At 48.6% G+C, this 139,926-nt stretch overlaps 4 protein-coding genes, 2 long non-coding RNA genes and 2 other non-coding genes across 29 annotated transcripts; 4 read left to right on the top strand and 4 right to left on the bottom strand.

Moving 5' to 3' along the window:
- Positions 1–8,398: 8,398 nt before the first annotated feature.
- On the bottom strand, positions 8,399–10,782 carry LOC131815903 (uncharacterized). Its single transcript, XR_009347882.1, has 2 exons — positions 10,563–10,782; positions 8,399–10,074 (listed from the first exon to the last, which is right to left on the bottom strand). It is a non-coding gene; the product is annotated as an uncharacterized LOC131815903 (long non-coding RNA).
- Positions 8,987–15,889, top strand: PHOSPHO1 (phosphoethanolamine/phosphocholine phosphatase 1). Of its 14 annotated transcripts, none has more exons than XM_059148028.1 (5): positions 9,102–9,214; positions 10,450–10,548; positions 12,399–12,511; positions 13,278–13,396; positions 14,116–15,889. In XM_059148028.1, the coding sequence occupies exons 3-5, from the start codon at positions 12,467–12,469 to the stop codon at positions 14,999–15,001; spliced, it is 1,050 nt and encodes a 349-aa protein (XP_059004011.1). In that variant the 5' UTR covers positions 9,102–9,214; positions 10,450–10,548; positions 12,399–12,466; the 3' UTR covers positions 15,002–15,889. The 14 variants fall into 14 exon arrangements, with proteins under 14 accessions (XP_059004008.1, XP_059004009.1, XP_059004014.1 ...); XM_059148022.1 differs by having other exon boundaries at positions 9,104–9,214; positions 10,320–10,548; XM_059148024.1 differs by having other exon boundaries at positions 9,113–9,214; positions 10,324–10,548.
- Positions 15,890–16,148: 259 nt separating this feature from the next.
- ABI3 (ABI family member 3) lies at positions 16,149–26,110 on the bottom strand. 2 transcript variants are annotated; one of them, XM_059148015.1, is made up of 8 exons: positions 25,689–26,110; positions 20,912–21,079; positions 19,668–19,844; positions 18,223–18,308; positions 17,978–18,073; positions 17,622–17,776; positions 16,996–17,133; positions 16,149–16,651 (listed from the first exon to the last, which is right to left on the bottom strand). In XM_059148015.1, exons 1-8 carry the CDS (start codon positions 25,803–25,805, stop codon positions 16,626–16,628), a joined length of 963 nt encoding a protein of 320 aa, XP_059003998.1. In that variant the 5' UTR covers positions 25,806–26,110; the 3' UTR covers positions 16,149–16,625. The 2 variants fall into 2 exon arrangements, with proteins under 2 accessions (XP_059003998.1, XP_059003997.1); XM_059148014.1 differs by having other exon boundaries at positions 16,149–16,680; positions 25,689–26,108.
- A 57-nt stretch (positions 26,111–26,167) lies between these two features.
- On the top strand, positions 26,168–30,359 carry GNGT2 (G protein subunit gamma transducin 2). Of its 2 annotated transcripts, XM_059148033.1 has the most exons (5): positions 26,168–26,516; positions 26,686–26,734; positions 27,518–27,604; positions 28,326–28,425; positions 28,797–30,359. In XM_059148033.1, exons 4-5 carry the CDS (start codon positions 28,342–28,344, stop codon positions 28,920–28,922), a joined length of 210 nt encoding a protein of 69 aa, XP_059004016.1. In that variant the 5' UTR covers positions 26,168–26,516; positions 26,686–26,734; positions 27,518–27,604; positions 28,326–28,341; the 3' UTR covers positions 28,923–30,359. The 2 variants fall into 2 exon arrangements, with proteins under 2 accessions (XP_059004016.1, XP_059004015.1); XM_059148032.1 differs by lacking the exon at positions 26,686–26,734 and having other exon boundaries at positions 26,169–26,516.
- Positions 30,360–41,668: 11,309 nt separating this feature from the next.
- On the bottom strand, positions 41,669–41,740 carry TRNAQ-UUG (transfer RNA glutamine (anticodon UUG)). Its single transcript has one exon. It is a non-coding gene; the product is annotated as a tRNA-Gln (tRNA).
- Positions 41,741–50,425: 8,685 nt separating this feature from the next.
- B4GALNT2 (beta-1,4-N-acetyl-galactosaminyltransferase 2) lies at positions 50,426–97,684 on the bottom strand. 6 transcript variants are annotated; one of them, XM_059148252.1, is made up of 14 exons: positions 97,415–97,684; positions 97,103–97,282; positions 96,921–96,999; positions 74,393–74,424; positions 73,254–73,442; positions 72,561–72,698; positions 64,963–65,069; positions 63,714–63,751; positions 62,055–62,235; positions 60,835–60,921; positions 55,868–56,055; positions 54,775–54,915; positions 51,949–52,168; positions 50,426–51,455 (listed from the first exon to the last, which is right to left on the bottom strand). In XM_059148252.1, the coding sequence occupies exons 1-14, from the start codon at positions 97,432–97,434 to the stop codon at positions 51,250–51,252; spliced, it is 1,806 nt and encodes a 601-aa protein (XP_059004235.1). In that variant the 5' UTR covers positions 97,435–97,684; the 3' UTR covers positions 50,426–51,249. The 6 variants fall into 6 exon arrangements, with proteins under 6 accessions (XP_059004235.1, XP_059004233.1, XP_059004232.1 ...); XM_059148250.1 differs by having other exon boundaries at positions 97,103–97,172; positions 97,269–97,534; XM_059148249.1 differs by having other exon boundaries at positions 97,103–97,537.
- On the top strand, positions 61,350–61,453 carry LOC131817203 (U6 spliceosomal RNA). Its single transcript, XR_009348391.1, has one exon. It is a non-coding gene; the product is annotated as a U6 spliceosomal RNA (small nuclear RNA).
- On the top strand, positions 97,165–108,055 carry LOC131816004 (uncharacterized). 2 transcript variants are annotated; one of them, XR_009347916.1, is made up of 4 exons: positions 97,192–97,293; positions 99,188–99,276; positions 106,394–106,556; positions 106,830–108,055. It is a non-coding gene; the product is annotated as an uncharacterized LOC131816004 (long non-coding RNA). The 2 variants fall into 2 exon arrangements; XR_009347917.1 differs by lacking the exon at positions 99,188–99,276 and having other exon boundaries at positions 97,165–97,293.
- The last annotated feature ends 31,871 nt before the right edge of the window (positions 108,056–139,926 follow it).

The following is a 139,926-nucleotide window of genomic DNA, read 5'->3' as shown; positions in this document are numbered from 1 at the left end:
TCCCCTCTCTAGCCATCTCCCTCTGTGTCAAACAAATAAAAGCTTTTAAAAAATAAAATAAAAGATTAAGCTAAGGAAGATGTTGTGAGCTCCCCCAGTGAACTGGAAATCATTGCCTTTGTAAGTACTGGGCTTTCACATCCTAATCACTTGAAATGTGGCACCTTCCAGTTTACAATCTGCCTTCAAAAATACAAATACTTTCACATGTAGATATTCTCATTAGCTTCACTGAGGACCCTCTGAGTTACCTACAACGATCCCCATTTTACAGATAAAGAAACGGAGGAGGTGGGTAGGTCACACACTTCAGCCAGGCCTTCCAACCTGCAGCTTTCCCAGCACACCATGCTGTCCCCATGTGATCCCTACAGCTCTGGAGGCTGGTCCAGAGCAAGCCATGATCGGTGAGAAAGAGGAGAAAACTGAGTCCGGGAGACGAAGGTTTCCAACAACCTCCCTGACTCAGCCCAAGCTTTGAAGTCAGACAAACCTGGACTTGCATCTTAAGTTTATCACTCACTAGCCCCAATTGGCCCATACTTGACCTCAATGGGCCTCAGTGTTCTCATCTATAAAGTGGGTCTCATAATACCTACGTCACGGGGAGCCATGAGGGAGACCCGATGTACACTGCCGCTCAGAGCACTGCCTAACCTAGCTGCTGTGATGATGCCTGCCATTCTTGTTATTCTTTTTAAGATTTTATTTATTTATTTGTCAGAGAGAGAGAGACAGAGAGACAGAGCTCAAGCAGAGGAGAAGCAGGCTCTCCACAGAGCAAGGAGCCCGAGGCGGAGCTCCATCCCAGGACCCTGAGATCATGACCTGAACTGAAGGCAGATGCTTAACAGACTGATCCACCCAGATGTCCCCATCCTAGTTCTTTTTACTGCGTCTCTCACTCACTTGTGAAATATCCTCTCTTCCAGGGGCAGGCAAGACCCCCTCCCTTAGCCCAGCCTTGCCCTCCACTCATGGCCCTCACCCCTCCTGGAAGGTCACCCCAGGTGGGTTCTCTCTCAAACCCCAGGAGCCTCCCTGCCACCAGCCCTGGGGCCACCCCACCTTTGCCTGCGGCGGGGCCCGGAGCCCGGTCAGGCCTGGCCGGCCGCCAGTGCTTCCCTGGTAGGATGCCCCGCCACTCCCTCTGGGCCCTTCTATTCCGGGAGCTGTAATTTTACACAGCCTTGCCCGCCCCAGTTGCTATCTGTGGCAGCAGTCCCCGTCCCCGTGGGCTCTGCCCACCCCCTCCTAGACCGCCTTTTCATAAACAGCTCCCAGGCTACCCTGTTATCTTGGGTTCCATGGCTCTGGGGAGGAGGCCCCGCCACCCAGAAGATACAAATAACCCCTCAATCCGGGGGGCAGCCAGCCCAGCGTGGACAGCGGTGGAATGGAACCCTCACCCACAACAGCCCAATATAGCAGCCCTCAGAACCTGACCCTGAAGTCTGCTGAGGTGCGGTAGGGAAGCCGAAGAGAGAAGAGCCTGCCATTATCCCCCCAGCACTCTGAGAACTGGGTTGGCCTGGCCAGCACTCTCCCCCAAGGCCCCTGCTTGGCCACAGGGCCACGAGAAGGAGGAGGAGCAGTCAGTAACAGCAACGAAAGTGATCTCTCTAAAACACAGATGTGATTGTGTCTGTCCCAAGCTCCAAACCTTCTGTGGTTTCCCCATGGCCCTTAGGGATGAAGCTCACAAGACCCTTTACCTTCTGCTCTTTCTACCACCTCTCTCGCCTCAGGACCTTTGCATAAACTCTCTGCCTGGATATAGTTTTCTTCTTCCTCTAACTCCTACTCATGCTGCAGGTCTTGGCTTAGAAGTCACTTCTTGGGGCACCTGGATGGCTCATTTGGCTAAGCGTTTGCCTTTGACTCAGGTCATGATCCCGGGGTCCTGGGATGGAGTGCTGGGTAGGGCTCCCTGCTCAGTGGGGAGCCTGCCTCTCCCTCTCCCTCTGCCTCTGCCCCTACCCCCACCTGTGCTCTCTGTTTCTTCTTAAAAAAAGAAGTCATTGTCACTTTTCATGGAACCTTCCCCTGACGTCAATACACCTATATACTCCTCTCTCGTCCTCCCCTTGAACTGTGATGGGTGTCCCTCCCATGTTTACCAGAATCACCAGGCCCCTGCTGATGCACCTGTCTCCCCAGGAGACTAGAAGCATCCCAGGGCAAGAACTCTGTCTTGCCTACATTGTTTTTCCAGCACCAAGCCCAGTCCTGACATACGATAGGTTTAAGAAAAATTTGTTGAAAGAATGCATGAATGAATAAATGAACAGTTTCTCTGCCCCTCGGGGGATGAGTGGGTCTCTTGGAGAGCTCACTGCTACTTGTGCCCTTCATTCTCCCAGAAATCCCTATCTTCAGCTCCTGTGTTTGTGTCTCTACCTATCACTTCAGGCTCACTGCCCTGATCTCTGGAAAATACGGTTGCTATGGCCATGGGCCTGCTTGGGAAGCCCTGAGGGGCTCTGAGAATGTACTGTAGGACAAGGCAGGCATCCCTGGGTTGAGCAGGAGGAGGGCACAGAAAGAGGCAGCCCTCAGGTCTTACCAAGCAATATATCTGTTACCAAGAGGCAAGGTGGGTGTGTGTATCAAATTGGCAGCTTTGGGCACTTCTGCTAGGACACAGAGACACCCTTCATATCTTGCTTGCTCTAAACAGGTAAATGGCAAAGAATAACCTACAATTACAGCAACAGGATGGAGCTAGATGATTCTACCAGTTAGCCCCATACATTATTGGAGGACTTCTGAAATTGGAGTATTTCTGTGTCCCAATTGCATTTCTGCCATCACTTCTCTCATTCTACAGTCTCACTTGGATTTGCCCCAGATCACCTGCCCTGACTGAAGGCTGGGAAGATCTGTCGCTGCAGTTACTTCCACCTCCTGAGAACATGAGACCCAGTCCTAGGAATACAGCCACAGAGCCAAGGTCGAGGGCCCAAGCCTTTTAGGGAGAGAACCAGAGAGAAGTGGGGGCCCAGCATGCCACTTCCCACTCCTGGAGGCCATGGGATGAGATGGTCAAAGACAGGCCTGGTGAAGACAATCAATCTAGTAGCCAAACAGACAAAGTCTATGTGCTGGGTAGGTGACATGATCTAGATGTGCTTCTACCCCAGGGCCTTTGCACGTGCTGTTTGTGCTGCCTGAAGTTCTTTCCCCAATCTTGAAGATTTCTACAAGGCTCACTCCCTCAGGTCTTTGCTTAACTGGCCCCTTATCAGTCAGACTTTCCCTAGCCACCCTTTTTAAAGCAAAGCTCCCTCCCCTGCTCCCCCTACCATTTCCCTACTTTATTTGTCTCCATAGCACTTCCTGCTAACTGACATACTGGGTTCTTTCTCTCTCCCCCCACTCCCTTCCTTCCTTCCTTCCTTCCTTCCTTCCTTCCACTGGCTGCCTCCTTTAATAGAATGTGAGAACCATGGCAATTGTGTTTACAGATGTATCTCTGGTTCTCTCTTGCTGTGTAACAGATGACCCTAAAAATTCAGCAGCTTCAAACTAGTGTGTATTATCTCCACAGTGTCTGGGAGCCAAGAGTCCTGTCAAGATTATTGTCATCTCAGAGCCTGACCCGGGCTTGGGGTCTGCACCCAGACTCACTCGTGTGGTTGTTGATGGGCCTCGGGTCTGCCTTGGCTGCTGGCTTGAGGCTTGAGCTCCTTTCCTTGTGAGCTTCCCCTGCAGGGCCAGGGCTGTCCACAGCAGGGCAGCTGAGGGGGAACAAGAGAGTGAGAGAGCGCTCCTGGGTCTTAAACCAAGCACAGTCTGTCATAACCCACACTGGAAGAGACCTGCCCCACGCCATGGGCCAAGCACACTCACCCTGGCACAGTATTTGGAGATGGGGGCTGCCGGAGGGTGTGGACACTAGGATGGAGGCCTCATCAGAGCCATTTTGGAGGCCGGCTACTAAGCCCCCACACATCCCCAGCATATAGAAGATGCTCAAGAAATTGTAGGAAGAGAAAGAAAGAAAGAAAGGAAGGAAGGAAGGAAGGAAGGAAGGAAGGACGGACGAACGAACGGACTCTTGCAGGATGTGTCTAGGCTTCGTTCCCAAAGGGGGCTAGTAGGAGCCCCATCCCAAAGGATCTTAAACACACTGAGCTCTCCTCGACCCCCATCCCACATCCATGTCTGCCTCTTCCAGGCCTTGGGCAAGTTCCTCCACTCAGAGGCCTGTTGTGGGGATTTAAAAAGACTAGGAGGCTGTTAACCAGCTAGAATTTAAATACAAATTTTTTAAAAGGGGGGTGGGCGAGGAGGGAGGCATCACAAAGTCTGACACACTCAAGCCCTCAGCAAATGTCACCCCTGTGGGCGGTGTTGTGTGTTACTCATATTGGAGGGAAAGAACCAAAACCAAAGTAGCTTCCTGGAGTCAGAAGTTGTAGAGCTGGGGATTTGGGGTACGTGTGTGTGCGCATGCGTGTGTGTTTCCGTGGGGTTCTCTCCCCAGAGCCGTGGCTGAGAGCCTCTGTCCCAAGTCAGTGGGGCCAGTGGATGACACATGTGGTCCAGACACCAGGTTCATCTCTTGGGAGCCAGAGATGGTCACGTGCTGGGGCCTCAGTCACCCGAACGGGCAGGAAAGGCTGATGAGCCCGCGGACTGCTGTCCATTTATACTGAGTTAGCCTGTATGACACCAGTGGTTCTTAAACATTTCGCAGAGCAGGGAGGGAAGGTTAAGTGGTGTCAGAGAACCTTTTGAAAGTTGACATGAAAAATGCACATTTATATGTAAACACAAAAAAATATCTCCAGCAAGCTCAGGCCGTTCACAGGGGGACCACTGTTCCAGAACGCTCGACTGGGGCCCCCGCGAAGGCACGATCGGAGCCTGCATCTCCTGAAGAAATGAGTGCATGTGTGCCTACATGGATGGACGAATAAAAAGGAACAAAAGCCCCAGGCTCTTGGCAGCTTTGCTGGTGGGCAATGCTTCTCCCCCCTGGTACAACACAATGGCCTCAGAAACACTGGCTGGTTTTGAAAGACCTGCATTCAAGCGTTGCCTTAGCCACCTTGCACTTGTCCCCTGACCTCTCTCTGCTTCACCTTCCTCATCAGGAAAATAATGTGAATTACGGACAGTGTTTTGTAAATTACAAAGCCTACTGAACATACCAGGGACTCTCCCTTTGGTTGGACTCTTATTCTAAGGGTGCATTTTCTCCAGCTCCCAATAGCACAGACCTGCCTGGGGGATGGGAAGGTTCCTCCTTGGGGCGGGTTGCTCAAGAGAAGCTGAGCTGCCAGCCCTTCCTTCATTTAGCATATCTCCAGTCAGATGGCCCAGGTTAAGGGAGGTAGCTTGTATGGAGTCATTCCCAGCCTAAAGCCACCCCCCACCTAAGTAGCTGAGACTGGGTCTTATAATCATTCAGGCAATAAATGTTTTTGAGCAGCTACTCCAGACGAGGGCCTGCGCCAGGTGCCGGGGACATCATGGGAGCAAACCTGCTCTTGTCCCCATCATCGTGGAGCTGATAGTCTGAGGGAAAAAGATTTTAATCAATCATCCAGGAAGAGCCCAGGGTGCTGTGGAGATATGTAGTAAGAGGGAGGGTGCCTGGGCAGGACAAGTTTCCTTTTAGAAGTAACAGATGAGTTGGGCTCTGAATTCAGTGGGATGGATGCAGTGGGAAGTACTCTGGGAAGAGCCCATGGCGAGTGCAAAGGGCTGGTGGTAGCACATTTGGAAGTCTGAAAGAAGTCTATTACACAGTGAGTGGGAGAGGGATGCAAGAAGTAACCAGGGACAGTCACAAGGAAGGCAGAGACCAAATTCACCTTGTCCTCTTTAATGGGACATTTGCAAAAAAAAAAAAAAAAAAAACCGGAGAAAATGGCATGATGGATTTCAAGTCTCGGGAAGCTGTTACATGGAAGGAGGGTGCCTTAGAAGCCAAAGGAGAGGAACTATCCCAGCAAGTGGGATTGGAGTCAGATTATAACGGGGCCCTTCTGGTGGCTCTGGCGCTGAGCCCACCTGCCCAGGTCGCCAGGTCACTGAAGGCCCTCAGCCTCCTCCAGACAGAGAAGTACAGGCCTCCACAGTGGAGCTGATGACCGCCACTTGCTAAACAGCGGCCTTGGGCAAGGCGCTTTATTAATGTCCCCAAGCTTCTGCTTTCTTATATGTAAAAATGAGAATACTAAAATCCACTGGCCAGGGCTGCTATAGGGATGATGTTCCCAGCACTGAAGTCCTCCCTCCCTCCGCAAGAGTTGGGAGGAACCAGACCATGTGCCCCTCCCCTTCCACCACTGCCTCTCCCTCCACCAGGCCTGTCAGAGAGCCAGAGTCCCCCATCCTGATTCCTGGCCTCCCAGGGTCTATTGCCAAAACCTTAGGAGAGAGTCACACCCTCTTTGTCAAGGCCAACTGGAGAGCCCCATCCCTGGCCACCTGAATCAGGCTTTCCCTGACACTCCTGTCTCTGTCGCCTCAGATGACCCCCGTCCCCGCAAGCTCTGGGCCAGACTGACTGACGGGAGTTCTCAGGTGAACCCTGCAGGAAAGGGAGGAAGCTCTGCAGCTGATGCTGGGCAGACAGAGCCTCACCCTGCTGGGCACGGGGAGGGGGTGAGATGGGAGGTAGGATTCCCCTTCCCTTTCTGTCCACCTCTTTAGACACACAGCTGATCATTCCAACTTGTCCCACTGCCCAGCTGTGCTCATTGGCACAATGAGAGGCGCGGGTTTAAGAGACAGGATTGTGTCCAGAAACCTTGAGCGCAGAGGGAACTGGGAGTTTCTAGATTTATTCCACAGATGCACCTTGCGGAGAGCTCCTGGAGCTCTAATACCCCCAGGGCTGGGAGGCAGAGGTGGCCAGTAAGGACTGGCTTTGGCCACAACAGAATGTTACCCGCCTGCCACACCCTCAGCCCCCGCGGTGATTTTGGAATCAGCCGAGAGGATGTTAATCTAATCATCAGGATCAGAATCTGAATCTGGTGCTGCCTTGGGGGCATGGGACTCTGGGCAAGTCACTTGATCTCTCTGAGCTTCAGTTTCCCTGCAGGAAAAGGGGGATAATCCTGGAGCAACCAGTTAGTGAGAAGATGAAATGAGGAGACACAAAGGGAGTGATAGGTCCAGCCCAACACAGCAGAAGACGTGTTTCATTCAATAACAAACATCCAAAGCCCACTGTGTGCGGCAGGACACTAATACATAAGGCAAGCGTGGTCTCTGCCCTCCTGTTGGTGACAGGAGAGAAGGGGTGGCAGACGCTGAAGAAGGGGACCCGTGTGGGGTAAAGGTTAAGGCGACCAGGCTGGGGGACACCTGGGTGTCATGATCATGTCTCAGGTTAAGACCCCAAGGTGCTGGGATCGAGTCTCTCATCGGGCTCCCTGCTCAGGGGGGAGCCTGCTTGTCTCTCTGCCTACCACCCACTCCTGCTTGTGCAGGTGCTTTATCTCCGACAAATTAAAAAAAATAAATAAATAAAAAAAAGGCAACCAGGCTGGAAGCCCAGCTCTACCATTCACCGGCTGGATGACCCTGGCCAAGCTCCCCTCTTCGTGCCTTGATTTCCCATCAGCAAAAGGAGCCATGCACCATCTCACAGAGTGGTGAGGATTCCGTGAGGGGACCCACAGAAATACACCAACATTTCCCACGTGCTCTGGTGGCACATGGAGGATCCGTATAATCAAAGGAGCTTCAAGACCTCGACAGAGGCCAGACTCCCCCAGCAAGTGGGGCAAGTGTGCTCCTGAGGAGGGAAGTCCCTGAAAAACATCAGGGGTGCTGCAGAGCCAGAAGAGAGGGTGGGCAGTATTGACAGGGACATAAGCAGCAAGCCAGTTAAGGAGCTGGGGCGCTGGAAGTTAAGGTCAAAGGTTTTTAAGCAGCTCCAAGGCCTTCGTTCTCCTTTGTACATGCAGAAACGCAGCACACCCTTGTCCTGTCCACACTAGTGCCCCGCACAGGGTAATTCCTTATGGACCCTTGTTCCATCGCTGGTTTCCAGCGCTACCGGCTGCCAGATCACACAGGGCCTTCCCACCCGCCGGCCCTCCTGGAGGAGTGGAGCAAGGGGAGATTCAGACCCAGGCCTGGGGGCGCCTGCGCCCCCACAGCTCCTTTGTGACCCCGAGGGCCAGGCGCGCCTATGTTTGAACTCAGGCAAATAATTTCTCCGGTTGTGAATATTCAACGGCAAGTGTAGCAACCTCGTGTAGTGCCCTGTTCATAGTACGTTCCCAGTATATATAAGTTTCGGGTCTCTGCTGTAGAAACAGAAGCCTCTCCTCAACCATCCGGCTGCAGGGCGGACGGAGCAGGGTGGGGGCGGGGACTGGGTTGGGGGGAAGGGGAGACGCCGGGGAGTGTGGCTAGGCACGGGCTCTTACGAAGCAGAAGAGAAAGTGGGTTTATTTAAAACACCACTTACAAAGGGCAAACAGTTGGGTCCTTAAATCAGTGTTTACGGGGTGGGGTGTGGAAGGGCCCCTTCCCCGGCGATCCCCTGTAACCCGTAAGCGAGGAAGGGTCCCAAGAGATGAGGTGCCGCGACTCCGCGCGGAGGGCCGAGCCAGGCGTACGTGGGGGGAGGCACTGCTTTCCCTGGTCTGGGTCCAACGGTGCCTACCGCTTGGCTTAGGAGCGAAGAAGGGAATGGGGGCTGGCGGTAGGAGTGCATTTCTGCAAATTTCAGGGCTCGGCGCCCTGAAGGCACAGCCCTGACACTTCTGGGTGTGTGGGCGGGGACTCACGCAGAGCCCCGCAGCCGCTCCAGCAAGGGTGCCCCCCACCCACGCTCCTCCGGAGGGATGCGCTCCATCTCCCCTCTCCTCCCCTCTCTCCCTGCGCGCAACCCCACCTTCGCTAGCGCTCGGGTTGCCTGCGGGGCGGCCTGGAGGCGTGTCCCGCTGGCGGCCCGCCCCTTTGATGTGAGCCGGCGCCGCTGTGATTGGACAGTCGCTTGTGACGTGGGGGGACTGCGGTGGGCCCGGGTGCTGCGGCAGCCGCAGCGCCGGCCGCGGCTCGGGCTCCGGCTCCCCGGCATTTAAAGGGGACGCGGCGGCGGCCCGGGGGGATGGGGGGCAGGTGGAGGGGACGGCCCAGACGCACATCATCCACGGCCCCTCGGAACTGGAGGGACTCGTGAGCCGGAGCCTAGAAATCCGGGGGTGGATAAGACACCGCGTCCCCTCCAATTCCCGTAAGCACCCCTTGCCCCATCCTGCGCCCAAATACCTCAGCTAGCCCATCTCCTCACTTTACACTCCAAACTAAGCCGGGACAGACCTCTGCCGCCGCCGCTCCCCACGTGAGTCCTGGGCTCCCCGAGGTAGGGGAGGGCTGGGGTCCCAGTGTGGGGTGGGGGCTGTGTGGAGTTTGAGGGCGCTCCTTCACGGGTGTCAGTGGGGGAGTCACTGGAGCGGAGAAATGAGCCTTCCTCCTTTCTCCTACCCCAGGAACGAGGTACCGGGATATCCCTCTGTCCCTGACTCAGGCAAAGCGAAGGATCTGTGCCCCCTTGGTCCCCGCCACCCACCAGTCCCCTGGGCTCCCCGAGCTGCGCACCCCCCCCCCCCCACTGCCCCGCATTGGAGCGAAGCACCCGCCAGCTGGGGGTGTGCCAGGATGCCTGCTTTCCAGCCACCTCTAAAAATATCTCTCCCCCCAATCCACCGGCAGCTGCCACCTCCCTGTACACGGAGGATCCCCTTCCAGCTTGTCCACCCAGGCAGGGTGGGCCCAGAGGGGATTCCTGGTCCCAGCTTCTTCACTGACACCAGGGCTTCAGGTCCTCAGGGCCAGCTTACTCACACCCCAAGGGGGGTCTCCAGGACAAGAGGGGGAGCTCTGGCTGCAACTCCACCAAGGGGCACCAGGGACTCCTAAGTTCTAATTCTGCAACTGATGTTCTGTGACCTCCGGGGATGTTAGCTTGACCTCTCTGGGCCTCCACTTTTCCTATTTGCTGCTGGTGGTGGTTAGAAGGAAGAGACCATGGTGAAGCTGGGAATACAGTCTTGGAGATGGAGAAAACTTCAGTTTAGTTGTGGGATCCAGTTCCTAGTGATTGATAGAGAAGATCTGGTCTTGGGCAGGGGCTTGTAACTATGGTATCTGCAGGGCCCTCCCTCCCCACCTCAATCCTTACCCTCCACGTTTCGTTTCCTGGGAAAAACTGTCCCCGAACTGTCCTGTGGGCTCCCCATCCCCTCATGGAGGCGGGGGAGGGGAGGAGGACTTTCAAACCGTTTTTCCCTCCCCCACCCGCATTCCCACAAATGTCATCTAAAGCATTTTTGTCAAAGGCAGGAGGAAACAAGGAGGAATCCAGTGATCTGACGTGGCATCAGGGAGGCAAGCACCGCTTTTAAGTGGGACTAGAATATGGACTCCCTGCCGCCCCAGAGAAACTCCTCTCTCCTCTCTATGCTCTAGCCATCTAGAGAAGCTCAGACATCCTGTCCCCCTTTTCTCTGAGGGACTCTTTTTTGTGACCACAAAAGAATTTGGTCACTTAGGACAAAGCTGCCAGAGGTGAGTAAACTTACTGAATGTCATGAGTCCCAGATGCCGGTGGGGCCTGGGGAGCCACTGATTACTCTGGGGTGAGGGCGGGGTGGTAGCACAGCCTTCTCTTTCTGGGGGAAGAAACTCAGAATGCCAGGCTTTCTGCTCTGGGGCCTAAAAGAAACAAAGGCAACTCACTAAACAACAAATGTTGAACCGATTTCCCTCAATAGTATTATTAGATTAAAAAAAAAAAAAACATAACTATGTCTTTTGCTCTAATGATTGAGAAATTTGGGATATGATTGAAAGTCAGTAGATGATTCCACCAAATTTTCAAAAAAGAAAAGAAAAAAAGAAACAAGGGCAAAACCAGGAGGCCCTTTTCTGTGGGATGAAAGTTGGTCTCTGGGTGGCTGCTTGAAGAGCCTGTGTATCTTTCTATCTCCCACTCCCTTTCCCCGGAGCCCTGCTCTAGACTGTGTGTGCCGAGGGGCTGCTTGCTTTTATCACAGAAGTGGCGTTTCCCCTCAAATTCGCTGGGCCTAGGAGCAGACAGGGGCTATCAGGCAGGATCCTGGGAGTTTGGAACTCCCTCCAGATAGGGCCTGGGAAGAGCCTTCCCATCCTCCAAAACATGCCATTCCAGGTCCCCATGCTTTCTCATCCATCGTCTCCTTGACCTCTCCCTAGCCCCAACCTTTTTCTGTCCCCTCTCCCCATTCAGCTTTGGCTGCCTTTCCCAATTCCTGAATGAAAAGTGCTTGCTGTAAAAGCCTGAGACCCACTTCCATCCATATCAAAAGGGCTCAACACACCTCGGGTTAGGGCGTGGTAGCTCCAAGGTGTCAGAGGCCCGCCCTCTCACTTGTGCAGCGTTCCTGGGAGGTCCCAATCTCTATCTCCGCGGCTACAGGGGCTCCCTGAGGGTCTGGGATGGTCTGGGGAAGAGTGTCACCTTGACAGTCAGGGGTTTCCAGTGTCACCTGCTACGACCACCAGAGGGCAGCAACCAGCCAGGACTTTGCTTGATTACCCATCTAGTCTCCGGTTCTCAGTATATTTCCAGATCTGTCCCAGATGCTTCTAGTCTCTCATTCAACCCCAGGGTGAGGGGTAGGGATGGGGCATAGGGAGGCCCTGGGAGCTGTAGGTGGTGTCCTCTGTAGCTGAGTGGGTGAAACCCCCACAAAGGCAATCCCTGTCCCAAAACCACATAGCAAAGCCTCGCAGAAATTTCAAACTGACTTCTGGTCGATTGCTGCTCTCTGAAATCACCAGGGGGAGGCCAGTCCCAGATCGTCTGAGATGCTCAGGGGTCCCGGCCCCCAGCTATGGTACAGTAAGCTCGCCATTTGCCCTTTTCCCTTTAAGGGCATAGAGCATCCAAGGCTGTGGCCAGGTGCTCATGAACCAGGTCTCCCTGGGGGACACTGTACAGCTTCCTTAACCTCTCTGGGCCCTTCTTATCTGCTGAATTCATGCAACTGTGATGAGCAGTGGGAGAACATGCATGCTGGTGACATGTAAATCCTGACACAGGAAAGGGTCCAGGATCATACTGGAGAGAAAAAGCACTGGTCTCAGACCCTAAGTTACAGTTTTGAGACCTGTCTTTGCCACTTACCTTTGAGTAAGTCGGCTGACTTCACTGGGTCTCCAGTTACTATAACCTCTCAAATGACACAGGGGATTGGTAGGGGGATACCTCGCAAGGGTTTTGCCCTCTGTGAGCCCAGTGCTTATCTGAGGGGTTTTTACTGAGTCCCTGGGAGTGGCTCCGGGGGCTCAGCTGAGGAGACAGAATCAGGTGGGCGTTAGTGATAGACACAAGGCTAGCTGCTGGCGCCCTCCAACAGACCTCGTGTGGTTGTCAGGAGCTCTGGACGACGGCTGGAGGCCAACGGAGTCTTCTGCAGTTGGTGCCCAGGGTGATGCAGTGACAATGAGCGGGTGTTTTCCAGTCACTGGTCTCCGATGCCTGTCTAGGGTAAGTGGGTACTTCCAGGGGTCTCTGAGGCTAAGGCCTCAACCGCCTTCCCATCACAGGGTGGAAGGAGCCCTCTCCAGCCCCTTTTAGGCCTACCCTCATCTCTACTGGGCCTCCACTAACCTCTGGAAGCTTCCATCCCAGGTGTGGGGTCCTGATGCTTTTACAACCTCAACTCCAGGGATCCTGAGCAGCTAAGACTCCCAGATGGATGTCCATGAGACCAGAGTGTGACTCTTAGGGATGAGCTTGAAGGGACAGTGCTATTAGGGAGGCAGAGAGCTAGGTCCACACCCCAGCTCTGACACTGGGAGCTTGGACTTATTTCACAAGCTGGGCCAAGCCACAAACCTCACAGGAGTATCAGAGAGCGAGTTAGGAAGAAGCCAGGAGGAGGAGTGGTTCCGTCTGGACTGACTGAGGTGGGAGGCCGGGAGGGTGAAAGGCAGTGTGGTGGGTATTCTGGAACTGTCCGTGACTGGCTCTCTGCCCCTCTGCCAAGCAAAAGGGGCCTCCACTCGCTTGCCTTTGTGCCTCGCACTTGCACTCTTGGCCTCCATCCTCTCCCACATCCTCTGTAGGTGGGACTGTGGCCCGAGGTCTCTGCTTCCTGGAGCCCTGCATCCCCACTGTGCTGTCTCCAGGCTCCCCTGGCATGGCCTTCTCCTAGCCTTCTCTTTCCCTGCCCTGCGCCCACTCTTTGCTCCCTCCTGCTCTGCCTTTTCAGCCACGCTGCTCTCTCTCCTCTCCCTCACCTGTCTCCCAGGTATGTCGCGGCCTGGCACGGGAAGCTTCTATCTCCCCAAGTCCCACTGCTTCTGCTGCCCGCTTCCTTCGGACTCTGGCAGAAACCCCACCCGCTGACGTGTTCCTCCCAGGGAACTGGCAAGTGATTAGTGATGAGCTGTCCGCACAGGGCCCTAAAACTCCCTGGAGAAGCCGTGTCCCATCCTGGGACCTTTGCCCAGTGCCATCTGGCTGGAAGCAGCTCCCAGAGAGCCTTCCTGGGTCAACGCAGTGACCTGGTTATTCCAAGAGCTAAAACCCAGTTCTCTGGCCTGTGCAGAGGTCCAGACGCGTAACTCTCCAGGCCCAGCCCTTAGCCATGATCCAGGCCCGAGGACCTGGCATTCACGCCAACGAGTGTTCCCTGGAGCCTGGCTCCTTATTGTCCACAGTCCTATCAGCTGGGCATGGCCCAAAAAGGGAATGAGGAGGCTGCTTCATCTGGGTGAATGCCTGGTTTCCCTTGCCTACATATGTTAGGGAAGAAGGGGGTGGAGAGGGCTCCAAACCAGAATGGGGGTCACTGGAAGTCTCCAGAATGGCCTCGTCAGAAACCTCCCTAAAGGGGTGACCCCTTTGAAGCTGCTCCTCCCCTCCGTTAAGCTGACCCTGTTAAGCCCCAGTGGCCCCACAGGAGAGTTAGCAGAAATAGGTGCCAAGGAAGCCCTTCTGGGTTCAGGAAGAGGGCGGTCTTTCGGGGATAAACCCCAGCACAGTTCACTGAGAGGTGGCAACATGGGGGTGGGCAGGGAAAGCTGGGGCCGGGGCGGCGGCGTGGGGTCCTCTGCCTACTTTAACCTGCCTTGGGTCCTCCTCAGGTCTTGGATGTGCCAGCGCCTATGGCCGTGGCCTGCTAACCAGCCTCTCCCTGGCCGGCTCGTGCCGCGCCCCCTCTCGCTTGCTCCCTCCTCCTCCTCCTCCTGCTCCTCTCCCCCCTGCTCCCAGGACGGCGGGATGGCCACGCAGGGCGCGCCGCGCTTCCTCCTGACCTTCGACTTCGACGAGACCATCGTGGACGAAAACAGCGACGACTCCATCGTGCGCGCCGCGCCGGGCCAGCGGCTCCCCGACAGCCTGCGGGCCACCTACCGCGAGGGCTTCTACAACGAGTACATGCAGCGCGTCTTCCAGTACCTGGGCGAGCAGGGCGTGCGACCGCGGGACCTGCGCGCCATCTACGAGGCCATCCCCCTGTCGCCGGGCATGAGCGACCTGCTGCAGTTTGTGGCCAAGCAAGGCTCCTGCTTCGAGGTGATCCTCATCTCGGATGCCAACACCTTCGGCGTGGAGAGCGCGCTGCGCGCCGCGGGCCACCATGGCCTGTTCCGCCGCATCCTCAGCAACCCGTCGGGGCCCGACGCGCGGGGGCTGCTGGCGCTGCGGCCCTTCCACACGCACAGCTGCGCGCGCTGCCCCGCCAACATGTGCAAGCACAAGGTGCTCAGCGACTACCTGCGCGAGCGGGCCCAGGACGGCGTGCACTTCGAGCGCCTTTTCTACGTGGGCGACGGCGCCAACGACTTCTGCCCCATGGGGCTGCTGGCGGGCGGCGACGTGGCCTTCCCGCGCCGCGGCTACCCCATGCACCGCCTTATCCAGGAGGCGCAGAAGGCCGAACCCAGCTCCTTCCGCGCCAGCGTGGTGCCCTGGGAAACGGCCAGCGACGTGCGCCTCCATCTGCAACAGGTGCTGAAGACGTGCTGAGGACGGCGGCCTGCAGGGGGCGCCCAGGCGGGGTGGGGGTGGGGGACAGCGGGAAAGACAAACCTAGTTTTATTACTCCCTTTCCCTCGCTCTCGCTTCGGTATGTCCCTCCGGAAATCCCGGACTCGTCCACGGGGGGGCTGGGAGAGGGAGTTCGGAGCCGTCTCTGTCTATGCAGTTAACCCCAATCGGCTGCCTCTCTGCCCCACCCCACCCCCACCCCGTCCCCGTTTCACTGCAACGTTAAATTCTGGAGTCCGGCCCCACCGAGGTGGTTTGGTGCACATCCCTGGGAAGGCAGCGGTGTTTCCAAGATCCTTGTCCTCGGAACTGAGAGGAAGCGGTTCCCACGGCTTTCACTGCTCCCCTGAACTGCGGAACCTTCCCATCTCCCTTTCTTCTGTGAAGGGAACTCACGACCCCAAAGCCTCTCCGACGCGCCGGAGTCCCAGCGGAGAGAGATGAAGCTCTGCACCCACGACCTCAGGCCTAGATCTTGCTTCACCTAGCGCGTCTTCACACTACACCCTTTTTCTTCTGGCCTCCCTCCCCGCCCTTCTCCCACCCCCACCAGCATCCCCAAAGGGGTGGGGGGAAGCCAGAGGGAACAGTCGCCTCCTGGTGGTGGAACGAGGTAGCACACTGTCCGGCTCGGGTCCGTCCAGCCTGGGACCTCGCAGCGCGCGATGGTGTCTCCCTTCACCCCAACCTCTTCTATGCAGCAAGAGACCAGGGACTTTACCAAAGTCGCCCTGCGGGCTGGGCCCTCTGCGCCTCCGTCCTCCCGTATGGAACAGAAAGCCATGATGTTTTAAAGCCGAGCCAGCGAAAGCCAAGCCCCTCCTCCCTCTTTGGTGTTCTAGAGCTATAAAGGTGGTGAAGGGGGAAGAGCTGACTGAGATCTCTCGCGCCGCCGATGTCTGAAGGGTGAGGGTGAGGCGATCCCTGGCCTGAGAGAGCCCCACATAAATGGGAGAGTTGGTCCCCCCGTCTGGGACACAAAAAGCAAGCAACAAGCAAAAGTACAGGTTGCACTTGGTCGTTGCCCAGCGTCAGGGGTCTAGTGCAGGGGGCACTTAGGACCAAAATGATGGGGAGAGACAGCTGCTCTGGGCAGAGCAGAGAGGGTCAATAATAAGCAGGAGCCTTTCACTCTCTCTCTGGCCCCCTAGCCCTGCAGGGCAATCACCAAGGAGGTCATCAGAGTTTTATTTGAAGTGGACATTTGCACCTGGAGACCCGATCCTGCATGGACTGGAGAGGGGGGATCCTCTGTGGACAAGATCACCAAACTCTTTGGCTTCCAGTTCTTTCCCGTCCACAGCAGGCCTTTGGGTACATCCTCTCCCCAGAGCCCCCTTCCCACCAAAATGAGGGGAAGGGACAGACCCAGCTCCCAGGCCAAGAGGTGGGCACACCTAGTCCAGCCTTGACCACGGAACTGGCTTTGTACTGGAGCTCCAGAGGCTCGATGAAGGCTGTGCCTAGGTCGGGAGCTCAGAGAGCCGCAGGCTGTCAGCAGCTGGGCTGCACGTAGTTCCCTGGGAAGAATCCAGTCCCCTCTGAGCTGACGCCCTCACACCAGCCATCGGAGTAGCGGCGTGTGATGCAGATGATGGTCCCCTCAGTGAAGGAGAGCTCGTTGTCCTTCTGGCGGGTGTATGGGTACAGTGTCACCACTGCGGGATGGGAGGAAGGGTTTCCATGAGATGTGCCTCCCACCCTACCATGGGGATGCCGGGAAACATCTAAGGGGAATCCTGGCTGCAGGGAGTGGGGCTCCAAAGCTCTTAGGACCCCCTCCCCAGCTGGGTTTAGTAATACTCTGCCAGGTCAGCTGCCTGTCTTTCCAGCTTGATTCACCACTCCTGGATGAATATTTGGTCAGTTCATCAGAAAATAGGTGTGTGTGTAACAGGTTCATACCTTTGCAGGTTCTAGAGTAGAAGCGGGGTGGGGAGCAGGGGGCATCCCTAGTCCCAGGAGTCAGGTACCTTTCTCCAGGTAGGAAGCAGGAACCCAGCTAGGCTCTTCCAGGCCGAAGTCTGGTGGGGGCAGAGGTGGCAGCCCCAATTCATCTAGATCCGGGGGTGGAGGAGGGGGCAGATCCAGGGGCGGAGGCAACTCTGGTGCTGGGAGGGAAAAGGGAGAGCCTGCAGATGTGGCAACAGGGGACCCCCTCCAATAGCCCCCCCCCCCCCGGAAACTGCTGTTCAGTCCGGGCTCTGGCATCTACCGATTTTCTGTAATCTTTCTCCAGCCCCCGCCCATCCTGACCTCTACCACGATGCTTCTAGAACTTCTCAGCAAACACACAAATGTTGAGCAATGTGGGCTATTGAGGCACTGCCACTTAGCTGGGTGACCCTCCTTGCCAGCCTCTAATTCCGGCCGTTAAATCGGTGTGTGAAGATCCTCTTAGGGTTGTTAAAGTTCAAGTGCGAAAATGGATGAGAAGCTTGAACACAGAACCTGGCAGAAAGCAGGCGCTAAGTTGTTAGCCCACTTTGGCCCCTTCCTCTCCGGTTACCCCCTACCTGGGACGAGGCGGGCCAACAGGAGGGAGAGGGAGGTGAGAAAAGACCCCGCGATAGAGCCAGGAGAGGGCGGAGCTCCTTACCCGGCAGGGGCAGGGACACTTCCTCCAGCAGAGGGGGCGGCAGGAAGACCTCGGAGGCCGGTGGAGGGGGTGGGGCCGGGGGGCTGGGGAGAGGTGGGGGTGGGGGTGCTGCCTGCCCCTTGGTCGTGGAGACCCCACCGACGCCTTCGCCGCTGCTGAAGACCAGAGAAAGCGGGACTCGGCTAGGTTGGGGGACACCTTCCCTAACTCAGCATCCCCCCCCCCACTGGCCCCGCCCCCTCAGTTGTGCGCCCCAGGCCTGTGATGAGAGTTCTCCCTACCCTAGCAGTCACCCTGACAGCTGGCAGGAGGCCCCCTCATTACCCCCCCCCCCAACTTGGACTCTTGGGGCTCACCCTGCCGAGGCCAGGGAAGAGGCAGAGGAGGCTGCGGAGAGTTTGCCCTCGGGCACCACGGGGAGCAGCACCGGCTCAGGGATCCGGGGTGGCCTCCTGAGGAGGGAGGGGAAGAAAGGCGCGGGGTGTCGTCATTTGGGGGAAAGAAGGCTTCGTAGAGCAGGGGTCAGGTGCGGGGAGGAGGAAGTTTGGCTTCTCTGCGTTGAGAGTGGGGGGAGGAAAGTTTCAGGATCGCGAGGTCTCACCCCAGGGTGGCGGAGGCCGGCGTGGCAGGCGCCTTGATGCTCTTTCGCGAGAGGGTCCCTGTCCGCGACAGCTGCGTGGTCAGATCCTGCGGCGGAGGAGGGGACTAGGCTGACGTCTATGACTCCCCCCTACCCCGCTCCCCCGGGTAGCCCCCGTGGTCCCACAAAGGAAACAAGGGAGGGGCGGGAGGGGCGGCAGAGAACTGGGAGGAAGAGAGCAGGGACAGCAAGTTCCCACTTCCACTCCCAGCCCCCTCTCCTACCCCCCCACCCCCACCCCACAGTCTCCCACTCTGGCTGCCCCCAGGCCCCGGAGCCTCTGGTCCCCCAGCCGCAGGCGCTGCGGAAACCTGAAGCAGACACGGTCTGAAGGCCACTTCCTCTGCACCGCCTAGCAGCCGCACCTCGCCCCCAAAACATCTCCATGGCCAGCCTGGTGATCTCTAATTCTGATAGACCCCAACCCCAACGCGGGGCTGAGGAGGTGGGGGGATGGGGGAGAGGACCATCACACTTAGAAAGAGCCCACCTGCCATTTATTTTTTTTCCCAACCTGCCATTTTGATGGGCCTGCAGAACCGGCTCTGGACAGAGAGGGCCAGAGCTTTCCAAATGCGCAAATGGCCAGGCCAAGCCCACAGGCAAGGGAGCGTGTCTGTAACTGGTGGGGTGCCCCCAGCGTGCGGCACATGGGGAATGCTGTCTTCCGCTAACCTCCCCTGGGCACAAGACAAGAGGGACCCCAGTAGAGTCATAAAGAATAGAAGCTGGGGAATGAGAACTTACTGGTGCCTGAAGGAGGGGATGGATGTTGCCGGACAGGAAGGGCTTCCAGGGATCAATTAGACCCAGGGGAGCTTTAATCTAATCTGGAAAGTTGGCAAGGGGGAACTGAGGAAATGGGGCTGGGGGAGTGTCCTCTCCCACCTCTCAGGGAGAAGGAAATGGCAGTGTCTTGCTCCCCTGTCCTCACCAGGCCCCCTTTGAGTGGCTGCACCCCCATCTGTTCCCACACAACAGCAAGCAGCTGGGGGTGAGCGCTGAGTGCGGTGACCTCAAACCTCCAGACAGAGGAAGTTGCCCTTCTGCGGCTGGGGAGCCATTCTCATGCACACCCTGACACCCCTCCTCCCCCTCTTCCCCTTCACATGCACCCAGCCCCCACGGAAGGGGCTGCTCAGATGCACCCTCAGCAGATCACCCGAGGACATGGTCAAGGCCGGCTGTGGAGGGGGGAGGGGTCAGGAAGGACCTTCAAGGAGGGAGGCTTGGAGAGGAGGGGTCCGCTTAGGGTGATGGCTTCCGGGGAGTCAGGAAAGATGAGGGCGGCAGGTTGGGACACACAGGGATGTACATGGGGAAGAGAACTGGGGACCTGGGGTGAAAGGAGCCTTGAAAAGGAGACAACGGTGGGTTGTGGGAAGGAGGAGGGCCCCTCTCCCTACCTTGATCCCATGGCCAATATCATCCAGGCAGCCAAAGTTGAGGGGTCTCCTGTAGTAGGGCGTGAGGGGTGGGAGGCTGTCGGGGGCAATGACCTTCTGGCCAGGGGGCAGCCGCTGGACCGTGGCCAGGGTGCCGATCTCCCTTCGGGCCACCTTCTCCATGTGCATGTTCACCATCTGCCACGACAGGGTTTGAGGCAACAGTGGGCCAGGCTCTGTACCGCGCCCTTCCTCTGACCAGAGGACGAGGATAGAGACTTTGGGATGGGAGATTAGGGGCCAGGGGAGGCTGTGAGGTCCAGAGAAAGAGTACATGCTGTCCCCGGGGTCACTTGGCGTTTGGGAAAAGAATTGCCAGGGGAGGATGGGGCCACTCTGGAGCAACTTCCTCGTGGAAGAGAATGAGGGTTATTATTAGCTGAGCAGGAACCAGAGGAAAAGAGAAAACACAGCTCCCTGGGGCTGCCGGGGCTGCACTGGGTTGGCTCTGAAGCGGAGGTGGATAACGTGGAGGGTGGCAGAGCCTGGTGGCCAGAGAGCCTGTCTCTCTGGCCGGGACAAAGCTGTGAATTCACCATCTCTTGGAATGTCACGTGGGGAGACTCGCAACCCGGAGAGGGTGGAACTCCGGTCGGCTGGAAAAGGCCCCGCCCACAGTGAACACGCCAGGGATGTGCGGGCCAGGCCCCTGGGTTGGGGACGGGTGCACGTGGTTGATGGGGCAAGTCCTCAGCCAAGGATCCAGGAAGGAAGGACGAGGGTGTGTGTGCTCTCTAGATGGGTGGGGAGTGAGGGGGGGTGGGGGGCATGGCGCAGTGCCTTCAGGGCTGAAGATGACCTTGCCAGGCGCGCGCGCGCGCGCGCACACACACACACACACACACACACACACACGCTCTGGGACGAGGACACTGATTAAGTCACTGCCTGTGTTTAGCGGGGAACGAGATCCATTTGCCGCTTTCCTGTTCCAGCAGCCTCCGCGGTTGTTAAATTCTACTGTATCAGGCAGGATAGAATTCAGATGGAAGTCAGAAAGGGAAAGGACTGCCTTCCAGGAGTTCCTAGTCTGGTAGGGCAGCAGGGCTCAGCACAGGGACATACCACTGAGATAAGGAGGCTCAAAACCCTTGGGAAGTGCAAGCATTTGGAGGAAGGCAGGAAAGAACTTTTTGCCCGAGAACATGACCGAGCAGAGCTGAAGGACGGGCGGCCAGGGCAAGAAGCCCTCTTCCAGCCCTCACCTGGCCCAGCGTGTTCACACGGGCTTCCACCTGCCGCAGCGAGGCCGCCTGCAGGTCCAGCATCCGCAGAGTGTGTCCCGCCAGACTGCCGACTTGGTAGGCCACACTGGCCAGTGCCTGGGTGGTAAAGGCCATGGTCTCCTCCAGCGCTTTCCGCTTGTCTGTGGCCTGAAATACACACAGCTCTGGTGGGAGGCCAGTCCGGCTCCCTAGATCGCTGGCTGGGTGGGAAGGATGGGAGAGGGAGAGCGTGGGGGCTGAACTGGGAGAAAGCGTTAACTCCAGATGTTTGACGTGGTTTCCCTGAGAGGGACCTGGGAACATTAGGAGGGCAAATCTGTTACCCTGAGGAATGGGGGTGCCAGGGGAGGGAAAGATCTCCCTCCTCCAAGACTCAAGCTGCAGATTGACCCCACTACCTCCAGCAGACCTTTGGGAATAGAGGGTGAATAGTAGAAAGGAAAGAGGAAAGTGTACTTTCTTTTTTTTTTTTTTTTTTTTAAAGATTTTGTTTATTTATTTGACAGACAGATTACATGTAGGCAGAGAGGCAGGCAGAGAGAGAGGAGGAAGCAGGCTCCCCGCTGAGCAGAGAGCCCGATGCGGGGCTCGATCCCAGGACCCTGAGATCATGACCGGAGCCGAAGGCAGAGGCTTAACCCACTGAGCCACCCAGGCGCCCCGGAAAGCATACTTTCAAACTTAAAAAACCAACCAATCGATGGCAGCCCCCCTATCCTCCCTATCCCCCCTCTAACCACAATCCCCTCAGGAGTGAGGTCAATGAATCCATGCCTTTAAAAGCCCCCCAGAGGACTCTTGTGCTCCTGTCTTTCTCCAGTCTGCAGAGCAGTGTTTAGGAACCAATGGTCTAGTCCATTTTACCAGATTAGGAAATTGAGGCCCAGAGAAGAGTCACTTCATTCATTCTTTCCAGTAGCTTCCCAATACGCTGAGAATATAATCCAGACTTCCAGCCATGACCTGTATAGGGCTCCACAGGGCTGGCTCTCCTCTACCACTCCCTCTCATTCCCCTCCAGGCACTGTGGCCATTAGATTCCTGTTGTCGGATCAAGCTAAGATTGTTTCTGCCTCAGGACCTTTGCACTTGCCGTACTTATTTCTAGAAACCTTATTATTAAGTCTCAGCTCCTCAGAGACACATTTCATCACCACCCTAAGATTCTCCTAGTCTACTTCTGTATTGACTCTCTACCATGTTTACCCTGTTCTCTTTTCCTCATAGACTTAGCACTACCTATTGGAAATTATCTATTTCTCCCCACAGACTAACACGTTAACACTGGGAGGGCAGAGAACCTATCTTACCCTGTATCCTACTCTGAAAGAGTACCCAAAACACAGACAATATTTAATAAATATGCATTTGTGAGTTAATTAATTAATTGAATATGAACCCACACACTTGCTGGGCCTCTCCTTACTGTACACCAGGCACTGTGCCAAATGCTGGCCAGAGTCACAGTGGCAGTCAGCGGTGGAAAGGTGGGTAGGGAATGGCTGAAGACAGAAGAAGTTTTTTTGTGTGTTTTGGTTTTTGTTTTTTCAGTTCCAGTTGAAACCATGGGGCTAGAGCAAATCTCCTCTGGTCATTCGGTTCCCCAGGCAGCTTCCTCATCTCAGGTCGGATCATGGAGGTGCTGCCATTTAGCCTATAGCCTTCTCTAGGGGGTATAGGGGTGAGTCCAGGGCAAGTCTGGGCCAGTCCCACACATGGACAGGCAGGGCTGCACCACATGTTCTCCTTGCGAAAGGCCCCTGGATTCTCCCCAAGACCTATCCTACAGAGAGCAGACCTGGAACCTCTCAGGGCAGGGTGCCTCCAAAGGAGCCTGAGCCAGGCTGGAGTCAAAGGGCAGGCCCAGAACCTTCTGGGCAGCCCTTCCTCGCCTTTCTGCTCCAACACCTGGATGCTCATTTGCATGTGATTTACATCTCATCAGCATATGTAACCAAGAACCTTGAAAAGGCAAAGAAATCAACCCAGGATGTTTAAACCAGAAAGGAGAGCATGTCTTGTTCTAGCTCAAGATCTTTCTTTAGTAGGCGAGGACACGAAGGCCCAGAACAGGCTAGAGACCACTCACTCCTCCTTTGGTCTGCACCCAGATTTCCCAGCTCACCTCACCATCACTGTCCCTTGTTTGGCCTGCCATGTGGAGCTGTCAGCCCAGACAGGAGAATGTCTGCTTGTCTGCTTGGGCCCAGCTACAGGAGGCTGGAGCCAGTGGGTACCTACTGACCCCTGGTTTGGGGCTTGGCCCGGGGTTAGGTCAGGAGGTACAAAGGTGTGAGATCCATTGTCATGGCTCCCTGCTTATTTGCCATGCAAATTATCTTGTCTGTAAACTCAATGGACTCTGACTGTGAACTCTGTGAACCCCAGCCTGCCCTCCCCCATTCCCCATGGGTTTCCTGACACCTGGTTGGGGTGGAAGGAGGGGGTGGGGGAGAGAAGAAGGGCGTGGGAACCAGGCCTTGTTTAAGGGTGGTGCTGAGAAGTCATCCAAACCCTTTGTAGGCATTTGCTCCCCAGACGGGGATCCTCAGAGAGGCCGGGAAAGGTAACTAAGGTCAATTAGTTAGCGTTCCACATGAAGGAAGCAGGAGCCCGGGCACTCTGACCTGCGTGTTTTTCCAAGGGCTGCTTCGCCTCGCTAGAACTGACTTTCATTATCCCTATGTGCCTTTCATCCTTCCGACGGAAGATGATGATGGTGATGATGATGATGGCAGTAACGGTAATAGTTTCCATGCATCCTCCCGCCCCTCCTAAGGGACAGGCACTGGGTTAAGTGCTTTAACACCTTCTCGAGTTTAACCCACGTGACCCCCCTGAGAAGGTGTAAGCATCAGAGGTGAGGCGACCCTCCTTGCCGTGGGTCCTGTAGTTGCTAGGAGGCCGAGTTGGCAACTGGACTCAGGTCTTTGGGACCCCAAATCCTGCGTGCACAGAACCGCTTCTCTCCTTGTCCGTAGGAGAAGCCTGCTTTGCAGCGCCCTGAGAACCTGGCAGGCTTACGAGCCAGGTCCATCTCATCCACGAGCGGGTCACTCAACATCTACACGAACAGCAGTTATTTAACTAGAGGTTTGGGGCTGGGCTCCAGAGTCAGAGTTCTGGGTTCGAATCCCAATTCCACCACCAGCTCAGAGACGTTGGGAAAAGGAGTGGGTCTGAGTGAACTTCAGCTCCCTGGCTGTGGAGTGGGAGTGGTTCTCCCCTCTCAGGACTCGGGGGAACACTATAAGAGGCCATCTGGGCAACATGCCTGCCCAAAGGAAGGGGGCAGAACATTCTCACTGGTATCATCACTGACTTTCTTTCATCTGTCATTTTCCCAGAAGCACTTGCTACTTTCATTATTTTTTTCAATGCTCTTACTGAGGCAGGAGGTCCCTGGGCATGCCAGTGCAAAGAAACTGTCCTTAAGTCCTAAGGCATGTCAGGGAAGGAGAAAGGTGGAGAGGAGAGAGCCTAGCTCCAGAAGTCAGCAGGCTGGGGCGCCTGGGTGCCTCAGTGGGTTAAGCCTCTGCCTTAGGCTCAGGTTATGATCTCACGGTCCTGGGATCAAGCCCTGTATTGGGCTCTCTGCTCAGCAGGGGGCCTGCTTCCCCCTATCTCTCTGCCTACTTGTGATCTCTCTCTCTGTGTCAAATAAATAAATAATCTTACCAAAAAATATCTAGAATGGCTGACTTAGCCAGCATTTAAAAAAAAAAAAAAAAGAAGAAGTCAGCAGCAGCTCTGCCAAGGCTAAGCCGTGTGACCTTGGACGAGTCATCTGGCCTCCCTGCTCTGCGAGTTCTTCATCTATGAACAAGGAATAATAATACTTGTCCTCATAAGGCGCTTATGAGGATTAATGAAAAAACAGAGGTGCTCAATCATTGCTAAGTTTCCCTTTCCCCTCTTTCCTTGTTCCAGAAATCGTGTTCATGGTCCTAGAACAGCTATACAACTTAGGAGACTGTTCTGGGCGCCTGGGTGGCTCGTTCGGTTGAGCATCTGCCTTCAGCCCATGTCACAGTCCCAATCCCAGGCTCCCCAATCCCAGGTTCCTGGATGGAGTCCTCATGGGTCTCCCTGCTCAGTGGGGAGTCTGCTTCTCCCTCTCCCCCTGCCCCTCCCTCCCGCTTGCGCTCACTGGCACTTTCTCTCCCTCAAACAAATAAAACCTTAAAAAAAAAAATTAGAAGACGGTTCTAAAACGCCATGGTTGCCATCTTTTGCTGGTGGGCTGCTCTCAGCAATCATGTAGTCCATCCCCCTGCCTCTGTGCCAGACCCAGCCTCGTCTGATGTCTTTCCCCTGTCGCGCAAAGGTCAGGGAAACAATTCTCTCCCTGGTCCCTCTCCAGTTTGTGACATTGTGTGGGAAGTTCGCAAGTCTCACCTCGAGTCAGCCTGCAAATGGAATGATGAGGCCAGCATTTGTATAAGACAAATCAGGGGTCTCTGTACCCGAGCGGGACCCAGGAAGGAGATGCAAGTAGTGTGAGGCCCGCTAACAGGATGGAACAGCGCTGCGTGCCTAGGCGTCTCTGAGGCTCTGGGAGAGGGAAGGGGCATGATGGGGCTCGGTAGCATGGGGTCGGGCAGAAGTCTGGGGGGACCGGAATGAAGCCAAGTCCTGGGGTGAAGGATTTCCCAGGCGGGCCCAGAATGAGCACCTGTCAGGATGGCTCCCACGGTCCTGCCTGGGAGGTGGGCTCCCAAGGGGCCAGGGTATCACGGCGGGGCCCGTGGCCTACCTGCACATAGTTGTCCACGCAGTAGTCTGCGACCCGCAGCAGGGAGCTGTGGTTGCCCCGCAGGGCCTCCCGGCCCGTAGGGATCTCGAACTCCTGTAGCTGCTGCAGCTCCGCCATGGCCCCCTGCCTCTGGCTGCCTCCCCAGGGAGCCCGCCGGTTTTGTGCCTCACCCTGCTCTTGATTGGTCGCTTGGCCTCCCCCCACCCCACCCCACTGCTTTTGGTTTCCTCTCCGTGAGAGACCCAAACCTGCTTGCAAAGGGCAGGCAGGCTCATTCCGGGACAAGAGGAAGTCAGTCTCCGCTCCCTGGGCCCGCGCCTCTCTGCCCCCTGCCCAGAGGAAGGGGGAAACCAGGGGCCCCTCTGGGGGCCCGGCCCCCCAACCCCTTCCCAGCAGAGGAAGCCAAGGTCGGGGCGCTGTGATTGCTCCCTGGGCCTGGAGAGGAAACTGTTTGGTGGGGCGGGGGCCGGGGGCGGGGGAAGGGTTGGGAGACAAGAGGAAGGGGGCTGGCCTGCTTGGGATGGGAGGGGGAGGTGGATTTTCCACTCATGGAAGGGGAGGAAAGGGCAGAGGGTGGGGGCTTCCTTGGGAAGCTCAGGGATGAGTCACCCAGGGCCAGGGGAGTGGAGGGTGGATAGGATATGGAGACCAGGGGCGCTGGGGACTGGAGGGTGGCCCAGCAACAATGGAAACCAGCCAATGCAGCAGCAAGAGGAATCGGCTCAGACACCAGGAAGACACATCCAGAGGTCCCCTGAGAAGCGTTAGCAAACCTCCGAGGGGCTGTGCGTGGAGAAGCCCCGGTGCGCATGCTCTGTCCTGATGGAGGTAAGCCCAGCCAGAGCGTGGGGGTTTCGGATTGGACAACAGGAAGGAATTGGCTTTGAGAAGCACCAGGTTCAAGTTCCAGGTTAACTGGCTGGTCTTAGGAAACAACGGCGGACAGAGCACCAAGCTGGCCTCTAGAGGTCTGAGCTCTCCCATCCTGCCTTTACAGGACAGCTGGACTAGGACCCTCCAGGCTCTTCAATTCTTAGCGCTTCCAGGTGTGAATGGGATTTGGACCCTGGAGTGGGGGAGTCAGGGTGGGCTCCAGGCCTCCTCCCAGCCTCTTCCGGAGCCCCTCCTGTGAACCTAGAGACAGGACAAAAAGAGGATCCCTTACCAACCGTATTGATCTCTTAGGCATCTGCTTCTCGGGAGGGTCCCCTTGCCATGGGGCAGCTGTCAGCCTGAGCAGGAGCTCAGTGTCTATTAGCCTGTGGGTGATGCTGGAAGGAGACGGAGAGAGATATGAGGATATGGGCCCTGTGTTAGGTGGTTGGTGAAGGCAAGGCTCAGAAGGAGGCGTTGACGCCAAGAAGAATGGACACAGCCATTGGAGGTGGCCATGGCCCCAAGGGCTGACAGGCCCAGCATCCGAAGTGAGGGGTCCATTTTTATTGAATAAAGATTGAACTAGGAGAAGCTTGGAAGGTGTAATCACGGGGTTCTAGTGGGAGACACCAGGTCTTCTTGGGTGAGGGAAGTTAGGAGCTGGTCTAGGACTTGCTTCACAGAGAACAGCCTCAGCGCAGGCTCAGAGGTAGCAGAGGGGAGGGCTTGGGAGACAAGGCATGGGGAGGGGAGCGTGTCAGGTTGAGGGTGAGAACTGGCTAGAAGCCAGAGGGGTCTCGAAAGGAGCAAGGCAGGTATAAGGGGCAGGGTTTCTGCTCCAGTGGCAGTGAGGACTTGGAGGCTCAGGCCAGCGGATGGGCTTAGAACCTTGAGCCCATGATCAGCTTAGGCATCAGAGATTTTGGCTTTTAAACCATCTGCTTTATCTGAAGACTTTGAGAAGCTGAGGAGCTGGGAAGCTCAGACATCATCTTGCCTGAGTCGGGGACCAGTGACTTGAAGTGCAAACTCTTTGGCAGGTGAGAGGGGCTGAAGTTGCACTGGGTTGGGATTTAGTCTCAGAATTATTAAAATCGGGCAGCCGGCAGGCCTTCCTGATAACCTTGTCCTCATGATGATGATGATATCAGTAACTGTAACAATAAAAATAATATTATTCTTATTCATTATGTGCCATACAGAGGGTTAAAGTATTTTATATGCATTATTTTCTTAGGACTCACAAAATCACACAAAGTAGGTACTGTTATTATACCCATTTTACAGACAGAGACACTAAGATTCAAGGAGGCTGAGTGACTTGCCTAAGCCTCACATCTTGGAAGGGGCCAGAACCAGGATCAGAAGTGGAATCTGACGGCTCCAGAGCCTTTCTCTTATCCACTAGGGTACACTCTCCCTTGACAGGATCTCTGTTTCCTGAAAACTTCTACCTGTGCCATTATGTGGAACAATAACCTGGCTTCCCGAATCTTATTCACTGAAAGAGACTTCTTTTCTCTTTCTTCTCCACACTGATTCCTGTTTCATCCCTAGACAGAGACTACTCTGAGGGCAGAGTCTGTGCCTCCCCCATCAGACTGGGGGCGTCCTCTCCTCCAGAGCCGGGTCTCATGGTGGTGTGAAGTGAGGGGCTGCACAGGGAAGTGGGTGGAAGCTGAGGTGTGGAGCGTGCAGGAGGGAGCCCAGGGGAGCCCAGGGCATTTGCCATCCCAGCTGCGGGATCCTTTCCGGAAGCAGGTCTCTCTGGAGCAGGATGGCCCAGGAGCTCAGCGAGAAGGAGCTCCTGAAGATGGAGGTAGAACAGCTGAGGAAGGAAGTCAAGAACCCAAGGAGCCCGGTGAGCCCCCTCTTCCCTTCCCTGCCCCTGTTCTCCATCACATCCGGGTCCTCACAGAGCTGGGACCCCAAGGCGGAGGGAGGCCGCTGGAGAGAGCAGCACAAGCGGCAGGAGAGGGAGGTTTGCCTCTGGGCCAGCGGAGGCCGCAGAGGGAGGCTGGGGTTGAGCCCCGCAGGGGTGCAAGGAGGGAGCCCCACAGCGTGCACAGCTCAGCGCCCCTCGGAGGTGAGACCTCACCCCCCACCCACCGCCTGCCTCTCTCTCTCCTCTCCAGCCTCCGTCCCCACCCAGTCCAGGACCTGTTTTCTTGCACCGAGCCAATCGTGGATGCCCACAGATGAACTAGGGCTGGCACCTTTGTTTTCTCACAGATTTCCAAGACGGGAAAGGAAATCAAGGATTATGTGGAGGCTGAAGCAGGAAACGACCCTCTCCTCAAAGGCATCCCTGAGGACAAGAATCCCTTCAAGGAGAAAGGCGGCTGCACCCTAAGCTGAGGGCTCTGGAGGCCCCCCCCCACCCCGACCGTCTGCCCCTCCTCAACCCCACTCTTCCCCAGGAACCCAGGGTTCCAGGGGCGGGGGGACACTCTCCACCCTCTCTCGGCCACAGCAGGAGGAGACCCCCAGCCCGTGCACTGGGGAGCCGTTCCTCACTCCTGCCCTTAGCTCTCCACCACCACCCCTGGGTCACTGCGGGCTCCCCTTGGAGGCCCTTGATGACCGCTGCTCTGGCTCAGCAGCCGTGGCACATTCCATGGTGGGGTCCGAAGAGCCCGCCACGCCCTGGGACCCCAGACAGCATCCTTAGAGACGTTGACCCCTCCCTACGGCCCTCCCAGTCTTTCCCTCCACTCTCTTCCTAGGAACCAGCATTCCTATTCATAGCCGTTTGCGTGGAGGGCCCCAGTGGGGGAGGCCCTTCTTCCCCATCTTGTGTCTGACCCTGTGGTCCTCCTCCTAGTCACTTAGATCGCCCCAGAGGGCTGAGGACACAAAGAGTTTGTGACTTCATGAGGTCACGCTCTATTTAATGTTGTGGGGTGTCTGTTCCGTGCTGGGCACTGGGGAGGGCAGAGTAGCAGCGCTGACACAGCGGGAACAGAGTTGGCAGTGAGGTCAGTAAGCGCTTCTGTGCAGAAAGGACCACCAGTGGCGTGGGCCACACGGCAGACAGACACCCAGGGCCATGGGCAAGGTCCGAGGGAACTGTTGCAGGCCAGTGGGCCGTGGGGAGGAATGGGGCACACGGGGGCCCAAGAGGGAGGTGCGCGAAGCCTTAAAGGACCCCCGTGAACTCAGTTAAGAACTGTGTTCTCCACCCGCCGTGACAGGCATGAAGCAGCCAAGGGACAGGATTTGATGAGCAGGAGGGAGGTTGGCTCCTGGCTAAGGAGGACACGGATTCCTGGGCCTTGTCAGCAAGGAGATTATAGTCTTATGGAACCACAGAAGGCAAGCCGAGAACAGGGCATAAGCTGATACCCCGTAACCCCGGTCGCCCCTCCCCCAGGTGGGATCTGTGTGACAATCCCGCCGCCCTAAAGCAAAGGGAAGGAAAAACAAATAGTTACCTTCTTAGAGATCACAGCCCTGCAAGATAGGAGTCTCCCTTGGTTTACAAGTGTCAGCTATTTACCGGGGGTGGGGGGGGAGCATTCTTACCAAAAACCTAACTTCCAGAAGGAAACTCCCAACTGTCTTACGGTCTGTGCTTTCCTAGAGGGAAAAACAATACTCACCTGACAATGGCAAGGCCTCCCATATCTTGTAGGTCCTTTCTAGCACACAAAAATTCTTTTGAAAACCTTGTTTTTTCCTTACCCCCAGCTCCCAAGTATATAACCCGCCACCCCTCACAACCCTGGGCCAGCAGCTCTTTCTGCCCACGGGCCCTGTCCCCGTGCTTTAATAAAACCACCATTTTGCACCAAAGGCGTCTCAAGAATTCTTTCTTGGTCGTTGGCTCTGGACCTCAGCCCACCAAACCTCACCTACATTCAAAAACCAAGTCAGAAGGACTCACATGATACAATGCTTTCAGGGCAAAGACGGGGCAGCGGCGGTGGGGGCGCGGGTGGTGGAGAGGAAGGCGAGTTGCATCCTGGGAGAGAGAACCAGTAAAAGCCTCTAGAAGGAGGTGATATCCAGAGCCGAATCCTAAACACTGAAGTTGTAAATGGATGTGTGGTAAATCTGGTTGAAGTGGTCATATCAACAGAGGTATAGAAAGGAGAAGGGAAAGACGTAGGAACCAGGGTTTGAATACAAACACCAACCAGGTTAGAGCGGACTGTCCAGGGAGAGACCTAGATCTTTGGAGGGCCAGATCTAGATCCTTGCTAGAGAAGGTGGAGTTGGAGATAAGCACAAGGGTCTTCTGTCATCCCCCTTCATCTGCTGGGAGTCAGTTGGCAATGTTTGCGTTCTGGAAGGAAACTGGCTTTTGAGGAGATTGAAGGGAGAAAGAATGGAGGCAGAGAGACAATTAAGATGATCATTAGCTTGGGGGAGGCCGTCTTAAGTCTGGATAGGGAGGTGGGGTGAGGAGTTCTTTGGGAAATGAAGTTTTCAGATGTTGACAACTCGCTGAGTGATGGGTGAGGGAGAGGGGAGTCGTCAGGGATGATGAGCTTCTGGCTTGGGAGATGACTAGATAGATGGCAAGTGTGTGAAACTAAACATAATACAGTGACCCCCCCTAGAGTGGCAAACTCACCCAGCTCAGCAGGCCCCCGCCCGAGGGCATGCCCTGGGCGTGCTGGGGAGGTCATGGGCCACTGGTCAGAATCCAGGCTCTCCGAGGAAGTGTCCGCTCCTTTCCCAACTCCCTTCCCAAAATTCCATCCTGACCCTCCACTCACCTTTCTGCAACCTCAAATAGGTTCAGCCAATCTCATTATATTTGAGAGGGAAAAGAAATGAGAAAGAGAAGATTTAAATACAGTAATTCTTTTTTTTTTTTTTTAAGACCGAAGGGTGGGGCACCTGGGTGGCTAAGTTTCTGCTTAGAGGTCAGGTCCTGATCTCAGGGTCTTGAAATCAAGCCCTCATTGGCTCCCTGCTCAGCACGGAGTCTGTCTCTCCCTCTCTGCCTGCTGCTCCCCCTGCTTGTGCTCTCTCTCTGTCAAATAAATAAATAAATAAAATCTTTGAAAAATAAAATAGGGATGGGTAAACATTCCATATGGCTCTAGCTGTAAGAAAGGAAAACCAGGGGACGCCTGGATGGCTCAGCGGGTTAAGCGTCTGCCTTAGCAGCTCAGGTCATGATCCCAGGATCCTGGGATCAAGTCCTGCATGGGGCTCCTTGCCCAGCCAGGAACTGCCACTGCTGCTCCCCCTGTTTGTCCTCGTGCACTCTCTCTCTCTCTCACACACACAAATAAATAAAAATCTTTAAAAAAAAAAAAAAAAAAAAGGAAAAGCAGGTGTGGGCTACAGGTCACGAGGCTATGGCTTTCTTCCTCCTCCCACCCACCCAGTCCTTGTTCTGCTCCCTCCAGGTGGTATTGCGCTGTTGGGACCCCTTGGCCCTGCGGGGACTCTAACCATTATTCCTGAGGGGTCTGAACCCTGGATGGGGCTCTGCTTACAAGAACAGCTTCTGCTTGCCTTTTCTCAGTGCACAGCACCCAGAGATGCTCTGGGCGTTCTGTTGGTTTCTCCAATACCCTTTCTGTCCACCCCAAGGTGGGTAACAGTCACAGGATCCCTAAGCCTCAAAGTGAGTCATCAGCCCAACACCCTGAACACCTCTTCTGTTTCCCTCCTGCCGAAGGAGCCTCAAACGGCTGAAGGCAACCTGAGCTTCTGCCCCAAAGGAAGTATCATGGCCTCAGGGGGCCGCATTCCCTCCCTGAGTGCCCAGCCCTTCGAGGGAGCCATTCAGCGGCCCCAGGGATGATGCTGAGAGCAGGTCCCAGGTGTCATCTAAGCCGCCCGACCTCACCCCTGTCCCAGAGATCGGGGGGTTCATACCCGACAAAGAGAAGCACCATGTGTTGTTCGTGTTTTGCTATGAAGCACGGGCAGCAGCTTCACTTGGACAATAGCCCCTCATCTTTGCAAAGTGTTTCCTAGTCGGCACCCCACTGGGGCTTGGCCTGGCCAGTCCTTCCTCCTGCAAAGCCAGCGGCTCCCAGATGATGGACTCATGGTGAGGTCAGCAAATCCCATCAGCATTGACCCCTTGTCTTAGATTTACAGAGAAGTTGCAAAGCTAGGACAGGGGGTTCCCATATACCCCCTCACCCAGCTTCCCCCAACGTTAATGTTTCATAAAACCACATCCTTATAGTAAGGCGAGGAAGTTAACATTGGGCTGATACCAGGAACTCAAGTCCAGACTGCAACTTGGATTTCCCTCATGTTTTCACTAGGCATCATTGTTCTGTTCTAGGACCCACATTCCACTTAATGTCTTACTTATTTTTCAGGGAAGGGCTTCATTTTTATTTTTTTTAATTTTTTAATTTTTTATTTTATAAAGATTTTATTTATTTATTTGACAGAGATCACAAGTAGGCAGAGAGGCAGGCAGAGAGAGAGGAGGAAGCAGGCTTCCCGTTGAGCAGAGAGCACAATGCAGGGCTCTATCCCAGGACACTGGGATCATGACCTGAGCCGAAGGCAGAGGCTTTAACCCACTGAGCCACCCAGCCCCCCCCAGGGCTTCTTTCTTAAAAAAAGATTTTGTTTGGGCGCCTGGGTGGATCAGTCAGTTAAGCATCTGCCTTCAGCTCAGGTCATGATCTCAGGGTCCTGGGATCGAGACCCATACCAAGCTCCCTGCTCAGCAGGGAGCCTGCTTCTCCCTCTCCTTCTGCCTGCCACTCCCCTTGCTTGTATCTCTGTCTCTGTCAAATAAATAAATTAAATTGAAAAATAAATTTTAAAAAATAAATTTATTTTAAAAATAAATTTTTAAATTTTAAAATAATAAATACATAAAATCTTTTAAAAATTTAAATAATAAAAAATACATAAAATCTTTCTTAAAAAGATTTTATTTATTTGAGAGAGAACAAGAAGGGGGAGGGGCAGAGAGACCAGCTGAGTGGGGAGTCCCATGCTCAGAGGGGAGCCCCATGCTCAGCAGGGACCACCACACAGGGCCCAATCCCAGGACCCTGAGATCGTGACCCATGACCTGAGCCAAAGTAAGACGCTCAACTGACTAAGCCTCCCAGGTGTCCCCAGGGAAGGGCTTCTATGTGGAGTTAGTACGTCTAGGACACCATGGCCACCTAGAAGACATTTCATGAGTATAGACAGTAGCACTGACAGAAACATGACAAGGAATACAAATCTGATTCCTGAGTAAGTCCCTACTCCAGTGACTCTGTCCCCTCTATTGACCTGCCACCAGAGAACTGGCTGGTTGTCCTTGAGGTCTGGATTGCATGAGGGGCTCAGGGTTATCACCATCACTGGCTCACTGACAGACCTGTCAAGAAAGCCTTGACTGCTCCACTCTTGCAGAACCTCTGTTTTTGTCTCTCTGTTGCTTTGTTTCATGACTGCCAGTCAGCCCAGGGCTCACCTTGTCCAGGTTTTATCAAGAACTTCTGCTGGGACACCTGAGTGGCTCAGTGGGTTAAAGCCTCTGCCTTTGGCTCAGGTCATGATCCTAGGGTCCTGGGATCGAGCCCCGCATTGGGCTCTCTGCTCAGCAGGGAGCCTGCTTCCTCCACTCTTTCTCTCTGCCTGCCTCTCTGCCTACTTGTGATCTTGGTCTGTCAACTAAATAAATAAAATCTTTAAGGAAAACACACACACAAAAAAGAACTTCTTCTGCAGGGGCAGCCTTCTGGTAAACCTGTTCATGACACTTGAATATTTTCAGTCTCTGAACTCACCCTAAGGGGACCAGTCACATAGCCCTCCCCAGATGTCCTTGTCTCTTCCATTCCTTCCGTTGGCCTCTAAGACCTTGATCATCTGACCAGAAGCTGAATTGCTTCCCAGGATCAGAGAGGAAGGAATTCCCTTTCCTGCTGACTTTTAGGTCACCCGAGAAGGGCAGTTCCCAGAGAAAGGGGAATCACTGGGATGCAGACATTCAGACGTGATCAGGGCCTGAGTTGGGGAAGTGGAGTCAGGATGGAGAGGAGGTGATGAGTTGGAGAGATAATTAAGAAGTAACATTTTCAGGGGCGCCTGGGTGGCTCAGTGGTTTGGGCTGCTGCCTTCGGCTCGGGTCATGATCTCAGGGTTCTGGGATCGAGCTCCGCATCGGGCTCTCTGCTCCGCAGGAAGCCTGCTTCCCTCTTTCTCTCTTTCTCTCTCTGCCTGCCTCTCTGCCTACTTGTGATCTCTGTCTGTCAAATAAATAAATAAAATCTTTAAAAAAAAAAAAGAAGTAACATTTTCAGGGCTTAAAGATTGCTTGAACGTTGGCAGGATAGGAAGGAAATGTCACACGTGACTTCAAGTTTCTGTCTGGGATGACTGAAGGAATGGTGGTGTCACTTATCAGAAGGCCCTTCTCAACAGGTGATTCTAGGTGATTCCCCTTGGCTTCTCCTCCCTCCGCTTTGGCCCTGCTGAAAACCACTGGAGGTGACAGCTGGTAATACGGAAGGAGGTGAGTCTGAGGAGGATGACAGTGTGGGGCAGCATGGGGAGAGGTCAGCGATGGAGCTTGGAGAACATCAGTGACTCAGGATTAAGTGGAGAAGGATGGGCCATGGACAGGACCAAGTAGGGAGGGTCATGGTGTGAGGAGGCTAAGCAGAGACCGGGCCATCGAAATTCTAATGATTCTGAGCCATAAAGTGATCCAAGTCAGGAAAAGGACTCTTGATTTCCCGGTCAACAAACAAACAAACAGCTGAATCGTTTTTAAATTCTGTCACCTTCCGTCCATGCTCCATCCGCACCAGAGTCCCTGGGTGGGATCCCTGGGCCTTAGAAGGAAAAGAGGGGAAGAAGGGAACCGCTGTCTGGTTAATTCAGGGCTCAGCACTTAGGACTTGGAGCTGCCCACAGCTAGAAATCCTTCTTAGTGGATCAGGCAGCCCAGCACCCCCAACCCTCCACCCCCCCCAACCTCCCACCCCCCCACCCCGTCTTCCGGGTGTTATCCTTGTAACCTGGAGGAGTTGGGGGTGGGGAGGGGAATAGGCTGCTTAGCATCTTGGTGACTTAGGCAGAGGATATTACCCAACCCTGATCTCAGTGCCTCTAGGAAAATCAGTCCAAGCCCCCCTGGCCTGCCCCTACCCCAATTCCCTACCTGAGCTTGGGGTTTTATGGGTGCTTTCAACCTGTGCTGTCCCATAGGGCCTCCTACTGAGAAGGGCCCCGCGCTTGGTGTAACACTTTCCTTGAAATTTTTTTAAAAGATTTTATTTATTCTTTTTTTTAATAAGATTTTATTTTATTCTTAAATTTTTTAAAAAGATGTTATTTATTCATTTGAGAGAGAGAGAGAGAGAGAGAATGGGGCACGAGCGGCGTGGGGAGAGGCAGAGAGAGAGGGAGAAGCCGACTCCCCGCTGAGCAGGGAGCGTGATGCTGGGCTGAATCCCAGGACCAGGAGATCATGACCTGAGCCGAAGGCAGAGGCTTAACCACTGAGCCACCCAGGTGCCCACTTTGCTTGAAATTCTTAATGATTTTTTAACAGGAGCCCCACATTCTCACTTTGCTCGGGGCCCCCCATATTCCATATCTGGTCCTGTATAGGGAGGCAGAGGCTCCAGACTGATGGAGGAGGCAGGATGCTTACTGAGGAGCAGAGTTCAAGGAGAGGTTCAAAATAACACCCTGATCACCTACTCCCCGCCCTCCTCCCTGAGCTCTGAGGGTTACAAGAGGAGGTGAGGGAGGCAACTCTGAAGTGGTTTCTTAACATGCCCTTGGCCCCTCTGTCTTCTGAGTCCCTAATGTGTCCTCCGTACTCCCCCGCCTATTACTTTTCGTCTTACACCCTACTTTATTTTATTATTATTAATCCATTAACAGACAAGACCTACAGATTTATTTCTTCTTGGACACACCCACCATGTACACCCTACTTTTTTTTAAATTTTTTTTTTAATATTTCATTCATTCATTTGACAGAGAGAGAGATCACAAGTAGGCAGGCAGAGAGAGTGGGGGAAGCAGGCTCCCCGCCGAGCAGAGAGCCCGATGTGGGGCTCGATCCCAGGACCCCGAGACCATGACCCGAGCTGAAGGCAGAGGCTTTAACCCACTGAGCCACCCAGGTGCCCCTACACCCTATTTTAGTCCTCATTTTATCAGCCCAGATTTCAAGCACCCTGAAGGCTGAAGTCGAGTCTCTGATTTATGTATTTCTGGCAACTTGAGCACAGGTGCATGTTAAATGACTGTGTGTATCCCGTAATTTATAGACTTTGTATGTGTCTGGCATTGTGATAAGTGTTGTATCCACATTATCTCAGGCACCAACGAATACACAAAGAAGATAATAAACTGACAACTCTGCGAATCAAGCATGAAAGAGAGGCCAGGCAAGGCACAGACCTGGCTTCCCTGGTGGCTTGGCCCTCTGCCCTCTCCTGGTGACTCTGGTCAATGACAACGTAGGACAGACACTACCTTCTGGAAACTGCTGCCTTTGGGGGGACCTTCCTGTGAATAAAGGCCTTGGGAGGGGCCCCTCAGACTGTTGGAGGAGAGAGAGGTTCTTTCCTGAGCTAGCAGGGATAGAAAAAGATAGAAATGTGGAGAGGCTCTCAGAGAATCTTGACCTAGGAGGGGAAGGACGGCGTGGGCTGAGGTGGGAGTGGCAAGTTTGTAAATGTTTTCCTAACTGTGGGTTGAGACAAGAGTTATGAAATCAATGTAGTGATTTTACTGAAGTTAGTGAGTTATGAAACATATTTAGTAGATCGAGACCAGGCTTTAGAAATCGTCCCACACCTCTCAGTGACAATGACCTTTGAGCACCCCCAGAAGACTTCCACGCATGAGACGATCAGAATTCCTCAGCCTGTTCTGCAGGAATTGTTAGAAAGTTCTTCCCACTGCTGCTCTAACTTCCAGCCACAGGTTCTCATTCCCTGCCTCTGTTGCTACCCTTCAAGTTTTGTTTTCCTCCCCCACAAAAGCAGGTGTTTCTTTTCTCCGGAGCCTGAGCTTCTGTAGTCCTCACTATTCTGATTCTTTCTAGCAGTTACCATTATAGAGCCTATCTTGGCTCAGGTGCAGAGAAGAGGACTCTTGCTTACGATTTTACTAGTTCCTGCCCCCACTGCTATGCAAAAGGCACAGCTGCTGTCCCTTTTCCTTTACAAATGAGGCTCCTAATATTTCTTCCCAGATTTATTGGGATGTAATTGACATGTACGATCATATAAGTTTATTTAGGGTGTACAACAAAGTGATGTATTTTACATGTGAATTGTGAAATGATTACCACAATATGTTTAGTTAACCTTTCCATCACCACATAGTTACGATTTCAGAACATCCGGATTGCTTACCCAAATGCACCCAGACAGCTAGTGACAGGATGATATTCATCAGCGTTTTCCTGCAATGCCCAGGATTGAACCTGATCCTTAGAATGCCCTTGGGCTGGCTCAGGGTAGAGGATCTCTATCCTGACTCCCCAGTCTGTGGACAAACTTTTTTTTTTTTTTTAAGATTTTATTTATTTATTTGACAGACAGAGATCACAAGTAGGCAGAGAGGCAGGCAGAGAGAGACAAAGAAGCAGGCTCCCTGCCAAGCAGAGAACCCGATGCAGGGCTCGATCCCAGGACCCGAGACGAAGGCAGAGACTTTAATCCACTGAGTCACCCAGGCACCCCACCATTATGTGCATTTTAACAAATTTTTGTCTTAAATAAGCTCTGTAACCTCCACCCAGGACAAGAAATAAAATAATACCAGTACAGGGTATCTGGCTGGCTCTGTCCATAGAGCTCATGACTCTTACTCTTGGGATCCTGAGTTCAGCCCTGCACTGGGCATAGAGATTACTTTAAAAAATAATAATAATACCACTACCCCCAGAAGACTGTTGTTCACCCTTTTCCAGTCATGGCCCTCTCTCTTCTCCAAAGATCCTGGATATTCTCACTCACATGGGTATTTTTGCTTTGCCTGATAGTTGTACCGTCTAAGTTTACAGTTCTAAACAATATACAGTAGTTATTTTTGCCTGTTTAGCAATTTTATATAAATGGAGTCATATATTATTTACTCCTTTGTATCTGCCTTCTTCTGCTCAATACTTTTTTAAAAAGAAGACCCATCCATTTTGTTGCTGTATAATATTCTTTCGTATGGCCTTACAATAAATTATTTATCCATTCTACTGCTGGACATTTAAATTCTTTCCCATTTTTGGCTATCATGTTGTCAAAACCACTCTTATACATGTTCACCTTTCTACGGATATAGGTACAAGACTGAAATTGCTAGATTATAGGATATGAGTATCTACAGCTTCAATAGTTAACGTCAAATTAGTTTCTCCAGTTTACACTCCCGTGAGAGTTCATGTTATTCTCTACTCTTAAAAAGAGTCAGCATTGTCATTCTGGTGAGTGTATAATGGTATTTCATTGACATTTTATTTTTTTTTTAAGATTTTATTTATTTATTTACTTGACAAAGATCACAAGTAGGCAGAGAGGCAGAGAAAGCGAGAGATAGAGAGAGAGAGGGAAGCAGGCTCACCGCCGAGCAGAGAGCCCGATGCGGGGCTCAATCCCAGGACCCTGAGATCATGACCTGAGCCGAAGGCAGAGGCTTAACCCACTGAGCCACCCAGGCGCCCCTCATTGACATTTTAATTTGCATTTTGCTATGATTAATGATGCTTTACATATTTTCATATGTATATCAGTTATTTTTAAAAGATTTTATTATTTATTTATTTATTTGACAGAGAGAGAGAGAGCACATGGTGGGGAGGGGCAGAGAGAAACTCAAGCAGGAACACCGCCCCCCCAATCTCTGCTGAGCACAGAGCCCTATAGGAGGTTCCATCTCAAAACCCTGAGATCCTTATGGATATTGGGGAGGGTATGTCCTATGATGAGTGCTGTGAAGTATGTAAACCTGGCGATTCACAGACCTGTACCCCTGGGGCTAATAATACATGTTTATAAAATATATTATATTATAAAATAATACATGTTTATAAAAAATTTTTTTAAATTATTTTTTAAAAAGGGGGGCACCTGGGTGGCTCAGTGGGTTAAAGCGTCTGCCTTTGGCTAGGGTCCTGGGATCAAGCCCCGTGTTGGGATCTCTGCTCAGTGGGGAGCCTGCTTCCCTTCTCTCTCTGCCTGCCTCTCTGCCTACTTGTGATCTCTGTCAAATAAATAAATAAAATATTTTTTAAAAAACCCCGAAAACAAAACAACCCCTGAGATCACCAACTGAGCCAAAACCAAGAGCCTGAGACTTAACCCACTAAGCCACCCAGGTGCTTCTTAAGACTTTACTTTTAAGTAATCTCTACACCCAACTTGGGACTTGAACTCACAACCTCAAGAGTTGCATGCTCTATCCACTGAGCCAAGTCAGGTGGCCCTATGTCAGTTATTTGGGATTTCCTTTTTTTGTGCAGTGCCAGTTCAAGTATTTGCTATTTTTCTAGCAGGTTGTCTTTATTCTTACTGATTTTTTAAAAAATTTTAATTTTATATTCTTACTGATTATTACAAGTTCTTTGCCAGTCATGCATTACAAATATTTTTTCTTATTCTGAGGCTTGTCTTTTCACTGTCTTACTGGGTTTTTTTTTTTATATGAAGAACAGAATATCATATTAATATAGTGATGTAGACTAAGCTTTTAGAACTTTTTGTGTCTTGTTTAAGAGGACTTTCCCTACCCTGAGGTCATAAAGATATTCTCTTATGTCCTTTTCCAAAAGCTTTATTGCTTTTCCCTTCCCGTTAAGGTCTATGATTCACATGGAATGTATTTCTGTCTTTATTGTAAGTTGGGAGGAATCTGATATCATACTTTTCCATTTGGACACCCAATTCTCCCAGAATAATTTTTTGAAAAGTAGATTCTTTCCTCTCCTGCTCTGCTGTGCTACTTTGTCCTGAATCATTTGTCCAAATACGTGTGGGGCTGTATCCGGCCCACCCCCTTATGTGCCATTGGCATGTTTGTCTCTCCTGCACCAGGACCACACTATCTTAATTGCTATAGTTTATAGCTGATAATAACCTTTAAAGTCTGGTAGGCAAGCCCTCCCACCTCTCATGCCTACGTATTTTTGAGGCTGGGATCTTTCATACACACAAATCCATTCAAACGTATTTGCAGGGTATGGGGGCGGAGGGGTGGGGAAGAGGGGTGCTCAGGGGAAAGCCGAGCGAGGATCCTGTTTCCATGGCATTCTCCCAAGGGGCGGGCACGTAGAGCCACAGTGCCAATCACCCTGTGGGGAGATCACAAATGCGTCAATGGGCTCCCTCGTCACTCATCCCAGGGGGCCAGACAGCTCTCAAAAAACCCAGATACAACTCAAAAGAAGACAGCACTCCAAGCGCGCCTCTTCCCCTCCATCCCAGAGACACACCCCTGCCTGCAAATCAGGCGCGGCTGGCCAGCTCCTAAAATACCAGTCCTGGACAGATTCTCCAGGAGACGTGCTCAGCCCTGTGGTGAACCCCATAGAGATTCCTACCCTCTAAAGGATCAACACCCCATCCACGGGGTGAGAAACCGCGTGCGGAGATCCCCTGACCGGCTGGCACGGCCTTAAGAACCCACATGGACAACCTCACTGCCTACTGCCTGAAACAGACCCACTTCACCATCTGACCGCCTAGACTCACAGGCGGACTGGCCCCAAACACACTCTCCTCTCCCCAAACACACTGCCCTCTCTCCTATGTTTCCCGCGCCCCTTGGCTCCGCCCAGCATTTCATTCCGGGTTGATAAAGGAATAACTGATCGCACTCTGCACATCAGCCAATAGGAAGAAGGGACTCCCAGCAGCAGGAGGAGGGAGGTGTCGGAGTCCCGAAGGCCTTGGTCCCAAGCAGGCTCACCCGGTTGCTGGGCTTCCTCCGCCCTCCTGTTCAAGGTAAAGTCACTCTCGGTCTCCACCAACACTTTTCCGCCCGGACTCTCACGCATGCGCACTGAGACTCTCAGGCCGGACCTAAACGAAAGGAGGAGGGACCCTAAACCGCGATCCCTTAGGTCACGGGGGTAACGGCACAGCCCAAAGTGGCCGCCGCCGCCAGCAGTCCTCAAAACAGTAATTGTAGAACCAAAAGGCTCGAAGAGGTCCCACCGAGATTTGAACTCGGATCGCTGGATTCAAAGTCCAGAGTGCTAACCATTACACCATGGGACCTGCTGGTGACTTGAGGCGGCCGGGAGGCTTCTCAAGCCACATGGCACGCTGCACAGCCCTCCCAGAGCGGCGGTGGAGGAGGCCCGGTTCCCCCGGCCCGGGCTGGGCGCTGTGGGCCCAAGGCCGCTCAGGCGGGCGGAAACAGCAAGGGCTGCCGCGGCCCTGACGTGGCCAGTGTCACCTGTTGTCGCCGATCTTCCTGCTCTTCTCCCGAGGTCCTGACTGCGCCCGGGGAAGCCGGGAGGACGGCGGGCTGGGGGCGGAGACGGCCGGCGGCGGCCCCTGCCGGGAGCGGAAGGCGGGGCGCAAGCAGCCGGGCTCCGGACTCGTTTATTTATTTATTTCCACAAAACGCTCTCTGCGTGGTCCCTGTGGCCAAGCGGGGAGGGAAGTGGGCTGGTACGTGCCAGGACAGTGGTTCAAAGCCCGGGTCTCTTTAGTGGGAGCGATTGGGTCGCGGAGTTGAAACCACGGCTTTCTGCGGAAACCTAGAACATTCTGTAGAGGGACCCTTGGTGGACCCTACGGTGGTGGGTGGTACATTTCAACCTGTAGGTATTGATGAATGGGGGACAATCAGACCGTTTTGGGGTTTTTCCAGGTTTTTAACCTTGTATAAGATTTGACTCAGCAGTTTCACTTTTTTAACTTTATCCTAAAGGACAACAAGGACCAGTGCCAAGTGTTCAAGGATGTTCTCAGCGGTGATGTTCACAATGGTAAAGAAGAGAATATAAAAGCCAAAATCGATTTAGTAAATATTGACAATATCTATATGATTAATACTGTGCAGGAATTTAGGGGATGAGTTTTTATTGTATTGACATTATTTTGATGTATAGGACTACATTGATTTATTGTATTGACATGAAAAGAGCGATAGGTCTACCCAGATGGAACCAACACCAAAAATCTACTTACCAGTTAGTATGCATAATAAAGTCTCACTTTTCTACAAACAGAAAAATTCATACATGTGTAATAGACATTTGTCATTTATTTGTCCCATCACATCTGACTGGCTGCCTTTCTTGAGGGATCCAACATGGTGTGGGTCTGGGTGACAGCACAGTGACTGTATGTCCTTTAGCCTGGCCAGCTGGACTTGGAATCCAACGCGACTGATGCCCAGAAATGGGGACATTTTAGAATTTGTTCTGCTCCTCGTGGTAGCTGTGATACCCAGTGTCTCAAGGGCAGTGACAGCAGCCGTGCCTTCTCGACTGGCAGCAGAAGCTGGGTCCTAATCAGACTGCCCTGGATCCTGACTTTGGCTGGGTTCCTGGTTGCTTAGGTCCCCTTAGTTCTTGTCCGTTTTCTTGAGTTGCTTTCCCTCATGCTATGAGCTATCCGACTTTCTTCCAAGGAGTACAGTTCCTGTTTAAATTACCCGAATCTGTTTCTTTTCTTCTGTCAAAAACCTGCTTGGGGGCGCCTGGGTGGCTCAGTGGGTTAAGCCTCAGGCTTCAGCTCAGATCATGATCTCAGGGTCTTGCGATCTAGCCCGGCATTGGGCTCTCTGCGCACCACCAGCACCAACACCCCCCCCCCCCGCCTACTTGTGATCTCTATCAAACAAATAAATAAAATCTTAAAAAGAAAAAAAAAAAAAAACCTGCTTAGCTCAAATCCAAAAAGGTCTGCTGTGGACAGATATCCCTGGGAAATACATTTATGAGGCCCCTTTCTTACAGTTTATGATTTACTGTATTGCCTGAGAAAGTATTTGATAACTCTTGTATATTGTCAGAAGAAACATTAAAGCTTTTCCATTTCGAGGAGTGAACCAAACTCCCATTGCGTTCCCATGGTGAGATAAGGGTGTCTCTTCATTAGGCTGGAGTAACAACACCGAATCGACTTGATATCAAATGGCTTTAGTCTCTCGTTTCCCATCTATATCCTTCTTACAAGCGCTCTGTACCCGTGAAGGTATATTGAAATTAATTTTTCAGAAGCTACGTAGAAATCCTACAGAACTGTGATTATGCCCTTTGAAAGTGTACAGGAGGTAGTTCCTTCTGTCTAGTAGGAAGACTTCTCCCTCCTCCCATTCCCTAGTTCTTCCTTTCCAGTTCCCTCCATCTTCTCAGCTTGAAACATCTTACCGGCCCAAATGAGACCCTTCACTGAAATCTCCACTCGTGAATTCCTCAAGTTACGCAGAAGGATCCTCTGCCTGACCGCTCTTGTCATTATAGGTGTTTTTATTCTGTGGCTCAGTCTCTCCCCTCTCCCCTCCTTCCATGTCCCCTTTGGTTGGACCGTGAATTGCTCTGGGGTCAAGGCCCAGGACTGGCTGATTTATAAATGTGGCTAGTGCCATACCAGAACTCAGGAGGGAGAAAGAACATTCTTTTTTTTTTTTTTTTTTTAAGATTTTATTTATTTATTTGACAGAGAGACACAGCGAGAGAGGGAACACAAGTGGGGGAGTGGGAGAGGGAGAAGCAGGCTTCCCGCTGAGCAGGGAGCCTGATGTGGGACTCGATTCCAGGACACTGGGATCACGACCTGGGCTGAAGGCAGACGCCCAACGACTGAGCCATCCAGGTGCCCCAAGAACATTCCTTTTAACTTCACATTGGTTATTTTTGAGACAACAGAGAAAACAGAGACAATATGTAATCCCTCTGCCTGCCCATCACTCGTTTCTTTTAACATAAATCCGTAATGCATGACACCCCAGAGATGGCATCCCATGAAGGCTCTGAGCACAGACCCTCAGCCTCCACAAGGGGGCTCCTCACGCGTGGGGAAGTCTGGGCTCTGTGGGAGGCGGGGTTCGCCTGGCTTCAGCGGTGCCATCCGGGATTGAGGGCTGAACAGAGGCAGAAAGTGGCCCAGAAAGTTTAATAAGGTCAGAGGTTAAGAAAAGACAGCTCAAGGGGCGCCTGGGTGGCTCAGTGGGTTAAAGCCTCTGCCTTCAGCTCAGGTCATGATCCCAGAGTCCTGGGATCCAGCCCCGCATCAGGCTCTCTGCTCAATGGGGAGCCCGCTTCCCCCCCCCCCCCCCGCCGCCCGCCCCCCCCCCCGCGCCTCTGCCTGCTTGTAATCTCTGTCAAATAAATAAATAAAATCTTTAAAAAAAAAAAAAAAGACAGTTGAAGTCCGGGATTAGGGAGTTTCAAGGTATTCTCCCAAATTTCCTGTGAGCCTGTAAATGGCTAGCGAATGGGACAATAGGTACAGTAATGCTCTGCGTGAAGTGGAAAGAATTCAGGTTCACTGTCAAATCCAAGTCAGTTTCCTTTATCCATGCTGATGCTGCTCACAGCTAGCTGCAATAGAATCAACCTTGCTCTGTGTCCTTGCCACACAGGACACATGAATGTGCCACAAATCCCCTACTTTGCCTTGGGAGCCCCAGCTATGCCAGACAAGCCATAAGCGCCACCTTGTGCCAGGTGACATGTGAGGCCCTGAGTCTCTGAGCATCCCACCCTGCCCCTTGCTCTGGGCTTGGCATTACAGACGCTCTGACAGGGGAATCTGGCTGCTTACTTTCTTTGAACAAAGCAGCATCTACATTTTATCCTTTTCTTGAAAGTTTTCACTTTCTCCTCTTGAAATAATTATTTTATCTTTTCAGATTATAAAGGTGAAGCATTTATTATGGAAAATGTAGAAAATACAGCACAGCAGAAAGAATTTTAAATAACTATAATTCCAACAAACACTTTTTTTTAAAGGTTATTTTCTTTAGTAATCCCTCCACAAATGTGGGGCTCGAACCCACATACATGAGATCAAGAGTTCCATGCTCTTCTGGCTGAGCCAGCCAGGCCCTCCCCAACAAGCACCTTTGACACTTGATTTTTTTTTCCACTTTCTGTTTTAAAATTCATTTTTATGTAGTCTTCATTGTAAAATTTTATGTTCTGTTTTTGTGCTTAATATCACAATGGCATGTTACTTAAAAACCTTGTTTCTTAAAAAAAAACAAACACCTTGTTTCTTCTTTGCTTAAAAAGTTTAAAGTATTACGTGGGTAATACATGAGCACAATACAAAATTCACATGGTTTAAAAGGAAATGCACAGACAAAACTTCTTGACTATAATTTTTTTTTAAATATTTTATTTATTTATTTGACAGACAGGGATCACAAGCAGGCAGAGAGGCAGGCAGAGAGAGAGGAGGAAGGAGGCTCCCCGCTGAGCAGAGAGCCTGACATGGGGCTAGATCCTAGGATCCTGGGATCATGACCTGAACTGGGGGCAGACATCCGAAGGACAAAGCCACCCAGACACCCCTTGACTATAATTTTCTGCTCTCAGAGGCAATTTCTTTTTTTTTTTTTTTAAGATTTTATTTATTTATTTGACAGAGAACACAAGCAGGCAGAGAGGCAGACAGAGAGAGAGAGAGAGAGAGAGAGAGAAGCAGGCTCTACTCTGAGCAGAGAGCCCGATGCGGGGCTTGATCCCAGGACCCCAGGACCATGACCTGGGCTGAAGGCAGAGGCTTTAACCCGCTGAGTCACCCAGGTGCCCCTCAGAGGCAATTTCTGATGCTCTCCTTCTAGAGATATTTTATCCTTACACAAATATACATGAATATGCATACTCCTTTCTTTTTCCCACCTTTGAAAAAGTAAGCCTTATGCCCAACGTGGGGATTGAACTCACAACCCTGAGATCAGGAGTCTTATGCTTTACTCACCAAGCCAGCCAGGCACCCCATCTTCCTTTTCTTTTAAAAAAAGTAGAAACACTGGGGGCACCTGGGTGGCTCAGTGGGTTAAAGCCTCTGCCTTCAGCTCAGGTCATGATCCCAGGGTCCTGGGATGGAGCCCAGCATTAGGCTCTCTGCTCAGCAGGGAGCCTGCTTTCCTCCCACCGCCCCCTTTCTTGTGATTTCTGTCTGTCAGATAAATAAATAAAATCTTTAAAAAAAACAAAAACAAAAAACTAGAAACACTGTTCCACACTTTGTTTTACTCACTTAGCACTGGATCTTGAAGACTGTTCCATAATAGAATAAAAATCTAATTAAATGGTATTTTATTGAGATGTCATTTACATAAAGTAAGCACAAACCATTTCCCTGATAGCTAATGATGTTGAACCTCTTTTTTACATGCTCCCTAGCCATTTGGATGTCTTCTTTTCTAAGTGCTTCTTCAAGTATTTTGCCCATTTAGAACAACTGCCCTTATCTTATTGATTTATAGGAATTCTTTGTATATCTGGGATATGCATCCTTTTGCCAAAGATTTGTATTACAGATCTTTTCTTTTCCCAGTCTGTAGCTTTTCTTTCTTTCTTTTTTTTAACATTTTTATTTATTTATTTATTTATTTGCCAGTGAGAACAGGAACACAAGTAGGGGGAGTGAGAGAGGGAAAGCAGGCTTCTCGCCCAGCGGGGAGCCCAATGCGGGGCTCGATCCCAGGACCATGGGAACATGACCCAAGCTGAAGGCAGATGCTTAACGATTGAACCACCCAGGCACCCCTTCTTTTCACTTTCTTAATAGTGTCCTTTGATTGGCAGAAGGCATTAGTTTAATTTCAACCAAATCAAATATATCCTTTTGTTTTCTTTTTATGAATCATGCCTTCTGTGTCCCTGCATGCAGAGAGCTGGGATCCTTTGCCAAGCACACGGGATAGGAGAGGGACAGATTATTCAGTTACATAATTAAAACTTTGGTAATCTCTTGGTAAAATTTCAAGTGGGATAAGAGACATACATTTTGTATGGGAAACTTGTTTGAAGCCAGAGCAGGAAGGCTGAAGGGCATGAGGCCCGCTGGAGCATCTAGGCAAAGGATTAAGAAAAAGAAAAGCCGGGGCACTTGAGTGACCCAGAAGGTTAAGCCTCTCCCTCCGTTCAGGTCATGATCCCAGAGTCCTGGGATCAAGCACCGCCTCGGGCTCCCAGCTTTTCGGAGAGCCTGCTTCTCCCTCTCCCTCTGTCTGCCACTCCCCCTGCTTGTGCCCTCTCTCTCTGTCAAATAAATAAATAAAATCTTTAAAAATAAATTTTAGGGGCACCTGGGTGGCTCAGTGGGTTAAAGCCTCTGCCTTCGGCTCAGGTCATGATCTCAGGGTCCTGGGATCGAGTCCTGCATCGGGCTCTCTGCTCAGCGGGGAGCCTGCTTCCTCCTCTCTCTCTTTGCCTGCCTCTCTGCCTGCTTATGATCTCTGTCTGTCAAATAAATAAATAATCTTAAAAAAATAAATAAAAATTAAAATAAATTAAAAAAAAAAAAGAAAGAAAAAGAGTTGCACTCAAATATGACTCCTCTGTGAAAGTCATTCGATATATGGTTGAGTGGAAGAGATGGGGTAGAGATAGCGACCAAGTGGGAAACAGGTGATTCTGAAAATTGCTGGTGTCCAGAACAGACTATGTGCCTATCAAGACTCTAGAATATCAGGAATGAGAACTGGTAGGAAAAATTAGCATGCTAACATGTTAGTGATTTCCTGCAGTAGTCTTTAGGATGGTCCCATAAGGAAGACAAGCTTCAGGCTGAAGGTGCCCTGTTTTAAAGCCGGTGTAATACGGTTTCTTTAAGAGTGGCTTGTAATCCTAGCTTCCTGGAAGTCCTGTAATTTGGAGCCTTGCGGGTCCAGAAGAGCTTAATTCTCTACCCCAAGAGAAAGCACCAACGGAGACAGGAGACTTACCAGGAGACCAGGTTAAGCAAAGGACCAGCCTATTTACATTGTGATGTTTTCATTATTTTCTGTGCACAAAGAGGAAAAGCCTGGGAGCAAAGAGCCGATTGCAGTCTCTTTGTCCTTCAGAGGAAGGTTTTGAACAGCCTCAAGGCAGAAGCCATTTAACTGAGTGCCAGAGGGCAAAGGAGGCACGGAGGTGCATCCTGGTGTTACCAGAATGGGTTTCCCAGTCTCAAAGACTATGTCTAAGGAAGATTTCTGAAATTGGCTGGAAATGACAGAAAAACCTCTTAAGTTTTAAGGAATTGCTGACAAGATTTCATTAGCAATTCAATTCCCTTAAAAATCTCACTGATAACTTCCAATGAGTTTTACCTCACGGCCATCCCTGGGCACGTGAAGGGCACTAACAGGAAGTGGGCAGATAAAGCTTTGACAGGCCACAGAAGGGTCACCCTTCCCCAGGACCACTCAGATGGGGATATGGATGATAATGGACAAGGTTACCCCTCCTTGAGAGAAGAACCTGGAACTGCCAGATGGGCTGAGCAAGGCACCCCCTCCTCTTGTCAGGCTTGGAATCCCTGATCTTCCTCCTGATTTCAGCACACCTGTGGTCTGCCCCACGTCTTTACCCCACCTGACACTGTTCAACACAATTTTAAACTTGGGTCAAGTCTCTGGTACTTGTAAGTAAAAGCATTCTAATAGATAACCTTTTCTTTTTTTTTTTTTTTTAAATATTTTATTTATTTATTTGACAGAGAGAAATTACAAGTACACTGAGAGGCAGGCAGAGAGAGAGAGAGAAGGAAGCAGGCTCCCTGCCGAGCAGAGAGCCCGATGTGGGACTCGATCCCAGGACCCTGAGATCATGACCTGAGCCGAAGGCAGCGGCTTAACCCACTGAGCCACCCAGGCGCCCTAGATAACCTTTTCATAGCAGCTTATATATACTTTCTGTCTATGAAAAATCAAAAACAGGGGCATCTGTGTGGCACAGTAAGCTTCTGACTCTTGGTTTCAGTTCAGGTCCTGATCTCAGGGTCGTGAAATCAAGCCCCACCTCCGGCTCTGCACTCAGCACGGAGTCTGCTTGAATTTCTTTGTCCATCTCCCTCTGCCCCTCTCCCACTTGCGCTCTCTGTCAAATAAATAAATAAATCCAGAGAACTAACAGTTGGGGCAGGACCTTCCCGGGTGAAGGAGAGAATATCCAGAAGAAAGCTGATCCCGGTCCCATTTCCACTTCCGGCCACGCGAAACAGACACACCCACACATGCCTGGTGGCCTGCGGGTCCCTCTTTACTGAAAGTCACAGAAGCAGTTTTCCTTTCCTGAGCCGGGGATGTGGAATGAACCGGTGGAGGGGAGACAGTGAGAGCAGGCTCGAGCTCCCCCTGGAGGCCTGTACAATGATTTACACCAACTTGTCCTGAAATTTGGGGTTTGGCCAAAGTCTCAGGAAGGATGACTTCACTGTCCTTTATTGTCACTTTCCTGTAAGGGATACTTCACTGTCCTGCAGTGTCCTGGAAGGAAACCTCTGTCGTCGGTCTGGTCTGGGCTGCTGGGTTTGTGTCTGAAATGCAAGACTGGAGGGAGGTCCGTGTGACTCTTATCGTCTGTTTCCTGATTTTTGCTTCCAAACCACCCAAGGAGTAAACTTTTTAGTTACGCTTTTCTGTTTTGAAAACAGGCAGACACACAGAATGGTCGTATTATTCGGAACACTGTGGTTATAAGTAACAGGAGCCAACTCAAATTAGGTTAAGCAAAAAGGAAGAATTATAAGGGTATAGTGTTTCACAAAATCCCAGGGCAGGACTGTAGCCAGACCTCAGGAAAGAACCAGAAGGCTGTCAGGAGGCTCTTGTTTCAGCTCCTCTTTGTGCATATGTTGCTTTTTTCTTTTCCTTTTTTTTTTTTTTTTCTTGGCTGAAGGCTGGCTGTCTCAGCTCCTGTCACATGGTGCAAGGGACACGTCGTCAGCTCCTGAGTGTGATGTCTGAAGTCCAGCCATCCACAGAGACTTGCTTTGCAGACCCAATTCAAAAAATTTTTTTTAAAGATTTTATTTATTTATTTGACACAGAGAGACACAGCGAGAGAGGAAACACAAGCAGGGGGAGTGGGAGAGGGAGAAGCAGGCTTCTAGCTGAGCAGGGAGCCCAATATGGGGCTTGATCCCAGGACCCTGGGATCATGACCTGAGCCAAAGGCAGAGGTTTTAACCCACTGAGCCACCCAGGTGCCCCAGAGAGGATATTTCTGACTACAATATCATTTCTCCCAAATAACCCTCAAAAACCCCAAAGCCATTCCTAAGGAATGACTACGGAAGCCAACCCATACTCTACTCTTTTGCAGGAGATCCAACAGGGGATGTGCAGGTAGGTGTTCCATAAACGGTACTGCATCATACAAATAACGATTGTTATTGATGGGCTTCTGTCGCCCTTCTCGGGGACTCGTCCATTTCTTTTATTTTTTTTTTAATTTCTTTTTTAAAGATTTTATTTATTTGACACAGAGAGAGAAATCACAAGTAGGCAGAGAGGCAGGCAGAGAGAGAGAGGGGAGGAAGCAGGCTCCCTGCGGAGCAGAGAGCCCGACGTGGGGCTCGATCCCAGGATCCTGGGATCATGACCTGAGCCGAAGGCAGAGGCTTTAACCCACTGAGCCACCCAGGGGCCCCGGGACTAGTCCATTTCTAATGAGCCTCTGGTGGGTATTTGTAGTGACTGAGCCCCACCCCCTGCTCCACCCACTAGCTTGTCCTAACTTCATCTCATCAGGTGGCCCACCCCCAGTTCCACTGTCTTAGGTACCCAACCCCAGTAAGCCTAGAGCTTTTCTGATGCCCAGGCGCCTTCATGAAGAGCACAGGAGATGGTTCTTGAAGTAGTGGAGTGCCAGCTTGAACTGGACCTGTTCCTTGGTGTTGGTCCAAAATGCGCTGTAGGTCTTCTCTAGTGCGGCCAGCTCTGGGTCGGTCACCGGAGACCGGGCCTGGTGACCTATGATCACTTCCGGACATGACCCCACGAGCAAGCTCCCGAGCCCGTCGATAAAGAACTCTGCCAAGAGAGGGAGAGCATAAGCTTCAGCCAGAGACCCCGGGGCCATATTCCAGGTCTGGGGGGAGAGGCAGGTGGGGAAGGGTGCAGTGTGTACCCATGGGGAAGTTGAGCGTCAGGCAAAGCCCCCTGCCCAGGCTGATGAGTGGGAAGGAAATAAGTAAGCACATTTATCCGAGGTGTGGCCAGAGAGGCAGAAAGACCCAGAACAGCCAACTCCAGAACTGAAGGAATCAGAGGGGAGTGAGGGAGGGGACAGAGCTGCAGGGGAAGGTGTCTCACAGGGGAGCAGCAGACAGGAGATAAGAAATCACAGTGAGAGGAAGGAGGGAGGGAAGAGAGACCCTGAGCTCCCTGATGGGAGGAAAGGGAAAGGGAGACGAGCCCACTGTTGCCAGCAACGACCATGATCAGTGACTCGCAGCTCTTGGAAAGGACAAACTGCTGAGGTTAGTCCATGGGCCAGCACCTTCCCCACTCAGCTTGTCCCCACCTGAGTGAGCCACCCGCTGTAGGCGGGGGTCGAAGCCAACTCTCTGGAGTCGCTCCGTGTGGGCCAGGAAGAAGTTGACAACGCCACTGGTCACCACACAGCGGGGGAAACCATCCAGGGGTCTGAAAGAGCCTGGCCTCCGGTGAAGACAGTCCCCATTCTGACTCTTCTCCAGCAACAGCTTAAACTGGAACACATTTCCAAGTACACTGCCACCTACCTAACCGGTGGGCAGAGAAACGCATGTTAGAGCACATAGAATTGATATCCACGTTGCCTCTGCCAGGAAGCCTTCCTGGACTGAACCTGAGTTATAACAAGAATCACACCTGCTCTGTATCTACCCTCCATACCAGTCCTTGGGTACTCTCTTGTTGCTGTTGCCGCCACCATCTTCCAAACACCATGGCTGGGATCTCTTGATCTTTTCATCCTGCTCACAGCAGAAAATCTCCTTGGTAGAAGCAGAAAGCGCCAAGTCCAAAGGGCACACGACTCTGCTCCACTCACCCAACAGCAAGTTCACTTTTTCCAGAAGGTAGGTCACTCCCTTTCACGAGGAGGAGCAGTGTTTGCGTGCAGACAAGCAGCAGCCTGCATGCACACGGGTCCTTTTGTGGAGTCCCCACGGCCAGGCTTCTTGCAACAAGCCATGTGCCGTGTGTCTCAAGCTTGCCTTCCTCCCACTCCTCTGCTCCTGGCTCTCCTCCCTGAGCTGTCTGTCCACGCACTCACGGAAGATCTGTGCATTTCTACGTGTGAGCCCCAGCACAACAGGATGAGTCCTGAACCCTCATAATCCTCTAGGGTGGCTCTTAGTCGCCCCGTCACTAGTTCCTTCCTTCTTTCTTTAGCAAAGAGACCCTCCGAGTTAAGTGGACTAAATGAAGAGAGCCAGCTACACCAGTAAAGACGGACTTTTTCCCATTTTCCTTGTGAGGTCTGACCATGTGTCTAAGTCCTGGCTGAAGGGATGTGAATCTTCAGAAGGGATGTCTGCAACTTCTCGCACATTCTACAAAGACAAATGCTTGTCCTTCATGTTCTCTCCCCCTTTCTTCTGGCCACGCAGCCGAGGACTATGAGGACGGCGTAGCACCAAGGGAAGGAGGCTGGTCCAGGAGGATCCTGGAAGCAAAGTCAAGGGCCAGCTTGGATTTTCACATGACGGGAGTTCTGCTTTCTACCCCACTGATGTACTGTGATCTGCTCTCTGGAAGAGTAGCTAGGAGATACCCTGGTCTTTTCTTTTTGGTATTTTTTTTTTTTAAGGTTTTATTTATTTGACAGAGACAGCGAGAAAGGGAACACAAGCAGGGGGAGTAGGAAAGGGAAAAGTAGGCTTCCCGCTGAGCAGGGAGCCCAATGTGGGGTTCAATGCGGGGTTCGATCTCAGGACCCTGGGATCATGACCTGAGCCAAAGGCAGACTTTTAATGACTGAGCCACCCAGGTGCCCCTAGCCAGGAGATATCTTAGTCAATACAGATGCCTTGGGGACTGTCCTCCTGGAAGACAGAACTATGATCTCAATGCCACTGATTTTCTTATCTATTTCCTGTTTTTCTTTTCTTTTTTTTTTTTTAGAAACAGCTTTTATTGAGCTATCTTTAACACATTAAAATTGTACATATATTTTTAATCCTACATATTTAAGGTGTAGGGCTTGATGTTTTGATATGTGTAGACCACATATCTACACATTGTGAAACCATGTGTAGTGAAACCATGATTGTGAAACCACCGCAATCAAGCTAATTACCATATCCATCACCTGCCTTGTAACCATTGTGCCCTTGGCCAGAAGACTGTAAATCTGTTCTCTTCACAGATTTCAAGAATACAATACACTATTATTAACTGTAGCTGCCTTTTTCTTTTCTGTGTAGCAAATGACTTTTGATGTTCTCATTCTTTTCTTCTTTTTTAAATGTCGTGAGGCCTATGTGTGCTTTTTAGAACTTTGTACCATTTGCATATAAGGGCCTATTCAGCCAGAGCAGCCCCACCCCGGTTGAACTGCCATTTTGCTGTAAAGCTTAAATTGACCCTGCGCCCCACTAGGGGAACTTATTTAAAAGCAAGTCCGGGAAACCAGTCCCAGGTAATAAAGTCCAAATACAAGGGTGGGTCAGGCCAGGTGGAGGTATTCAGTCAGTGGGGGGCCATACTGTCTCCTAGCTACCAAGGAGTATGGGCCCCCGCCCTTTGGGAGCCTTTTGGCACCAATCCTAACCAAGGTGTGATAGGCTGGTTCAAGTGTCTGCTAGGGTAAACTGTAATTCAGTTGGTCACCTAGCATCACTGTGGAGTTTCCTGTGTGTGTTATAATCTCATTGGCCACCTGTGTGTGGCCATGCCCAACCACATGGACTTTGCTCTATAAAAGTTAGTCTGGAAAGCAGGGAGGGGTTGTACTCTCTGGAGGGGCGGCCCCACCCGTCTTTTTGACGGTTGGTCTGATTCCTGATGCTTGGCGTGAAATAAAGCTTTGCTTGACCTTCGCTTTGTATCAGTCTCGCTCCTCTAATCACGGACCTATTATTGGGGTACCCAATTTTGGGTACATCAACACACCATTTTAAAGACAGAACGAGGATTAATATGGTGGGGGGGGGATGTAATTTGCCCAGAGAAAAGAAAATTTGGAGGTAGAAGCTGAAGCCACACAGCTCCTGATTCCCACCAAGCTTATTCCTCTCCTGCCCCAGCCCCTCCCCCGAACTTTCCCCGCTCCCGCCACCCCCCTTCTCCCCCTTCTTCCCCTTCCCTCTCCTGGCTGGCTCTACAGGTTGCAACTGGGGTGAAACTGGCCACTCTCCCTTACCACGTCCAATTCTGTTTTCTCGAGGACATCCACCAGCACCTCAATCTTGGTGTCGTTGTTGAAGAGGAAATCGTCGTCCACCCAGAGAACGTATTTGGTGGTGACCTGAGAGATGGCCAGGTTCCTACCAGCAAACCAGCCCTGTGGGTATAATGAGGTCAGATCAGCGGTTGCCATCCCCCGCCACATTTTAGAATCACCTGGGAGCTTTTTAGGCTGGGCGCCTGGGTGGCTCAGTGGGTTAAGCCTCTGCCTTCAGCTCAGGTCACGATCTCAAGGTCCTGGGATAGAGCCCCGCATTGGGCTCTCTGCACATCGGGGAGCCTGCTTCCCCCTCTCTTCTCTGCCTGCCTCTTTGCCTACTTGCGAGCTCTGTCAAATAAATAAAATCTTTAAAGAAAAAAATAAAATAAAATAAATTCCCCACTGCCAGGCTGCACCCCAAACAGCAGTTGAAAACCACTGAGTTCAAGGGAGCTCGTGTCTCAGAGACACAGGAGGAAGGACAGTGACTCCCTGAATCAAAGGCTGAGGCGGGGAAGGGCTAGGAAGTTCTCCCTTGGTCCTAGGACCAGTGTGGTAGGATGGAAGTCCTTTTTCACCCGAGTCTCTGTGGCTCTCTTTCCATTTCCCCTGATGGAGCCTGGAAGGTGATGGAGGGTGGGGAGCTACAGTTTGTATAATATCCATTTCCTTGTGTGTCCTGGAGGAAAGAGGGGGTGTGTGTGGGAGGGAGAGAGAGAGAGAGAGTGAGCGCAAGCCTCTAGCCTGGGAGGAATCCTAGGGATCACAAGTTTTTCTGTCTGTGAGGAATCCCTAGAATGTCAGACACCTCAAGTCACATAGAAGGACCTCAATTAATGTCTGTACCAAAGACAGATTAACCACTTCATCCATGCAGAAACGTGAGGGTGGTCCGATTTCCCTGTGAACTTGGAGTCGGCGAAGGGACGCAGAGGAAAGTCGCATCCCCTCTGCTCTGGCATCATGCCGTCCTGGGAAAGCCACTCAAGCATCCCCATCCGGGGCGGAACCTGACTCCAGGGAGCTCTTTCCCGGGACCCAGACACCTCCCCATGTGGGCGGGACGTACCTTCCCGAAGGGCATGGGGTAATACTCCACATGGTTGTCATTAATCTTCAGGGGCTCCTTGCTGTCATCGGCCACGATCACTGTCAAGTCTGGGTAGTACTCACGAAGGCTCCGGAGCATGGTCATGAGCTTGTGGGGACGGAGGAAGGTTTTGGTGGCAACGGTCACCAGGTCTCTGAGCTTCCTCTCTGGACGAGAAAGGGTGGGGTATCAGAGTGCTGCCTTTTGGGAAGCCTCACTGACTTGACTTGAGCTGTTCTGGTGATTTCTTTATGCCACACCCTCGTGCTTCTCGTATAAAGCACTTGGTAAGAATTTGTTAGTTGGAACAGAAAATAAATGTATTTAAAACACAGCCAGCTTGTTGAAATTGTATGTGTCTTCTAGAATTTCTTTCCCTGGTTCTGTTGGCTTGACTATGCCATCTCCTCCGATCAGTGTGAATGCTCTGTCTTACCGAAACTATTTGGATCTTGCTGTCGTGTTAATACTAGGAATCGAGATGCACAGAGCTCTGCCCATCAAGGGGTTCAAGATCAGGGTCAGGGGAGGGGAGAAAAGCTCTAAAGGACTTGAGACCTACGCCCCATCATCAGCTGCACTCCTAGAGAGAAGCACACTTAGTCTTCCTGCTCAGGAAGACATCAGTGGAAGTAGGTCTACTTGGAGAGTGGAAGGTCTGGACCAGACAGTCCAGCTCAAGGCATGTAATCAATATAAAAATTTGGAAAAGGAAAAGCTATTCTGCAGAAAAGTCTTCATATGAATCAGCTGGAGCTGTGGTGTGTTTTTGGGATTTAGTCACCAAACGTGGAGGCACGCCCACTGTGGGATGTCTGGGTGGGGTGGGCTCTGTTGGAGTTAATGTTGGCTGAAAGCCACAACCCTACCAGTGGCAAGTGCTCCAGAACACCACCACAGAGCTCCTTCTCAGAATGACAGAAGTCAGACGTCCTTCCAGAATCCTCTTTTTAATACCTGTTGTACCATTATAGCAGCTCCCCCGGGGGGCTGAGGGCATGAGGGAAAAATGACTGGTGGGAAGAGTCAAGTAAATTGTGTTCAAGGGCATGCCAAGCGAATTATATCCTCCCTTTTTTGTCGGAGGCTGGCCCCTGGCCAGGGCGGCCTCTGCCATTAAAAGATGGTGCCTGGCTAGTTGCCAGGTTAGGATTGCCTCGTGAGACTAAGCGGAACGCCCAAAGAGGAAGTAAACAGCATTGGTTGCTAGTGAAGTTGTTCGTTTAGGTGCACAGCCTGATTCGCTCCCTCCTGAACCCTGCTCGCTGATTGGTCATGTAAACGTATATAAGTGTGTAGACTTGCGGAAATAAAGAGAGAGAAGATACATCTGAACTGGGGCTTCTTGTTGTCCTTGCGGGTCGAGGGCGACACCTTTTCTTGGGCCATGTGCCAAGTTGGGTTCTTTTGTTACAGTAAAGAGAGAACCAGGAGCGTGGATGTAGTCAAGATTGGGGGACTCCTGGCTAAGTTGGTGGTGTAGCTTTCTGTTTGAGAGTCCCTATTTTTTCCAAATATACAGCAACGATAAAAATACAAAGATAGAACGATGCACAAAAATACACATTACTTCCAAGGAATAAAAATAAAGATCAGTGAGCAGAGCTGGGACCTCCTGCATTCTGGGATCAGAAGTAACAGAGGAGGCTGATTCTGAAGGATAATGAAATTAAGATATCTCATGGGATGTGTGGGTCCAGAACCAGGCTTTTTGCTTGAAGTCATGGACTAGAGCTAGGTGGCACACCCTCCACCCCTCACCACTACCTGCCAGGCAAGGAACCCCAGAACAGCCATCACCCCTGCACACACCTCCAGGTGCAAACAGAAATGACATCACTTCACAGCCACGACCTGTGCCAAGCCATCCTCAGGCCCAGCAACGGGCTCTTTCATAAGTCTGATACCACCATGAGACAGGAATCCCGAGCCTCCAGTATCAGAAAGTAGACCAGAAGGCTGAGGAGACAGGGATCAGATCCAAGGCTAAAGCTGTGAGATGGGAAGGAGCCAGGAGAGAGAAGGGGAAGAGAAGAAAACAAACAAGCACAGCCTCCTACTCACGATGAGCTCACCCACAAAAATTACAGAGCACTTAAAGGAAATTAGCATGAACGACAGCCAATGAATCTCCCGTATACAGATGTACCCACTCCAGACAGACAGAAAATGACAGAGAACTCCAAAACCGATTTAAAATAAGAATGTTCAAGCAATGGCATATATATATTCTTCCCCCTCTTTCTTTTTATGGAAACAATAGTTTCCTCTTCCCTCTCTCATTTTGTATCAGTATTAAAAAAAAGCCTTCCCCTGTGTTTTCTCCTCCATCCTTCTGAATGCCTCTGCACAGAATTTCGTTATATGGATGGACCACAGTTAATCTGATCAGTGCATCCCACTTCTAAGGTTTTTGTGCTTGCAAACAATGCTGCAGTAAAGAACCTCGAACAGACATCATTTCACACAGATAAAAATATCTGTACGATAATTTGTAGAAGTACAATTGCTGGGCCAAAGGGAATGCACATTCCAAATGTTGATCGGTATTGCCAAATTGCCTCCGGAAAGGCTGTGCCCATTTCCATTTCCCAGCAGGAGTTTGTAAGAATGCCTGCCCCTCCCCACTCCTTGTCCAGTACTTTCTGATAATGAATGTATTTTTCATTTGCACTTTTTTTAGTATGAGACTGAGCATATATTCTAACAGCGAAAAGTACCATTGAATTTCATCTGTTGCCAACTGTGCATTTTTCCATTGGCTTACTAGGTGTTTGGCTTTTTGTTTTGTTTTGTTTAGGTGGTTTAAACAAAAACAAACACATTTACTTATTTGGGATGCCTGGGTGGCTCAGTCAGTTAAGCATCTGCCTTTGGCTCAGGTCATGATCCCTAGGATCGGGCTCCTTGCTCTGTGGGGAGCCTGCTTCTGCCTCTGCCTGCTGCTCCCCTGCTCATGCTCTCTCTCCCTGATAAATAAATAAATAAAATATTTTAAAACATTTGCTTATTTAAGTACTCTCTACACCCAAGATGGGGCTTGAACTCCCCAATCCCCAGATCACGAGGTACAAGCGATACTGACGGAGCCAGCCAGGCACACAAGCCTATTAACTGTTCTTATGGATTCATGGGCACTTTAAAGTAAAAGTATACCTTTGGGGGCACCTAGGTGGCTCAGTGGGTTAAGCATCTGCCTTTGGCTCAGGTCATGATCTCAGGGTCCTGGGATCGAGCCTCTCATCAGGCTCTCTGCTCTGTGGGGAGCCTGCTTCCTCCTCTCTCTCTGCCTGCCTCTCTGCCTGCTTGTGATCTCTCTCTGTCAAATAAATAAATAAAATCTTGAAAAATAAAAGTATACCTTTGACTTTAACATGTGTTGAAGATATTTTTTTCCCCAATTTGTTCTTTGTCATTTGCCTTTGCTTTTGGTGAGTTTCTGCCCAAACAGAATTTTAAATTTTTATGTATTTTATGTGTGTGGTCTCCTCTTTCTGGTCTTTGTGGTTTTGGTTTGTTTGTTTGTTTTTAAGATTTTATTTATTTATTTGACAGAGAGAGACAGCGAGAGAGGGAAGACCAGCAGGGGTGTGGGAAAGAAAGAAGTAGGCTTCCAGCTAAGCAGGGAGCCTGATGTGGGGCTCAATCCCAGGACCCTGCCCAGGACCCTGGGATCATGACCTGAGCCGAAGGCAGACATTTAACAACTAAGCCAACCAGGGGCCCCCTGGCCTTTGTGTTTTATGTCATATTTAGAAAGGTCTTACACTCTAAGTTTTTTGTTTCTTTTTTTTAAACTGCACATGTTTGGGACGGGTGGGTGGCTCAGTCGGTTAAGCCGTTGCCTTCGGCTTAGGTCATGATCCCAGGGTCCTGGGATGATGTCCAGCATCGGGCTCCTTGATCAGCAGGGAGCCTGCTTCTCTGCCTCCGCCTGCCACTCTGCCTGCTTGTGCGCTGTCTCTCTCTCTCTCTCTGACAAATAAATAAAATCTTAAAAAATTAAAAAAATAAACTGCATGGATTTTGTTTTTTTTCTAGCACTTAAAAATATGAGATAGTTAGGGCACCTGGGTGGCTCAGTGGGTTAAAGCCTCTGCCTTTGGCTCAGGCCATGATCCCAGGGTCCTGGAATCAAGCCCCACATCGGGCTCTCTGCTCTGTGGGGAGCCTGCTTCCCCCTCTCTCTCTGCCTGCCTCTCTGCCTACTTGTGATCTCTCTCTGTCAAATAAATAAATAAAATCTTTAAAAAATATATATGAGGGACGCCTGGGTGGCTCAGTGGGTTAAGCTGCTGCCTTCGGCTCAGGTCGTGATCTCGGGGTCCTGGGATCGAGTCCCGCGTTGGGCTCTCTGCTCAGCGAGGAGCCTGCTTCCCTCTCTCTCTCTCTCTGCCTGCCTCTCCGACTACTTGTGATTTCTCTCTGTCAAATAAATAAATAAAATCTTTAAAATATATATATATATGAGATAGTTGATCAGCTTGGAATTTGTCTTGGTGTGAGCTATAAGACAGATTCATCTTTCTATCTTCCTTTATCAGTGCAGTTGTCCCATGTGACTTCTTGAATCATCATCTCTGCACCCTTTAATTTGGAAAGCTACCTTTCTCACAGATACTCGTTAGAGTTTCTGAGTTTCCAATTTGACCCCAACGATATTATCTAGCCATGGTCCAATACCGCTCTGTGTTTATTACTATTACTTATTAAGATGTTATAATGGTTGTGTTTTTTTTTCCCAGAATAAGCACAACCACATAATAAGTTAAATACAATTAAGCAATATGAGAATATTAGAATTTTTTTCTCATTTATCAGGAATCATACCAGAGTGGTTATTTTCATCAACTCTCCTCCTTGGCCTCAAGAGCTGATCTCTTCTGCGATTCACCAACTAGCTCGACATGACTCCACCCCGCACCCCCCAGGAGCCAGGGCCTTACCTGGTCCGGGGTCGTATAACTTGGGGATGACAGGATAGCGGATGGTCACTGGAAACTTGACCACCGAGGACTCGGACTCCAGACTCACTGGAGGGAGAAATAAGATCAAAGAGGGTAACATGGAGTCTAGGTCACTCTCCACACTGCCCCAAGGTAGACGACCTGCAGCACGTCAGTGAAGGTTCAGTAAAGAAATGTCCTGCCTGGAATGAGACCCCACTGAGTTGACAGCATTCTGGCTCCTGACTTGTTGTGTGTCCCTGGGGTAACTGGCTGAGTGCTTTTTTTTTTAGTTAAATAATCTCCATGCCCAACGTGAGATTTGAACTCACAACACTGAGAACAAGAGTCGCCTGCTGACTCTTGACTGAGGCATCAGGTGCCTCCTGCTGAATGCTCCTTAACTCACGTTTCTTCCACTGTGAGAGTCTGGTGGGGTAGAGTAGGCTTCGAATCAGAGGGCCTGGAATAAGTTTTACTTTGCCATTTATTATCTGAACTACTTGGGTAAATCAGTGCTTGCTTCGGCAGCACAAATACTCAAATTGGAAAGATACAGAGATCATCATGGCCCCTGAGCAGGGATTCCACACAAATTCGAAATGCCTTGGGTAAATCACTTACTCTCCTTCTCCAGCTACAAAACCAGGATACCACCACCCGCCCTTGTTTTATCTCACAGGGTCATTTGGTGAAGGGAGATGTTTGGGAATCTGTAAGTAGAGAGGGTGCTCTCTTTAGCTCATGGTCATGCATAATCTATCCCGTGTTTCATTTTTCTGCTGGTGTCCTGGGAATGCATCTTAGGTAGCTAGTCAAAAGAGAAAAGAATGACTTTAATTCCCCCACATCCCTCTTTTTCTGTTAATGCCCAGGACGAGATATTGATGCGCAGACTGGGTCCCTCCTCTCTCACAGCTGAAGTCTTCAGCTCTGAGAGCTACGGATAATGGGGAACAGAGCCAGCTGGTTTCCAGGTGCAGAACACAAAGGATCTGCCCTCATAGGGAAATGCATTTTCTTCAAGTCACGCTATAGGGTCAGTGGCAGAATGGGAGTAATGTTGGGGACAGTAATTGAGAAGTTGGATGTCTACAGTTGGAAACAAGAGTAAGTGCAGAATCCTAAATGCTGGCAGGCTTCCTGGAGGAGGAAGACTTTGAGAGGGCCCAGTGGTGTTTTCCCACTCCCTAAGCATTTTGCTTAGGACAGGCTCTCACCCACGTCCACCCTGCGGTGCTGGTACACCGTGCTGGTATAAGTCACGTGCTGGAGGATGAAATTCAAAAGCTTCCGGTCACTGGTCGAAATGGTCAGCCGCTTCTGGCCTCTGCCCTGCACCACACTGTCTGGGATGTCAGCGAGGGTGTTCAGTGTCCCCAGAGAAGCGGTCAGGGTGACCTAAGGCCGGTGAGGCAGAAAGACGCTAAATGCGAGGGAAGGCACATGCCCAGGATGGCCAGCAGGGGGCAGAGAGGAGGCGCCTCTTAGCGTCCCTGGGAGCTGGAGTCTGGCGCCAAAGCCGTTTGCTGCTCTGTCCCCAGAGAAGGACAACCAAGTCCTGGGGACTCGTGTGTTCAAAGGTCACTGGTCTCTTGGGTCTTGGCTTACAGGATCCCATTCTTCTAGATTTCTCCTTACTCCTGCTGGCTGCTCCTTTTGATTTCCGACTTCCTCCTCCACCTCTGTCTAACCTCCCAAAACAGTTTTTCTGGGTTTGGCTTCTGCCCCTTTTCTCTTCCTATTCAACACCTTCTCACTAGAGGTGGTGGCTTGAAATACTATTCATATGCTAATGACTTAAATGTGTGTCTCCAGCTCTCCTCTTAAGATCCAACTGCCTGGCCAGTTGCTCCGCTAGGAGTGCCACAACTACCTGAAATCTTCATGACCGAGCCACTGATTTTTCTCTATACACTTGTTTGTCACCCTCTTCCTGGTTCCCCCTGCCTTGTGAATGGTACCTTCATCCATTCAACTGTTGCATTCCCTAATGGAGGTCATTCCTGCTCTGCATGAGTCCCCTTGCGTCTACCTTCAACATGTAGCTAGAACTGCTCCCCTCGCTCCATCCCACTGCTACTCCCTAAAGCCCATCTCCTCTCCTGCCTTCTCGTCCTCTGGGCAGCTGGACATTTTTATGAAAAGTACAGTGGGTTCCCCCACACCTGCTGAAAACACTTCGGTCAGCCAACAGGTGTTTTCTGAGATGCAAATTATAGGTCCTGGGAAAAAAGTAGTGAATAAAATCAACTCCCCACCTTCAAGAGGCTTATATTCTAGTTGGGGAGAAAGGCGGTTAAGTATATCTTGATGCATATAAAATAATTCAGGTACAGACTCATCACCCACTCCAACCTCTGGTGTGCAGAGTGGGAAAACCAAAACTACATTTCCCAGACTACTTTTTAGATTAGGGTTCTAGTTGCACTTTGCCTCCCTCCACCCCATCAGCTCTACGCACTAGGGCTGGATTTGGAGCTACATTAAGCAGGAACGAAAGGCAGGGCACAGAGCCCCTGTGTTGCTGGCCGGTGCTAAGGGCACAGAGCCCCTGTGTTGCTGGCTGGTGCTAAACCCGATGGAGGCAACAGGCACCGGAGCCAGGGCTGTGGCGACAGCTTTTTCCTGCAGCAAAAACAGAAGCCTCTGCACTGACCTGGGTTTCTGGAAGTCCTCCTTGGAGCTCCGGCCACTCAGACGGCCGGAAAAATCATGCCTTCTGGGGGCATCCCTACCCCATCTCCCCAGCTCGGACTCATGGCAGATATTGAATCTGGATGAGCACTCTGTCAAAATCTGAGACCGGCCACCACTGGGGACGGACGGGGCTTGGGCAGTGATGCCAAGTGCAAAAGGGGGCTGGGAAGGGGACTTGCCTCATAGATGGGGGCCTCTGGTCCTTCAAACTGGAGACCTGGAGGACACAGGAGAAAAGGATAAAAAACACCATTTGAGAGAATGCCAAGGGCTCCCTGATGCTCACTACTTTCCTATTGACTCCCTTACATCCTTCCAGAATCCCTTCCAAGCTCATCTCCTGTGCAGAGTGTTTGCTGACCACTCCCCGCTCCCTGGGGTCCTGCTGGGTGGTGTCCCATGGTCCTTCTCGAATTCCAGTGGATCTAAAGCCTCCGATGCCCATCCTTAGCCCTGGACGGGTACTGTGAATTAATCCCGCCCCTTCCGGATATCTCTGTTATGGAACGGAAGGCAGCAATGGTTAAGTAATGAAACATCTTTATATGAGGTTACTAGAATAGTCAAACTGGTAGAGACAAGATAAGACATTCTACAGAACAGTGGTTGCCAGAGGCAGGAGGCGGGAAGGAAAGCAGAGCTAAATGGGTACAGAGTTTCAATTGGGGAAGATAAAAAATTTCTGGAGATAGATGATGGTCACAGTTGCAGAACACTGAGAAGATACTTAATGCCACAAAACTGTGTGCTTAAAAATGATTAATATAGTAAATTTTATGTTATGCATATTTTACAACAAAAAAAAGGACTCATCCAAAATGGTGAATTACTTTTTAAATGACTATTCAATTCATTTAAATGACTAAAGCAATTCATCCAAATGTATGTACTTTAGAATCTATCTCTGTGCTCATAATACGTGAATTCAAGTTCTACTTCAAATAGAGCCTCCCTATGGGGCCTTAGATAACTTACATCATCTGTGAAATTGGCAAAATAACATTTACCTCCCAGGAATGTGGTGCTGAACTAGAGAAGTGTGTAGAAATCCCTTGTGGAGGGGAGTTTTAACCAACATTAAATATTCTTTTCAATATGCTCTCCCAGGAGATGGGCACATCTTTGCCCGATCTCATGATGCTGGAGGACACCAAAAAGCCAATCATGTGCTAAGATTCCTTGAGGCACACAGATTTCTGTCCTCTTCTGTGTGATTCTGGATCCCCCGGGACATCATAGTACCTAAGCGTGATCCCCAATGGTGGAAACTTTGAGACTAACCACTAAGTGAAATCATGTCAAGCTTCCCGCATTGTGCTGAGTACACAGCAGGTACTCAATAAACGACTGTTCCCTTCCACTCCCCCATTTTGCTTAAGAAGAGTTAAGAAAGTTGTCTGGCTTTTCTCCACATGGAGAGCTACGTACCTGGAATGGGAACTGTATGCAGGGGAATCACCTCTACCCCATGGACTGGGTATCCAAAGGGGAGGTTGGGCTGAGCCAGCAGTGGCGGTGGATGGGGCAACCCTTCTCTGCAGGAAACAGAACCGGAACTGTCAGCAGCTGCTCTCACACGCCTCCCCGGTTAGTTCTGAAAGTGGTACCTGTACCCGGAGCTCTGTGCTGCCAATGGGGAGAAATTGAAAGTAGACTGCCTCATTCACCCCTCTATTCCTTCCCTCCTTTATTCACCCTTGAATTCCCTCCAGCCTTGAATTCCACAAGAGTCCAGGCCCTTTACAACAAAGCACATACAAAATTAAAAACACAACCAGCAGGGGAAGAAGAAACAAAGTAAAAGACCATCTGGGCGAACCCAGTTGCATCAGATGAATGCCAGGGTCACAGGTGAACTTCCTGGTAGTCAGGGTGTAAAGCTATGGGCGGTCAATATTCCGGTCTTATCAACAGGACAAAGCAAACAACTTCAGAGGCAAATAAACCTTTTCCTGGCGCTGAACCCAAAAAGAAAATACATCACAAGAAGTGTGATTTTTTGCCTCAGTATTTTCAGAGCAAACAGGGTGATGATTTTCATATGGTTTTGTGGTTATAACAACCTCAGTCAAGGGTAAGCACATCGCGAGCCAGTGAGATTGATTCTTTGGCGGACTAAGGTAATACGGTTAAAATGCAGCCCTTGGCGATCCAGTGTAGCCAAATGTATCATTTAGATCCCCTGGAAGAATGATTGGACTACTGTAGTGAATATTTATGGGAATACAAAAGAGATGAAATTTTAAAATGGGAAATGATGTAAATAGGCAATTAAAAGAAGGAGAGCAAATGGCTAACGCATAAATGAAACAAGCTCAGCTTCAGAATTAACCTGGGAAATACAACTTTAAAGACAATGAACTGGGGACAGCTGGGTGGCTCAGTCGGTTAAGCGTCTGCCTTTGACTCAGGTCACGATCCCAAAATCCTGGGATCGAGTTCTGCATCAGGCTCCTGGCTCAGTGGGGAGCCTGCTTCTCCCACTGCCTGCCACTCCTCCTGCTTATATGGTCTCTCTCTCTCTTGCTCTGACAATAAATAAATAAATAAAATTTTAAAATAATAAGAAAAATACAAATACAAATAAATTACAAAATAAAAACAATGAACTGGAGGTGCCTGGCTAGTGACTCCTAATTGTAGGTTCAAGCCCCATGATGGGTGTAGAGATTGCTTAAAATAAAATAAAATCTTGGGGCGCCTGGGTGGCTCAGTGGGTTAAAGCCTCTGCCTTCGGCTCAGGTCATGATCCCAGGATCCTTGGATCGAGTCCCACATCGGGCTCTCAGCTCGGCGGGGAGCCTGCTTCCTCCTCTCTCTCTGCCTGACTCTGCCTACTTGTGATCTCTGTCAAATAAATAAATAAAATCTTTTAAAAAAATAAATAGGGGCACCTGGGTGGCTCAGTGGTTTAGGCTCCTGCCTTTGGCTCGGGTCATGATCTCAGGGTCCTGGGATCAAGCCCCGCATCGGGCTCCCTGCTCCGCAGGAAGCCTGCTTCCTTCTCTCTCTCTCTCTCTCTCTCTCTCTGCCTGCCTCTCTGCCTGCTTGTGATCTCTGTCTGTCAAATAAATAAATAAAATCTTTAAAAATAAATAAATAAATAAATAATAAAATAAAATCTTTAAAAAAAAAACAAGGAAAGACTTTTTTCATTAATGTTTCAAAATGTAATGATAAGGAGTATTGGTTAGGTAGTGGGTATCTAAGATACCCACTTGTCATGAGAATGTGAATTAATGTAGATACTCTTGAATGCTATTTGCCCGTATTTATTAAAAGCAGAGATAAGCACCTCTCATGAATGAGGGATTCAGATGCTAGTTAAGGGGGAAAACACCTGCCGGTGTAAGCAACAACATGCATAAGGAGGTTCATTTCAGTTCATTTGAAATGAACATCTTTATACACATCTGAAGAAAATAAGGAAAGAATGTAAATATAACATAAGATGATTATTATAAATTATGTAAATGTAATAATGAAAATTCCCCCCAAATTTGAATATCATTCAATAGGAGAATGGCTTAATAAAATTCATTGTGTTCATATCTGTATAGCAATTAAAAGGAAAGAACTAGGGTGCCTGGGTGGCTCAGTGGGTTAAAGCCTCTGCCTTTGGCTCAGGTCATGATCTCAGGGTCCTGGGATTGAGCCCCGCATTGGGCTCTCTGCTTGGCGGGGAGTCTGCTTCCCCACCACACCCCCCACCCCGGCCTGCCTCTCTACCTACTTGTGATCTCTCTATATACATCAAATAAATAAATAAAATCTTTTTTTAAAAAATTATTTATTCGACAGAAACCACAAGCAAGCAGAGAGGCAGGCAGAGAGAGGGGAGGAAGCAGGCCTCCCACTGAGCAGAGAGCCCATCTCCATCCCAGGACCCTGAGATCATGACCTGAGTCGAAGGCAGAGGCCCAGCACACTGAGCCACCCAGGTGCCCCTAAATAAATAAAACCTTTAAAAAAAATAATAAAAGGAAAGAACTAGACATATAAACAGCTCTTAAAAATGTACTTAACCGGGGACTCCTGGGTGGCTCACTGGGTAAAGCATTCAACTCCTGGTATTGTCTCAGGTAATGATCTCAGCATCATCAGTTTGAGCCCCGTGTCCGGCTCCAAGCTCTTAGTGGAGCCTGCTTCAGATTCTCTCTCTCCCTCCCCTTCTGCCCCTTCTCCTTCTGCCTCCTTCCTTTGCTCAAGCAGTCTCTAAAACAAACAAACAAACAAAAAAAACTTAAAAAAAAATAACCAAATTGAATGAAAAAAAAAGAACAAATTCTAGAGAGATTTGTTCTTAGGGTGTCAATTACATTAAAACCATACGCGCAGATGTGTGAATCAGGAGAAGGGGATGAAGCAGGGAGTTGTGTACAGAGTTGCTGAAGCGCTATATTGTATTGTACGCCTGAAACTAAAAGAACACTGTGTGTCAACTACACTGGAATTAACATGAAATTTAACAATACACACAAAACCCCAAGAGTATATGTTTATGTGGCTATAGCTACACTCACATATGTATGTGATTATGTGTGTTTGTCCGTGTGTGTTGCTGTGTAAAACAATGTGAGGTAATCTATACCAAACTCCCAAGGGCAGATTGGGTTGGCAAGGGAGCCTATCATATAAGGCAGGGGAGCAAGGAGAGTTGAGGGGGTCGCTTCAAGTGGACTTTTTTAAAAGGAGCATTATCTGGGGTGCCTGGGTGGCTCAGTAGGTTAAGTGTCTGCCTTTGGCTTGAGTCATGGTCTCAGGGTCCTGGGATCGAGCCCCGCCTCAGGCTCCCTGCTCAGCGGGGAGCCTGCTTCTCTCTCCCCCTTTGCTCCACCCCTGACCTGTGTATGCTAGCTTGCTCTCTTTCTCCCAAATATATAAACAGAAAAGCATTATCTGTGTACTACTCTTTTTAAAAAATATATTTTATTAATTTATTTAAGAGAGTGAGCATGAGAGGGGGGGCGGTCAGAGGGAGAAGCAGACTCCCCACTGAGCAGGGAGCCCCATGGGGGACACTATTCTGGGACTCCAGGATTATGACCTGAGCCCCAGGCAGTCCCTTAACCGACTGACCACCCAGTTGCGCCCCTGTACTACTTTTTAAGTGAAGTAGCATATGGACCTGATCAGACTCAAATGAACCAGAGATCTGACCCAGCATCAAGCGAGCTCATGATTTCAAGGATACAAACAGGTGGCAGAGACCAAGCACACAGGGGTGGTGCGTGCACCAGGGTGGTTCCCACGCCCACCTTTCCACATCAGACCTGCGCTCCCCAGCCAAGGATAACAGGTGTGATCTCCAAATAGGGTTTTGCCAGGCTCCCGCACACAGCAGAGAGCATGTAAGTCATGAATCATCTCCGTTTTTACACTCGCAGAGAGTTGTCAGCTTATGTGACATTTGCCAGGGGCCAAAGATTCTGTGTTATTTATTCTATGTGATCCCTTTGCCCCTGTGCTAAAGTGGGCACAAAGAGACTAAGAAAATCCCATTCCTGGAGGGGGGACAACCCAGACCAAGACACCAAGAACTAGAATACTACATCACCCGTTCAGGAACAGGAATGAGGCAGCTCTGAATCCTACCTTCTGGAACATTCCTTTTGTAAAATTCTCAGAACTGGAAACTGCTCTCCCTCCTAAGACCCACCACAGCACTTCCCCTGACTACTATCACAACACCGAGCTTTGGACAGAGTTCCTGGGTTCCACACCGTTAGCTGAACACACCCTGGGGGCCACGGAGCGCCCACAGTCACTCCGCAGCTCTTGGTATATTACAGTGGCGGCAGAGAGGGCGATGCGGAGAGTGGAAGGGACACAGGGAGGACCTGCTGACTCCACCCTCTTGGTTCTGTTGTGAGCTCCCTGGGAGCAGGCTCTAGATCAGCTCTGTCTCTGCATCTAACTCAGCGCCTTGCTAGGGGTGTTCTGGCTGTTTCTCTGGCTAACGGAGAAAGATTCGAGGCTGAGGGGTGGGGAGGAAGCTGAGCATCTTCTTTCCTGGCTACAGCCATGATGACAGGAGGCCTGGTTCACATCACTGGTTATTACTGGGCTGTTTGTTCTGGTACCTGCGTTGCCAGGTATAATCCCAGGAGAGCTGGGCATTTCCCCAAGCAAAGGAGGCCAAGTGAGGACACGACCAGCTCATAGCCTTCCCTGCTTGAAGTAATGCTCCTTCTTATAATTAATTCCTCTGCCCAGCTCCCTCCAGACAACACCCCCTCCTATGAGTCCTCTGCTTCATGTTCTCCTACCTCCTCCGTTGCCCCATCTCACTGTCTCCAGTGTCTTCCAAGCTTCCTGCCTCTTCTCCCTTCCCCCACCACGCACCTCCTGCAATAGGTACACCTGCGATGTTCCTTGCTGGGAACAGTCCTGACCTCCTTCTCCCAGCAGCCCCACACTGCCCAGACCAAAGACAGAAGCCATCGTCCTGCAAGAATGTGCCTGTTTCCCTCATACCTTTCATTACATGTCGCAACAACTCTCGGTATGATTACTATCCCCTCCCTTTTTTTAAGATTTCATTTATTTATTTGACAGAGATCACAAGTAGGCAGAGAGGCAGACAGAGAGGGAGGAGGAAACAGGCTCCCCATGGAGCAGAGAGCCCAATGCGGGGCTCGATCCCAGGACGTTGGGATCATGACCTGAGCTGAAGGCAGAGGCTTTAACACACTGAGCCACCCAGGTGCCCTTTTTACAGAAGAGGGTAGACAGCCGGAGCAAGGTCACCTGGATGGGATGTGGAGGATGCAGGACCCAAACGCAGCCGGTCAGCCTCCCTTGGCCACACTGTTAACTACGGAGCCCTGTTGCTCCTCACACAGCTACGTGGGGGCAGGGTTCAAATCCGCGCCAGAATCCTCTATCTAACCCACTGGTTCTTTGACTTCCAGTGCTGCCTCCTGTTGGTGCCCCCATTTCTGTTCTGTGGGGTCTCCCATTTGTATGTAGTTGGGGGGCGGGGAGGTGGTAGTTGAGTCCCCAAATCAACCCTGGAGGGCCCAACTCACCCTTTCTCTTCCTTGATTCATGACTCAGGCTCAGCCAACTGGGCACCTGGGGACGGTGCATCCGAGAGGCACAAACACCACTGTTCCAGCAGTAGACGAACCTTTACCTTCCCACCAACTAAGCACCGGGTCTCCCTGCCTCCCCTATACCTTCCTATGATGTAATTCTCCACGAGAAACCAGAGCGATATTTTACGAAAGTATCTCTAAGAACTTGCCACTTCTAAAAACCATTCAGTTCTTGGGACGCCTGACTGGCTCAGTCGGTAGGGCATTGGACTCTTGCTTTCAGCTCAGGTCAAGATCTCAGGGTTGTGAGATCAGCCCCGGGTTGGGCTCTGCATTCAGCGTGGAGTCTGCTTGACGTTCTCTCTCTTCCTCTTCCTCTCCCTCTGCCCCTCCCCACCACTCATGCTCTCTCTAAATAAACAAATGAGATCTTTACCAAAAAAATGGTTCCATTCTTTGCATTACTCAGAAAGCAAAACGTATGCTCCACCTCCTGGCTTACTGGCCTCTCTCTGGGCTCATCCCACCAGCCCTCCCCTGAGCGACCAGAGCTCCGACAGCCATCACCTGCTTGTTTGTCATCCAGCCATCATGAAAGCACCCCATGCCCAAGGCTCTGAGCCCTGGATTAACTCTTCCTTCAGAGCTTCTCCTTTATAGGAGGTGGTGGGGACTCCTGCTTGATATACAAATCAGAGTTCAAGGTCACCTTCCTTCATCATCCCATTAAATTTTATGCCATCAAGAAACATTCTGCCACACCTATTTTTAATTTACATCTCCATGAAGCACTTACAATGATCTAATATTTAGGTGATTTGTGTATCTCTTAATGAATTATGTGTCTCCTGGGAGAACCAGCAGAGCAACAATTCTAATAGCAAACCACAACAATAGCAGCAGGTGATATTTTTGTAGTGCTTGTATATTTCAGGCCCTTCATGAGTTACTAGGTCTTTGTATGTTAATACAGTGCACACTACAAAGCCTTCAAAGGTTATGAAAGAAGTATCTTTATTATAATTTCCATATGAGGATGGTTAAGTACTAGGAGGTGAAGTCACTTGCTATCTAGCCTATTCTAGAGTTCAAGTCCCTAATCATGGTGCTCTTATTTTTATTTTTATTTTATTTTTATCTTTTTTAAAGATTTTACTTATTTATTGGACAGAGAGAGAGATCACAAGCAGGCAGAGAGGTAGGCAGAGAGAGAGGGGGAAGCAGGCTCCCCGATGAGCAGAGAGCCCGATGTGGGGCTCAATCCCAGCAACCTGGGATCATGACCTGAGCCGAAGGCAGAGGCTTAACCCACTGAGCCACCCAGGCACCCTTATTTTTATTTTTTATTATGGCATACCTTCTGCTATGACTCATAAATGATTCCAGGAAGGAAGGAAGGAAGAAAAGAAGGGAGGGAGCAAGGGTGGGCCTGTCCAGCCCTTCTGTGCTCCTTGGTTCTTGATTTCTTAGCCTGGTCATCCTATCACCTATGGTTTTGAGGAGGTTCCAACATCCTTCCGACAAACACCCTTTTGATATAAGCCCATCAGAGCCGATCATCGCTCTTTTCAATCAACAACCCTGGCCTATACACTCCAGGTGTGTCATTCTAGGCCCTGCATATAGCACGGGGAAACATGCTCCCAACGTAAATGAATTAGAGGTGCACCTGCTGCAAAGTCACCTGCTGTGAAGGTCTGGATGCCGGAGTTGTGCCACCAACACCACATGGACATCCCAGACTATTTTCATTCCTTTGCTCTGTTCTTACTATGAAATGTTCTAGACATCCAAAGTTTGGTAAATCTTCACTTATGGGCCATTTTTCTCTGTTCTCTCTCCTTGCTTTATTCCTAACAGTGTCCCCCAGGGACTCCTGCAAGCGAGGAGCTCCTCCCTGTTTTCTTGGGACCCACACCCTCAGGACACAGTAGAGAGAGCTTTTGCTCTACCCCAGCACCAAAGAGCCCTCACAGTCTGCATTACCTCCTCTGGAAGTGTTCAAATTCAGCCTGTCTCCTTGCTTTCACCGCTGGGAGCTCAGTCTGGTCATAGGCATCCTGAAAGTTGTAGCTTCCTGGCTGTGAGGTAGCATCGCATTTGCACTGGTTTTTCGGGAAGAGCCTAAAACCAGAAAAGGGACTGTGACCATGGAGTGGGCGGGTGGGCTGGTGGGTGAGAGACCCCGGGGCCTAATCAGTGTGAGTTTCACCCTGAGAATCTCCTTTCCATATACTCACTTGCTTTACTCAGGAGGAGATTCTGGAATCCCAGCAGTGCTCTCTCCCAGGGATACAGGGGTCGGGTGGAGAAAGGGGAAGGGGAAGAAAGCCTGCTCTCTAGAATTATCTCCAGCACCAAATGGCTTTGAACTTGAGTCATGTGAATGCTCATGGCATCGGGGCCTCACCAGAAGAGGAGGCCAGCAGGACAGAAAGGAAGCATCTTTCTTACAGTTTTAGCCAACCACACCCTTTGTAGTTTAAAGGGACTTTGCTCGGTGCTGTAGAGAGCACACAGCACCCTGCAGACCAGCCCTTCTCCAGGTCCCCCAGTTAGGATCACTTGAACAACAAGCACAGGTTCGGGAAGGCAGGGAACTGGCAGTAAATTGGGCACAGTAAACCGTCAGAGGAACAAGGGAGACATCGGACCAATGTGGAATAAATTGACTCTCACCAGATTCCTTCGTAGGTAAAGAGGTTCTTGAGTCGTTCCTCAGGTAGAAGCTTCGGGATCTGGTCGGCCAGAGCAGAATGAGGGAGCTCTGGCGTGGGGCTACTGAACTCCACACTTCTGAGTAGAAATACAACAGTGCCAAGTCCTAAGAGTAACCCTGAGATCTTGAGAAGCCAAGGAAACTCAGACCTGTTAGAAGACAAAAAGACCAAATTCCGTTAACATCTTTTTTTTTTTCTTGACCACCTAATAAATGACTCGACTGTGTAATGTTCGTGGGAATAATAACTTGAGGAAAAACGTAAGTGAAATACCTTATACTGCTTACCAAAAGTGATTTCTTATTTTAAAAAGAGAGTGAAGAATCAAGCCGCAACAAAGAGACTCGGAAAAACCACAAAGCAAAGAATGGGCAAAAACACCCCAAGGGGGACAAAAAAGAAAGTAAGGTTTGCAATATTTATGTCAGCATAGTTGAATTCAAGGCCAAAAAAAAAAAAAAAAGTATTAAATAGGACAAAAAAGATCACTTACAATGACCAAATACATGACCCACAAAACAGATGTTGTGGTCATGAACTTTATCCACTAAACAATAGCATTAAAGTACAGATAGCAGGGCACCTGGGGGGCTGAGTCAGTTAAGCATCTGACTCTTGATCACAGCTCAGGTCTTGATCTCAGTGGGTTCAAGCCCCGTGTTGAGCTCCACACCGGGTGTAGAGCCTACATTTAAAAAAAAAAAGAAAGAAAGAAAGAAAAAAGAAAAAAAAGGCAGAAGGATTACAAATACAAAGATAGTCTTAGACTCCAACATTCTCACATCTACCACCTAACACTCTTGCAGGTCAGTGCTTCACAAATCAAGTCTCCAAAATATATAAAACAGTATAGCAACTAAATGATATAATTCATATTCTGTCAAAGAGCTCTTACAACACTTACAAAAATGGGCCACGCAAAGAAAACTGTAATCAAGTAGAAATAGTTCAGATCATATACTATGACAGCACAATCAAAAATGTAACCTCACAAAAAGCCCGCTTCCCCAACAGCATGGAGATTTTAGAAAGGCCTTCCAAAGCAACCCTTGAATCACAGACCTCGGAATGAAAATATAAAGATAATAAAGACATTACCTTCCAGAACTATGGAACACACTCAAACTGTCCTGAGAGGAAAAATGGAAGTTTTAAATGCCAATTTCTAACTATGAGACACAAAATTAATAAATTAAGCAATCAAATAAGAAGCTTGAAAAAAAGGAGCCCCCCTGGGTGGCTCAGTGGGTTAAGCCTCTGCCTTCGGCTCAGGTCATGATCCCGGGATCCCGAGATCAAGCCCCACATCGGGCTCTCTGCTTGGCAGGGAGCCTGCTTTCCCCTCCCCTCTCTCTGCCTACTTGCGATCTCTGTCAAATAAATAAATAAAAATCTTTAAAAAAAAAAAAAAAGGAGTTTGAGAAAAGGACAAAGGAACAAAGCTAAGAAAAGCAGAAAGAGGAACTTAAGAACAACGCAAGGAGAAAGTCGTGAATTAGAGAAACCTAAAATGGAGTCATTGCTAACTCTAAGCCCTGAGCAGACAGCTTTTGTGGTGTCTGCCCAGTTTATAACCTCTCTTCTGTAAGACTTTTCTCCTGACCCACACCGGGGACACCTAAGATCTTAGCTCACTACGCGGTACTCCGTGGCCATGGTGGATTAGACCAAGGGTGAACACCTGGTCTGAGCTGGGCCAGTCAACCACAATTTCTTCCCCAGGAATTAGAAATGAGATCAGATTATTCTGGTCCCCTGAACCAAGAAGAGAAGGGGGAATAGAAAACAAGAGACACAAAGTGAAACCTGGATCTTGAACACCCAATGAAAGGGATGACTTTCCAGAAAAACACAAATGACCTCAACAGACCTGTGATAAAGCCTTTGAGAAAATTATCAAAGGCCTATCTACTCTCCCTTTCAACAAAGTCTCAGATCCATGTTTCACCAGTAAACAATTCCAGCCTGATTTATAAATAAAAGCTTTACAGTGATACAGACATGAGTACTCATGAATAGCTATATACCTATGCTAAATACATATTAGGAACTAGAATACAATGGTAGGTTACATGAATGAGTCATCATCAACAAATGGGAGTTCTTTCTAGGAGTTCAAGGATGATTCAATATTATGCAATTTATTAATAAATTTCACCAGGTGAAAATTCAGAATATGGTTATATTGACAGATGATCTTAAAAGCATTTAATATGGTGGTTCAGTGGGTTAAGCCTCTGGGTGGTTCAGTGGGTTAAGCCTCTGTCTTCAGCTCAGGTCGTGATCTCAGGGTCCTGGAATCAGCGTTGCATTGGGCTTTCTGCTCAGCAGGGAGACTTCGTCCCCCTCCCTCTGTGCCTACTTGTGATCTCTCTCTATCAAATAAATAAAATCTAAATTTTAAAAAAGCATTTAATAAAATCCAACATCCAGGGGCGCCTGGGTGGCTCAGTGGGTTAAGCCGCTGCCTTCGGCTCAGGTCATGATCTCAGGGTCCTGGGATCGAGTCCCGCATCGGGCTCTCTGCTCGGCAGGGAGCCTGCTTCCTCCTCTCTCTCTCTCTATGCCTGCCTCTCTGCCTACTTGTGATCTCTCTCTGTCAAATAAATAAATAAAAATCTTTAAAAAAAATAAAATAAAATCCAACATCCATTCTTCATTTGTTAAACATTTAAGAAAGGACCCAGAAGAAATGACACTTCACTAATAATCACTAGCACATCTAACACCTAACACCTGTATTTTGGTCTCTAAACATTCTTCCCCTCTAAAGGAAATAAGAGCACCTGGAAGAACTGGCCCAGTTCTGGGTTTGGGGTAAGGGAAATGTAAAGTGAGTGAAGGAGTGCCGTAGTGCCAGAAAGGACAGGAGCTATCTAAGAAGACCACAGTCATCTTCAAAGAAATACGAGCCAGTTTATGGGGCACCTGGGTGGCTCAGTGGGTTAAGCCTCTGCCTTTGGCTCAGGTCATGATCTCAGGGCTCTGGAATCGAGCCCTGAATCAGGCTCTCTGCTCAGCGGGGAACCTACTTCCCCCTGCCCTCTCTCTGCCTGCTGCTCTGCCTACTTGTGATCTCTCTCTCTGTTAAATAAATAAATAAAATTTTAAAAAAAATAGGAGCCAGTTTAGTCTTCCACCAGCCATATTTGGGACAACTGAAGCATACACAAGAACAATGGCTACAATGAGCTACACCACATTGAATAAAATAAAATCTGGGGGTGCCTGGGTGGCTCAGTGGGTTAAGCCTCTGCCTTTGGCTCAGGTCATGATGCCAGGGTCCTGGGATCAAGCCCTGCATCGGGCTCTCTGCTCACCAAGGAGCCTGCTTCCCCCTCTCTCTCTCTGCCTGCCTCTCTGCCTACTTGTGATTTCTCTGTGTTAAATAAATAAATAAATAAAATCTTTTAAAAAATCTATGAGTCTATTGATACTTCAAGGGGGAAAAGTGCAAGAGGTGTACTTTTTTTTTAAAGATTTTATTTATTTATTTGACAGACAGAGATCACAAGTAGGCAGAGAGAGGGGGAAGCAGGCTCCCCACTGAGCAGAGAGCCCTATGCGGGGCTCGATCCCTGGACCCTGGGATCATGACCCAAGCGGAAGGCAGAGGCTCTAACCCACTGAGCCACCAGGGTGCCCCGAGGTGTACTTTATAAAATATTTTTATTTATTTATTTGGGAGTGAGAGCACATGGGAGAGAGGCAGAGGGAGAGAATCTCAAGCAGACTCCCTACTGAGCACAGAGTCTGACGTAGGACTCCACCTCATGACCCAGAGATCATAACCTGAGCAGAGATCAAGAGTCCGACGCTTAACCGATTGAGCCACCCAGACACCCCAAGAGTGCACTTTTAATTAACTTTTTAATTAGAGGAAAATTCTAAGCAGACACAGAACATCAAGAGAATAGTCAAGCAAAGTTCCAGGTAACCATCACCCATCTTCTGCTCATGGGCAAAATGGAGCTGTCTATTTCTTCCTATTCCCCTTCCTTCCCAAACCATTTTGAAGCAAATCTTGACACCATATGATTGCACCGGTGAGAATTCTTATAGATATCTCTGAAGAGTAATGGCATAGCTATGTACTTCATGCATGACTGAGCCAGAACCACATTTCCAGAACTCCTTTCCCTGTGTGATTCCAGGTGAGGGACAGCCATGAGAGAAATTTTCATACAATTTGGGAGGCGGAAGTGAAACTGTAGCCATTGTGCTCTGAAAGGTGTCCTGTCCTGTCCTTCCTTAGAGGCTGTGAGGGATAGCCAGGCACTGGCAAGTTCCATCCTCTTGGTCTGCTTTTCCCCACTCCACATCCAGCCCTCCTTCCCACTGACTGGACCTGCTGACCAACGAAACCCAGTTCACTACCAGAACTTCCTCTGTGAGCTCATGGTAGCAGGAGCCACAAAGAACAAACGATTTTCCATAACCATCTCCACCAACTCTTTCTGTGGTTGTCCTCCAGAAGATGGATGCTTCCAACGTACTTTGCCAAAGCTGGTTCAGGACTTCTCTGGTCCTTTTTTGAGCCTCTACTTCCCCAGCTTGTCCCATAAGCATACCAATTCCTGTAATGAATTTTTTAATGAAAATTTTTTAAAGATTTTATTTATTTGAAAGAGAGAGAGAGCCACACAAAGGGAGAAGCGGTCTCCCCGCTGAGCCAGATGTGGGGACTCGATCACAGGACACTAGGATCTTGACTCTATAATTAATTTCTTTTTATTTTTTTAAAGATTTATTTATTTGACAGAGAGATCACAAGTAGGCAGAGAGGCAGGCAGAGAGAGAGAGAGAGGGAAGCAGGCTCCCTGCTGAGCAGACAGACCGATGTGGGACTCGATCTCAGGACCCTGAGATCATGACCTGAGCCGAAGGCAGCGGCTTAACCCACTGAGCCACCCAGGCGCCCCTATAATTAATTTCTTATTCTGTAATATGCATAGTAGTTGTTTCCTTGACTGAGGCTTGATTGATACAAAGTTTCTTACACACACTGCCCTGCCACACACCCACACAATACTGTATCACAGCTAAACAATTAACAATCATTCTTTATTACTATCAAGTGTCCACAAGATTTAAATCTCCCCATCGTCTCTCTCTCTCTTTTTATTAAGGATCCAATCAGGATGCAAAGAAGGTCCATACCTCAACTAATAGGTCCCTAAGTTTCTTTTTATTTTTTTTCTTAAGATTTTATTTATTTATTTGACAGAGAGAGAGAGAGGTCACAAGTAGACAGAGAGGCAGGCAGAGAGAGAGGGGGAAGCATGCTCCCCGCTGAGCAGAGATCCGGATGTGGGGCTCCATCCCAGGACCCTGAGATCACGATCTGAGCCAAAGGCAGAGACCTAACCCACTGAGCCACCCAGGCACTCCGCCCCGTTACAATTTAATTTTTATTTTATTTTAAAAGGTTTTATTTGGGCGCCTGGGTGGCTCAGTGGGTTAAAGCCTCTGCCTTCGGCTCAGGTCATGGTCTCGGGGTCCTGGGATCAAGTCCCGGATCGGGCTCTCCACTCAGCCAGGAGCCTGCTTCTCTCTCTCTCTCTGCCTGTCTCTCTGCCTACTTGTGATCTCTCTCTCTCTGTCAAATAAATAAATAAATAAATAAATAAATAAATCTTTTTTAAAAAATGAAAGGTTTTATTTATTTTATTAAGAGAGAGAGAGCACGAGTGGGGGGAGAGGGAGAAAGAGAATCCCAAGCAGATACCACACTGAGGGCAGAGTCTGAAGCAGGGCTCCATCTTGCCAGCCTGAGATCACAACCTGAGCCAAAATCAAGTTGGACACTTGGCTGACTGAGCCACCCAGACGCCCCGACTTCACAATTTTATTTTATTTTTTTTTTAAAGATTTTTTATTAATTTATTTGACAGAGAGAAAGATCACAAGTAGGTGGAGAGTCAGGCAGAGAGAGAGGAGGAAGCAGGCTCCCGCTGAGCAAAGAGCCCGATGCGGGGCTCGATCCCAGGACACTGAGATCATGACCTGAGCCGAAGGCAGCGGCTTAATCCACTGAGCCACCCAGGCGCCCCTCGACTTCACAATTTTAAAAATTACTGAGGACGCCAAAGATTCTTTGTTTTGTGGATTTCACCTATCAATGCTTACCACCCTGGACATTAAATTGGAGGAATTTTTAAAGTATTTATTCATTTAACAATAGAATACTAAACCCCACACACTTTAACACAAGTAACATATTTTTGTGAAAAATAACTACCTGTTTCAGAACAAAAAGTAGTGATAAGAACAGCATCACTTCGACATGTTTTCATATCTCTTTAACATCTAACTTAATAGGGGCGCCTGGGTGGCTCAGTGGGTTAAGCCGCTGCCTTCGGCTCAGGTCATGATCTCAGGGTCCTGGGATCGAGTCCCGCATCGGGCTCTCTGCCCATCAGGGAGCCTGCTTCCTCCTCTCTCTCTCTGCCTACTTGTAATCTCTATCAAATAAATAAATAAAATCTTTAAAAAAAAAAAAAAAAAAAAAAAAAAACATCTAACTTAATAGAAGACGAAGGAATTCTCATATTTGTTCCTGCATTCAATGTTACATATTGTCGGTTGACATATATGAAGGAAATATGGCCTCGCGCAGATATGTTGTTGGAAAAGGGAGAAATATTTTACTTTTTCAGATAATTGTGGCTATTTATCCAGATACCACACAAAAAAATCAAGACCAAAAATCCAGACATTTCTTAAAAGGTTCATAGTCATTAAAAGGAATGCAAAACCATATCAATGATTTTTTTGTGCTGTTACATTAAAATCCACTAATCTACCCTGTACTTTGATCTCTTACCCGTGTATGACTTTACAGCATCATTCATTGGTCATATGGAAAATATCGTTGCCCTGAGTTATGCTGGTCTTCCTAATGTTAATGCATCTCATTATGCAATATCGAAAGTCCACATTCACTGATAACCAACACCACCCTCATCAGAGATGTCTCTACAAACCGAGAAGCTGTCGAGCTTGCTGCAGGGGACAAAGTTGTACAAAGCTCTAATTGTTTGCTTAAATTTTATATATTGGCAACAAATACTACCAGTTGTTCTTCTGAGGGAGGTAACAAGATCACTTCCAATTTTTTGAGATGACACCTACCAAACACCATGGTTGATTAGTCGTACTTTTAAGTTTAAAATCTCTCTATTAGGGTGCCTGGGTGGCTCAGTGGGTTAAGCCGCTGCCTTCGGCTCAGGTCATGATCTCAGGGTCCTGGGATCGAGTCCCGCATCGGGCTCTCTGCTCAGCAGGGAGCCTGCTTCCTCCTCTCTCTCCCTCTCTGCCTGCCTCTCTGCCTACTTGTGATCTCTCTCTGTCAAATAAATAAATAAAATCTTTAAAAAAAAAAAAATAAAATCTCTCTATTAAAAACAAACAAAAAAACACCTAGTTCATCTCGCAGCTCGAATTGCACAAATGTTTTCTCTCTCTCTCTTTTTAAAAGATTTTATTTATTTATCTGACAGACAGAGATCACAAGTAGGCAGAGAGAGAGAGAGAGGAGGAAGCAGGCTCCTTCCTGAGCAGAGAGCCTGATGCAGGGCCCAATCCCAGGACCCTGGGATCGTGATCTGAGCCAGAGGCAGAGGTTTTAACCCACTGAGCCACCCAGCCGCCCCACAGATGTTTTCTCTCGAGACAACTACCACTGTACTTCAATATACACCAGGAGGGTTTTATGGGTATATTTCATCAAAAAGATATATTTAGCAGTGCCTATCTGGCTCAGTCGGTAGAGCATATGACTCCTGATCTTTGGGTCATGAGTTCAAGCCCCACGTTGAGTGTAGACATTACTTAAAAATAAAATCTTGGGGCGCATGGGTGGTTCAGTGGGTTAAGCATCTGCCTCCGGCTCAGGTCATGATCTCAGGGTCCTGGGGTGGAGCCCCAACCCCCCCACTCCTCTGCTCAGCAGGGAGCCTACTTCCCCCTCTCTCTCTGCCTGCCCCTCTGCCTACTTGTGATTTTTCTCTTTCTGTCAAATAAGTAAATAAAATCTTCAAAAAAATTTTTTTAAATAAATAAAATCTTTTGGGGGTGCCTGGGTGGCTCAGAGGGTTAAGTGTCTGCCTTCGGCTCAGGTCATGATCCCCCCATCCTGGGATCAAGTCCCACATCTGGCTCCCGACTTAGCAGGGAGCCTGCTTCTCCTTCTCCTTCTGTAGCTCCACCTGCTTGTGCTCTCTCTTTCTTTCAAATAAATTTTTAAAATCTTGAAAAAATAAGAGAAGAAAAACAAAAAGAAAACCTCCGTTTGGAAGGAAGCACAACCATAAAGTCTTAAGACAAAAGCCATACAGTTCACTAATGTTTGCATGTGGTATGCAATTTAGCAGAGAAAGCCTGAAAAACAATGAGAGGGCTATTCATGTTTTTAATAAAAGATTGCCTTTGTCTTGCGCAGAACATGTAGAATACATATTTTAATTTAGTAACTATTTTTTAAAAGGTGGTGATGCTTTGTTACTGAAACTAAAATGAATTTTAGTCATAAAATCTCCGATCTCATGATTTTAAGAGTTGTTTACCACTTTTATTTTTGTTTGAAGTGCGATTTTTTTTTTCATCCCAACCTCTCTTCAAAAAAAAAAAAAAAAAAAGAAGTAAATTTCTGGCAAGGAACTTAGCAGAAGTCTAATATATGACAGGTTTGCCCCATTCTTTGAAACTAGAGCAAGCGACCATATGAGACCTTCTGTAAGGCAAAACGGTGCAAAGAAGTAATCATCATAAATTTATATAGAAAATTTTTTAGTGTTGCCAGACCTCCAAACTGACCACACTTAGACTTTTCTGATACCTTACAAACCTCTTGCTAAAGGACGCACAAAATAAAATTGAGATAAGTCCGTTGGTCGCAGACACTGTGCAAAGGTCTGGTGCCTTTGACGTTGAGATGCTGAGTGTAGTTCCCTGGAAAGGTGCTTGGTGGCGCCACTGAGACGGCTCCGGGCGCACGCCGCATCTATACAGAGGGCTTGGAAAACAGACCTGGAACGCTGTTTTTGCTTTCCACCTTTTTCCGCTTTTCATCTTTTTTCACAAAAGCAAAAATCCTCTTTGGATTTCTTTTGGCTAACAAAAGCAAGTACAATGTCGGTCTTTCGTATAAGTGAAGTGGTGTTACATGAACGTGCAGAAAGCAGCAGACGAGTTTTGAGCTGTGTCACATCATGTTTGGATACTTGAGAATTTATTATGAGAGTTTTTGTTTTATTACTTGATAATCCGTTTATAAAAAAGTCATATACGTTGATACTAGTTGAAATTATATATTTCTGTTGTCTGGGAATGTATGTTAACAGTTCTCTGGGAGAAAGAAGTTGCCAAATGTTCACCGGCTTGCAAAACCCCAGTGTAAGAATTCAAATATCTAAATAAATATTGAAATGCATTTTGGGTTTTTTTTTTAAGATTTTATTTATTTATTCAACAGACAGAGATCACAAGTAGGCAGAAAGGCAGGCAGAGAGAAGAGAGGAAGGGAAGCAGGCTCCCTGCTGAGCAGAGAGCCCGTTTCGGGGCTCGATCCCAGGACCCTGGGACCATGACCTGAGCTGAAGGCAGAGGCTTTAACCCACTGAGACACCCAGGCACCCCGAAATGCATTTTTTTAAAGCAAATTACTGAATAGACATATTATAAAGCCTTTTAAAAACTAGGACCTTATTGGATTGGATACAAGACTACATGTCTATTTAAAGTGTGTTGTGGTCACAGAAGAAAAATCTGAAATGAGGGGCACCTCGGTGGCACGGTCATTTGGGCGTCTGCCTTTGGCTCAGGTCATGATCCCGGGGGTCCTGGGATCAAGCCTCGGGCTACCTGCTCAGTGGAGAGCTTGCTTCTCCCTCTCCCACTCCCCCTGCTTGTGCTCCCTCTCTCATGGTCTCTCTGTTAAATAAATACATAAAATATTTTTTTTAAAAATCTGAAATGACATACACCAAGTTGTTAATTATAGTCAGTGCTAGGAATCGGATTACAGTGTGGAATTGTTCAATCAACGTGTTCTTCTATCAATATATTCCTATATTCTCTCTTACTTTTTGCAGTGATTAAGAATTACATTTGGGGGGCGCCTGGGTGGCTCAGTGGGTTGAGCCGCTGCCTTCGGCTCGGGTCGTGATCTCAGGGTCCTGGGATCGAGTCCCGCATCGGGCTCTCTGCTCTGCAGGGAGCCTGCTTCCTCCTCTCCCTCTCTCTGCCTGTCTGCCTGCTTGTGATCTCTGTCTGTCAAATAAATAAATAAAATCTTTAAAAAAAAAAAAAAAAAAAAAAAAAAGAATTACATTTGGGACATGGAAGTGGCTCAGTTGGTTAAGCCGCTGCCTTCCACTCAGGTCATGATCCCAGGGTCCTCGGATCCAGTCCCACATCGGGTTTCTTGCTTAGTGGGGAGCCTGCTTCTCTCTTTGCCTCTGCCTTCTTGTGCTCTCTCTCTGACAAATTAATAAATAAAATCTTTTTTAAAAATTACTTTTGTCATTGAACAAATCAAGAATTAAGAATTAAGATAAGTACTTGGATATTAGGGAAATACGAATAAATGGACATAAAATCTTTATACTTTTTTTGTGTGCATATGAGTAAAGTGGTGGAAGTTTATTAAGTGAAGATATAGAAAAAGCTCTCAAGAGTGAGACGGGTCCCAAGAGGGTTGCCCTAATTTCCTTTTTCTTAACTACAATAACTCCATATTTCAGAGATGTAACTTCACTCTCTATTAATCTATAAATTTAACAGAACAACCACACCAGTGAATCTGCAACAAGATTTGTTGTTGTGGGGCACCTGGGTGGCTCAGTGGGTTAAAGCCTCTGCCTTCGGCTCAGGTCATGATCTCAGGGTCCTGGGATCAAACCCCACATCAGGCTCTCTGCTCAGCATGGAGCCTGCTTCCCCCTCTCTCTTTGCCTGCCTCTCTGCCTACTTGTGATCTCTGTCAAATAAATAAATAAAATCTTTTTTTTTTTTTAAAGATTTTATTTATTTACTTGACAGAAATCACAAGTAGATGGAGAGGCAGGCAGAGAGAGAGAGAGAGAGAGAGAGAGGGAAGCAGGCTCCCTGCTGAGCAGAGAGCCCGATGTGGGACTCGATCCCAGGACCCTGAGATCATGACCTGAGCCGAAGGCAGCAGCTTAACCCACTGAGCCACCCAGGCGCCCAAAATCTTAAAAAAAAAAAAAAGATTTGTCGTTGTTGTTGTTGTTAAAATGACTCTAATGGGAACACGAGAATACCAAGGAATATGTTACAAATAAGAGGGATGGCTGCTGTACTCTTACTGAAGAATAAAATTATTAGAAAGCTACAGTTATTAAAAGCATGATACTGATTCCAGAGTAAGCAAATAGGTAAAGGGAATAAACCAAAGCCCAGAAATAGGGGTATGTATAAAAATTTTATATGGAATTTTCACTACTTTGTAACTTCTGCATTTTCTAAAATGGCCTTCAGACAAGGAGGGACACACTTCAAATAGTCAAGTTATAGAAACCCATGCAGAAAATAGGAGTTCACTTCCTCTTACTCACGTTTGGACCACGTGATTGGACGTTTCTCAGCCTTGGGGTTCCCATTTACAAAACCTGGTTCCAGCCAGCGATAGCATTTGGGATGCAGTCATGAAGGGGAATTGTTTGGTAGGAGATTACCAATAAGATATGAAGCAGTTGAACTTCTATCAATTTTTTTGATAATTGATAAAAAATTCTGATGTTTGATTTTTTGGATAATTGATAATTTTTGATAATTGATTAAAATTTTTTCAATTTTTATTTTAGAAGTACAAGTGTTTGTTCTACAATGTTCAGTCTGCGCTGTTTGTGTCCTGCTGTGGGGACTGGTTAAAATTATCACATGAGTTTGCTATCTTGGTTGGACCCTGTTTGAGAAACATTCAAGAAAAGGCCAACGTGCAATTTCTAAAGTTGGTGAGAAATAAGGACAGGAGCCAGTCATCCGTATTAGGTGGTGTCAGCCTGTCCCTTCAGGGTCAAGGTGAAGCCACTTAACCCCGACAAGCAGTTCTCACATTCCAGGTACAGAACTTTCGTACCAGGGGGGAACTGCAGGAGCAGCCTGAGTCCTGGGTCAGAAGATGGGGATACTCATTTCCCTGAAAGGCTCTTGTACCCTAGCAGGTTTGGTCCAGATGTCTGCCCCTCAGCAGACAATGGAAGCTGGTTAGGCAGGATTTTCCTGTTGCCAATGAAAGCAATCTCATAATTTCTGTTTGTTTGTTGTGAACCACAATACTTTACAGCCTAGAAACACCTACAAGGGGAAAGACCAAAATGCTTAAGTGTGCATCCAACTTTTTAAAATACGTACACAGGGGACGCCTGGGTGGCTCAGTTGGTTAAGCAGCTGCCTTCGGCTCGGGTCATGATCCCAGCGTCCTGGGATCGAGTCCCACATCGGGCTTCTTGCTCAGCAGGGAGCCTGCTTCTCCCTCTGCCTCTGCCTGCCATTCTGTCTGCCTGTGCTCGCTCTCTCCCCCTCTCTCTCTCTGATAAATAAATAAAATTAAAAAAAATAAAAAATAAAAAAAATAAAATAAAATAAAATACGTACACAGTGTTGGGGTGCCTGGGTGGCTCAGCCGGTTAAGCGTCTGCCTTCAGCTCAAGTCATGATCCTAGGGGTCCAGGGATTGAGTCCTGCGTTGGGCTCCCTGCTCAGCCGGGATCCTACTTCTCCCTCTGCCTGCCGCTCCCCCTGCTTGTGTTCTCTCTCTGACAAATAAATAAAATCTTTAAAAAATATATTTAAAATACCTATACAGTAAAAAACACCCCTGAAATAAAAATAGGACTATTGGACTATTGAAATGGTTCCTAACAAATATGGGAGCAGAGGTTTAATCTCAATTCACTTACATAAAAGACATCAAGATACCAATGAATAAGTGGGCACAGAAGATGAAAAAAAAGTACTAACTCAAGGATAGATATATTTACTGTCAAACACATAGGAAAATACTTGTTCTCACTTGAAAGTTAAAAGTGCTAAAATTAAAAGTAACTTTGAAATAGCCTTTTTATACATATTAAATTAACAACCAAAAAGTTCTGGTGAGATTTTAGGTAAAAGTGGTGCATACATACTGCTTCTGCGTACTGTAGTTAGGAATTTGGGTTGCCAGTATCAGAAACCCATTCAAATTATATACATAATAACTATGAATTATTACACACAACTGACCCTAGAACAACACGGGTTTGAACTGTGTGGGTCCACTTATATGCAGATTTCTCTCAGTAAGGATATTGGAAATATTCGGGAGATTTGCCACAATATGAAAAACTCACAGACAAGCCATATAGCCTAGAAATACCAAAAAAGAAAAAAGAAAAAGTTATGTATTCTCTAAGAATACATTATATAACACATATACATATAACTGTGTATGCCATTGGGAAGGCGTCCAGTCAACAGTAGACTACTAGTAGTTAAGTTTTGGGGGGAGTCAAAAGTGCTATGTGGATTTTTCACTATGCAGAAGTTGGGGGTGGGGGGGCAGTGCCCCTAACCCCCACTTTGTTCCAGGATCAACTGTAATTCTATAATAATAACTATTAATTGTTTTGCCATATTAGAAGTACAAATAATATCATCTTTATTTTCTTGGACTCAATTAAAATTAGCTATACCCCACCTTTGCTATAAGACTCCAAAATCAGTCTCATGGAGCTTTTACCTCCCCTGCTGGCTCATCCTAGAAACTTTTTTTTTTTTAAAGATTTAATTTATTTATTTGACAGAGAGATCACAAGTAGGCAGAGAGGCAGGCAGAGAGAGAGAGAGAGGAAGGGAAGCAGGCTCCCCACTGAGCAGAGAGCCTGATGCAAAGCTTGATCCCAGGACCTTGGGATCATGACCCGAGCCAAAGGCAGAGGCTCAACCCACTGCGCCACGCAGGCACCCCTCATCCTAATGCCTTAGGGGCAAAGGACTTCTGCTTCCAGCAGGAGAGGACAGAGCAATTTGGACCAACTTTTTTACTGTTGATAACTGGAAAAGTTGAACCAAAACCCAAACCAAAAACACATCTGCCTGAAGCACTCAGATGGCTACCAAGGTAATGAATTACAGGGGCAGGACTGGATGGGTAACGGAAGCTCAAGAATGAGGTTCCTTTTCCCTCTGGTTGTGTTTACCGATTCCTAAGGGGGCAGCTGAGAGGCTGGGCATGCTGTTCTCAGCCTTTCAGAATTAGAAGTCTAGATATTAGAGTCCAAGATCCACTATGGGTAGAGGTCGGGATGGGGGTTCCAAGTGAAGCCCGTCGCTTTGTGCGGGAACTTCAAGGGACTCCTCCAGGAAAAGCGGATTCAGGCGTGGCTGGCTGGGCTGCCCACCGTCTCTCGGAAGCTGAACTGAGGCAACCACACATTGCCCCTGCTCCCAGTGCCTAGCAGAGCCAAACACGAATCCTCGGTTCTGGCAGCAGCCTACATCTCAGATGATGTCTGCAACGTATTTTGTAAAGATGATATTTAGCACATATGGAGATTACATTGTCTAATGCGGCAAGTAAGGCAAAATCAAACCAAATCACAAGGTCTCTTCAGAGACTGAAGTTCTCAGACATACTGTAAAATAAATAGACTAAGGACACTGAAGAATTATAAGTTAGTGATTTGGGAATTTCTTTTTTTTTTTTTAAAGATTTTATTTATTTATTTGACAGAGAGAGATCACAAGTAGATGGAGAGGCAGGCAGAGAGAGAGAGAGAGGGAAACAGGCTCCCTGCCCAGCAGGGAGCCCGATGCGGAACTCGATCCCAGGACCCTGAGATCATGACCTGAGCCGAAGGCAGCGGCTTAACCCACTGAGCCACCCAGGCGCCCTGATTTGGGAATTTCAACACAGAATTGAAGAATATAAAAAAGAATCAGATGGAATTTTAAGAAGCAAAAAAATAACAAGTATTGACAGCTCGATGGTTACACTAAACAATTAGGCAAGACTAAAGACAGAGCAGGAGACAACCACCAACACAAGAGGCAGAAGAACAGAGGACTTTAAATACTGGAAAGGGGCACCTGGCTGGCTCAGTTGGTAGAGCGTAAGACTCTTGATCTCAGGGTCGTAGGTTCAAGCCCCACATTGGATGTAGAGATTACTTAAAAAAATAAAATCTTGGGGGCACCTGGGTGGCTCAGTGGGTTAAAGCCTCTGCCTTCCACTCAGGTCATGGTCTCAGGGTCCTGGGATCGAGCCCCGCATCGCGCTCTCTGCTCAGCAGGGAGCCTGCTTCCTCCTCTCTCTCTCTGTCTGCCTCTCTGCCTACTTGTGATCTCTGTCTGTCAAATAAATAAATAAAATCTTAAAAAAAAAAAAAAAACATTTTCAGACGAATCGCGGTTTGAGGAATTTGTCACTAGCATACTCGCACTAAAGGAGCTACGGGAGGCACGTTATCCCCGATAGAAGGTCATAAGGAAAAGAATGAAGAGAAATCAAAATGGCAAGTAAGTGGGGGAAATGTAGGTAACTACTGCCTACATAAAGCAGTAATACCGTTTTGTATGTCATAGAACAACAACCCACAAAAAGTAAAATTAGTCAGGAAAGGCAGAAAAGTGTTGTGAAGTCTTTGCGTTGCCCAGGAAGATAAAAAATACCATGTAATTTTAGACTCTCATAGGTCAAGAATACGTTACAACCTATCGTGTAAATACCATGGAAACAGTACAAACAGTGAATAACTTTCAAGCTAATACACAGGAAAATGGAATGATAAAAAATAAGCAATACAAAAAAGGGCAAGAAAAGGGAGAAGAACATAGATCAGGTGGAACAAATAGAAAGTTAGATTTAAACCAAAGTAAATGAGTTAAATGTTTCAGCTAAAATACAAAGATAGGCTGGATGGAAAAAAGAAGCCCAGTTAATATGAGGTGTTGCAAGAGACACATCTAAAACACATGGAAATAGAGATGTTGAGAATTTAAAAAGGAACATAAATAAACTAAGTACCCAAGATAAAGTTGGTATCTCTATATTAATATCAAATGAGGTAGATTTTAAAGACAAAAAGCCAAATCACAGATACCTCAAAGTTGTAAAATATTTGGTTCGCAAGAAGAAATTCCTTTTTTGGGGTGCCTGGGTGGTTTACTCATTAAGCGTCTGGCTTTGGCTCAGGTCATGATCCCAGGGTCCTGGGATCGAGCCCTGCATCGGGCTCCCTGCTCAGCGGGGAGTCTGCTTCTCCTTCTCCCTCTGCCCCTTCCCCTCCCCCCTGCTTGTATGTGTACTCACTGTCTCTCTCTCTCTCTGTGTCAAATAAATAAATAATTTTTTTTTTAAAGAAAAATATCAGCATGGATATGTGTTATGGTGGCAAATGTTAACATTCAAAACAAGTCTGGTTTCATCCCGGGGATGCAGTATTGAATTTTGATGAAGCCTGTCATTGGCTGTCACATAGGAAGGGAACCAAATTTGCAAGGCTTGGCTACTGCACAGTTTTAAACAATCGTTTTTAGAAGTGAATTATTTCCTTGCTTGTGTTTTCAACCAACCGCGGGGAGTGCCTTTTCTCATCTTTGTTGAACCTGCAAAGGGTTTAGTTTGTTTGATCTTGTCAAGGTTGAAGGCTTGTCAAGTCAGGCAGGCCTCCTAAAAATGCCTCTGAACACATGAAAAAAGGATCCATTCCCCTCTCCAGGACACGCCCGAAAAGCAGAGACAACTTCCCGGGAGTAGATGCCTGCTCGGACCAGCCCTTTCCTGTGAGCATGCAAATCTACTGACACGGAACTTTCCTGGACACAATTACCTGAGGCTGCCAAGTTTAACAAAAGTTCACACAGAGAAACAATAGAAGGGGGCGCCCTGGGTGGCTCAATGGGTTAAAGCCTCTGCCTTCGGTTCAGGTCATGATCCCAGGGTCTTGGGATCGAGCCCTGCATTGCATCGGGCTCTCTGCTCAGCAGGGAGCCTGCTTCCTCCATTCTGTCTCTCTCTCTCTGCCTGCCTCTCTGCCTACTTGTGATCTCTGTCTGTCAAACAAATAAATCTTTAAAAAAGAAAGAAAGAAAGAAAGAAAGAAAGAAAGAAACAATAGAAGGAGGTTGAGAATCTTGGCTTGTCAAACCACACAACTAGATATAATTAGACATATATGTCTAGACAGACAGACACATAGACATATAGAGGTAAAGAGATATAGACAACCATATGTTCCCTTCGTCATTACTTAACACTGAAAAACCAGAGGGGTGCCTGAGTGGCTCAGTGGGTTAAGCCTCTGCCTTCGGTTCAGGCCATGATCTCAGGGTCCTGGGATTGGGTCCTGCATCGGGCTCTCTGCTCAGCAGGGAGCTTGCTTCCCCCTCTCTTTCAGCCTGTCTCTCTGCCTACTTGTGATCTCTTTCTGTCAACTGGCAGATGATTTTCTGCCAATACACTTGAAAATGCAAAGGAATTAAGAAAACTCTTACAGAATACAACTTACAAAAACGGACACAGCCAAAAAAAAAAGAAAAAAAGTCTGAATAATCCTATATTTGCCAATTTTTAATGTACCAAAGGGGCACTCTAACTAAGATAAACTTTTTAATGAATGACTTAAATATTCAATGCTTAGAGAATGGCAAAGTAATTTATGGTAAAATCACTTATTGTTGGGGCGCCTATGTGGTTCAGTCATTAAGCGTCTGCCTTCGACTCAGGTCATGATCCCAGAGTCCTGGGATCAAGCCCCACATCGGGCTTTCTGCTCAGCCTGGACTCTTCTTCTCCCTCTTCTTCTGCTCCTCACCCTGCTTGTGCTCATGACCCCCACCCCCAAATAAATAAATAAAATCTAAAAAAAAAAAAGGAAATACACACTATAAAGAATCATCAAAGTCAAAAATTGTTTTATTTTTAAAAACCAATAAAATAACCTCATCATGGATCAACCTCATCTAGGATCAAGAAAAAGCAAGAGTAGGCACAAATCGCCAGTGGCAGGAACATGGAGAGCATCACTAGAAACTTACAGCCATTAACGAAGTAATAAGAGAATATAAATTAATAATTTGTACCAATAAACTTGAAAAAGTAGAGGAAATAAAATTCTTGGAGAAGAATACAACTTATAAAAACCAACACGGGCAAAAAGAGAAAATTCTGAGTAATCCTATAGTTCCAAATTTTCCTTTTGATTTCATTTTCTGCTCTTCTAAAGAACAGGAAGAGAGGGAACCCTCCCCAACTTGTTTTGTGGAACAGCATAAACAGTTTATCAACACCTGAGAAGGATGTGATAAGAAAGAAAAATCAGAGCGGGGCAGTGGGGGGTGTCTGGCTGGCTCAGCGGATGGAGCATTGGACTCCTGATCTCAGGGTTGTGAGTATGAACCCTGCATTGGGTGTAGATTACTTAAAAAATCAAAATAAAATCTTGAACAAAAAAAAGGAAAACCACAGCCAATCTCATTCATAAAAAGGAGATGCAAAAATCCTGTGGTCGCCAGTCTCCACCGTGGCCCCCAATGATCTCTACCTCTTAAGTAGTCATACCTTAGTGTACCCCCTTCCCACAGTGGCCAGGGTGACCGATATGCAAAAAGCATAGGTCACCTCTAAGGTAGGTAATAAAAGACACCGTGGCTTTCATCTTGATGGCACACCCCCTCTCAAGTCATCAGCTCTGGCAAAGCCAGCTGCCCTGTTGTGAGTTGCCCACAGAGTGCCCCATAGAGGCAAACCAAAGTCTCCAGCCAGTAACAGTTAGCAAGCACATCAACCAGTCCCGGTCAAACCTTCAAATAATTAATTTTTCATTAAAATGCATGATGCATGGGCGCCTGGGTGACTCAGTGGGTTAAAGCCTTTGCCTTCGGCTCAGGTCATGGTCCCGGGGTCCTGGGATCGAGTACCGCATCGGGCTCTCTGCTCAGCGGGGAGCCTGCTTCCCCCTCTCTCTCCGCCTGCCTCTCTGCCTACTTGTGATCTGTCTCTCTGTCAAATAAATAAATAAAAATCTTTTAAAAAGTTATAAAATGCACGATGCTAACATCTGGTAGGTTGAGAATTGTCATTTTTAATGCCTTAACAAATACTTTTTTTTTTTTAACTTTCTCAGCTTCGGGGGGCACCTGGGTGGCTTAGTCAGTTAAGCATCTGCCTTCAGCTCAGATCATGATCCCAGGGTCCTGGGATCCAGCCCTGCATCAGGCTCCCCCCTCAGCAGAGAGCCTGCTTCTCCCTCTCTCGCTCCCCCTGCTTGTGTTCTCTCTCTATATATATCCAATAAATAAATAAAATCTTTCAAAAAATAAAAATAAACTTTCTCAGCTTTAATGTCTCATGTCACAGTGGGAATAAATACAACTCATATCCATGAAAGCTCCTGGGGTACCTGGGTGGCTCAGTCTGTTAACATCTGGACACGTGACTTTGGCTCAGGTCATTTTTCTCAGGGTTTTGAGATCGAGCCCCATGTTGGGATTCTCTCTCTTCCTCTCCTTCTGCCCCTCCCTTGCCTCTCGTAAATTTTTTTTTTTTTTTAATTTTAAGCTCCTGGGTGTCCTCCATCATTTCTAAGAGTGTAAAAGCTTCTGAGATAAAAATGCTATTTTATGTCTATGTCACTTACTATGACAGTTTAATAATATACATGAGCTTCAAAACAGCACCATTTATTGCTTATCCTTTAGAAAAATCATATTTTTCATGGAATTTGATCTAAACAACTCAGTTACATAGTTGGCTCCCAACACACACCTGGCTCAGCTCCATACATTCCTTTCAAAGGTAAGCTTGCAACCGGGGTAAATGGAGAAATAGTTGAAACTGGCTTAGGGCGCAGCTTGGTTGTAAACCATGTGGTCTTACCTATTCCTCCATTTAAGCCAGCAGATGTGAAACACACATGAATAGCACACTTTTTTTTTTAAGCCCCTAGGGGGTAGACCCAGAGGTACCACAATACCAGGTCCATGCGTGGAATGAATGAAGCAAATCCCTCCTCTATCTCCCTGTCATCTATTTTATTGTATTTTTTAAAATATTTTATTTATTTATTTGACAGAGAGAGACACAGCGAGAGAAGGAACACAAGCAGGAGGAGTGGGAGAGGGAAAAGCAGGCTTCCCGCTGAGCGGGGAGCTCAATGCGGGACTCGATCCCAGGACCCTGAGATCATGACCTGAGCCAAAGGTAGACGCTTAACCACTGAGCCACCCAGCAGGAACCCCTCCCTGTCATCTAATTTAAAGATGAGTAAACCAAACTTCAGTCACCTCAATTCTGTCATTATGTATGTGTGCCCACTGATTTTTCATTAGTGTTTAAGATTTAAAGCAGCCAAACGGCACAAACTGCCAAGTGTAATATTTTGTTCGGTAAGCACCCATTTTAATTCATACCTAAAATAGTTTGTCCAATTTTGGTATCTTTAGGAATTACAGTTTACTTCAGTTGTCTTTAAATGGAAGAAGCAAGAGAATATTATTATTACATGATTATTACTGCAAATAATTCTGTCCTGTAGAGGAAGGGGGTGTTAAAAATAAATAGCTAAGAGGAGCAGGTGGGTGGCTCAGTCCATTATTCATTTGACTCTTAAGCATCGGACTCTTGATCTCAGGGTTGTGAGTTCAAGCCCCACGTTGGGCTCCATGCTGAGGGTGAAGGCTACTTAAAAAAAAAAAAGAAGAAGAAGAAGAAGAACAGCTGGGAATGAAATATGCTGAAGTTACCACTTCTCCAAGAGGTGAGGACAGCTGTGTTCCTAGTACCCAGCACAATGCCTAGCAAAGAGCAGATTATCAAACATTTGTTGAGTGAAATATTACAAATAAAATGTCCCAAGCAATTGAAAAGCATCAGCTTTAGTCTCAAATGGAGCTGAATTCCAATCTGCTCCTTCCGATGCATTCCTTGGGCGACTTCTTTCCTCAATTTCCACAACTGTAGAGTGGACATAATAAGAGAATATTCTCCACAGGGAGAATCTAGAGTCAATCTAGAACAGGGTCTATACCTAATCAAAAAGGGATCCACAATTAAAGCCTCTGCCTTCGGCTCGGGTCATGATCCCAGGGTCCTGGGATGGAGTCCCGCATTGGGCTCTCTGCTCAGCGGGGAGCCTGCTTCCTCCTCTCTCTCTCTGCCTGCCTCTCTGCCTACTTGTGATCTCATCTGTCAAATAAATAAATAAAAATCTTAAAAAAAAAAAAAAAAAGTGATCCACAGGGGCGCCAAAGTGGCTCAGTGGGTTAAGCCTCTGGCTTCGACTCAGGTTATGGTCTCAGGGTCCTAGGATCGAGCCCCCCCCCCCCACATCGAGCCCCGCATCAGTCTCTCTGCTCAGCAGGAAGCCTGCCCCCCCACCCCTGTCTTGAAAAAAAAAAAAAAAAGTGATCCACAGTGTATGAAATGAGATGAATTCACCAATTTACTGAGTTTAGCACCTGACACTGTAACGAACATTTCTGGGGTTGGCAGCATGTGTCAAGTGGACTAGCCTGTTCTAGAGGACAAAAACAAAAATACCCATTCCAAAATCAGACTTTTTTTTTTTTTTTTAAGTAGGCTCCACGCCCAATAGGGCTCAACTCACTCTGAGATCACCACCTGAGCTGAGATTAAGTCTGGGGTGCCTAACCCACTGAGCTACCCTGGTGCCCCCAAATCTCACATTTTCTTATTTTAAAAAGAAAGGAAGAAAAAAAGAGAGAGAAAGAAGGAAGGAAGGAAGGAACAAGGCAGAGAAAGAAAGAAAGAAACAGACAGACAAACTAGAGGCATCTAGCTGGCTCCGTAAGTGGAGCACTGGGACTCTTGCTCTCTGGGTCCTGAGTTTGAGCCTCAGGTTGGGTGTAGAGAGTACTTTTTAGAAGAATCATAAAGGAGAGCCTGGCTGGCTCAGTGGTTATGCCTCTGCCTTAGGCTCAGGTCATGATCTCAGGCTCAGCTCATGATCTCAGGGTCAGGGGATAGAGCCAGGATCACCTGTTTCCCCCTTGCTCTCTGCCTGCCTCTCTGCCTACTTGTGATCTCTCTCTGTCAAAATAAAATCTTAAAAAAAAAAAAAGGGGGGGGGGGAGTCATAAAGAGGCAAGCGAAAGTTAAAAAAAATTCGTTGAAAGAAAGATTAGCTCCCCCCATGGCCGCGCAGGCCAGCTGCCTTAAGATCAGGGCTATAACCACAGCAAACAATGTCAGTTAAAACCAAGACCTCTTGGGCCTTCCAGCTGTCCATGTGTGAAGGAAAAGTCAAACCTGCCAAGGCCTTGCCAGTTTTAAATTCCTTGGCACCCAGCCTGATACCGGGACTGCTCAGTCACACATTAAGAAACGAGGGGTGGGGGGTGCTGGGGAGGGAGAGGAAACATGGAATGGAAGCCGGAACACTTCTGCACGCGGGGCTGCCTCCCTTCCCCTCGCCACATCCTCCGTAGAACCCCGGCTTCATGCGAATGCTTATAAAGCATTCATCATCCATCGCACGAACACTCTTTTGCAAGATTCGCAGGAGGATTTCCTTGTCAGTGTTTAATAATGGCTCTAATATTGAAAAATACAAAGAAAATAAACTTTGGGCGTAAAAAGGCACAGAATGTATTTTGATCCTTTTTTGTAGGCTGTAAAAATTAAAGCAGACTTCCACGTCTCCTTGCCCGCCACACCACCACCCCCTCCGCCCCCGTGACTGTTCCTCGAGTCCTCCGGCTCCTTTGCTCCCGGGTTCTGGAACAGACAGACGCCCACTCTGCCTCGAGGCTGCGCGCCCCGGGCGTCTGAAATCCGACTTTTTTTTTTTTTTTTAAAGATTTTATTTATTTATTTGTCAGGCATAGAGGGAGAGCGAGCGAGTGAGCACAGGCAGACAGAGAGGCAGGCAGAGGCAGAGGGAGAAGCAGGCTCCCTGCCGAGCAAGGAGCCCGATGTGGGACTCGATCCCAGGACCCTGGGATCATGACCTGAGCCGAAGGCAGCCGCTTAACCAACTGAGCCACCCAGGCGTCCCTGAAATCCGACTTTCTAAACTCCCAGACTGCTCCGGCTGTTTTCTGAGCGACCTCAGCTTCCCGTCCGCCGGGAGCCCGTGGTCCCCTGGTGGAGCGCCCGCGTCCCAAGCCGACCGATTCCTACGTTTGTTTGTTTGTTTGTTTAAGATTTTTTATTTGTTTATTTGACAGAGAGAGACAGAGAGGTCACAAGTAGGCAGAGAGGCAGGTAGAGAGAGAGGGAGAAGCAGGCTCCCCGCCAAGGAGAGAGCCCGACGTGGGGCTCGATTCCAGGACCCTGGGATCATGACCTGGGCCGAAGGCAGAGGCTTAACCCACTGAGCCACCCAGGCACCGCCCGATTCCCACGTTTGGGACACCCGAGCGACACCTTCCCCGGGACCAGAGGCAACCTCCATGTCCAATTTTCCGACTGTAAAATCAGGGTGCCCTGGGATGCGGCGATCGAGAAAGAGCAGGGGCTCGAAACGGCGTCCTGTCCCCTTCCCGCCGCGCTACGTGGGAGGACAGGTCCGGCTCAGTCCAGAGACCGCGGTGTCCCCGCGGCGCGCTCATCGCCCAGGGCCCACCGCCCACTTTTCTCTGCGCCCCGGACACTCACCTGCACCAAGTCATCCCGAAACCGCCGCCTGGCGCTGGCCCGGCCACCCCGCCGACTGCCCCAGGCAAATTCCTGGGAACTGGGCAGGTGGAGGAAACGAGGAGAGTCCCGGTCGGTCCCCTCCCACGTCACCGCCAACCCCCGCCAACCCCCCCGCTCCCGCCGGGCGCCCAGCCGTATACCCGTCCGCCAGAGCGTCGGTGTCGTCGTTTGGGGACCCCCGAATCCTACACGGGCCCACGCCCTGGGGATCTGGAGAAGGTGGAGAGAAGGCCCACAGCCCCCGCTGGTGATACTTGTTAGGGACTTTCTCGGCGCTACACGCTTTTTTTGCGTTGTGCCACTTACTTGTCACAACGGCCCTAAGAGGAGAGTGAGTACAGTCATTAACCCCACTTTTAGGACGGGGAAACTGACGCAAAGTGGGGTGACCAGCCAGGAGGTGGAGGGGCTGGGGTGGGAACCGCATCCGGGCGACTGAGCAGCGCCCCCACCTCCCCGGCGAGTGGAGCATTTTCTGTCCCCAGCCGGCCAGTCTCCGCCGCGTCGGGGGACCAAGTGGACAGAGGGGCCCTCTCTGCCGGGGACCGCGCAGATGGAGCGCGTACCCCGAACCCCGAATAGGCAGGGGCTGGAGGAGGCGGGACAGGAGCGCGGTCACAGCGTCGCTCGCTCCTCCCTCCTCCCGGGGCTGTCGGGGCGGGTCCTTGTTGCACGTCCCGAGGCCGAGCGCTCCCGCTCTAGGCTGCAGCGCCGCTCCCCACCCCCCCACCCCCCCACCCCGCCCTTCTCCGGTCATCTGCCAGCCTGTATCTGGGACCTCTTCTCCTCCTAGGCTGGTAAAGGGACTTCTGTCTCCCCCTCACATAGCGACACAATCCGTGCGGTCCCCTAGTCCAGCCTCCCGACCACCGCAGCCCCTCCCTCTTCCTTCAGTGGAAGCTGGGTGCAGGCGAACCCGGAGTCGCGGGGCCCCGCGGACAGCTCACATATCCGTTCGCCGGGTTTTGCCTCTGCCCCGCCTCCATCCCTTCCCCACCCCCACAGGGACTGTTCAGGCACGAGACGCGGGGGTGGGAAGCTGGAGTGGGTTGAATCCCCCTAACACACCTGTGTGGCCACCAGTGCCCGGTGCATTTCAGATGAAGATATGGCAGGACCCTTTTCAATACCCACGCGCAGTGCTGGGCACTGTGGTTCAGCAATGGTTCAGCTCCAGTGGGCTTGTATTGTGTTTTTACCATGACCTAGACCGCATTGCAAAACCTACCTTTTTTTAAGTAAACAAAACAATAGCAGGCAAAGTCTTGCCAAAGGACTGGTGTTTCTATTTGGATATAGGATGTACTTCATTACACCCTGTTGTGTCCCAAAAGGGATTTAAGACAGATGTATACAATACAAGGCCGTGCAAATTTAAAAAAAAAAAAAAATGGTACTCCCATCAGTCAAACCAGGTAAGTCCAGAAAGCGTAGAAAGAAATGCCAAAGGGAGTTACAATCTCGGTACAGGTGAGTCACAAGTTCAGTTCCCAGCTTCTCTGCAGCCAGCAGAAAAGACAACCTTGCCTGAGGGGAGTACTGAGGTAGCAATACAGATGACTGCTTTCTAGAAACAGCTGGGGAAGAGATGTTCTGCTTTCCTGGACAAGACTAATCAGGAAAGCAATTCTACTTAACCCTGTGCGGGTAGTACAGAGACCTCATTGCTTATAAAAGACTGTCACATACATTATCCTCCTTAATTCAACTCTTGTGATAATGCCATGCGCTGCCTTTCGGATGTGAAACCCAGCCCAAGAAAGATTTCATGATTTGTTCAAAGTTTTGTGGCCCATGATGGAGCTAGGACCTGCTCCCAGGAGCTGGGTCTCTAAAGGGGGATCCGGGTTGGCTTTGCTGTACCCCCCTGCCTCACCAGCTTCGCCTAAACAGGAGGACTTTTTTTTTAAGATTTTATTTATTTATTTGACACAGAGAGAGAGAGCACAAGTAGGGGGAGCAGCAGCCAGAGGGAGAGGGAGCAGCAGGCTCCCTGGATCCTGCTGGTCCTGGGATCAAGGCCCAGGTCCTGAGCCGAAGGCAGACGCTTAATAGACTGAGCCACCCAGGCACCCCTAAACAGGAGGACTTTTCTCAGGACTCAGAAGTGGGGTCTGGGTTCATTCAACTATAACTTCTGCCTGGCAAGTTAGCTAAGTGAGGTCATGTTTGCTGGGTTTCAGCCCAACCAGCCAGGAGCTCTAACACCAAGCTTTATGTGGCAGAGGCAGGCTGTGGTCCCTGGTTGGTGTTCGTTGCTGCCCTGAGGGGAAGAGGAGAGATGGCCCCTGACCACCACTTGGAGCACGGATGGGTAGGTGGTCGGGCTGGTGTGCATCTTACTCCAGATGCTGCCTGGGGTTGATCCGGGGATAGCCTCTCCCTGCGGGTGACCTCAGGCTTCGTCACTGTGGCCAGTTACTATTTACCACCAGGATGTGACCTCCACGTCTCCCTGGCTGTGGGCCCGGAGCAGGCTACCACTTGAACAAACTGGTAGGTTGTTAAGTAATTAAGTCACCTCTGTGCTTGGTCATTCCAGCCACTCCCAGTTCCCAGGACAAACATCTCTGCCACTGGTGTCACTTGGCCAATGGCCAAACTCTTTATCTTTGATAATCAGGCTCTTTTCTGCTTGTCCCTTCGGGAAGAAGCTTGGAGTGGCCGGCAAGGACCTCACCTGCATCCGGCAGATCCTGGTGTCCTATGCAAGCCTTCTCAAAGGTGTTCTGTGAAAGACTGATTCAGCCAGCTCTGCATCCTGGTCCAATTAAAACAGTGCTCTTGGCCAAGAGGAGGGGAGCTTAGCAAGGAAGGAAGTCAGATGATTTCTGACACCGTCTCAAAGTGCTGGTGATTGATAGCCACTTCTTAGCTCCAGGGAAAGGTGACTGGGTCCTATTCATTTTGGAACTCCCAGAGCTCCACACGGGGCAAGGTGGCTCAGAATAAGTCCACTGAGTGAATGATTGCCTGGAGCCCAGGACTTTCTTACCCGAAGACACTCCTCGCCCCCCTCCCCAAATCCAGCCCTTCCTTGCTCATGCTCAATAAATGGGTGTTGGAAGAAAAAAGAAGTTCAGGTGTTCAGGGGACAGAAGGGGTAGGGATGAAACACTCTGATCTTCATTCCCAAACTTCATGTCCCCCAAACATGGGAGACAAGGAGAGATGGAAGAAAAAGAGGACCATTCCAGATGGGTGGGTGGCAGTTCTAAAAAGAGGGAACTTGGGACGCCTGGGTGGCTCAGTTGTTAAGCAGCTGCCTTCGGCTCAGGTCATGATCCCAGCGTCCTGGGATCGAGTCCCACATCGGGCTCCGAGCAAGGAGCCTGCTTCTCCCTCTGCCTCTGCCTGCCATTCTGTCTGCCTGTGCTCGCTCTCGCTCCCTCTCTCTCTCTGACAAATAAATAAAATCTTAAAAAAAAAAAAAAAAAAAAAAAAAAGATTTTAAAAAGAGGGAACTTGCAGAACACAGTCCACTGCAGGCAAGAAGCTCTGTGCATCTCCTCCCCAGGCTGGTAAAGTTTATATGCGCGGGGTGGGGGCGGGGTGCGTGCCTGGCCTGGGTGGCTCAGTCGTTAAGCTTCTACCTTCTGCTCAGGTCATGATCTCAGGGTCTTAGGATCGAGCCCCTGCATCCCACTGGGCTCCCTGCTCAGCAGGAAGCCTGCTTCTCGCTGTGCCCTTCCCCCTGCTTGTGTTCCCTCTCAAGCTGTCTGTCAAATAAATAAATAAAATCTTTAAAAAACAGTTTATACCACAGGGGCCTTAAACTGTGTTTGGTCGCTTGCACTGTTCAGGTGGTCTTTGGAACAGCCCTCGCTGTGGGGGCAGTGCACAGAGCATATATTCCAGGGCCAGGAGAGGGGAGAAGGAACCCCTAATTGCTCAGGTTCAGCCTGAAGGTCAACCAAAGGTCACATCCTCTTGGTCACCTACCTTCTCCAACACGTACTTGTCATGATCCCACAGGAAAAGGAAGTGGTATCATTTGCTTGAGACTAAGAATTAAGTTATGAGGGCACGAACTTAGACCCTCCAAGGGGGAAGGTCCTCAACAGACTGAGCTAGGATCTCAAGGAGCTGTGAAGGCTGTTCCAGGGCTCACATGCCTTTCCCTCTCCCCCAGAGACTCCGCCACACCCCCTATGCTTCTGTTGCCTGGCTTTTACTTTCAGCCTCTGGTTAAATGTCACTTCCTCAGAGAGGCCTGTTCCAGACCAGGTCAGATTCCTCTTTTGGTGTTTCTGCAGCACCCAGGATTTTCTTATGCCTGTGTAGTCACATGTGAGTACGTGCACGCGTGTATGTGTGTCTGCTGCCTGGTTCCCACGTTCCCTGAAAAACAGCACCCCTTCTGTTTTGCTCACCGTTGTATCCCCTTGCACAAGAGCTGGTTCGTAGTTAATACTCAAAAACTGTCTGCCGGAGAAAGGAAGGAAGGGATCTTACCAGATCCTGCGATGCTCAGGACAACAGTAGGCTTTGGGTGTTGGTCTGTCTCACTCTCACATGAAGAAGGTGAATCTCAGAGCCCTGCTGGGGGACCCAGAGGGACTGGTACCTCCTCTGTCGGTCAGGAAGCCCCCCACCTGCCCTGCTGCCTGGTGTCCTGTGAGAGACAGAAAGAAAGTCAGGAAGAAGTAGAGCCACATCTGGAACAGTGAAGCCAGGACAGGATGCTGCCCTATTGGCTTCAGCTTGACCTTGACCTTGACTTATGCGGACCAGGGCAAAAGGGAACACAGACTTGAGAGGCTGCAGATTGCTTGCTTCTCAGATGACTTCTGAATGGTCTGGATGCCTTCAAGAGGCAGTATGGCATACTGGTTAGAAGACAAACTCCAGAAAAAATAATTTTTAAAAAATTTAAAAATATGAACTCTAGAGCCTAGCTCTGCTCCTGCCCCCTACCTGTTCTGTGACCTTGGACAAGTTACTGAACATCTCTGTGCCTCAGTACTTTCAGCTGTAAAAATGTAGATAATAGTACCTATCTTGAGAAGTTGCTTTAAGAATCAAGTGAGTCGATGGGGCATCTGGGTGGCTTAGTTGGTTGAGCATCTGACTCTTGATTTTGGCTCAGGTCATGATTTCAGGGTTGTGGAATTGATCCCCGGGTTGAGCTTGGTGCTCAAGAGGGAGTCTGTTTCTCTCTTCTTTCTCTCTTTCTGCATCTGTCCACCTCCTCCAACACCTCCACCACCCCCCAGCCTGTTCACCCCCTCTCTTTTTCTCTAAAATAAATAAATAAATCCTTTTTTAAAAAAAAAAAGAATTAAGTGAGTTGATACATGTAAAGTACTTCAGTGTCCAGGAAGTGATATTTCCACAGTAAGTGTTAGCAATTATTATTTGAAGGGAAGCTTTTGTGCTTTGAGAAGTCTCTTTGCGATTGCTAGGGTTTAAATTAATATTGAATTTAGTGAAGTCTCAAATGCAAGCTCTGTTTTCAATGAACAGATCTTATTATTTGCTGACTGATCACTTCTGAGGCTTTGTTCCCCTGTAAGAGTTACACATCACACCCTTGCCCTGCCTCCTGGTGGGACCCAGCTACCACCTGAGGCTTGGCCATAACACCTGTTTTGGCCAAATGGATGTTAGCAAAGGCTGCACTATGTTTGTGTGAATCTGCTTTATCTCCTGAGTTCCGGCAATCTGCCATTAGAAGAGACTGTCCCAGACAGATATTGTCCCTTCAGCTGTAGCTCCAGAAGAAAAGCCAGGAAGCAGAGCCACCTGGAACCCACGACCAGTAGCCGAAAGCAGAGTTCCCCAGCTGAGCCCAGCCTAGATCTGCTTTACCACAGTTGGACTTTCAACCAAAGAGCCTGAGACTAAAGGCTTGTTTTATGGCACTATTGACTCTATCCCAAGAAACTCATGGAAAAGATAAGCCAGATAAATGTCCTCTTTGTTCCGAAAGGGACACATAACTTCTACTCCCTTCCACTGATCAGAGGAGCCTGGGGAATTTGGACCCTGGCTGGGCAGTCAGTTCCTAGCAACAAGCTATCGGGGGACCTCCCACCATAGGAAGGAAGCCCAGCTCTCTGGATGGTTAGATAGTCTTCTTTTCCACAACAATCTTATTTAATTAAATTCCCTAAAACATTTCTACAGAATTTCCTCAGCATTCAGTGGGGTTCCATCCAGTAAGCCCATCATAAACTGACAATATCCTAAGTCAAAAATGCATGTAATAGGGGTGCCTGGGTGGCTCAGTGGGTTAAAGCTTCTGCCTTTGGTTCAGGTCATGATCCCAGGGTCCTAGCATCGAGCCCCGCATCAGGCTCTCTGCACGGCGGGGTGCCTGCTTCCCTTCCTCTCTCTCTGCCTGCCTCTCTGCCTGCTTGTGATCTCTGTATGTCAAATAAATAAATAAAATCTTTAAAAAAATGCACGTAATATATCTCACCTACTGAACATCATAGCTCAGCCTAGGTGACATGTGCTCAGAGCACTTCCGTCAGCCTGCAGCTGGGCAAAATCATCTAACACAAACCCTCTTTTATAACAAAGTGTTGAATGTCTCCTGTAATTTATGAAATACTGTACTGAAAATGCAACCCACAACAGCCATATAGGCAGAGAATGATTACAGGTTCTCAGTTGTTTGCCCTGACAATCAGATAGTGGACGGGGAGCTACCTCCACCCAGCATCATGAGAGAACATTGGGTTATGTATTGCTGGCCCGGGGCAAAGACCAAAATTCAAAATTTGGAGCACAGTTTCTACTGAATGCATATTGCCTTCGTATCACCATAAAGTCAAAAAAATTGTAAGTCAAACCATCGGACCGCCTATACTTGTGGTTTTTTTTTCTTCAAAGATTCTATTTATTTATTTGATAGAGAGAGAGAATAAACAGGGGGAGCTGCAGAGGGAGAGGGAGAAGCAGGCTCCCCACCAAGCAGGGAGCCGGATGCAGGACTCAATCCCAGGACCCTGGGACCATAACCCAAGCCAAAAGCAAAGGCTCAACCATCTGAGCCCCCCCAGGCGCCCCTGTACTTGCGTTCTTTTTTTTTTTAAAGATTTTATTTATTTATTTGACAGAGAGAGATCACAAGTGGGCAGAGAGGCAGGCAGAGAGAGGAAGGGAAGCAGGCTCCCCGACTCGATCCCAGGACCCTGAGATCATGACCTGAGCCGAAGGCAGCGGCTTAACCCACTGAACCACCCAGGCACCCTGTACTTGCGTTCTTAAGGGGAACATATTTCTATTCACTTTTTTCTCTCTTTCAAGCACTTCTGATCAGACAAGCAAAATGTCTCTAAGTGCTTATCTACCCAGGAAACCCTAATCAATTAAACAGGATAAAATGTAGTAAATCTTAAGTTCTTTTTTAAAACATCCCATCAGGGTGCCTGGGTGGCTCAGTGGGTTAAAGCTTTTGCCTTCGGCTCAGGTCATGATGTCAGGGTCCTGGGATCGAGCCCCGCATTGGGCTCTTTGTTCAGTGGGGAGCCTGCTTCCCTTCTTCTCTCTGCCTGCCTCTCTGCCTACTTGTGATCTCTGTCTGTCAAATAAATAAATAAAATATTTTTAAAAAATAAGAATAAAAAAAATCCCATCACTTTATAAACTTAATCCAGGGTCATACATTTCTCTTAAATAAATCTCACAATTCTTAGGAGCACCTGGGTAGCTTGGTCAGTTAAGCCTCTGCCTTGAGCTCAGATCATGATCCCCAGTTCCTCCAGCCTTGGGTCGGGCTCCCTGCTCAGCAGAGAGCCTGCTTTTCCTTTTCCCCTCCTCCTGCTCGTGCTCTATAAATAAGTAAATAAATATATAACTAAACAAGTCATCAATAATCAAAAACCCCATTACTTACTAAAACACAAATTATTCCTGAGTGACTCCACAAGTCTCTACCTCATGCGCTGCTCACCACGAGGGCACGAGTGTAACCTGTCACCATGCAAGGCAATGGTATTCCCTGTGTTGTGCCTTTCATCCTCAAAGATTTCATCTAATTTCCTCCCTTTTTGGGAGGAATTTGCATTTCTTTCACTTTATTAAGGAGCAGTCAATTAAGGTAGTCAAGGGAATAAAAGCATAGATTCTGGAGCCAAATTCCGGGTGTACCTTGTAGCTGTGCGACCTTGGGCAAGTCCTTTAACTTCTCCGTGCTTCAGGGGTTTTATCCGTGATCTGTGATCACATGATCTGTGATCGGATACTGGGTGATCATGTGATCAAGTGATCATGGTAATGGGACCTCATTCACAAAGCTGTTAAGAATATGAAAAGTTGGGGCACCTGGGTGGCTCAGTGGGTTAAAGCCTCTGCCTTCAGCTCAGGTCATGATCTCAGGGTCCTGGGATCGAGCCCTGCATAGGGCTCTCTGCTCAGCAGGGAGCCTGCTTCCCTTCCTCTCTCTGCCTGCCTCTCTGTCTACTTGTAATCTCTGTCTGTCAAATAAGTAATAAATAAAATCTTAAAAAAAAAAGAATATAAAAAGTTCGTACAAGTAAAGCACCTTCTATGCTTGACACATGAGTAAATGCTATCCACTAATCCATACTTATTCGCTAACATCTGTAAGCTTCTAAAGTCTCTTTAATGCCATTTCATCCACTCCTTCACACCCTTCTGAAATATCATCAGAACATCTTTCCATGCCGTCTTCTGTGCACTTTCTCGCTCTCTCTTCAGGCATAATTGCACCTGAATACGCCTCCCTGGGCTGTGTGTGCCCTTACACGACACAGAAAAAACACACCCTTGCGCTGAGCTTGCTGAGCTGCAAAGCATAGGAGCTCAGTGGCCCTGATCGCCAGAACATCATTCTAGACTTCCCACTGATACTCATTTCTTGAGTAAACAAGGAATGAGGTCTTCCCCAGAAACAAAGAAAGACATGTGTAGGGAGACCGAATCCAGAATTCCCGCAACACCATTTCCCCTTGAAAGCAAGCACCGCCAGTTCTAACCTTGGCTCTGAATGCCCGGATTGTTTGGAATCTGCGCTGACTGACTTTTCTGTGTCAGCTCCACAGGGGCCCCTGGGTGTTCGGATACTTGTGTCTGGTGGGCTGTTTCTGTATGAGATTCCCAGTTGAATCTGTGGACTGAGGGAAGCAGAGGTGGGCGGGCCTCAGTCTGCTGAAGGCCTGAAGAGAACGAAAAGGCTGAGTGAGAGAGAATGTCCCCTCTGACTGGCTTCAGGCTGGGACATCAGTCCTCTCCCACCCTCAGACTCAGACCGGAGCTCCCACCACCAGTTCTCCTGGGTCTCAGGCCTTCAGACTTGGACTGGAGCTCCCCTGTGAGTTCTCCTCGGTCTCCAGCTTGCCGACTGCCCATCCTGAGGCTTCACAGCATCAATCATGACAGGAGACAACCCCTGGTTGTGAGTCTTCTCTCTTACAGAGAGATAAACCATGTCCTATGGTTTTCTGGTTCTGTTTTTCCAGGAGTCCTGACGGACATAGAGTCCCAGCTTGGAACATCCACTCTTAGGAAGGGGATTTGAAACATCAGGTCCTTCTCTCTCTGCACCACACACTTCTATAGCTTGCCCTGGAGCTGGCGCTGGAAGGAACTTGGAGTATGTGTGCTCCGGGAGCCGTGAGACAGGTAAGAGGAAGAGGGTCTGCCCCACTCTCCCCATGAGAGGAGCTGCTGCCCACGTCTTTCCACAGTAGAGAGGACAGAGGAAGAGGAAAACAGCATGAGCTTGGATCATCGGCGACACCTGTGAGCCAGACTCCCTTCCCTGGGCTTCTGGTAGTTTCTCCTTCTCTCCTGGACCCCTTCAGGCAATTTGTAAACACGTTCACGCCTCATGAAGAAAAGAAAATTTCTCCCCAGTTTTTTCTTCAGCCACTATTCTCCTTCCTCCCTCTGCAGCCAGATTTCTCTGAAGAGTTGTCTGACCTCATTGGCCTCATCCCTCCCCCAGCCACACCTGCCTCAATGTCTCTGTCAAGGACGCCCCTCCAGAGTGTCAGAAGAATGGCGTCTGCTAAGATCCCCATGACCTTTGCATTACTAAATCAAATGTACACTTTCAGTCTTCAACTTTTGCGTGTTCTCGGCAGTGTCCTAAATCTAGAGAGTGGGGTCATATGGACCTCCTTAGGTCCAGCTGCGGAGGGACAGACCACATAGAGTCCATGGCATGATAGTTCTCAGTGATTCACCGCTCCGTGGATGGGTGCCCTCCATGACGGGACCCTGTGGGTCCTCCTGCTGGACGTGGAGTATCCTTCCCTACTCTGCTGGTGTTGGGATTGGCCCAGGGGAGTAGGAGCAGAAGGGAGGGCATGCCAGAATGAGCCCAGGACTTCTGACGCATTGCGTGGGTCTACTCATATTCCTGGACTGCTACCACTGTCAAGAGAAAAAGATGTTCTGGTTCCAGAAATACGAGAGACATGTGAGAAGAGCTGTTCCAGGTGCCCCACTGACCTGTGAACATGGGAGTGATCATTAATGCATATTAGGGTCCATAATCAAAGGAGCGAGGCTGATACAAAGAGGTCAAGCAAAGCTTTATTTCGCATCAAGCATCGAGAATCAACTGACCGGTCAGGGCCCTCTCTTGCAAAGAGGCGACCCCTCCCAGCCTCACAGACTTTTATAGAGGTAGTTTAGCCGGGCTATACACAGGTGGCCAATGAGATTGCAATACACAGAGAAAACTGCACAGTCATGCTAGGTCTGCCACACACAGAAAAAACTGCTAGGTAACACACAGGTGGCCAATTGAATTTCAATTTACCCTAGTAGATATATGCGTGCCCCACTGATTGGATGTCTTCACCTGGCCTGACCCGCCCTTGTATCTAGGCTTTGTAAGTAAGTTCCTCTGGGAGGGGCAGGGTCAATCTAAGTTCACTACATAAACACAAAATGACCCCCTCTGGCCAACCAGGTCCTTACAATGCTTACTGGTTTTTTGTTTTTTTTTTTAAGATGTATTTATTTAGGGATGCTTGGGTGGCTCAGTGGATTAAGACTCTGCCTTCAGCTCAGGTCATAATCCCAGGGTCCTGGGATCAAACCCCACACCAGGCTCCCAGAGAGCCTGCTTCCCCCACTCTCTCTGCCTGCCTCTCTGCCTACTTGTGATCTCTGTCTGCCAAATAAATAAATAAAATCTTAAAAAAAAAAAAAAAACCAAAGATGTATTTATTTATTTGAGAGAGAGATAGAGAGCATGGGGCAGGGGTAGAGGAAGAGGGAAAAGCAGACTCCCTGTGAGCCTGATGCAGGACTCGATCCCAGGACCCTGAGATCATGACCTGAGCCGAAGGTAGGTCCTTAGCCAACCGAGCCTCCCAGGTGCCCCAGTGCTTACTGTTTTATGCCACTGAGTGTGGGGCTGTTTGTTACACAGCACTTTTTGTAGCAATGGTACACTGATCCACTGTGTCTCCCCACAAAACAGTCATAAGCCTCAAAATTGGTCAGTGTAGAGATCAAAGCTATTCACCAATCACCGTCTTCAGACTCTTCTTGCATTTCTCCTCTTCTGATATCTTAGCAATGGAAGAAAAATGGAAGGTTCTAGGAATAAGCCATGTCAGCTCTGGAAATTTTATGAGGATCTGACATTTCCACATCAGAATTTGGAATCTGAGAATCTATGGGTTTGGACCTCAGGGGAGGTGACCAAATAATATCACAGAATTCTGGTCTAGGGACCACTATCTGGAAATTAACCAAATTTCATTTCAGTTTTCTACCAATGGGTAGAAAAAATTTTTTTCTTGGTTAGTAGTTATGATCATAAATTTTTTTACCATAAATATGAACAGAGTTTCCTCACTTCTGAAAACAATAAAATGCTCCTTATTAAAGACTGAAACCCCTTCCACAATTTCTATTGTTTTCTAAGTCATGAACCTGCCACTGGCCCTAGAGCTTCATCAACGGGAGTAGTTTTCGCCATATTTCATAGTTAAGTGACCTCTAAAAATTTTATTTGTAAATTATCCCATGTCTACATTGCCATGCTAAGGCAGTTTCTTAGCGATCTTTCTCTAATCAGTGTGGTTCATCCATGAAAAAGTGTGAGGGAGAATTGAACTGTCTCCATAAATAAGTACACTTTGTATATATGAACTTGAACTGTCTGGCTTTAATAAAGGGGACTGCTTTGCAACAACACAAGAAACAACAGGGTGCACCTGGGTGGCTCAGTGGGTTTAGCCTCTGTCCAGCTCAGGGTCATGGGATCCAGCCCCGCATCAGGCTCTCTGCTCAGGGGAGAGCCTGCTTCCCCCACTCTCTCTGCCTACTTGTGACCTCTCTCTCCCTCTATCAAATAAATAAATAAAATCTTTAAAAAAGAAAACAACAGGTATCAGTGAGGATTTGGAGAAAAAGGAACTCCCTTGCACTGTTGGTGGGAATACAAACTGGGGGAAAGAGTTGGGAGGGTCTTCAAAAAGTTAAAAATAGAACTACCCTATAATTGACTAATTGCGCTACTAGGTATTTACCCAAGGAAGACAAAAACATTAATTCAGAGGGATACATGCACCCCTATGTCCATAGCAGCATTATCTACAATAGCCAAGATATGGAAGCAGCCCAAGTCCATCAACTGATGAATGGATAAAGATGACATGGTATAGATCTACAGTGGAATATTATTCAGCCATAAAAAAGAATGAAATCTTGGGACACCTGGGTGACTCAGTTGGTTAAGCTGCTGCCTTAGGCTCAGGTCATGATCCCAAAATTATGGGATCAAGTCCCACATGGGACTCCTTGCTCAGCAGGGAGCCTGCTTCTCTCTCCGCCTCTGCCTGCTTGTGTGCTCATTCTCATTCTCTCTGACAAATAAATAAATAAAATCTTTAAAAAAAAAAAAAAAAAAAGAATGAAACCTTGCCATTTGCAATAACATGGGTGGGCCCGAAGGGGATTAGGTCAAGCAAAATAAGTTGATCAGAGGAAGACAGATGCCATATGATTTCACTCATACATGGAACTTAAGAAACAAAACAAATGAGCAAAGGGAACACAAAGGGGGAGAGAGAGAAATCAAGAAATAGACTCTCAGGGCACCTGGTGCCACATCCATTTTTATTATTTTATTTTTTTATTTTTTTTTTAAGATTTTATTTATTTATTTGACAGAGATCAGAAGTAGGCAGAGACACAGGCAGAGAGGAGGCAGAGAGGAGGAAGCAGGCCCCCTGCCGAGCAGAGAGCCCCATGTGGGGCTCAATCCCAGGACCCTGAGATCATGACCTGAGCCAAAGGCAGAGGATTAACCCACTGAGCCACCCAGGCGCCCCACACATCCATTTTTAAATGGGATTATCCTTGTGCCCTCTACCGTGTAGCCTTACATTACCCAGGGAACCAGATCTCACTCCCAACCAGTTTCTGCAGCTCTCAACCCACCTCCTGTTCTGGGCTGTGGGGACCCACAGTCTTGATACCATTGTGCCCATGAATTTCAGGTCCTTGCCTGGACTGGGAATACTTACGAAGCACCCAGTCAATTCATAAATCCTGAGCTGTCCATGTACCGCTGTCTCCCAGTTCTACTCCTATCCCTCAGACAGGTTAAGAAAATCTCCTGGTTTCTCAGAGCCCAGACTCACTTAAATATGCTCTTTTCTGCCCTGTGCCACAGGCCCAGACAGAAACCAAGGGCAGGGATGGTGTAGATGTAGTTTGTTTTGTTTTGTTTTTAATTTTTATCCCCCGGACCTTCCAGAACAAATACAGGTAACATGGGATGAAGTGAACCAGTACAATTATCAGCAAAGCTGCATAGGACGCTCCCATCTGTGCTTAGAGCCATCCATCATTTACCCCGGGCACCCCCATCGGCTCCCAACTTCTCTAGAGCTGCTGTGCTAAGGAACAGAATGACCTCCTGCTCCAAGGACACCCTCATGGCATTGTTGGCCTGTAACCTGACTCCCCAGAGAGTACTACCAGTTGTGTTGACTCAGTAGCTAATTCAGAGGCTCCATAAAGACCGAGGTAGCTGAGCGATCAGTCTGTAGAGTTTGTTTGCATTTCACGGTCAGTGTACTTTCAACCTTTGCATTTTATAAAGGTGCTTCCTTCAGCCAGCTGGCATCATGCAAACCTCTGGTAACCTGATACCATACGGTTTAGTTGGCTATTTGGTGGCAGTGTTGTAAGGTCTCAGGCCTGGGAGCAGCAGAAGGACCAAACAGAGGAGCTGAACCCAAGTGGGGCTCTGCCTTGGTCTTCAGATTTAAGCACAGGTAAAGCTCTGGGAGCTTCTGACCACACTCTTATCTATGATAGATTATGGGAATGTATGGGAATGAGGGCTAAGTGCCCATTATTCAGCATTGTGTATACCTGGTCTTGGCTTAGGTACATGACCTCAGGAGCCTAAGCTACTTCCAGCCTTTGGGCACTTTCACTTACAAGAAAGCAGCTGGGGGGCACCTGGGTGGCTCAGTGGGTTGAGCCTCTGCCTTTGGCTCAGGTCATGATCCCAGGGGCCTGGGATCGAGTCCCGCATTGGGCTCTCTGCTCAGCAGGGAGCCTGCTTCTCCTCATCTCTCTATCTGTCTGTCTCTCTGCCTATTTGTGATCTCTCTCTCTGTCAAATAAATAAATAAAATCTTAAAAAAAAAAAAAAGAAAGAAAGAAAGCAGTTGGAGCCCCAGCCAAGCTGTTCATATACTGGATAACAGGAAGGAGATACAGTGAATAGCTGTTAGGAATTGAAATCTCCAAGAAACAGAGTCTCTCAGAAATGCGGCATGAATAATTTAGAAATCTTAGAAATTTTGAAATCTAGAAGAGGGTAATTCAGAGCTGGGCTGGCAGCTTTACAATATGAGGGCCCCAGGCTCCTCTAGCTCCCCGCTCTCTAGTATCCCTAGGATGAGGCTTGATCCTCATGCTTACAGAATGACTGCTGAAGTTGGAGCCATCAACTCCACATTCCTAGGGTTGGGGGTGATGGGAAAGGACCAAGTATAAAAAGCTGAGAGGGCTGGTTGCATCTGCCCCTCCTTACCAAGTGACGGCCATTGACATCTCCTTGGCCAGAATTATGTCACGTGACTACCCCAACCTTTAAGATCATCTGGGAAATGTGGCCTTGTGGCTGAACTTATTGACACCCTGAATATATTGAGAGTCTATTATGAAAAAAGAAAGGGAGGGGTGCCTGGGTGGCTCAATCAATAGAGCAAGTGACTCTTGATTTGGGGGTTGTGAGTTTGAGCCCCAGGTTGGGTGTAGAGTTTACTAAAAATAAATAAATAAGCTTAAGAGATTAAAATTTTTACAAAATTAAAAGTCACCACTATAATAAGACATATTCACAAGCCAGGATAATAATTAGTCTCCCCCAAGAAGGAATGCCCAAAGAGATACTCTTCCAGAAACATACTCCTAGATAAATACTATAAAGTGTATAAGGAAACCCAGCACCATGAGAGATAGCTAGCAGATGCAACAAATAATTGTGAACTAGAAATGGTAAGTAAGACAGGGGCGCCTGGGTGGCTCAGTGGGTTAAGGCCTCTGCTTTCGGCTCAGGGTCCTGGGATTGAGTCCCAAATCAGGCTCTGCTCTGCAGGGAGCCTGCTCCGGCCCCCTCTCTGCCTGCCTCTCTGCCCACTTGGGATCTCGGTCTGTCAAATAAATAAATAGATTTTTTTATCTATTTATAGATAAAATCGCAAGTGGGCAGAGAGGCAGGCAGAGAGAGAAAGGGAATCCCTGCCGAGCTGAGAGCCCAATGTGGGGCTCGATCGCAGGACCCTGGGATCACCACCTGAGCCGAAGGCAGAGGCCTTAACCCACTGAGCCACCCAGGTGCCCCATAAATAAAATTTTTATTTTTTAAAAAAATTTTTTTAAAGATTTATTTATTTATTTATTTATTTATTTGACAGACAGAGATCACAAGTAGGCAGAGAGGCAGGCAGAGAGAAAGGAGGAAGCAGGCTCCCTGCTGAGCAGAGAGTCCGATGCGGGGCTCGATCCCAGGACCCTGGGACCATGACTTGAGCCGAAGGCAGAGGCTTTAACCCACTGAGTTACCCAGGTGCCCCTAAATAAAATCTTTAAAAAAAAAAAAAAAGAAAGAAATGGTAAGACAATTGGGAACAGACTTTAAAATGAGTATGGATAAGATCCACATGCAAAAATCAGCATCATTTTAGTAACACTGTAATACCCAATTAAAACATAACTTTTGGGTTGTCTGGCTGGCTCGGAACTCTGTGAGTTCGAGTCCCATGTTGGGCATAGAGATTACTGATTTCTTAAAAATCAGACTAGGGGCACCTGGGTGACTCAGGGAATTAAGCGTCTGCCTTTGGCTCAGGTCATGATTCCAGGATCCTGGGATTCAGTCTGGTGTCAGGCTCCCGGCTCAGTGGAGAACCTGCTTCTCCCTCTCCTCCCAGCTGGCGCTCTCTCTCAGACTGAAAGCATCCTGTGTATTAGCAATAAGAGAGGTCAGAAGGCTCTGCAAGTGTACCTTGGAAACACCTGGAAACCCAAGGAGCACCACGGAGAAATGACTGTCAATTTAGAATCCTACATGTAACTTTAAAAGTGAGGTGAGGGGCGCCTGGGTGGCTCAGTGGGTTAAAGCCTCTGCCTTCGGCTCAGGTCATGATCCCAGGTTCCTTCCATGGAGTCCCATGTCGGGCTCCTGCTTCTCTCTCTGCCTGCCACTTCCCTTGCTTGTGGTCTCTTTCTCTTTCAGTCTCACTCTCTGACAAATAAATAAATAAAGTCTTTTAAAGAATCAATAAAATATACTGGTGTGTCTAAATTGTTGTTATAAACACTACTGAATGATATGTAAATATTTGTAAATTTAAATATCAGAAAGCAAGAGCGTAAGATATGGAGAGGGAATGTTTAGAATATAGTAAAAAAAAAAAAAAAAAAAAAAAGCCAAGAATCTTATCTCACTCAGAAAAGGAGAAGAGGTGTTTTGACCAGTCACCATTAGATTTTGATGGGAAAAATATAGGGATAAGTATGTGTGTTAAGAATGTAAGAGTATGGACGGAACTAGAGGGTATTGTGCTAAGCAAATAAGTCAGTGAGAGAAGACAAATATCATATGATTTCATATGTGGAATTTCAGAAACAAAACAGATGACCATAGAGGAAGGAAAGGAAAAATCAAATAAGGCAAAACAGAGATGGAGACAAACCATAATAGACTCTTAACTATAGGGAACAAACTGAAGGTTGTTGGAGGGGAGGAAGTGGGGGGACAGTGTCACTGGGTGATGGGCAGTTTGGAGGGCAAGTGATGTAATAAGCACTGGATATTGTGTGCAATGAATCACTAAATTCCACCTCTGAAACTAATAAAAAAAATGTAAGGGTAATAATTAAAAACATAGAGGCACCTGGGTGGCTCAGTGGGGTAAAGCCTCTGCCTTTGGCTCAGGTCATAATCCCAAGATCCTTGGATCGAGCCCCCCATCGGACTCTCTGCTCAGGAGGGAGATTGCTTCCACTCTCCCTCTGCCTGCTTCTCTGGCCACTTGTGATCTCTCTCTCTCTCTGTCAAATAAATAAATAAAATCTTTAAATAATAAATAAAATACATAGGAAATATTCTTCTTTGAGAGAGCTATGTTGGCATACTGCCCCCCACCTGGACTGAAAGGGTCTGGAGATATAAAATGTCCTTTCTGCCCCCAACTTTCTGTAGGTAGGAAGGAGGCTAAGAAAGCTGCTTTGCCTGCACAGAGGGCATAATTTCAATGTCCTCTTCCGCTGTGACCAAGGAGGAAGGTGAGAAAAGAAGAACCTTGTGAATATTGAAGGAGATCTAAGAGGAAAGATGCTTAGGAGGTAAATACTCCACTGAGAAGGTCATATTGCCAAACACAGTTGGTCCCTTTCCTGCACTCCCTCTCTTTACCTTCTTACTTTTAAGACAGTTGACCGTTCCATCTTCGTAGGAATCCATTCCTCCTTTGGCTTCTACCCTATCATATCCTTCAAGTTTCCCTCCTCTCCCTGCCAGGTGCTTTCCAGTCTCTTTTACTGGCTGTTTTTCTGCTCAAACTCAAAATGTTGGCCTGCCCCAAGGTCATTCCTGAGACTCTCTCTCCAACTGTACACTCCTCCTAGGAACTCTCCCACAGACCAAGGCATTAAAGACCATCTCCATGCCAAGGACTATCAGATCTCTACCTCTGCCTTGTCTCTAAACTCCTGTAAGACTGCGATCCAATTCTAACACTCACCACCCCGTGTTAGCACACACTTCAGAGATTTAAGGGCACGGTCCTCAAAACTACCTTCACTGCACCTGCCAAGTTCAAGGGTATCCAAACGACCCACACTTTTCACCAATGAGTTACAAATTCAGGGCTTACGATGCCCCTCCTCCCCTGAATTGATAATTTCCTAGAAAACTCAGAAAATTCAGGAAACTCTACACTTATCACAGTTTTGTTAGAATGTACAAATCAGGGGCACCTGGGTGGCTCAGTGGGTTAAGCCTCTGCCTTTGGCTCAGGTCATGATCTCAGGGTCCTGGGATTGGGCATCGGGCTCTCTGCTTGGCAGGAAGCCTGCTTCCTCCTCTCTCTCTCTGCCTGCCTCTCTGCCTGCTTGTGATTTCTCTCTGTCAAATAAATAAAATCAAATCTTAAAAAGAAAAAAAAAGAATATACAAATCAGGATCAGCCAAATGGAAACACCCCTAGGGCCAGGCCTGGACAGGTTTTCAATGCAGAGCTTCTGCATCCACTCCCCCACAGGATCAGGACATGACCCTCCCAGCACATTAATCTGTTCACCAACCAGGAAGCCAACTCAATGAGCCTTGGGTTTGCAGAATTTTCATTGTCTTATTATACAGGCATAACTGACTGACTCACCGATCGCGTAGTTGAACTCTTGATTGAGCCTCCCCTGCCTGGAGGTCAGGCAGGCCCAAAGGTCTAATCCTCTGATGGCGTGGTTGGTTTTTCCAGCCAGTCCCCATCTGAGTCAGCTCTCACTTAACTCAGGACTGATTCCTATTTCCTTCAGAAATTTCAAGGATTTAGGGGCAACATAGGAAACAGGGCCAAAGACCAACCACATGCTTTATTATATAACACTTGCCTATCCAGTCGTCTTCTTGACACAGCTGATTGTCTACCTGACATCTGAGAGATTAAAGGCATCATGAGCTTGGTGTATGGAAATCTTCCGAATTTTCCCCAAATGGGACCATCCCCCAGTCTTCCTGGATTCAGTAAAGGATGCGATCTCCCCCCCACAAGGTTCTCAAGACAAAATTTCCTAAGACAAAAATCTAGGGATCATGCTTTTTCCTTCCTCTCCCTAGTCCCCAGTGTCTAACCCAGCTGCGAGTCCCAGTCCAGAGGACACATCTGTTCCCATCTCTTCACCGTCACAGGTGCCACTCTTGCCACAATCACCAGCATTTGCTTACTATCTTGTTGACAAAAGTTCCCTAGCTGGTCTCTTTGCTTTTGCTCCTACCCTACAAGCCATTCTTCAAGTCCCGCGGTGAATCAGATGATCAGACTTGCCTGCTTAAAAACCATCCAGTATCGCTCACTGACTCGGAAAAAGGTTAAGACGTCTTACCATGGCCTGTGATATCTGGTCTCTGGCTGTTTCTCAGACTTCAACTTCTTTTTTTATTTTAAATCTTTTTTTAAAAAAAAATATTTATTTATTTATTTTGGAGAAAGAGAGAGAAAGTACACCTTTGCAAGCAGGGGGAGGAGCAGAGGAAGAGGGAGAGAAGCGACTCCCCGCTGAGATGGACCCTGACGGGGAGGGGGGGTGCTCCATCCCTCCCAGGACCCTGACACCATGACCTGAGCCAAAATCAAGAGTGAGACGACTGGGACGCCTGGGTGGCTCAGTGGGTTAAGCCGCTGCCTTCAGCTCAGGTCATGATCTCGGGGTCCTGGGATCGAGTCCCGCATCGGGCTCTCTGCTCAGCCAGGAGCCTGCTTCCCTCTCTCTCTGCCTGCCTCTCCGACTGCTTGTGATTTCTCTCTGTCAAATAAATAAATAAAAAATCTTAAAAAAAAAAAAAAAAAAAAAAAAAAAAAAAAAAAAAAAAAAGAGTGAGACGACTAAGTGACTGAGCTACCAGGAGCCCCCCAGACTTCAATTTCTATTTTCCCTCCATCCTCACTCCACTCCAGCCCACAGGCCTTATCTAATTTTTTTCAAGCACATTGAGTTCCTTTCCCTAAGAAGTCTTTATACCAGCTCTTTCCTGGTCTGGAATATTCTTCTTCTTCTTTTTTTTTTTTTTTTTAAAGATTTTATTTATTTATTTCACAGACAGAGATCACAAGTAGGCAGGCAGAGAGACAGGAGGAAGCAGGCTCCCCGCTGAGCAGACAGCCGGATGCGGGGCTCGATCCCAGGACCCGGGGATCATGACCTGAGCCGAAGGCAGAGGCTTTAACCCACTGAGCCACCCAGGTGCCCCTTCTTCTTCTTCTTCTTCTTCTTCTTCTTCTTCTTCTTCTTCTTCTTCTTCTTTTATTTATTTATTTGACAGACAGAGATCACAAGTAGGCAGAGAGGCAGGCTGAGACAGAGAGGGGAAGCAGGCTCCCCGCCGAGCAGAGAAACCAATCCCAGGACCCTGAGATCATGACCAGAGCCAAAGGCAGAGGCTTTAACCCACTGAGCCACCCAGGTGCCCCCCCCTCCTTTTTTTTTTTTAAGATTTTATTTATTTACTTGACAGACAGAGATCACAAGTAGGCAGAGAGGCTCCCTGCTGAGCAGAGAACCTGATGCGGGATTCAATCCCAGGACCCTGAGATCATGACCTGAGCTGAAGGCAGAGGCCTAATCCACTGAGCCACCCAGGTGCCCCCCAAAAAAGCTCCACTTTTTTGCATGTGCTCACACAGTAGAGAGCGAGCTTGCTCTCCAGGGTCTCATCTTTTATATATATACATATTTTTTTAAACTTGTTTATTTGACACAGAGAAAGAGAGAGCACAAGCAAAGGGAGAAGCCGGCTCCCCACTGAATGAGGAAGTCCGATGCAAGGCTCGATCCCAGGACCCTGGGACCATGATCTGAGCTGAAGGCAGATGCTTAACCCACTGAGCCACCCAGGCGCCCCACCCTGTGTCCAGTTCTGCGCTCAGTTCGGAGTCTGCTTGAGATTCTTCAAGATTCAGTCCATAGCTTCGCATTTCTCTGTCATCTTATTTTTCTGTAAAACCTGTGTATGTCACAGATATCTTGGTAGTTTGTGATTCCCCCCCCCCCCCAAAAAAAAAAAAGCTTGTTCTAGGTAACTGAGGAAGGACCTGGGTGTCTTGGATTTCTTTGATATTTACTTGGGTTTTCTTTCCTCTGCTGCATCGTCTCCTTGGTCATTCTTACAATAGCTCATGTAAGTGTATCAAACCCTGTGTAACTGCTGCAGCCCCTTTCTGCTGAGCCACCTGTTTGGCTTCCACCGCTCTGGGAACTTCTTCCCAAAGGTCAGATGCGTCTAAGGGGAGAGAGCGCACGAGATGAGGCTGTGTAATTGCTCCGGCAGCGCCACCGTGAGGCCCCCCAACCCCCGGCCATGGAAAAGAAGAGGCTGGGAATGGCTCTAGCAGCTGGAGGCCTCTGGAGGCCAGAACACCCTTCCACCTCCACATCCGTGTCCAGACTGAGCTCACACCCCAGAAGCCTGGGCTGCCTCCACAGTGCCTGCAAGTCACTCTGTCGCCCGCAGCGTGGAGTGCTCAGGCAGAAAATGGCCCGTGGGCCCCAGAAGGTACCCTCAACTGACCACCTCCTCTGGGGAGGAGAATGTGGGTTCTCGGACCCCCACCTCCAACTAGGGCTCATCCAAGGTCCTTTAATGGCCTGTTCTGAACCCCCGGAGAGGCCAGATGGAAAACTGAGCCCCTGAGAGGGAAGGATGCAGCTGGTTCTCAGGGATTCGAGGGCGTGATGTTCTCTGCTTATGGCTTAACCAGTCCACTCCCTTCTCACGGCAGCCCCACCGCGAAACAGGAAGAAAATGTGAGAAAGGATTTCCAAATCATGATTTTGCTAACTTTGCAAATCATGGGATTCCTCTGTGTGAGTGGCTCTGGTGAAGAATTTAAAAGAAAGAGAAAGTAGGTAGAGCTATTGTTTAGGGTGAGGATTTCAATTTCTGATTATTCCCCAGGCCTCCCCTAACAACATGCCTAACTGAGGTTTCGCTGAAATAAACAGCCCCAAAGATAGTGCCAATAGTGGGAATAGATCTGATGACTCCTGTCACCTAGCTTACGGCAAAGAAGAAGTAAAGGGGAAAATAGCATTTATTTTTCTATCAGATTCTGTTTAATTCCTTCTTCCACTCTCCTAACTTCCCCCATTTTAAATATAAGCTGTTCATGACTTCCATTAAAGACTAAATCTTGGCCTTTCTTCTAGAATCTTTGATACCTTTAACCCCCAAACTATGCCTGTTTTGTTCTGTCTGCTGCTTCTAGACTGCTGTTCAAAGTCTGAGGAAGAGAGGTGCCAGGGAGACTCAGTCAGTTAAGCCTCCAACTCATCTCAGCTCAGTTCTTGAGCTCAGGGTCCTGAGTTCAAACCCTACACTGGTCTCCATGCTGAGTGTGGAACCTACTTTAAAAAAAGAAGTCTGAGGAAAAAAATCTAATCCTGAGAAGTGAAAAGTGAGATATATTATTAAACAATAAAAATTCTCTCTGTAAGAGCTGGCAGAGGAAAGCAAGTTTCCCATAAAATCTAATTTTATCTTCATGCTTCTTAGATAGAGTTTTCTGTGGTCAGCCCAGATTTCCCTATACAGAATGAAGAGAGCATGGCAAACAATCTGAACTCCTCTAGGAGTAAACCTACCCACTCTCTAGGGATAAGAGCAAAACTGAAGTAGACACATTGTAACAAAGCCTAAAAGCAAGCCTCAACAAGACATGGTTATTTAACTGCCTGACAGAATAAAACAATATTTTTATAGAAAGATAAAATAATCCAGAACCTCTACAACATATTATCGCAATGTCCAACATATAACAAAAACTACTGGACACAAGAAGAAGGAAAAAATGTAACCAATAATCTGTGAATAAAACAATCAATAACAAAACTTTTTTTTTATATGTAGCTACTTCATACAATTACTTTTTTTTTTTAAGAATTTATTTATTTGGGGTGCCTGGGTGGCTCAGTGGGTTAAAGCCTCTGCCTTCGGCTCAGGTCATGATCCCAGGGTCCTAGGATTGAACCCCGCATTGGGCTCTCTGCTCAGCAGGGAGCCTGCTTCCTCCTCTCTCTCTGCCTGCTTCTCTGCCTAGTTGTGGTCTCTGTCTCAAATAAAAAAATAAAATCTTTAAAAAAAAAGAATTTATCTATTTATTTATTTGACAGACATAGAGATCACAAGTAGGCTGAGAGGCAGGCAGAGAGAAAGAGAGAGAGGAGGAAGCAGGCTCCCTGCCGAGCAGAAAGCCCAACTTGGGACTTGATCCCAGGACCCTGAGATCATGACCAGAGCCAAAGGCAGAGGCTTAACCCACTGAGCCACCCAGGTGCCCTACTTCAGACAATTGCTAAATCCATGATACCCTACAGCCTCTTTTTATACTTTAAGTTACCTCCTTAACAACTTTATAGCTGGCTAATAGGGTTTTGTATTATTATTGAAGTATATTTAATATATAACATTATATTAGTTTCAGTTGTACAATATAGTGATTAGATTTTATATACATTGTGAAATGATCACCACAGTAAGTCTTGTTAATATCTGTCACCATACATAGCTACGAAAATTTTTTTTATCTGTTCATCTATTGATGGACACTTAGGTTGTTTCCACATTTGGCTATTGTAAATAATGCTGCAAACACACACACACACACACACACACACACACACACACACACACACTTTAGCCATGAAAAAGAAGGAAACCTTTCCATTTGCAACAGCATGAATGGACCTTGAGGGTATTATGCTAAGTGAAATAAATCAGACAGAAAAACACCATACGATCTCATTTATATGTGGAATCTAAAAAATCCCAAGCACAATTAAAAAAAAAAAAAAAAGAAATAAAAAAACCTTCAAAAAAAAAAAAAAAAAAAAAGAGACAGGTTTGTGGTTGCCAGAAGCAGGTCATGAGTGAAATGGGTGAAGGGGATGAAAAGGTACAAACCTGCAGTTAAAAAATTAATAAGTCATGGGGATATCATGTACAACAAGTAACTATAGTTTATAATACTGTTTTGCATTTTTGTAAGTTGCTAAGAGAGTATATCCTAAAGGTCTCATTATAAGAAAAATAGAAATTTCTAGGTGATAGGAAGTAATGACAAGATGCTTAACATCATTAGCCATCTAGGAAACACAAATCAAAATCACAGTGAGATACTGCATCACACCCACTAGGATGGCTATTTGCCAAAAGACAGCCAATAATTACAAGTATTGGTGAGGATGTTTGGGCAAAAAAGGGAGGGAACCCTCATACATTGACAGTAAGAAAGCAAAATGTGCTGCTGCTTTGGAAAACAATTCCATTCATAGGTGAATATCCAGAGAAACAAAAATATATGTCCGTATGAAAACCTGTATGGGGATGTTTCTAGCAGCATTATTTATAATAGCCAAAAGGCCAAAGAGCTAAAAAGTGGAATCAAGCCAAACATCATTCGACTTATGAGTGCAGAGACAAAATGGTACATCCATATAGCAGAATATTATTTGGTAATAAAAAGAAAAATGAAGGGGAGCCTGGGTGGCTCAGTGGGTTAAATCCTTTGCCTTCAGCTCAGGTCTTGATCCCAAGGTCCTGGGATCCAGCCCCGCGTCAGGCTTTCTGCTCAGCAGGGATCCTGCTTCCTCCTCTCTCTCTGCCTGCCATTCTGCCTACTTGTGATCTCTGTCTGTCAAATTTTTTTAAATCTTAAAAAAAAAAAAAAAGAAATGAAGTACTCAAAAGATATACAAATATCAAATCATTATGTTGTACACTTGCAACTAACATAATGTTATATGTCGATTGCATCTCAAGAAGAAGAAGAGTGTGCCTGGGTGGCTCAGTGGGATAAGCCTCTGCCTTCAGCTCAGATCATGATCTCAGGGTCCTAGGATCAAGCCCCATGTTGGGCTCTCTGCTCAGCAGAGAGCCTGCTTCCCCCTCTCTCACTGCCTGCCTCTGCCTACTTGTGATCTCTCTCTCTCTCTCTGTCAAATAAATAAATAAAACCTTTAAAAAGAAGGAGGAGGAGGAGGAGAAGAAGAAGTAGTAGGAGGAGGAGGAGGAAGAGAAACCGTTGTAGTAGTAGTACAGGTAAACCTCAGAGATATTATGGGTTTGGCTCCAGACCATCGTGATAAAGTAGATATTGTGATAAAATGAGTCAAATGAATTTTGGGGTCTCCCAGTCCATATAAAGTTATGTTTACAGCTTGCTGTGGTCTAGTAAATGTGCAAGAACATTATGTCTAAAAAGAGGTACAGTGGCACCTGGATGGCTCAGTGGGCTAAGCCTCTGCCTTCAGCTCAGGTCATGATCTCAGGGTCCTGGGATCGAGCCCCGAATGTGCTCTCTGCTCGGCAGGGACCCTGCTTCCCCACTCCTCTCTCTCCCTGCCTGCCTCTCTGCCTACTTATGATCTTTCTCTCTGTGTCAAATAAATAAATAAATAAAATCTTTAAAAATAAAAAATAAAAAGAGGTGTACACACTAATTTTGAAATACTTCAATGCTAAAAAATGCTAACCACTATCTGAGCTTCCCACAAGTTGTCATCTTTTCTGGGTGGAAGGTCTTGCTTTGATGTTGACAGCTGCTGATTGATGAAGGTTAGCCTGGCCGTGGCAATTTCTTAAAATAAGACAACAGTGAAGTTCCTGCTGCATCAGTGGACTCTTCGTGTCACCAGAAACTCCTCCATAGCGTGCGATGCTGTTTGACAGCACGACCTAAAACAGAACTACTTTCAAAACTGGAGTCAATCTTTTCAAACCCTGCTTTATCAACTAAGTTTACGCAATATTCAAAACCCTTTGTGGTCATTTTTCTAATCTTCTCAGCATCTTCACCAGGAGTAGATCCCATCTCAAGAACCATCTTTGTTCATCCTTGGGAAACAGCTCCTCATCTGTTCAAGTTATCGTGAGATCACAGGAATTCAGTCCCATTGGTGGGCTCCACTTCAAACTCTCATTCTCTTGCTATTCCCACCACATCTGCGGTGACTTCCTCCACCAAAGTCTTAAGTCTCTCAGAGTCATCCATGAGGGTTGGAATCAACTTCCTCCAATATCATGTTGATATTCTGACCTCTTGCCATGAATCACGAATGTTCTTAATGGCATTTAAATGGTGAATTCTGGGGCGCCTGGGTGGCTTAGTGAGTTAAAGCCTCTGCCTTCAGCTCAGGTCATGATCTCAGGCTCCTGGAATCAAGCCCCGCATCAGGCTCTCTGCTCAACAGGGAGCCTGCTTTCCCCCTTCTCTCTCCACCTGCCTCTCTGCCTACTTTTGATCTATGTCTGTCAACTAAATAAATAAAATTTTTTTTTTAATGGTGAATCCTTTCCAGGTTTGCAGTTTACTTTGCCCAGATCCATCAGAGGAACCACTGTCCATGACAGCCAAAGCTTTACAGAATGTATTTCTTAAATAATAAGGCTTGAGAGTCAAAATGACTCCTTCATTCATGGGCTGCAGAGTGGATGATGTGTTAACAGGCATGAAAACCACATGAATCTCATTAGACATCTCTACCAGAGCTCTTGGGTGACCAGAAGCCTCGTCAATGAGCAGTAACATCTTGAAAGGAATCTTTTTTTCTGAGCAATAGATCTCAACAGCAGGCCTAAAATATTCAGTAAACCATGCTGTAAACAGGTATGCTGTCATTCAAGCTTCATTCCATTTACACAGCACAGGCTGAGTAGACATAACACATCTCTTAAGGGCACTAGGATTTTCAGGATGATCAATGAGCATGGGCTTCGACTCAAAGTCACCAGCTGCATGAGCCCCTAACTCATCCACAGTTGTGTTTCTGTACAACTTCATGTCAAATATTCCAGCTCCAAGGAGGAACAGTACAGAAACCTGGAGCTGAACTTAACCGTTCCTTTCAGATGGCCAGAGCTTCGAGAGCCATGAACAACAAGGGAGGGGACAGCCCAGAGCCAGCATTATCAAGATGCAGCCAAATCTGGGATTGAGGTGGGTTCAAAGGGGGGGGCGTGAGGCCTAGTGGCCCTAGTCTTGAATTGTGCCCCAACCCAGGAAATGAAACTCGTGCACATGCACAAATGCATATGCACACATACATAAAGCTTTGAAGCCAGGCATGGACTTCTCTCTAGCTCTGAAAGTTCTAGAAGGCATCTCCTCCTCCCCAAATAAGGCTGTTCAAAAAAATAATAACAATAAGACTTTTTTGCCTGCATTGAAAAACTATGGTTGACTCTAGCCCCCTCCAGGAATTATCCTAGCTGGACCTTCTGGAGAAATCACTGCAGCTTCTTTATCAGCACTCACTGTCACCTTGCACTTGAATATGATGGAGACATCTCCTTTCCCATGAGCCAGCCTCAGCCAGCCTCCTGTTCATCTTCTGAAGCTTCCTCGCCTCTCTCAGCCTTCATGGAGCTGAAGTCATTTAGGGCCTTGCTCTGGATTTGGCTTAGGCTTAAGGGACTGTTATGGCTGGTTTGATCTTTTCTCCAGACTACTAACACTCTCTCCATATCAGCAATAAGGTTGTTTCAGTCTTTATGCCTGTGTGCACTGGAGTAGCACTTTTCATTTCCTTCGAGAGCTTTTCCTTTGCGTTCACAGCTTGGCTGACTGACACGAGGCACATGGCTTTCAGCGGGTCTCCGCTTTTTCTCAGCCGGTCTCATGCCTTCCTTACTAAGCTTTGTCATTTCTAGTGTTTTGATTCCAAGTGAGAGAGAGGCAACTCTGCCTTTCGCTTAAACACTGAGAGGCCATGTAGGGTTTTTTTAATGGGCCTGATTTCAATATTGATGTGTCTGAGGTACTAGGGGGGCCCAAGGAGAGGGAGAGAGATGGGGACCGCTGGTTGGCGGAGCAGCCAGAAGACACACAGTGTTTACGGTTACGTTTGCCATCTCAGGTGGGTGCAGTTCATGACGCCCCAAAACACGTACAAGAGGAACATTCAGGGTCTCTGATCACACATCGCCATAACAAATGTACTAACGCAAAAGTTTGAAACCTGGCAAGAATTAGAAAAAAGTGACACAGAAACACAAAGTGAGCAAATGCTGTTGGGAAAATGGCACCATTGACGTGCTCAATCCAGGGTTGCCACAAGCCTTCAGTGTGAACATCTGATGTCTACGGGGCACCTGGAGGCTCAGTCAGTTAAATGTGTGGCTCTTGATTTCAGCTCAGTCATGAGCTCAGGATCCTGGGATCAAGCCCTAAGTAGGAGTCTGCGCTCAGCAGGGAGTCTCCTTAAGGATTCTCTCTCCCTCTACTCCTCCCCCTGCTCATGATTTTTTTTTTCTCTCTCTCTCTCTCTCAAATAAATAAATATATTTTAAAATGTGATATCTACAAAGTGCAATAAAATGAGGTTTGCCTGTGCTGGTTTATCTACAACATGAGCAAACCTTGAAAAGACGATGCTAAGTGAGAGAAGCCAGTTACCAAAGGCTACATAGGATATGATTCCATTTATATGGAATGTCCAGAACAAGCAAATCTATGGAGACAGGAAGAAAATTAGTGGTTACCAGGGGCTGGAGGAAGGGGGTAATGGGTAGTGACCACTAATGGGGTTTCTTTTCTTTTTTTGAAGATTTTATTTATTTATTTGACACAGAGACAGAGACAGGGAGGGAGAGAATACAAGCAGGGGGGAGTGGGAGAGGGAAAAGCAGGCTTCCTGCAGGTGGGGAGCCCAATCCGGTGCTCGATCACGGGACCCTGGGATCTTGACCTGAGCCAGAGGCAGACACTTAACAACTGAGCCACCCACATGCCCACTAATGGGGTTTCTTTGTGGGGATGAAAATGTTCTAAAATTAGGTTGTCGTGATAGACACTCAACTCTGAATATACAAAAACCATGGGATTACAGATTTCAAGGGGTGAATTGCATGGTATGAAATGATAAGGCTATGTAGTATGAAATGAGAACACCATATTTCAATAGTGTTACCCCCCCCCCCAAAAAAAAAGGCCAAAAAGCAGCAAGGATGGCATTTTTCCTTTCATGATAATATAGGAAACAATGATGCATGTAACAACTGATGTCATCTTAGCATGGACTAAACATGGTGTTTGGGTTCTTAATTATCAAAGCAATCCTGGTACTTAAGTATTAATATCCCTATCCTGTAGACGAGTGAAGAGTCATGTTCCTGGATCTGAGGTCAGGTCTGTATGTCGGGCTCCCACACTCTGCCTGTGATTACAAACGCAGGGTCAGTGCCCGGCGGTCAGAGTATCGTGGTAAGAGGAACTGAGGTCAAGGCTGAGCTGACAGGGAAAGCAGAGCTGATCTTGACCCCAGGAATTCAGGTGGCGGAAAATTAGGCAGGTGCTGATTTTTCCTAGCTACAAGCATAGCTCCTGGTTATGGTATGTGGGGAAAATGGGGCTGGCAACAGAGCTTGATTATCCTAAACTCAGTCCTTTGCTCAGGAACCTGCCCTGTGCTAACTCCTCTAGCAGGTCAACAGCATGGAATCTGCCCCCACATCCCCCTTACCCTGGGGGCAAAACCCCTAGCTCTGACTGTCCCTAGGAAGGTTTCACTCTCCTGTTGGAACCCTGCAGCCAGAAAGTTTCTTCCCTCTTCTTGGCGCTGGGGCTCTTTCTCTTAGGCTGGGCCTGGGCTCTATCTCAGGGAGAAGCTTAGGGGATGTCCTCACAGGCCAGAAGTGTCTGGCAAACTGCTGCATAGACGGTTTCTGGACCCTCGTTTTAAGAGTTGGCTTGACACTGAGTTAGAATTTTGGCTTTAGGAGCACCTGGGTGGCTCAGTCAGTTAAGCATCTGACTTCGTTTCAGCTCAGGTTGTGATCTCGTGGTCGTGGGCTCAAGCCCTGCATCAGGCCCCATGCCCAGCATGGAGTCGGCTTGAGATCCTCTCTCCCCCCCTGCACCTACTCCTCCAAATAAATAAATAAAATCTGAAAAAAGGGGGCGTCTGGGTGGCTCAGTGTGTTAAGCCTCTGCCTTCGGCTCAGGTCATGGTCTGAGGGTCTTGGGATCACGCCCAAGGCTCTCGGCTCAGTGGGGAGTCTGCTTCCTCCTCTCTCTCTCTGCCTGCCTCTCTGCCTACTGGTGATCTCTGTCTGTCAAATAAATAAATAAAATATTTTTTTAAAAATCTGAAAAAAAAAAATTGGCTTTAGACTCAAGTAGCAAACAAGCCACAAAATACATGAGGGCAAAGAGGAGAGAAGAGAAAGTAGAAGAGTTCTGTATTCACCCGTGAATATATGGTTTCCTCCCCAGATGATGACCAGAAGACGAAGACCCTCTGGGCAAGACCCTTATTCCTGGAGACTATATGGAAACCCTTCCCAAGTCCCCTCTCTTTCCTGCCTTCTCTGGATTGGGTTTCCAGCCTTGACCAGTTTTCCCGTCTTGTCCCCCACTCTCAACTCCCCCCCAGATTTGCTGTATCATCTTGTTTTCCCTTCCTGAGGCTCACCAAGGGTAGATCCATCTGGAAACCCCATTGCTCGCAGCCCTGCTACTTCCTTGTTCTTCCCAGCCTCCTGTAGGACCATCCACTCAATGCTCCCTGTACATCTGCCCTTGCCCGTTGACCTGTGAGGACCCCACCACAGGCTGTCCTCATTCAGGCAAACATGGGGCTCTCCACCGACGTTACTTGGTGTGGTTAGAAATAATAGGGGTGCCTGGGTGGCTCAGTGGTTGAAGCCTCTGCCTTCGGCTCGGGTCTTGATCTCAGGGTCTTGGGATCGAGTCCCACATCGGGCTCTCTGCTCGGCCTCTCTCTGCCTGCCTCTCTGCCTACTTGTGATGTGTCTGTCAAATAAATTTTTTTTTAAATCTTTAAAAAAAAGAAAAAGAAAGAATAGGGTGGTCCACTCGGTCCCACAAATCTTGCAGACTCTGCTTTGTCACATCGCCTGACATAGCCTCCTTAGCTAACCTCCTGAAGTCTAAGATTTTCTTTCTCCAGCAGGCAGGGTTCTTCCCCTCCTTCCACAGCCACGTGATTCTATGTCCTGCCTCTGCAGCCAGCTGGTCACCCTGTCTGCCATCCCATATGTGGCCCACACCACACACCCAGCCTCATCCTTGGGCAGCTCAGCAGTGTCTTTCTTTCTTTCTTTCTTTTTAAATTTCATTTATTTATTTTGTCAGAGAGAGATCACAAGTAGGCAGAGAGGCAGGCAGAGAGAGAAGAGGAAATAGGCTCCCCGCTGAGCAGAGAGCCCGATGTGGGGCTTGATCCCAGGACCTTGAGACCATGACCTGAGCTGAAGGCAGAGGCTTTAACCCACTGAGCCACCCAGGCAGCTTATTTTAATGGGAGGTCCTTGCTCAGGAATTGCCACATTCAGAGACAGTCTGTAGTTTGTTCTGCTGGAAGCTGAGCCTCAACTATCCAGCTGGTTATCCCTGCCAGCTCTTCCTTGTTTAGGAGCCCGGGCCATCCTGCAGAGGCACCTGCTGCCTGGGGAGAATGCCAGCTCGAAAGGGCCCCAGATGCTGCCCACTGCTGGGCACTTTTTGCTCCAAAGATGTGCTCAGGAAATCCAAAAATGTGATGCAGTCCATCTAAGCGTCCTTGACTGGTACGGCACCTACATCCTGTGCAGATGGACATGGAGTGCCTCTCTGAAAACACATCTCTGGGAGGCAAATAATTTGGATGCCCAGAGGTATTGAAGTCCGAATCCCAGGAACCTGTGAATAGTTATGTTACCTGATAAGGGGAATTAGAGAGCCAGATGGAATTAAAGTTCGTTTACTTTGACCTGTATCTGGGCTTCTATTTGGGGGAGTTGGTTGTCCAGTAGATGGAGATTTCTGGATTTAATGGTCCCTGACAATTGGTGCCAATTGAACAAACCAGTCACCCTGACCCTGAACGACTATCTTATCATCTGGGCACTTTTGGTTTCCATTATAAATCCAGGCTGAAGTTACAGTGACTCTAAAGGAAGTTATAGCTTCCCTTATCATTATTGCGCATGGATACTTAGCAGAGAGCTCCTCTTGGGTAGGCCATTATTTCACTGTTGAGGTAAAGACTCACTGGAGATCAGTGAGTCTAAGATCCAAGAAAGCTCCCTCACCCTCCTGCCACGTGAGGACATCTGGAAGACAGGTGTCACCAGACACCAAACCTGCGGGTGACTTGATCTGGGACTTCCCAGCCTCCAGGACTGTGAATAATAAATCTATGTGGTTTATGAGCCTCACAGTCTATGATAAATTCTGTTACAGCAGTCCAGGTAGACAAAGACATTCAGTTTTAGCCAAAACCCTCCCCAGTGTTCCTCCTCCCCAGCTCACTGTAAGAGCAGACCTTAGTACATCTCTGTGCAAATGACTGTCCTTGACCCCTAGGGAGTTTCTTCTGTGGTCACAGCCACAAGTGGAAGGGAAGTTTTGCTCTCCCAGTAGTACAAAAGGGTGAATAACCACCATGCTGTTTTTCTTAGCTTTCAGAATCCTTTCCTTCCTCCGTAACTCTAGCCACCAACCCAAAATACTGGGGTCTTAGGGCAACAGCCGAGTACCACTTGTCCCCCTTGTCACCAGATGCTTTCGCAACCAGGGTCACTACCATCCCAGCATCCTAATCCGCAGCCACAGAGTCACACTGATCTTCTTCCAAAAGGGTACCATGTTCTCATCAACCTCCAGAAGAAGCGGTGTTAAAATCCATTATGACCAACTTGTCAGGGCCTGGTGGGCCAAGCCCCACATAGTATGGCCTCTGTATGGGTTGAATGGCATCACCCAAAAGAGACACCCACCCTGGACCTTAGAATGTGACCTTATTGAAATCAACAGTCTTTGCAGTTGTCCGAGAGGATCTCAAGACGAGATCATCCTGGATGAGGAAGGTCCAGTAACAATGGTCTTCACTGGAGACGGCGAAACGGAGAAAGAGACACAGAGAAGAGCACGTGAACACGGAGGCAGAGATTGCCGTTGACTTGTCTGCAAGCTAAGGAAGGCCAAGGACCGCTGTTGGCCACCAGAAGCTAGAAGAAAGGCGTAGGTCTGGGGACCTTTAGAAGGAACTGAACTGCTGACACCTTGATTTCAGACTTCTGGCCCTCGGAACTGTTGCTTTAAGCCACCATCTTTGGGACAATTGTTTTAGCAGCCAGAGGAAACTCATGTAGCCTCTTTTAAAGCAAGATGAATAGGGCCAGCTCTGATGAACTCTTGTCAAGAGTTACAAGTTTTGGGGCACCTGGGTGGTTCAGTCGGTTAAGCATCTGCCTTCGGCTCAGGTTGTGATCCCCGGGTTGTGGGATTGAGTCCTACATCAGGCTCTCTGCTCTCTGTTCCCTCTACCTCTGCCGCTCCCGCTGCTCATGCTCTCTTCCCCACACCCCTGCCATTAAATAAATAAATAAGCAAATAAATAAATAAAATCTTTTAAAAAAAAGAGTTACAAATTCTGAATTAGGAAATAGAATTTTTTACTTTGTTAAAACACAGCAGTTTTCCTTGGCTGTCAGAGAAATTCATTGTTTCAAGACACTCTACTTGGCAAGCCTGCCCTGGGTCTTGTCGGGGCTTATTGGTTGTGGTTTCTCCCGCTGGCAGGCAGCCAAGGCCACTAAGAATGAGATCTTTAACTTGCCAAACAACAAGACATCATTATAAAGACAAGAAATAACAAGTGATGGGGAGGATGTGGAAAAAGAGGAACCCTCACACGCTGCTGGTGGAAACGTACACTGGGGCTGTCACTGTGGAAAACAATGCGGAGTTTCCTCCAAAAATTAAAAATAGATCTATCATATGACCCAGCAATTCCAACCCCACTTCTGGAAAAAAAAAATGCTAACTCAAAAAGACCCATGCACCCATATGTTCATTGCAACCTTATTTACACTAGGCAAGAGATGGAAGCAACTGACATGTTCATTGATAGAGGAATGGATAAAGATGTGGTCTCTAGATATAATGGAATATTATGCCACCATAAAAAAAAAAAAAAGAATGAGATCTTGCCTTGTGTGACAACATAGACAGAGCGTAAGGATATTATGCTAAGGGAAATAAGTCAGACAGAGAAAGACACATACTGTATGATTTCACTTGTATGTGGAATCCAAAAAGCGAAGCAAACAGACAAAACGTACAGACACAGAACAGACTGGCATTTATCAGAGAGGAGGGAGGTTGGGGCAGGTGGAAAGGGGTCTCCGGTCAATTGTGTGGTGAGGAAGGGTAACTAGACGTATCATGGAGACTGCTTTGTCGTGTGTGCACAAGTATCAATCCGCTGTATGTATGAGACACCTGAAATTAACACAATGCTCAATGAAAAATAAAGATTGCGTAATTATGTGTGCTTTTTATAGATAAACATATATAACGTAAAATGAAAAAAATTAAAAACCTTCCAACGCAGAGATTTAAAAAAAGGTATCCTCGGGGCGCCTGGGTGGCTCAGTGGGTTAAGCCGCTGCCTTCGGCTCAGGTCATGATCTCAGGGTGCTGGGATCGAGTCCCGCATCCGGCTCTCTGCTCAGCGGGGAGCCTGCTTCCCTCTCTCTCTCTGCCTGCCTCTCCATCTACTTGTGATTTCTCTCTGTCAAATAAATAAATAAAATTTAAAAAAAAAAAAGGTATCCTCACAGACCGAAAGCTGTGGACCCTAGAGGAATTTTCTAGCACTTTGTACACACTCACAATTCAAGCACGTAAAATATTTCTATGCCAATTACAACAGTTCATACAAGAAATGGGCTGGACCCTTCATTTGCCAAGTTACTTCATCTTTATCTTCTGCACCAGCAGGTCCCCTACCTCCGTCCTGCCCACGGCTTCCTTGCAAGGTTTTTGCCCAAGCTCTATTAGGTGCTTTTCTTTTTCTTTTTCTTTTTCTTTTTAAATACAGAAACACAAACCAAGGAGTTTTAGCAAAGGCACTACAGGAGATCTGTGTAGTAGCTGGACGGAAGGGGAGCAACTTAGACCAGTAAGTACAGCTTTAAACTGCATTTTGGTTTTAAATGGCCATAAATGCAGCCTCAAACTCACTTTTTTTTTTTTAAAGATTTTATTTATTTATTTAAAGAAAGGGAGAGAACGAGCAGGAGGAAGGGTAGAGGGAGAGAGAATCTCAATCAGACTCTACACTGAGCATGGATCTCAACTCAGGATTTGATCCCATAGCCCTGAGATCACAACCTGAGGCAAAATCAAGAGTCAGATGCTAAGCCGACTGGGCTACCCAGGTGGCCCTCAAACTCACTTTTAACACCTGAAGTCACCAATCTTACCTCTAGCCACTTGACCTCCAAATGTTTATCAACAGGTGGCAGCAACTATGAGGTTCCAGAAAATTCTATATGCTAACCTGAACCATGACCCTCACAGTTCCCAAATAGGTAGGATGCCTGCCTCTGGCCCACTATTCAGGTGAGGCCTGCACTACCAGATCCTGGGGCACGTATATCATAAGGGCACTGTACCTTTACGGTCCCCACACAGGGCACCAAAGTTTGTTAAGCTCACCCACACACGACAAGCCAAGGCCAAAGCCAGTTCTGATCTGATCAGCAAAGATACCATGCTTGTGAATTTACCGTCAATTACTTACATGGATGATGAAAAGTAGAACAAGGATGTTCTGGCCAACTGTCTGTGGATACAGCTTGCATCTTGTTTCATAGGTAGCAGTGAAGATTTCTCTTGCAGAGATGGTAACTGGTTAGCTGTATTGCTAAAAGCACAGGTACTAGGATCACACACTTTGTGGCTTTAGTAACATAACCTCTCTGATCTTCGGAGATCATCTTCATCTATAAAATGGGAGTCACATTCATTTTAGGGTTGTTGTGAGGGTTAAACATTCCATCACGTAAGGTCTTTTATGCCTTCGGTGTGGGTAAGAAGCACAAAATTTATCTCGACACTGACCATATAAGCGAAGTATTCACACAGGGTTTCATTCCCACGTGTAAACCACCTTCACGACTTTTTAAACAAGGCAGGGAACAAATAAATATTCATCTCCTCTATAAAGCTTCCACCAAGACTGGGAAATCCTGTCCCAGCATGTATCCCGTTATTTGGGAAGACACAGTAACAGCAGCACTGAAGGTAGCCTAATGGCTTTACCCTGAGACCCAGGTTAAAGCTATCTCAAATGAGATTGCGCTAAGTAGCGGCGCCTGCATGGCTCAGTCGGTTAAGTGGCTGCCTCCAGTTCAGGTCATGATCCCGGAGTCCTGGGATGGAGCCCCGTGTCGGGCTCCTCGCTCAGCAGAGAGCCTGCCTCTTCCTCTCCCTCTGCCTACTTGTGCTCTCTCTCTCTCCATCAAGTAAAGAAATAAAATCTCTTTTAAAAAATTGGGTTAAGTAGGGAAGAAGACAAAAGCTCCCAAGCTGGCAGGAGAGGAGGTTAAAGAGTGGAAGGAGGAAAGATCAAGACTGGCGTTAACTATTCTTAGCACATACTCCCCACTGTGTCCAGTGGAAGCGAAGGAAGGCTTCACTGATCTGCTCAAGACCCAGGGCAGACAGACTACCTGTGCGGGAGGCACGGGTCATTCTTCCCGTGTCCCGTGTCTACAGGAGACTTCCCAAGAGGGTAAGGGGTGCTAGGCCCATCTATTTACTCAACAGATAACCTAGAATGTCTCTTCAAGCATGGTGTTGCCCAAGACCACCATGTGGTCTTTGAAAGACATGTCAGAGGGGAAAAGGCTGGACCAAGAAATCAGGAGACTCAAGCTGGGAGAGTAGGCTGCGTCCCCGGTTATCTGCTCCCCGACCTGCCATTCAAAATGGAACAGGCAAGGGAAGGATCACAGTGGTAGGAAGAAGCCACTTGCTTAATTTTTTTCAGGGCAGGTGTCAGGAAGGACAGCCCCTCTCCCCCACGTCCCCAGCCGTGGCTGCTCTGCACTAGGATTTCGCAGCATTTTTTCACAGTGGAGGCCTTATTCCGGCGTGCAAAAGAACTGAACAGCAAGGGACCATCTCAAAGCCACTCCTGCTGGCTGTTGGCTAATTGAAGAAAAACACCTAGTTTGTATTTGAGCGACTCTGGTGCCTGCGAACCAGGCCTCACACTTAAGTCTGCCGCCGAAGGTCTCAACACCGCAGTCACCTGACCCCCGAAAAGTCCCCCCGGAGACACACAGACACACGCACGCATGCGCGCGCAGCTTTCAATAAAAGTTTCCTTTTATTTTGGAATTGAAACAGCAGAATGAAGTGGTATGTAGCTGAAACACATTTCGCGGGGAAAGCTGGAGCACTCACCCAGCAAAAGCACAAATTCGCCAAGTCTGAGCCAGCGACCCACCACCCCGGGGCAGAGCAAAGAACGCGGAGGGGGTGGGGCGGGGAAGGGTACAACCAAAATCCGGCGGTGATGATGGCTGGCAGGTGCCCAGAAAGTACAATATTCGAAGTGGCCGCAATTACAGACCAGGCGAGCAGTCACATGCGGGAGCCCCCTCCGGCCCCGACCGGGATTCACGGCCATAAAAACACATCTTCCACTCTCCCGAGTGACGTCTCAGGACGGGATACCCACGCACTTTGCCTCGGGCAAGGGAGCTCCTCTGACTTAAGTCTGGTTTCCGGGACCTGGACGAAGATGCTGGAGAAAGGGGAGACTCCAAGTGGTGGGAGAGGATGTTCATTGCGCTAACTCGTCATCTGCTGAAATTCATTTTGAACAGCTTTACACGGCAGTGGGTTACATAAAATTTACACAGAAGCGTTACAAGTGTTACAAGCGCCCCCCCAACTCCCACAGGGGGGAAACGGTGAGTCGAGAAGCACCCCAACACACACAAAGTCTGTATTCTTGGCTGGGGAGGGGGGACTGAAGTCACCTGGCTGGGAGGGTCTTGGGGTGAGCACAGGTAGACTCACCAAGGGAAGTGGGGGTGTAATGGGGGAGACCGCAAGCCAGGGGGCTCTGTGAAAGCTGTACCTGTTAGATTAGCACGTTATCTTAAGCAAGTGGAGAAACTCACCAGAGTGAAACTTATTTACGGGGGAAAAAAAGAAAAGTTTGGGGGATTAAAACAATCCAGTGGTCACTGGAAAATGTCTCCCTCTTTTTTTTTTATTTTTTAATTTTAAATTTTTTTTTTTTTTTGGTTTTTTATAATTTTTTGGAAAGTATTTTTAAGGTAATATTTTTTTTTCCTTTGGAAAAAGAAATCTTTTTCCCCCCCTAACCTAAGCAAGTGGAGTTGCCACTACCTAATTTCTATGGTCTTGCTAAGAGGTAGATAAAACAAAAGTGAAATGGGGCTTCTATGAGGAGGTCCATTAGAGGATGGGGAGGGGCTGGGACCGCCCAGTGGGCTCCCCAACTACAAAGACGCCTGAGCGACCAGAGGACGGGGGTGCCTTGGACTCTCTCAGGACAAAGGATCCTGCACTGCCTATTCCAGAGCCAACCGTCCCCGTGACAACGGAGAAGGGGGTACAGTGGAGGCAGAACCTCTCAGAAAAAACCTGAAGAGGCTTTGCTTTCCCAGGCCTCCTGACTTGAGGGCTGGGTGATGGGCTCCAGGCCTAAGCCCCCACATCACGTCCAGCCAGCCCCTCTGGTCCAACAAGACAGAGCAAGTAAGGCAGAAAGGGGGGCACCTCATTGCCAGGCCTCCCAGCCCCGTCGACAGGAATGGGGGGAATCCTGGCAGGCCTGTCCCTCCAGAACAAACCTTTCGTGGCACAAGCCTCTCAACTCAGTTCTCCTGGCTGGGATTCATACCCCCATGCACGAGTCCCCGCCCTTGGTTCCAATCTTACTGTTAAGGATTGAGGTAGTTAATCCGTTTCTACTTGTAGCGTCCATCACCTGTGGTTACTCAAAACTCGTGCTCCGGAGGAGCTTCCTGCTAGTTCATTTCAGAAAAAAAAAAAAACAACAAAACAAAACCAAACCACAATTCTTTCATGTCTTGTCAGTCCGGATTCAACCATACTAAGGCACCCTACTAACGGTGCCATCATCAGGCTGTGCTCCAAGGAGGTGCACTGGGCCCAAGGGTCAAGGTTGGGATCTGGCCCTCATCCTCTACCTCCGCCTTCAGTCACGAGGCCTCCTCCCTGCCCTGGACCCCGATAGAGAAGCCTTGTGTATCCAAAGGAAAGAAACAGCTGGTGTTACTCTAAGTCTGAATACAAGAGAAATGTTCTGCATCTAAGTCATTGAGCTTTCAGAAGGGAAATGGCTTTATGTCCCCTGGCACTGAGGATTTGTCATCCATCTTCCTGCGATTACTTTTTCTTAGGCTGTGCTGTCTTCCTTCTACCAGTTTTCAACAGGCAAAACAGCTGCATGGTTTGAATGTCAAAGCCCCCCACCCCTGGCTGAGAGGTGGGACGAAAGGGGGGACGAGAGGTGCCAGGTTCTCCGCGAACCGGAAGCTTGGACGGTCCCTCCAGGGCTCGGTGAGGTAGTTAACAGCGCACTGCTGGTTCCCAGTTTGGCAGAGGGTATGTCTGGGGTGGGAGGAGGGGAAGGCACCCTTGAGAGCTAACTGAGGCCCCTCCTCGCTGCCAGTCTGCCAGGCCTGAAGGGAACTCGCCGTGCCATCTCTGCAGCGGGGGCAGGGGACGGAGAGCAGTCCCACGCGGAGGAGCCCTGAACTTCCCCTCCTACCCCAAAGTGCAACCAGGAGCCCATGGACCCCTTTCTCAGCTCCCTACCCCTTGGCAAGTCCTGGCCCCAAGTCCCCCAGGAGGCTCGGAAGGGAAGGGGCGCGTCTTTAGCTCACACTGTCTCCGGGAGCCCCTCCCAGACAGCCCAAGTCTATGTTGAAAGATGGCTACTGCTTTGATTCAAAAGCGGCCTCTCAGCCTCTGTCTGTCTGTCTTTGGCACAGAGGAAAACGGACACAGAGCCACCTGGAGTGTTCCCCCCAGTGTTCTCTGGGTTTTACACGGGGTCTTTGCTGCCAAGAGTGAGGCATACCTAAGAATAGCTCCCAACCGCCCCCCCCCCCCGAAGTGGAGAGCTCACGGGAAAAGGAATAAAGACTGACAAGGACTTGGGGGGGTGGGCAGGAGAGGGCAGCAGGGGAGAAAATTCCCTGTCCCTCCGCTCAGCTCTCTCCTACCCAGGCCCCTCCGAGGAGCCAAGTCCAAAACCCAAACCACAAAAGGCAACCAGACCCTAGAGGGGATTAAAGCCATGGGGTGTAACTGTCAGATGCAGGTTCAAAATTAGTGAATCAAACCATTTTGGTTTTTTTTGTGTGTTCCATAGAATTAAAAAATATATCCTCAAGAGATGGTCCTTTCTTAAAAATATATATGTAGCGCACACACACACACACATACATATATATATATAATCTTCGAGTATAAGAAGTGGTTTTTTTAAAAGTCGCTTTTCTCAGATCATCCAAATCTCCCAAGTGCTTTTCACGTTGACTTATCTCGCCAAGGATGGGGAAATGGAGGTGATGCGGGGGAGGACAAGGAACTGTCCCAAGACCTAGCCTAGGGGTCAAAGGCAGGCCCACCAAGGCAGGTCCTTTATCTCCCCTAAAAACTTTTAACCACCAAACCATATTCCTTCTGCTTCTGGTAGGGTTAACTTTCACAACCTTCCTGCTGGGCAAACGTCAGCGATGAGTGGAGCTGTGCCTAATTCAACTCCTGTTGGACAGTCCCTCGCCACACTTCCTGACCTCTTCTGGAGCTGAATCAGCCAAAGGAAAAGGACGTGGGCTTACGGTGTGAAGGGAGCAGGATCCCAAGGAAACTGAACACTGCAACAATCACATTTCAGGTACTGTGGGTGGTTTTTGTTTTTGTTTTTCCTGCTGGTAGTTTGAACCAGATATTAAAGCATGCTTGCTGCTGGAAATTTGCCTTAAATCACCAAACGGCCGATGTCTGAATGTTATCTGCTTCATTTTGGGATAAAGCACAGAGAGCCAGAGATGGAAGCTGGGAGACCCTTTTTTTTTGTGGTTAGGACAGGTGGGAAGCTCGGATTACACTGGCCTGATATTACCCCGAAATGCTCTCCTGCATCCTCCTCTCTTTGGAACAGACCATTCTGGAGGTTATAAAAGAATGTCACGGGGACAAAGGGATAAGACATGAGCGAGGCAAGAACCTGTCCCCAATTACATTTCCATACCTCCTACCCCTCCTGGCAACCCACCACCCTAAATTAAGAATTCCTTTAGTTTGGGTCCACTATTAAAATCAATCAGATCAATCTAAAGAAGACAGAGAAGACGGGGTGGGGGCAGTCATCCAAGAGTCGGTCTGCTCCTTGGTCTGTTGACATAGACCAAAAAGAACAGCAAGATGGGACTGAGAAGAAAATAATTGGGCGGGGGGAGATAGAAAAAGAAAGAAGAAAAAAGAAAAAGATGGCAATGACAGACCAGGTGGACCTCTCTTGAGGGTGTGAGAGCAGCTATGGCTCTTCTACCAACGGAATCTTGGCTCCCATATTTCTAGACAGAGAAACAGAATTTTTTTTTTTAAACGGGTATATTTTTTTAGTTATTATTTCACTCCTCGATAAAACGGAGGCAGTATTTTAAAGTATCTCAACAGCACCACTGGTGGGGAAAATTGGCGGGGATGCCCTTTAACCAAAAAGGGAAAGAGGGGGGCTGGACACCAGGGGCCCGCTGCTGGGGTTTGTTGTCTGACCCCCGCCGGAGGCCCACAGCCCCGCCAGGTCTCTGGATCCTGGCAAGCAAGGAGTTTCCAGAAGAGAGGACAGTGGTTTTTAGCAATCTGGGAGTCCTAGATCAGGGCCTCCTCCCGGGCTCGCTCAGCCCCAGCCTCCTCCCCAAGAGCCAGCCCCCGCGGCCTTTCCCACACGGCCTGTTCTCCATAGAGAGATCCTAAAGGCTTACACTGGCTCATGTTGTAAGAAATTAAGAAACATAACTTTCTCGTTTTTCTCTTTTCATTAAAAAAATAAAATATTCAAGACTATCAGCTTCTCTTTTGCTTTGCTCTTCTTTTTTTATATAAAATATCAGCAAGCCGCAAAGAAAAAAAAAGGTTAAAAAAAAAAGGTGGGGGAACAAAAAGGAAAGTAATTGCTGAGGTAACTTCATACCTTGAGGTAGTTTACTTCGCGCACAGCATTACCTGACTGACTCCGCCCACGTGTCATGGTTGTCTCGTGATTACTACTGTCGTGGTTGCAGTGTTGGAAGGACGGGAGGCCACGCATGGGCTCTTCCACATGCAGAGAGGCCTTCCTCCCTTCCCAGCACACTTGATAGCATTGTCCAAGGTAGCTAAAGTGCACCACCTGGCTAATATGCATTGACAATCAGTATATTCGGAGGGGAGGCCTAACCTCATTTAACTGATGGCTGCCGTCTTCTACAAGCGCTGAACTTCCAACAGGATCTTATTGAGCCTGGTAAATCAATAAATTAAGCTTATTTACCCCTTTGTGCATAACGCTGCTGGTATTTTGAATTCTGGTCTCAGGCACAACTCTTGTCGTGCCAATGATTCACAGAGGCAGAAGCCATCGGTTAAATAGGCCTCTAGGATAAAAACAGAAGCAAATACTCTCCAATGTACTGAATATTCGTACTACATGCCAGATGATGGGCTTTAGCTTTACTGGAAGCTCAGGGTTGGGTTCCACATCCCACCACCACCAAGGGAACAGTGCCGTGGAGGGGGAGTGCCCCACAACCCCTACCTCTGGGAACCAGCCCTTATAGGAGCACATGGGCTGGAGTGAGGGCACAGTGGCAGCCTTTGGGGCCACTCAAGTCCTCCATGGAACTGAGACTTTATCAAGGGGTGTCATGTCC

The sequence above is a fragment of the Mustela lutreola genome, chromosome 15 (assembly GCF_030435805.1).
Source record: "Mustela lutreola isolate mMusLut2 chromosome 15, mMusLut2.pri, whole genome shotgun sequence".
In the NCBI taxonomy this organism is placed as follows: domain Eukaryota; kingdom Metazoa; phylum Chordata; class Mammalia; order Carnivora; family Mustelidae; genus Mustela; species Mustela lutreola.
The sequence above is the reverse complement of the archived record's forward strand: the minus strand, read 5'-3'. Positions and strand labels throughout refer to the sequence as shown.

Coding starts and splice junctions, on each gene's coding strand:
- PHOSPHO1 (XM_059148025.1), top strand. CDS start 12,467: ATGAGCGGGTGTTTTCCAGTCACTGGTCTCCGATGCCTGTCTAGG. Junction 12,512..13,277: donor GTCTCCGATGCCTGTCTAGG/GTAAGTGGGTAC, acceptor CCTGTCTCCCAG/GTATGTCGCGGCCTGGCACG. Junction 13,397..14,115: donor GTGTTCCTCCCAGGGAACTG/GCAAGTGATTAG, acceptor GGTCCTCCTCAG/GTCTTGGATGTGCCAGCGCC.
- ABI3 (XM_059148014.1), bottom strand. CDS start 25,805: ATGGCGGAGCTGCAGCAGCTACAGGAGTTCGAGATCCCTACGGGCCGG. Junction 18,309..19,667: donor ATATTGGCCATGGGATCAAG/GTAGGGAGAGGG, acceptor CCTCCGCCGCAG/GATCTGACCACGCAGCTGTC. Junction 17,134..17,621: donor AGTGTCCCTGCCCCTGCCGG/GTAAGGAGCTCC, acceptor TTTCCCTCCCAG/CACCAGAGTTGCCTCCGCCC.
- GNGT2 (XM_059148033.1), top strand. CDS start 28,342: ATGGCCCAGGAGCTCAGCGAGAAGGAGCTCCTGAAGATGGAGGTAGAA. Junction 28,426..28,796: donor TCAAGAACCCAAGGAGCCCG/GTGAGCCCCCTC, acceptor GTTTTCTCACAG/ATTTCCAAGACGGGAAAGGA.
- B4GALNT2 (XM_059148249.1), bottom strand. CDS start 97,434: ATGCTCCACTCGCCGGGGAGGTGGGGGCGCTGCTCAGTCGCCCGGATG. Junction 97,000..97,102: donor ACCGACGCTCTGGCGGACGG/GTATACGGCTGG, acceptor CCACCTGCCCAG/TTCCCAGGAATTTGCCTGGG. Junction 72,699..73,253: donor TTTACCTACGAAGGAATCTG/GTGAGAGTCAAT, acceptor TTCTGGTTTTAG/GCTCTTCCCGAAAAACCAGT.